This window comes from Pteronotus mesoamericanus, unplaced genomic scaffold (genome assembly GCF_021234165.1).
Source record: "Pteronotus mesoamericanus isolate MK-2021 breed Mesoamerican mustached bat unplaced genomic scaffold, CSHL_Meso_final contig_90, whole genome shotgun sequence".
Classification (NCBI taxonomy): domain Eukaryota; kingdom Metazoa; phylum Chordata; class Mammalia; order Chiroptera; family Mormoopidae; genus Pteronotus; species Pteronotus mesoamericanus.
Window position 1 is genome coordinate 5852760 of NW_026555277.1, and position 144179 is coordinate 5996938.

The following is a 144179-nucleotide window of genomic DNA, read 5'->3' on the forward strand; positions in this document are numbered from 1 at the left end:
AGCTGTCATCTCCCTCGGGCTGTCTCTCGCAGTTTCTACGAGTCTTTCCTCGTCTCCTGGGGAAAGGGAGCAGCGCGGGTCCCTCTGGGGCCGGCGGAGGCCTAGGCACCGCCGGGGATGGGAAGAGAAAGTGGCCGCTGTCGCCCAATCAGCGCGTGTCTCCGCCACCCGGGACGGTCTCCCCGTCGGCCAATCGCAGCTCAGGGCTCCTGACCAAGCTTTGGGTGAAAGAACTAATAAATGCTCCAGAGCCCGGATCCCCGCACTCGCTGTCACGACGGGAGGAGACTCCGGCCGGCCGCGCTCCCGGCCCCACGCCCCCTCCCTGGCTCATCGTGGCGCCCTGAGACCCTCCCCAGCGCCCCAAGCCACGGGGCCACTCGCCCAGACTCCTACCAAACTTTTCCGCCCTGGGCTCGAGATCTTGGACTCAGGGGCCTCCCAGCCTGGTTCCACCTCAAGTTTCTCCCTGGACTAGAAGCGAGCAGACCTCCTCCCCGCGGCCCTCCCTCTCTCCAGCCTTTTTGGGGAGGGGCTCCCCACGCTCTGGGGAGTTCCCGACGGTCACCCGCGCTGCTCTTGCCTTTTTAAATCGCCCTCTCCTGAATATAATTTCCAAGCGAAGCTGCTCCCAGGATGACCACGCTGGCCGGAGCTGTGCCCAGGATGATGCGACCCGGCCCGGGGCAGAACTATCCGCGCAGCGGGTTCCCGCTGGAAGGTAAGCGAGGGCCTCAGCGGCGCCCGGAGCCCCGGCCTGGGCCGGGGCCACTCCGCCCAGCCGCAATCTCCGAAGGCTCCTTCGGCCCTCCCAGGAACACCGTTCCCTAGGTCCCTTCACCCCAGGAGGGAAATCGGGGCGAGATCCGCACCCGATTTTCTCTCTGCAAACGGAACGCCGTTCTCTCGAAAAAGCCCTTGCAGAGTTTGGCGGCCGGGCCCGCTCGGCTCTGTCGTTTTTGGAAAATCGTGGTGGGGAAGAGATAAATCAGCCTTTGAGCACCAGAAGGCAACCTCTCATTTTGCCCACTCAAAGTTGTCTCCGAAGTGTCCCGGCTTCCCCCATATTTGCTAAACTCTTGTAGAGTTTTCGGAAGCATTTTCTCGCCAGCGCGAAGTTGTGAAAGCGAGGCCTGTGATCTCGCCCTGGGGATTTTTAGTATTAATTAATTATTTAGAGTTTCACTCTTCTCAAGCGGCATCTTGAAATTTCCATAGCCCATTCGGGAAACTGCCTTTCCGTCAGCTTGCAGGTCTGGTCATCCGGGGACGCAGGGAGTTTTGCGAGCCCCAGCCATTCTGACAGTTTGAGAGGCTGGGGCGCCCCAGCGGGGAAGCAGGTTCGGTGGCCCCTGCTTTTCACCCTCCGTCCAGAGTAGAATGTGATATCCAGAGCGTAACTGGAGGCCAGGGGGCCTGCGAACAAATCCAGCTGTCTCCCTGTCCCGAGCTGTAACAGGTGACATGCAGTGCCACCTGCGGCCTCCTTTCGGGACTCTTTGATCCCTGGCTGCCGCACTCTTCGCTGGAAATCCCAAGGGCCGTCAGCTCCTCCACGTCCCTTGGAAAGGGAGCAGCCCAGGTCGGGCAGGGTTTGGTATGAGCAGAGTTCCAGAAGGCTGGAGCCTGGGCGAACCTCTGTCTACCAGGAGGCTGTTTCGTGAGGGAGATGCACCTCGTTCCGGCTGCAGGGTCGCCTGCGTTCCCTAGAGTTGCCACCTCACCTGGGCACAGAGGGAAGACGGTTTCTCTGGGACAAGTTATTGTGCCCTGATTGTTCCTTTCACACAAGATTATGGGGCCCTGAATGGCTTAATACTTTGAATAAATGTGGTTGAAAAAAGGGCCGGGGCTGGGAGCTGAACGCGAGCAGGGTCCGCGCTGAGGCCTTATCATTCGGATTGGCCTGAAGAGCGCGAAGTTAGGCGGGGTCGTCCTCCCGGCTGCTGGCCTCAGTTCTCCTGAAATGACTTTCCCTTTGCCTCTCTTCTCACCTTCTGCCCCTAGTGTCCACCCCCCTCGGCCAGGGCCGCGTCAACCAGCTCGGCGGAGTATTTATCAACGGCAGGCCGCTGCCCAACCATATCCGCCACAAGATCGTGGAGATGGCCCACCACGGAATCCGGCCCTGTGTCATCTCCCGCCAGTTGCGCGTGTCCCACGGTTGCGTCTCTAAGATCCTGTGCAGGTACCAGGAGACGGGTTCTATCCGCCCCGGTGCCATCGGCGGCAGCAAGCCCAAGGTGAGCAGGCGCGCTGGCTCTGGAGGCTTCTGAGCCTGCAGTGTTCGAGGTAGGGAAGAGCCGCCCGGGGAAAGCACTGCCATCTGGGACTTTCCAAGGAGTTACTTTTCAAGTCTGGGGAGGTGTGTGTGCGTGCGGTGTGTGCGTGTGCGTGTGTGTGTGTGTGTCTGGTGTGGGGGTACTTAGTTGCTGCCTAAGCTGAGGTTCTTTGATAAACTCCAAGGGAAAACTCCAGCCCTTTTGTAAGGAAGACATAGCACATTTTTATTGCCCTGAACCTTGTAATTTCTCAACGTATTATTTTAATAGGAAAGCACCAAACTATGTGTCCACCTGTTGCTGGTTTCTTCCCAAGGTGTCTCCCTAGTTCCCACCCACTGCACCTCCATGTACAAAACTGATCAAAGGAGCCTTTTCTGCTTTTTTTAAAAAAATGGTTTCTCTGCCAACTTCCGTCCCCAATCTCTTCCCATCCAAATGGTCTTCAAGGAGTCAAAAACTGGGTTATTGTTTTCTTTGAAATGAGCCAATGACTTGGTTTTTAAAAAGCAGCTTGATGCTATACTCAACTGATTTTGGTTCCACTTTAAAAAAGAAAAGAGAGTCCCACTGGCTAAGGCTGAGTGGGAGGGGGTTACATCGGGTCTGCCTTTTCTTCTGAATGTGGAGGAAATGCAATATAATTTTCTAGTTGCCACAGAGCACAATCAAAAGGAGAGTTCTGGTAAACTTAAGACTTCTGAATACCCTGCACTTCTCCCTCCTCAACGCCCTTTGCAATCTCTCTAAGAATCTCTGGAAACTCTTTTAATTGGAAAAAAAAATAAGAGCCAGTTTCTCAAATTATCTCCATTTGTTATCCACTCTAATTTTTGAAAATGTAGATATTCGCCTTCTGCATTTCATTTTGCTCTTCACTTTAGCTAAAATCTTGTGCTCCTTTGGAGAGACAAGAGTTGCAAATCTAACTTGATTTCTCTGCTTCTCCTGCAAGCCTTTTTTTTTTTTTTTTTTTTTTTTTAGTTTCGTTTTCGTGTTGATTTTGTGTAAGGAATTGCCTGGCTGTATGTCCAGGGGTCAGAATGTGCACCCCTCTTTTTCATTTATCTTGACTGTATGAGCTTATCAGAGGAGGGGAGGGTCCCCAGATTGCTTGGGGTATGAGGACTTTCTGTCTGGCCCTACCTAAACATAAACTGTCTTGGAGAGTTGGGATCCTTTTTCTAACAAGGGGAACCTTCCCAGGGGGTGCAGGAAGGAGCATCCGGCTTGGCTCGGAGGCTGAGGGGCCACCTCATTTGGCTCGGAGGACTGGGTACCAACACCTGCCTGCCTGTTCTCTTAAAGCAGGTGACAACGCCTGACGTGGAGAAGAAAATTGAGGAGTACAAAAGAGAGAACCCGGGCATGTTCAGCTGGGAAATTCGAGACAAATTACTCAAAGATGCGGTCTGTGATCGAAACACCGTGCCCTCAGGTATCAGGCCCATTAACGTCTTCATGAAGTGCGGCCATAAATCGCTATTTATCGGGCGGGTCATTTAAGCTATAATCACCCCAATGATCGATCTGGGCCATCGGGAGTCGGCTCCTCCTAGGGCCCTGAAATATTCACAAGCCAGTGTTTTATGGAGAGAGCGTTGAGCTGCTTGTCCTGGGGTTGAGACCGCCGCGGAGGGCTCCCCAAAGAGGATTTCTGTCGAAGAAACGAGAGGCAGAGGCCAAGCCTTTATTAATATTGATGTTCCTTTTTAAAGAGAAACAAATGTCTTGGTAACCCCAACAGAGAGGAGATGGGACGCAGCCTGCCGAGGCTTTGCGGTGTCCGCTGAGGAGGGGAGGCTCCGTACAGGCCTGCGGTGCCCCCGCGGGTCCCAGGGACCATCCGGCGCCCCTCGCCAGCCGTGGGTGGCGCAGGGAGAAGAGGGGCGAGCGCAGGCGGAGAGCGAAGGCTCGCAGGAGAGTTTGTTTTTAATTAAAAGGAAACTCCCTTTTCCCCCACTGCGAGAACGAGATATTTCAGAGCATGGATTTGTTTACCACACTGGAATCTGGAAAAAATAAATGGGGGGAGAGTGCATTTTCTTTTGATTTTTACAATAGGAAACGGTTCTGCAGTTGAAATTGAAACCCTTTATAGCTTCAAAAAAAAAAAAAAGTTGAATTGCAGAAGAAGGGTCTGCTGCGGGCCTTCCGCCCCGAAAGGGAATGCTGGGCCCGCCCAATGCCTTCAGGTGGTGGTGCGGGGAGGGGGGGTGCAGGGTGGGCTGGCGGCAGTATTCTCTTAGACTGGGGACCTAGAGCCCTGTCTAGAGAGTCGAGAAGAAAACGCTTCCTGCTGGGAGAGAGGGGCAGAAACTGCGGTTCCTGGCCCTCCCTTAGAGGTGCAAGCTTCCCAGGCTCCAGTCTTCCTTTTTCTAGATGTTGATTTTGGGGTTGGGGGGGTTTGAAGAGGGGCTGAGGGGGGTTTGAAGACAGGCTGAGGGGGTGGTGGGAAGGCGTGGAGGCCTCAGAAAGCAGGAGGAGACCGGAGCGAGCTGTGCGAGGCCGCGGCGCCAGGGCGCGGACTGGAGGTGGGGGCCCTCTCCCACCCGGCCCTGCCCGTCTCAGTCGTTTGCGCTCCCTGCCTCCTCCCACCCCCAGTGAGTTCCATCAGCCGAATCTTGAGGAGTAAATTCGGGAAAGGCGAGGAGGAGGAGGTCGACCTGGAGAGGAAGGAGGCAGAAGAGAGCGAGAAGAAGGCGAAACACAGCATCGACGGCATCCTGAGCGAGCGAGGTAAGCGGCGGCGCCTGGGAGGACAGCCGCGCTCTGGCGCTGGGGGCCGGAGGTCGGCCCAGCCCCGGCTCACGTCGAGGTCTCCTCGCACCTGCCCTCAGCACCCGGATAAGAGCCCTCAAGTGAGAGACGCACTTGCAGCCAAAACAAAAATCTCTGTTCTGTTTACTTCCTCTAGTTCATGAATCTTTCCTCCGCATCACTTCCAGATTCGGGAGGCTAGAACTTTGAATTGAGTTTTAGGTGCGGGGCCTTGCCTTCTGGAGCACGGGATTGGGCGGCTCCCAGGGGTTTTGTGTGCGCGTGCGGGTGTGTGTTGGGGGGGGGGGGCGGGAGATAGCCTGTGATCCTCCCGAGGTTGAAGGAACTTTTGCGCCCTCGGGAAAAGCTCCGATCACCAGAGTTTTGCAGGTGCGGGGGGGGGGGCTGACAGGGAAAGAGAGAGAGAGAGAGAGAGAGAGAGAGAGAGAGAGAGAGAGAGAAATGTTGATAGGCCATGGGCCCTCAAGGTTGCCCCACAAGGGCTACCCTCGACATGTATGTGTATGTTGGCTACTTTTCCTTTGTTTCAAGTTGGTTTTCAAATGCGATGGGGTTTGATTTGTGTGCGTCTGGAAGTAAAAACAGCCTAGGCTCTGGGTTACAAACTGGGGGATTTGGGTTTTGCGCCTGCAGTACTGGCACCCTCTCTGTCCAAGGGTGCTGACTTCTTGTTGGCTGCGACCTGTCAGCATCACGAGGAAATCTCTTGCTCAGAACCTTGAGTGCAGCCTGCCTCCCTTTTGCATGCTGTGTGTCATCTTCAGACTCTAAGGGTGCCCCCCGCAAGGAGAGTCAATCCCTTTGTGTTGACCCAGGAAGGGGTGACTGTACTGAGGAGGAATCTCAGCAGATTTGCACCTCAGCAATTTTGGCCTTGGGGATGGTTGCAACTCTTCAAATCTGCAGAGGATCTAGAGTCCCTGGGTCCCCCTCATCTGGGGCCTGGATTTTGTAGGGCTGAGTTGTGAATGGTTCTAGAAGGTCAGGCGACTCTTCCGATGGGCTGGGAGCGATTGCACACTGTGACCAGCTGGGTCAGTGGCCCTGATCTGTGAGGGGCTGTGGATGGTTCTTCCTCTTACCTTCCTTGCCCAACCCCTGGGCAGATGCTTGGGCTTTAGAAACCAATACAAAATTGGTACAGAGCCTCAAAAGGACACTTAGATTTAGATGTTACAAATCCAAATGGCTGATTTCAGGGATAGACAGAAGTATAGATGCTCTGGCACACACAGGCAATCCAAAAAAACCTCAGAAAAACAAAAAAGAAACCCCCAAAACCAACCCCCCTCAAACAAACAACAACAACATAACACACACACACACACACACACAAACCCAAACACCAAAAATCATGGCAGGTTGCAACCCTCCCTTTAAAGCCTGGGTCTCACATGGTCTCAGTCTAAGCCCCTCCTTTTAGACGCACCGTTCCTTTCCTGGGCTCTGCGAAGACACCCAGCTTCATTCCAGGTCTAGATACAGCATGGAGGTGCTAGGGAGGGAGGAAAGCGAGAAATCAGCCAACCCCAAACCCAATGAGCCATTTCGGGCAGTGGGGCCAGGAGCCCAGAGAGTCCCAGAGGCTCGAGAAGAATGCAGGGGAGGCACAACTTTGCTACTTGTTACCGGAGGCGCCCTGCGTGGCAGATCCGAGGCTCCCTCGCAGCACAGGCAACCAAGGCCCAGGAGACAAAACGCCCCAAATGAGCTGGTCAAACATTTGTACAACTTTTCCAGCTTTTACAAAGAAGGCCTTCTCTACACAATCTACACTTGGAGATGAACTTGGGAGACAAAGCCTGGAGAGTCCATTGAAACTCACACTTTAGCTCGGCCCAGACAAAGCTCTGGCTCGCAGCAGCTTGATGTGAACAAAGGAAGGCAACCTTTTTATAATTCAAGGAGAAAAGAAGAGAAAACAGCCCCACAAAGGGCCACGAATAGACATTATGGGCTTGCAATGAGGGATGAATTATTCAATGAGCCCCAATAGTGCTGCGCCAGGAAGTTTTATGGACTCTCCAGCGTGGAAAAAGTGGCCATTTCACCTACAAAATGTTTCTAGTCTTTTGGGCTGTCTAGCTGGAATGGCTGCCATTCAAGGGCAATTGCTACCATTTTAAAAATCTGAGTATTCTTCCCAGCGGGAGCTGTGCCGTTGAAAACACACACACGCACACACCTCGGAAGCTGAAGCCTAATTTAATTTGGGGTTGTCAAGGATGATGCAGCGTCAGTCTCTCCAGCGCCTCTAGCTTCCTTCTCAGATGAACCCTGGAGGGCAAGAGGGGCCCAAAGAAAGAGTGAAGTGTAGTTCGAAGGGAAATTTGTAAACCTCAAAAAACTCCCTCTGTTCTTTGGGCATCAAACGTCACAGGTCACTCCGCTCGTAAAATAGAAGGTATGTTGACCAAGACCCTGGAGCGCTCCGGCGGAGGAGCAGGAGGCAGGGGCCTTTAGGTCTCCTGACTAGGGCGGTGCGCTCTCTCCGAGGCTCCAGCTCCCCTGTGGGCCCGGAGGGTGTTGCTGCGGCTGTCTTTCCAGGGGACATCTTTCCACTGGTCCTCTGGTCCTAGGACATAGGGGAGAGGCACCCTGAAAGAGGTCAACACCATCCTCCTTCTTTCCAGGGTCTTGCTCTTTCCCAAGATGGTCCCCTCACCTCCCCAACTTTCCCTTGTCCTTCGCCCAAGCCGAAAGCAGCTCAGCGTGCCGACCGGGGACCCTCAGGGGCTGTACGCCGCTGCGGGGTCCATCCTTCCAACGTCTTTTCGGATGGAAGGGTTGGGCGGCCAGGGAACACCCAACTCCCTACCGCCCAGCCCTTAGCTGGCAAGGAGGCCCGAGCAGCCAAGTCCCGCTCGCAGCGTCGGGGGCTGTGGGTACGGCCCGCTCTGCGGCCCCTCAATGGGCGCCTCTGTTCTTCCCCGGCCCGCGGGCGCCGCCACAATGGGCTGGCCCCCACTCCTGCGCCCTGCGCCAAAGCGCCGCGCCGCCCCCTCCCTCGCGCTCCGGCCGGCTCGCAGCTTAGCTCGCCGGGCTGCAGCCGACTCAATTGCCTCCTTTATGTCCTTCTCACTTTCATCTAGACACAGCCCGCCACCCCTCCCCTTTTTTTTTCTCCCTTGCCTGAGGCTCACATTAGTGAAATTTCTGCAACCTCTCCCCACTTTTTTTTTCTTATTTTAAAGAAAGCCCTTAACACAAAAGCAGTGACTAATCAATAGAAACTGCTCCTTCATCTCCCCCTCCTTCGCCTCCTCCTCCTCCTCCTCCTTCTCTTCTTACTCCTCCTCCAGCAGAGTGACGCTTTTCCTGTTTGTGAGTTTTGGGAAACATTTTTACCCTGTGCCGTAATGGAATTAGAGGACAGATGAGGACTGTAAATGGACACGCGACTGCAAGACTGTCGCTTAAATATTTAGATGCAACGTTACAATTACTGACTTGTTGCAGCGGCTTTGAAGTGGCGCTCGAGGGTGCAGGGGGAGAGAGGCCAGATCGCCAAATTGATGTTTTGATTGGGGCTGGAGATACACTTTCACAGGACTTTCCCCCTTTTTACAATCACCAGTGAGCGTGGGAGTTTTGCGACAATTTCAAAGGTTGAGCTAAGAGACCCCCAAGCATAGGTCGGTTGGAGCTGATACTCCTTTCATATCTCGCCCTTCCTTTTTGACATTTATGAAAAACAGCGCTGCTCTTTGTTTTTGTTTTTGTTCCTTGATTTGAGAAAGTTAAAGGGACAAAAAGTTTTGCTCGCGTCCCCGCCCGTTCTGTTTGTAAACTTGAGCTCTTCTAAAATTAACAAGATCGACGTCAGCTTTCCAGTGGGGCATAAAATAACGCCATTAAAAGCACGGAAAAGTTTTAAAGGTTCAGGAAGTAGTATTTTATTTCCAGTGGAATCATGAAACGAGCACTTGCTCCCCTGACGGGAGCGCCACTGAAATCGAGGGGAACCGAGGGCCGGGCGAGCAGGGCCGGACCTGCGGGTGCGAGGCGAGGGGCTGGCGGGCGGACTTTCCCACAGACGGGCGTCGTGGGGTGTGGGGTGTCAGGTCTTAGGGTGGCCGCCTCGGAACCCTTGCTGCAGTGGGCCGCCTACTCCCCAAGTTCGCGTGTCAGAATCACGCATCTGGCCCCGGCGTCGGCTCAGTCTTGAGAGGACCGAGCAGAGCTGCCGAAGTCCTCTGCAGCGCTCAACAAGACATGTGAAAATACATTGGGAAACACCAGAACTTGAATTAAATTAAGGCACCAACCACACTGCATACTTTTTCAAGAACGTAGCGGTCGCGCTTTTCCCGGTGGAGCGATCGGAAAGGCAGCAGCCGCGCTTGGATGTCGGTTTTTCTTATTCGCTTGTTTGTTTTGCCGGGGCTGACTGCTGTATGTTTACTTTCTAGCCTTATTGAAAACATGCAGATTTTCTCATTAATGCTTGAAATCGTATGTTTATTTGGGGGCTTGATTTGATTGCTGATAGCACCGGAACGGGGACGTGGGGGCTTCACGTGCGTAATAATTACCGAAAGGTTATTTAAGAGTCCCCAGGGCTGTGCAATAAAACCCGCCGGGGCGGTGAGGCGGAACCGGCAAGTGCGCGGGGGTGCAGGAGAGCGCAGCGTGCGCACTCAGTCAGGTGGGTGGAAGGACCGCCACTGAGCCCCCGTCCGCATCCACGAATGCATGTATTTTGAGGACAGGCACACAAAAATCCTTCCTAGCTCTGAGGTTAAATGTCTAAGTTGTGCATAAGTAAATAACCCGTGAAAATAGAAAGCGACGACATCAGCAAATACACAAAGGAGGTGAGAGCGAGGTTGGCCAGGGCTGGGGCAGAGAAGGTTCTGTTCGGTGGGGTCTACCTCAGGTACTTCTATACGCGGGCGAATAAAGATTAAAGAACCATTAAGAATGTAGATATAGAACTAACAAGACACTAAAAGGCAATTAAGCAGTCAGTTTAATGCCTTATCTCACTGGTTGCTCTGGGGTTGTTTTACAACTAGGAATTAAAATCTGAAAAGGAAGTTTTCAGCAGCTCTGGCCAAATATTGATTAAGTAGCTGTTTGTTGATGCCATTGTTAGGCATTAAAAGGCCGGGATCGCGGCCCCTCACGGGCCATCTTCCATTGTGAGAGATTCTTAGCCGCCGAGATCAAAGCGGGATCACTTCAACTTATCTGTCTTGGAAAATCCTCCTTTTCCTCTGAAACCTCTAAGGAGGATTGACCAAATTCTCTTTAAGAAATAGGAACCGAAACCAGTTATATGTTGAGGGTTTATAGAGAGGAGATTCATGGGGTGTTTTTAATTATCCTATGGTGATTTCTTGTTTAGAACTTAGGCGAAGATGGCAAATTTATCCTCAAATAAATTTTCATTTGGGGGAGGTGGTGGGAGGCGTGGGAGCTACTCTCTGACTGTCGATATATTTCTAAATATGGAAGCCTCACTGAAGTTGCCTTCCCACCTTGGTTGATGTAAAAGGAAAGAGGTCAGATTTTTTTCTTTATATGAAAAACTAGGTAGGAAATAATTAAATACTTAGGAAACTAAGAGTTATATTGACTACATTTCTCTCCATGTGTTTCCATTATTTTTGTGTTTATAGATGGTTAGATGAGACTCAGGTATATTTCTAAACCCCCTGTAATGAAGAGGTAGATGTGTTTGTGTGTGTAGTTTGTGCGTTGTTGAAGTTTATTTATAAGTCGGTCACTATGAATTATGCTGGCAGTAAACTATATCCAGTTGCAAAAAATAAAGGTAAATGGATTACACTTTCTAGAGTCATCAGAATTTAAGGTAACAGCACAGCCTCTTAATTGATACTCAGCACTGCTGTTGAATGCTAGGAAAAATATTTCCCTGAATGATTTCATGAACTTTTTTTGCTGTTGATTATCAGATGGCTGATTAGACTCTTTTTTTTTGTTTAAGAATTTAATATATTTGAATAGGCTTTTCTTTTATTATGAGAGCTAAAATTCTTGCAAGAGCTTTTTTGGGAAATACCATCTCTGTGCTTAATTTGCAAATTCCACTGAATCACTCTAAGTGAGTTTATGAAATTTATGCCAGATTTAGGCTTTGAGTGTTCAACTGTGCATCATAGATCTGCCTGCATGTGGGACTTCCAGGGTCCCCTTCTCCAATTAAGCTCATTCCAGTACTAAATAATTGTGCATAAGGCTTTATTTTTATTTCATTTTATTTTTTACTCTTTCTGTTCACTCTTGCACAAGAGGTATCTTGACATCCAGAATCAGAATCATTAGTGGATATTTTCTCATATTTTCTATTACTATCTCCCAATCACGGGAACATCTCCCTATGCTCAGTTGTTCTTTGATATAGTCCTCATCATTGCGCTGGAGAGCAAGGCCTAAAATAGGTTGAGCTGGAAGTGTGAGTCAGCTCAGATCTGTTTTGGTTATCTCCTCCTGGGTCCAGGTGCAGCATTAGAAAGTTCTTTGTTGCATATGCCATACATACATGTATATCTTACATACATATACAGTTAAAGTGACTTTTCCCTTGACACCCTTGGATGTCAGGGTCTATGTTGATGTACTGCCCCGGGAACAGCAGAATTGAGCTTCAGTTTGGGCCTGATTTCAGTACCAAAGCAGAATTACTGACTTGAGAATCAGCTTTTGTCAACTACATCTCAATAAAGATGGGGGGAAAAAAAACAACTTTGATATCATTGTTTAAAAAAAATAAAAGAACTGGCTGCCTTTGGCTGGGGACCTGTGATCAGAGAAAGTGAAAGGGAATTTCAGAAGTTGCTGTTCTCTTGGAGGATGCACAGCACAGGCTCTGACCCCGTCAGCCAGTCTCTGGGAGAGAGTGGCGCAGCTGGGCTTTCAGCTCTGCCTTGCAGTGTTGGGCCAAACAGCAAGCTCTACCAGTGTTGCACTTTTGCTGGAATCTGGACATCTGGCCTCTAGGAAAGCTTCTGCTCACATTATCTGTGTTGGGATTATGCTCCTAAATGAACAAGAAATATATCATTTCCAGTTTGTAATCAGAACATGTCCAGTTATCAAAATGCCCATTAACGTTATAAAGCATCTATTTAGGAGAGATGGGGTAGAAACTTCACCATTGTCAATGGCAGATAGGAAAACCATGGAAAGTATTTGCTGAAGACACTTGAGGAATACTAGGTTTTATGAATTCTTATCTTCAATGTCTATTTTCCTTCCTAATCAAAACTAAGAAAAGACTAACAGATAATTTCTGCTGTGGAAGTGGCCACTTTTCTTTAGAAACGAAATTGTATCTTAACGAAGGGCGGTGGTGTAAAACTTAGAATTTGGCGGATATGCATTTCTCCTAGAAAGGAAAATCTTGAGAAAGAATTTTACCTTGTACATTATGTATAGCAAAGTTTGTAGCATTTAACTTTTTTGCTGCAGAAGTTTAAGCAAATGGCAGCCACCACAAAGAGTCCCTTCTTTTTAGGGTGAAGCAACTTGATCAAAGTAGTCTCAGTTTTTATGTTCTTCTTGGTGCAGTGATTGGGAAATGAATCTTTCCCAATACAACAAATTACAACTCATGACATGCAGTGACAAACTAGCTCTGTATTTGTCTCGTTAATCCCATTCAACGATTCCTTGATTCTTTTGTATTTTTATTTGGCCAGATTTAGTGCATCTACAATAGTATATTAATATCAACTCCCAGTTCAAGGAGTCAATTTCCCACTCATCCTGGATCTAATTCCGGTTAATTCCATTTTAAAATACCTGATCAAAATGCTTTGTGACAAGGCTGAGGGACTCTTCTTGGTTGACCAATCTAGGATTAAGGAAGAGGAAATAGCACTGATTTTCAGCATTTAAAAATCACCAGGATCACATTGAAACTTCAAATAGTGTACTTTTATGGAGGCTTAAATGTAAATTTTCAAAATTTTTATAAGTGGATGGTAGTCATGTTTCTGGAAACAACTGCAGAATTAAATGTACTTGGCCTTATATCATTACATGGAAACAATAAGTAAGTTAGGGTAGGCTTGTTAAGAAAGTACAGTTAATTGCTGCACAATTTATATTGCAACATGGAATTGGTTTAGTTTTTGTGTACTTTCATAGTAAATGCTTACATGCTCACATACAAATTTGCATTTAACAGAAGGCCTGTATTTGAAGGCTTGTGATTTTTATAGGTACACAGATACATTAAAAGTACAGCCACCTGGCCCTCTCCCTCCTCCTCTTCTTCTTCTCTTCCTTCTCTTCCTCCTCCTCCTCCTCCCCTTCCCCTCCTCCTTCTTCTTCTCTTCTTCTTCTTCTTCTTCTTCTCTTCTCCTTCTTCTTCTTCTCCTCCTCCTCCCTCTCCCTCTCCCCTCCCCCCTCCTCTCCTCCTCCTCCTCCTTCTGGCAAACTCTAGTAAAGGCATAACTTACCTAGTCAGCTTGCACTTGGGCATTGTATGGGGGTATTAATATCTTCCTTGGTCCTTTATAAGGTCTAGCTTAAAAAAACCTTTTGTTTTTAAATAAAGACTCATAGAGTCTATCTTCAAACATATGTTTTAAAAGTCTCCTAATATTTAAATATATTATCATGGTTAAGAAAATCTCGGCTAAAGGGTGTGTGCATGAGTGTATGTGTCCGTCAATGACCGTGACTGGGATTAACCTGAACTAAAGAAAATTAATTGGTCCAATTCATTTTATTATAATAAAAGCAACAGGTTTCTTCTCTCTGAATCTGCACTTGGCCAGTTTCCTGATAGAGGTTCACTAAAGCAAGTGAGTATTTCTTGTCTGCTCTGACTAAATACACTCTAATGTCCTTTTCCATGCCTTTGCTTACCTTATAAGGGCACAGCACCCAAGGTAAAAGTAGTATGTTCTTGCATTGCTAATTTTGCTTTAAAATTGAGACCAAGCACGCTTCGGGTGTGACCCCTTGAACTTCAGTTTTGACATCTGTACAAAGAGCCATATCATACCAACACTCCAGGGTGATATGAAAATAAAACAAAAAGATGCAAGTTATGTGCAAATTACACTTATTGTGGGAAAACTCAAAATCCTGGGGGAGAATAACCCCTGACATGCAGAAAGTGACCGGTCTCCTAGCAGATGGGCTCTGCCCAAGGGCAGATAAAAAGCTTAATTCAGGGTTTAGGAGTGACAATAAAGACCAACAGGCAGACACTCATGCACACACACACATTTCACAAAATTCACTTCTACTGAGTCAAAAAAATGAGTTTGTAAACAGCTATTTAATGTCATAGATCTTATTGACTTAATAGATATGAAAAATAATAAAATCCTAAAACCCTTCACTGAGATGTCAAAAGATAGTTTTAAATTACTTTTTCTTCTAGCTCTATAATGATTATGTTTCTCCCTTAGGTTAACTTAGCTTTTAAAAAACTCTTCCAAATCAAACTTTATTTTTTGGCACAAGTTGTTTTTTTCCCCGCCTCAGTCCCTTAATCAGGGATTGACAAACAAGTTGCCTTTTGAAAATAAGTTTCATACATACATTCTTTCTCCTGAAATCCTCCCACAATCCTTAGCTTTGTGTAATTTTTTTGGTTCAATTTCTCATTACATCCCCTCTTCAGTCTATTTCACTGTTCTTAAATGTCCTTACAGCTCTGCACGTGACATTGTGTATTTTTTCTTTGTTCTTGATTCTTCTTAATCCCTCTCCTTTAAAAGTTTGAGTTCAGAAATATTAAGGAAACTCCTTAATTTGTTAAGCTGGAGGATATATTTCAATGACCTTTTTATTCGGTTTCCCTCTATTCAGTTTCGAAAGTTTGGGACTTCCGTGCTACCCGGGCACAGTGCAAGGGTGAAAGAAAGCAGTCTGGCTTGTAAAGATTTGCGGGGCTGGAGAGCCCCCTCACCCCATTTTTCCCACTGGAGTAGCTTGCCAGGGCGGCCACTGGAGAGAGGGAAGGTTGTTTTCTTATCCCCGCATGCACTGGTCTGACCTGTCTCCGGAATAGGTCAGGCTGGGGCACAGCCAGTTTATGCAGCTGTTGTGGCTTAGGCGTCACAGCAGGCAGCCAGGGCTCCTTGGCCAACCGGCCCCCAGTGAACTGATAAAAATTCGCTGGCGCGGGTGAGCCATGGGGCCTTCCTTCTGGACTCTGCTGGCCCCCTGAAGGCTTTCAGATGCAAGGGGACTCCTGGATTACGCAGGCCAACTCTCAGCTGCAAGAGGGAAGCATTCTCTATCTGAGGATCACACTCTTGTCGGTCCAAACACTCAAGTGAGATACATGCTTTGTCAGATTTTATTTTAAATCACATTTATTTTTGACTGGGTAAAACACTCACTTTGTACATAATTCTAAAGATATAAGAAGAAGTACAGTAGCCCTGGCCAGATAGCTCAGTTGGTTAGAGTGTTGTTCCCGTACACCAAGGTTGAGGGTTCAGCGCCTGGGCGGGACATGTACAAGAATCAACCAATGAATGCGTTAATAAGTGGAATAACAAATTGATCTCTCTCTCTCTCAAAAAAAAGCAATTTAAAGAAAGATATCAGTGATAAGTTTTCTTCCACCTGTGTCCTTAGGGTGTCTGTGCATAAACAAGCAATTATGTTTCTCTCCCTTTAAAAAAATTCTCTCCTGCCCTTTTGCACAAGTGATTGTCTGCTGTGGAAACTGTTCTGCACCTTTTTCCTTTCACTTTAGAATATATCTCAGCAGTTACTCCATATCAGGGTCAGAAAGTCTCAGCCTTATTTGTATAGCTGCATAGTATTCTGCCGTAATGGCAAATGACTAACATTAGACCATTTCCAATCTAACAGCACCATTTGGCACATATGTGAGTTATTTGTAAAATAGTTCCTTCTTGGTAGGGACAAAGGGAATGGCATTTGTAATTTTGATAGCTTCGGTGGAATTTGGGTTTGGTGTTGAGAACAAATGGAGAAGGAATGCTTTGTGAGCTTCGAACGGGAACATGTCGCCTGTGGCTACTTCACAAGGAAAGAGACACGTGACCACTGCATGTATGTAGAAGCATAGGTTTTGAAATTTCTGCTTAGGAAGATGTCTTAACAGTGACCACACTCTGGAAATTCCTCTAATATTCAGTTATTTATCCAAATGCAACATTCTGTAAATCTAAAAAGAACTTTTTTTTACTTATTTTTTTCTCTTTTTATTCTTTTTTTCTTGCCTGCTGTTTACCTCACTTCACTGTCATCAAACATTGTACATGTTAAGCATTCTTACTTGTTTTTTTCCTATGCGGGAGAAAGTATAGCTTTATAACAATTTAGAGGCAATGTGTTCTGATTGTTTAGTTACAAAAGAGAAATTGTCTTTCAGAGTCACCACATTAGGTTTGATCTGATGAGAGGACAGATTCTGGTCCTAAAACATGGTCTTGCATTTCTAAGTTTCAAAAAGTGCTGAACCAATGTTTAGGGGTTTCTTGAGTTTGGAAAAGACTGATCTTGAATTTTATGAACTTTTTAGGGATATATATCCATTCCTTCTGTGCACAAAAGACTGTTTATATTTTTGCACATACCTCACCTCCCTCGAATCATTTCAGATTATTTTTTCTTAAATCTGACGCTTGGGAATTTGGTTGTCGTTGCTGCTGAGTACCTGGCTTACTAAGCAGGAAGTTCAAGTCTGTGAAGTGAGCCTGAAAGAACTGTGCCCCAGCTACAGAGAAGAAGAACCCTCTTCAAACCCTCCTGAGAAAACTAGAGATGCAAGCACCAATAAATAATTCTAAAGTGAATGTTTCAAGACATTCCTTTTTAGGAACTGGCCTTTCAGAAATAGGAGATTTCTGAGTTAGTGGATACAGATTTATATTTGAAAATCAAAATCTTGGTTCGATTTAAAAGGAAAACAACAGAAAAACAAATACAGGTCTTCTTTCCTGACTGTTCTTTCTGGCTGCCGGGTCCCAGAGCAGGTGGCCTAGTTCTATCAGGAGGAAGGCAGGAAGGTAGTTCTAATGCTAGAACTTTCTTTTGTACTTAGATGGAAGGCAGCTAGCTGGGAGCGCTGGGTTCTCCTCCTGCTTCCCCTCTGACTTGCTTATAGAAATCTAGAGGAGTACATTCGGGAATGTAAACAGAGCTGGTGTTAAGACCAGCTGCATGTCCTGGCTGGTGTGGTTTAGTGAATTGGGTGCCAGCCTGTGAACTGAAAGGTCAACTGAAAGGTCACCGGTTCGATTCCTTCTCAGAGCACATACCCGGGTTGCAGTCCAGGTCCCTGCTTGGGGGCCTGTAAGAGGCAACTGATCAATGTATCTCTTGCGCATTGAGTTTTCTCTCCCTATTTCTCTCTCTCTAAAAATAAATACATAAAATCTTAAAAAAAAAAAAAAACAGCTGCAAAGAGCTGAGAGGAATTAAAAGCAGCTTCCCCCCCTCCCTCAGCTCTCTGCATAATTTGGATTGAATCAGGCCTGTAATTTGTGACATCTGATTACTACCTGCAGAAGTATGTGGCTATCCACTTAGGAAGGAGGAGGGTGTGGGGAGAGTTAATCCCAATGAGAAAAATTTTGATTGTTTGTCAGGTGGCTGGGATGTTCTCAGCGGAAATTTAGACCACAGAAAATAAGGGGTTTGCAGGCTCGTAAGCAAACTCAGGTTCCCTGACACGTGGTCACGTTACTGTCATCCACACAGGTAAAGGGCAGCAGCAAGCAGAGGCTTCTCCACGGGACTGGCTCCATGTCAGGGAGCAGGGAATTCGGTGGGAAAGCTGTGCTTTTTCTTCTGGTTTGTAGGTTTTCAACTTTGTAAAATAAAAAGGGATCCATAGGCGAAATTCAACATTCCATTTCATGATTCCCACTTGAATGGGATCTCTGTGTCTGTATTTGTTGGTTATATTTTGGAAAACCGTGGAACTTCTGGCGGCGTCCTTTCTGACCATTTCCAAAGGGGTACACCCACTTCAGGAAGACCCACCAGAGCAGAGTATGCTTTGGGAAGCTATCCAGTGCGGAGCCCTTCCAGGTGGTAGATTTGCTTGGCTTTTATGCCGACAGGGCGCATCCGGGACTTGTGTGGGCGCGACACACATTTATCAGGGGGCAGTAAGATGTCAACTTCTACAGTTTCTTACTAGAAGCCAATGTCTGCTTGTGGTCACTGGCCTTGCCAAGCTCCGAATACTTGCTGAGTTTTTGTCTGAAAGAAGGCGGCAAGTGGAAGGCTTAGCATCAGGTTAGAAACTGCAGAGCCAGGCTCAAGAGAGCAGAGCCAGGGGTGGTGATGGGGGGAGACGTAGGGGTATTGCAAAGCCTCCTGTTATACAGCTAGAAGGCCAGGGTGGACACTTAAGGTCTGGCTTGTGTTGGAGTCAGCTTCCGGGCTTTTCACTGTGACCTTTTGGGGCTTTGACGTCTCTCTGTCTTCTTTTTGCCTGTGAATGGTGTCAGCTGGCAGTCTCAGGGCATTCCTGAACATAAAACCACTTGGTGGCTGGAGGCCACTTTATCTTGCTTTCATCAGAGGCCCACTAAGTGGTCAGTAGAGTGTGGGGACATATAGCTCTCCTGGAGGTCAAAGCAAAGTACTCATTACCAGGCACACCCTTGTGTCATGTTGTCTGTCCTTTGTAGGTGAACTGAAGCTAAGCCACTGTACAACCTTTTATTCCTAATGGGGCACCAGCATATACTTGGGAAGATAAGGAGAGGAACAATTTCCTTATTACAAAATACCAACGACAGAGAGGACCAAATTTGGTCTGAATCTTTGTTTGCTGGCTAACTTGCATCATTCTATTGAATTACTATAATTTAATGTTACTAGCTTAAACTAACGATTTTCCCCTGAAATGAATCCTTTTTTACATTATGGAAAACACAAATTAAATTCATTAGGAAGGACAATGACTATCCTTTGCATTCAAATTTCTGGTACTTGGAAAATCCTTTTGGGAAAACTTTAGGAAAAATAGAACTGCCACTCACACTGTAGTTTATAGGAAACAGTGTTACTGGGGCGAGTTGGAGCTTTTTGTAGGAATGTTTGAACACCTCCCTATCTCCAGCCCTTGTTCCCCCAAAACCCTTTGAAAATAGCCGCCTTCTCTTTCACAAAGGCCTATATGAGCTGACCTTAATCAAAAAGAGGGAGGTCAGTCACGAATGTTGTCCCCCGTCCTTTCCTGTCTTCCCTACCCCTGTCCCGCTTCCACGTGGCTCACCCTCATCTTGTGCACCCCAACTCCGCGCACACACGCCTAACACCAAGCTCCATCTTATTCACATCGTGACTCATCCAGCTACCCCTCCCAAAAGGCCCCTGGGAGCTGACAGCTTAACAAGGAGAACAAATCCCTAATGGCACAATTCCGGTAGCCACATCGGGAAGGTTTTTGGGAGGGGGAAGGGGTAGTGCCTGCCGCCCCTCAGACCACACGTCAGAGGATGCTGTCTTCACTGAGGATGGGCAGGGCTAGTCCTGCGACGGGGGAGCTCCTTGCGTCTGCCAGGGCGTGACCTCATTGAGCTACCGCAGGGCCAGGACAGGTGGGACTCAGGGCATCCTCCACTGCAGGTGGCCTTTCCACACTTCCCATGAGCCAGGGAAAGGCCTTGGCTTATGTCCTTTGGGCTTCCTGGCAAAGAAGAAAGACACAAAGGGTCTGGTGTGGCCTAGGACCATAGACAGGGTCCTAGACTGTGGGGCCCATCTTGCCTCGGAGCTCAAAACCCTCCACAAGGGGCAGACGTCTGATCTGGGCTCTCATGTCTCTCGTGGCTCCTGGACAGTTGTTAGCAGTCAGGACAGTGAAGCTGCCCTCAAGAAGACGAGGAGCCGTGAGCATCCATAATGGATCCACTGGCTGGGAGAGCTTCTGGAAGGTCAGACTCCCAGACTCTCAGTGCTGGGTCTTGGAGAGCTTCAGAAACACATTGCTTTGGAGGACGTAAGCCACGAGGGACCCCATGGATTGGCTGGGATTTATTCCACCTGCGACCTGTGGGGTTCAGAAACAGCCCATTGTGTCTGTGGACAGTGACATGATCTCAGATTCCTGCTCAGCCTCCAAAGTTGACACTTAGACTTGATTGATGTTTTGTAAGTATTAGGTAATAGCAGTGGTCACATCTAGAAAACAGCCCACGCCTCCCTCAGGCCCGCTCAGGGGGAGGGTGATGGGGGAGTCGTTGCCAGAGGTGGGCTTACCGGAGAGCTAGCGAACCTGCAGTGCCAGGGTCCCTCACTGGTGGGCCCTTGCAGGTTCTGGGAGGGGCCCTAACCATGTCTTCATGTCATTGTGTTTTTACAAATGTTGCAAGATTTATTTCTCAAGAGGGGCTCCCTAAATAATTAAAGCCTCGGGCCCATTTCCTTGCTCATTTAGGGTGAAAAGATAGAAGTGAGGAGAGATGGGTTCCCTATGGCAGGAGTGTGGGCCTGGCACAGCCATGTGTGAGAGAATAATAATAATAATAATAATAATAATAGTAATAATAATAATAATGCTCAGTTAGCCTCCACTAGTGTCTTGGACTTTTGAGTTTCCAGGATGCTTCCTCATTTCTTCTGTCTTATCTTGTTTACTATGGAGCCCACGTCTGGGCCTGGCACCCCAGAGTTGCTGAGAATTTACCTTTGTGACCCCAATACCACACAGCAGCCTCAGTCCTTGCAAGGAGCTCCAGGGAGGAGTCCTCGCTTGACTCCTCCCAGGAAGACGAGGACCATCCATCCACGCAGTGCACGTGGGCAGGTGGGTGAGACCCTTGCATTTTGGGGACCTCAGTTCCCTCAGATGTAAAGGTTGCATCAGGCAGTTTTGAGATGTTTCTTGTAGGTCTCTGAGATGGTCACTGTGACCAGGCTGCTTTCCCTCTCTGAACTTCATTATCCCTCCCCCTGAAAAGCGAACTTTTGGTGAGGAGAAGGCTGCAGTGCCTCCCAGCTCAGGCAGGCTGTGGCAGCCACGTCCTGTTTCAGGGGACAGTAGGACCTCCAGGCGACTTGGGAATCATGGCAGGGGCAGAAAGGTCCCGAGGCCCCTCGATGCCTTAGAAGCGGTGCAACTCCGGTCGCATCTCTGGGAAGAAGGATGCCCTAGTGCCGGAACAGAGAGGGTGGGAGCAGAAGCTTGCTGCGCCATTGAACAGGGGGACACGCTGGCTCTTCTTTCCCATCCAGGTGGGGAAACGCATCCAGGTGGGGAAGGGCAAGCTTTCTGGTACCTTCTGTTACAGCGGTGGCTTCCAGATGAGACTGGAAAGGCCTGGGGGTCTTGTTTAGAGAGATTTCCCTTAAGTTAGAATTGCTTAAGCAAGACTATAAATCACCTGTGCCCAGACCTTTTCCTCTGTGCTCAGAAAGGGACGCATGAGCTTTCTGGTGTCTGATTAAGTCAAAGGTAGAAACTGGGCCCAGAGAGAAATCGGACAATGGTGCCTTCACCCTTCACTTTATCTGATTCTGCTGACGTATCTTTAAATTAAATCAGCTGCCTCTAGTTCTCAGAAACTCAATTGGACAAACAAGATTTTTTTTTTTGCTTCTGAGTTAAAATACACACATAAATACTTACAAATAAAAAATAACATTTGTATCAATTAAATTTTCCTGTGCAAAACAGAGTTTGTGAGAAAACTTGTAGAGATTAAACAGGAGATAATTTCAAATCCAGAAACTTTTGGGCCATAACTTTGCTAAGAAGCATTTTAGAAACTTGGAAAGAATGTAAGAAGTATTTTTTGCTGCATTAAAGTAATTCAAGGCAAGCTGTCATAGCCTATTGAGAAGTTTTTAATATTTTTCCCCTCGATTTTTTACACCTTTGTTTTGGTGGAGGAAAATTCTTTCAAAAGTCGATATTTACATGATTTTTATGGTGTATATTCTGAAAATAGACAATGATTCATTCAAATGCTGCAATCCTTAATTGCAACGACCAAATGATAAAATCAACAATGTAAAGTGCATTGTAAAAATTTGTTTTTTTTTTGTTTTATTTTGTTTTTGGTTTGAGGAAATTTTAGATATAAAATATCCACACTAATATTTACTGCTCTTTTAAAATAAAATAGAAGTGAACATTATATAATAAAAAACATCAGGAAGAGAAACTATACACCTTTATATATTCTAAATAATAAGTACTACTGTTTACTGTATGAAAGACTTTGTTTCTGTATTTCTTAATGACTATCCTGGACTCAGATCAAATGGACTGCAGCTTTGAACCTTGAATGGCAAATTAAAATTTTCATTTGATAAAAGAGAAAGTGGCTACTTTACCTATAGATTAAAGAAATCTGATCTTAGCTCTATTAGTCAACATTAGAATTTTTGTTGAGTAACTCCATACAAATCAAAACAAATCAAATTATCGATTGCCCTTCCCATATCCATAAGCAAATCTTTGATTTATACTGCCACATGAACTGGGTTCCAACAGGTTGGAAGAAGTTGTATTTGTGAGCATTATGGCATAATTTATTTAACATAGTTTGAATAACAAGCTTCTGTATGACTTGAGATAGCTGGCATTTAAAATGCTTTGCCAAGTTTGGGGTGGCGAGCAGTACTGGATCTGAGTATTTGATTTCCTCTCTTTTTCTTTTTTCTTTTTTTAAGGAAGTGCTAGTTGAGATTCGAAGAAGAGTTGTTATTCTGTTTTAACTATATAAAAACATTAAAACATTTTAGCAAATGCAAAAATACACATGCTTCAGTTTACAATATTGAGACATCCTGGGTATTTTAATAATATTTCCATTCTAAAGTAGCAAAAGCAGACATACTTTTCAACCGCCTTCATACAGAAGTTTACACTTGCTGATTAAAGTAATTTGAACCCTTTGGAAGGACACTCCCACTGTTTTTCATGCTGCTAATAAAGGAGTTTTTTAAAAAAATATTTATAGGCAGAGTACTATTGTGATTATAAATAGTTGTTCAGAGGGATTTTAAACATCAAAATGAATATAAGTTTGTATGTGTAAAAGAAAATGAAATCACCAAATGCTAAAACTCACCTTCAGAATGACATTCTGGAAGTAATATAATACATTCCACTGAAATTATTTGTATTAATAATGTTTAAAGACTCTGTTGTATAATTCACTTTGGATATTTGAGATTAAAAATATACCTTTAGAATTTGGAGAAAATGGAACCTGTTGTTATTTGAAAGGAAGCGGGACCAGCAGAACAGGACATATTCTGGAGAGCCTGTATTCCAAACATTCTTCAAATGCTGCAGATTCTGTATATTTTCTCACAAGTCCTTTGTGAAGTTGATTTCTCACATTAGGTAAAAAAGATAATTTCTCTAGAAGCCAAGTAAATCCCAAACTCCAAATTTACTAGCGGGGTAGGTTATAATTTAGACTTGCTTTTATTCAATAGTGGGAATTTTCTAATGAAGGAAATGTATTTAAGAACCAATTTAAGAAATTATAGCACCCACTTTGTTACATCGTAGTTGGATTTTTATTCTGTTATAGCCCCAAAAGCTGTCAAATTACCCAAAGGAAACAATGAGTTTCTCAAAACACACACACACACACACACACACACACACACACACACACACACACACAAACACACACACACAAAAGGAAAAGAAAAAGAAAATATTCAGAGATGCTGCAACTTACAAAACAATTGTCCCTGGGAAGATTTGTGAAGCTTTAAATACAACTGAATATTAATTCTATCAGATCTAGTTGACTTAAACGCTAGGATGGATCAGGAGCTGATTTTTGGCATTCCTTCATTTTTCCACTCTTTTGTTCACTTGACACACAGCTTTTATACACTGGCTTTGCGGCAACCATTGGCGTGATCTCTGAACAATCTGTTTGAGGAGGAAGGGTCCCCTCCAACCAATAGCCAGAGTTTTAATTAAATACGGTTCATCCTGTCGATCTCAAGCAACTGAAGGAATAGCTGTTGGCAAAAAGGTACCAATGAGCTTATGCTCGCTGGCATTAATAGGGCAAAGAATCTTCTTGGTGGTGAACACACATACACAGGTGCCCCCCAATGTTGGCATTATTATGATTTTTAAAGTTAAGAACAATCCCAGCAAAGTGACAGTCCTGTCTCTGGAGCTAGACCCTGTATGGCATTAGAAGGGACATGCAGGTTGAAGAAATTATTTTGTTTATGAATTCAGGTTACATGTCCGGCCAGACTGGCTGGGAGAGAAAGGCAAGAGAGGTGTAACTTTAAGCACACACTGATTTGTTCTTATTACATAACAAAAGTCTATTTCTTTATCATGTTATCATTCAGTTAATAAAAATTAGCTACAATAACAGCATCAACTTAAAAACCCCTCAAAGTCCAGGGGATTTTCTTTCACAATGAACATGAATACTGTTCAGAAATACAAACAGTCAAAGGATAACTTTAGGTCTGAAAGAGAAACCTGGCAAGGGTAATTGAATAAGCCTGGGTCCCTTGACTGTGTCATGGTGAGGGCAGTCAACATGTCATAATTAGGTTTATTGAGGGCCATTCCAACAATCTGCTTCTATTCTTCCTGCCTTATTGTCCACAGCTAGGCAAATAGCCAAGGGACAAAAGGAATCAAGTGCTGACAAAACATGAAAGAGGAAAAAGATTTAGCTGCTTTTATCAAAGAAACTGAGAAGGACTTTGTGTAAATAAAATAAGTGACTGGCCAGCCTGCATTTAGGCAATGCCGTTTTCATTAGAATTAATTCTTGACATATTGGAAGAGTTCCAAGGGAAGGATTTCTACTTCTGACAAGTTTAATTTGTAAATTAAAAACAGTTGGTTAAACATGAGCCTCCATCAACAAAACTTAACCAAAGCCATACACGGCAAAGACCTAAGCAGGTGAAAAAGAGAATTACTTTGAAAACAAAGTCTTCCCCCAAATTATGCAAATTCTTATTACTTCATAACGCATGTTTCCCATTGAAGCCTACAGCAGGGTGTCTGCTCTGAGAGGTTTGTTTAGATCGCATTTTCTTCCCCTTTAAGCCTCTTTAGTTGACATAACACTTACTCTGGGCTGGTTTTCCGGAGAAGTGGTGGCGAGCTCCGAAGTGGCTGCCTTATATTTTTTGCAAAGTCAAGCTCATGCAACTTCCGTAAGTCCACACATTTCAGGACAGCCTGCTTTGCTTTTGCTTCCCTGAAGGTGAGAGTTTCTTCTTCTATGCTTCTGATTCCTAACTGGTGTAAACAGTGGAGGCTGCTATGCCGTGTGTCCTGAACTAAATGGTCACCAGGTCCCAGGTCCATGCTGTTGGGTAGGGGGGTGGCATGCAACGCTGGCAGCTTGGTTATGACGTATTGATGGAGAGAAAGTGAGAACCTTCACTTTGTAGAGGGACCCAGATGGCATCCTGACAGGCTTTCACTTAAGTCTAGGATAGCCCCTTAATGGAACAGTATTTGTGAGGTTGGGACAGCTTCTCTGTTGCAGTTTTGCAGCTTGCAGGTTAAGCTTCATGGAGGGGTCTTTCAAAGGGACCTGAACTTCAGAGCACTTTTTTTTTTTTTTTTGGGGTTGCACAAATGGACGGTGGTTAGAGAAGAGAATGCTGTCATGAAGTATTTTTCCCTTGGGAATATGCGTTTTATTTGGGTATCAAATGCCCCTTAGTTCTATTGAGAGTTACATTGGAAATAAGAAACCTATCACTTGGGTAGCTTCAGTGGTGAGGCTGCTTAGATTTTAAAACTTCCCATTGCTTCATCTGACATCAAGGTACATGAGAGATTTACATTACCGCATTCCTTGGCACTTGAAATTAAAGTGGAAAAAAATTTCTCATCTCAAAGAATCATATTATTCCCTCCGATGGCAGGTGCGAAAAACATTTTCAGAGGTGTAAAGCCCTAGGCAAATGCAAGATATGAGCATTATCATCAGCGTATTATTACCATCGGCATCAGATTATTGCTGGGCTTGAATGGAGTTTATCAATGGCTGTATTTATGTGACTATTGCTTCTGGGGAAGCATTGGAACATGTGGTCTAAACACCTTTTTTTTTTTTTGTGCCTCATTAAGCTGGATTTGCAGTGCCTTGAAGTTTATTCCACTTGTGGATTTTGGTAAAGAAAGTGCAGCACATTGGATTGCCTAAAGCTAGTTCTGCACCAGATATAACTGATTTTTGAAAGGTGTGGCAGCTAAAAGACCTGGCTTTTTGTCCCAGGCCATCTCTACTTAGCTGTGTGACCAAAGGAAGCTCGCTAGCCCTGCTGATCTGGATCCCTCTGAAGTGGGGATGATCACACGCGCTCCACTCCCTCAAAGAATTGTTGTGATGAACATGTTCGAAGTTCTCAACAAACAGTACATTTTTTACTTATGATCTGCTCATTGCTTTTGCAGTCACTGAAACGAGATTTGGTAGCCAATCGATTTGTGTTAAAGCTTTCTCAGATTACTAAGAATTAAGTGGACCTTTCTGTGGTGAGACCAAAAGACATTGAAATAATTCTGTGTCCAGGACATAGGGGACCTACTTGCTGAGATAACATTGCTTTATTGAAAAGCGGCACACTGGGGCATATCTAGCAGAAAAGTGGTATGGGAGACACTGCCTGTAAGGGTTTGGATTTGGGCAAAATAAGCCTTTTGATTTCCACATTGTTCCGATGCCTGTTGGCTCATGTCACCAGATTGGAAGGGCCAGCGGGCCAGGAAGGAGTTTCTCTGGAAGGAGGTGGAGATCTATGCAGACTGGCTGACTCTCTGACATTTATTTGCTGCCCTTTTTTTTTTGCTCTTATTTTGGCAACTATGAGCCAGATGGACAAGCTCATGGAAAATAGGGCCAGTGAAGAGAACATGCTTTTGATTTCTTCAAAGATAAGGGAGAGCTTTTTCTCTCTTTTAAAACAGTAGTGGCAATTCTGTGTGCACAAATTCAAAACTGGCAGCTCACTTTTGGAGATGGATGGAAACATTTGAACAAGGACCTTCCTTGTTACGTCATTGAGAGTAACATAAGCTCTGTTTACCAGGGCATCCACCAAAGAGAGGTCCAGGCGATGGTCTGAATGTTATGTCTACCAGAGGCCAACCATCCACTTTGTAGCTGGGCACCAAGGATGCTATCTGAGCTCTGGCTAGGATGAAAATTCACCAGGACTGAAATTCTTTCTTAATCACCAACCTCTCCAAAAGCAGAATGAGGAACAGGGGAAACGTGGCTTACTATTTCACTCTGTAATCACTTATGATTTGAGCTCTATTTTACCTTGTGCTGACCTCTGATGCTGTTGGTGTGCTCACTCTAAGGTTGCAGCTACAATATTACAAGGAGACAAATGATGACGGTGGCCACTAAGTAGTGCTTTCTCTGGGAGAAATGGAAACTGCCGCCTATGTAGACAGACAGACAGACAGACAGACAGACAGATAGATGTGTTTTATTGTTTTAGGCTCAAACTAAATTCTCCATACTGAAAAGAGTTAGTGAAACATCAATAATTTAAGCAGAACTATTTACATCCAAAGGAATTATGTTTTGAGCTCTGGGACATTTTTTTTTCTTCATGAGTTACATTTTGTCCCCGCATTTTAAGGTCGTAACATTTTCCCTCCGTGTTAAATTTCAGACTGAAAAGACTTTATCTCAGGCGTGTTGTTGAACTCGGTCCTCAGAATTTCAGTGTTGAAATATGGGATTAAAAATGGTGAATGGATTTGCTAATTAAGTGCAGCTTTTTTCTTTTCTTTTTTGAAAGGGAGGTGTGGGAGGGGGATGTGGCCACGGCTCATGGATTTTGTCTTATTATTTATTTTCTGTTGTCGCTGTTTGTAGACTTTTTTTTTTTTAATTTGTTTACTCTTGTTTGTTTGAACTAATCACTACTTAGCGAAAAGTCCTCTCGGGACTGTCTCCCCTTCCCCGAGCCTTTAGCTGTGGTGACCATTCAGGCATAAAAACGTGCTTATCTGCAAATGAATGGCAGCTCTTTGCTTCATTAAAGCCCCTTTCTCTTTTGGCACTCGCATTGTGACCCTTTGATATTAATTCAAAGGGCAATTAAAGAATGCGGCCCATCTTTGAAGTGAGGCATTCCGGGCGAGGGTAAGGATGAACCTGGGCCTCTGATGGACTGTGTGTATTCAACGGGCCTTTTCAAGGCAGTTTGAAGTGAGTCAAAGAAAATGGGCAGGAGAAGGTCAAAGAGAAAAAAGGGGCTAAAGAAACAGTCTGTATTTGTTCGGAGTATTAGCCAAGCAAACTGCAAATAGCAACAAAATGAAACAGTTAATAGAGCAGCCAGACAGAGCCATGTCAATCACTTAACTTGAACAGCATCAGGCCTACTAGGCTCCCTCCACTGTGTTACCTAATTATCTTGGGAAAGGCAGTAACTGGAAGTAATAGTATTGTATTTCTTTCTGCTTACTGCTCAGAAAAGGTGATAAATACTCACTGCTCCGTAATTATGCAATATATATACATAAAGGAGTAGGGGGAGGGTGGGACGGGGCTCAAGGGGGGTGGGGGCTGCATTGAAGTTGAGTTCCTAGTAAAAGGGCCAAATATGGCACAAATATGGCATTTTCAAACATTAGCATTCTGCAGGATCACTTAACTCGTTTCATCTGGAGCTGGCTGAAATATGCATGATTTTTCTTAACAGCCCTTAAAGACAAACACGTTTACCCATCTAGGAAAGTTCTTTTTTGAGGGGAAAAAATTAGCCCTCAAAAGCTGCGCTTGAACAGTATGGAGGATTTGGCTGGCCATCCTTGTGCACCCGCGGAAAGGAGGAGATGCAGAATGAAGTGGACCACTCAGCTCCTCCCTGTCCCCGATGTGCCTGGCTGTTGACACACCCTGGGGGCGGGTGGAAGGTGGCCTTGGCGGGAGGGAACCCTCTGTAACAGGACTGGGGGTTCGAGATGCTACCTAGAGGGCTGGGGGCGGGAGGCGGGACCGCGGGGCTGGCAGCGGGCTGGCTGGGTCTCTATTAGCACGGTGGGGACGGATAGTTTTGGGTTGCACTTTTGTTGCTGATTATAAAAACAAAACAAAACAAAAGGACAACATCAACGAAGCACTTCTTTTGAAAGTGTGAGCAGATTTTTAAAATGTTTCTTGACTCACCCAGGGGAACTGGGAAGAAAGGGGGAAGCCACAAGCACCCGTGTACATATCTGCAGATAGGTCGACAGACTGCGCCTGTGAATCGCAGAGTATGGCCAGGTTTCAAGAGGCTCTGGAGGACTCTGTTCGGATTATTCACAACATGCGCTGTTGTAGACGTTTTTGTTTGATGTTGCTTTTGTGCATAATGGGTTTTGTTGGGAGGAACAGTAATAAATGTGAAGGATCTGTTATGCAGCTTTTTGACAAACTATTCCAGAATGTAGCTATTAATATACAAGTCTCTGCCTTTGTAAAAAGCCCATATTGAACTAAGTCCTCAGTTGCTCTGCCTTTTAACACACCAACCACACACTGGTGCCTTAAAACTGTCTCTTTTTAGAGAGAGATCCTGATTTGGGGGGGGGGGGAAGGGTCACCCAAGGTGAATTGTATACAAAAGTAAGAAAGCAAATTATATGGTTAATTTTTAAACATATTGATAACTCCACTTACTTTGTATAGTCAATTCATAAATTCTCAGGAAAAAAAAGTTAACAGAACAATGTTTGCAGGGCTAACGAGGCATTTCCACCACGGACCAGCCAATAGAGCAGCAGTTGCTTAACTAACAAGAACCGACTATGAATTTGTAAATTTCCTTAGGTGTCTTGCGAGAAAAGTGCTGCAAACTGCCCCTCCCCCAAAATAATGAAATTTAATTAAATAATAATTGCTAAAAAAAGGGGAAACAGGCATAGAACAAGCTAGGATATTTTCACCAATAGTAACCATGAAACTTTAGAAAGAGGACTTACTTTTTTTTCTCAGTAACTTTGATACGCTGTTTCTCTTTAGTGTTAAAAATACATAGTTCATTCTGACGTTCTTTTTTAGAATGATTACAAGTCACAGTATCTGCAAATCTTCGGGAATGTCTATGACCTTAGAATACTGAACCGTTGCTGTGACTTCAGATCAAAATCAGCTGGAGGTGGGAAAGAAACTGGACTTTTGCTTTTCATTGTGTTCCTCCCCCTCCTTCTGGGTGATTTGCAAATGCCACCGACTTTTACTCTTCCAGACTCTCTTTTTTTCCTACTCTCTTTCCCTCACAAACCCCACTGGTTGGTTGCAAGAAGTGAAGGCTGAGGAACAGTGGAGATGAAGAACTATTTGCTTTCCTTTCTGTTTCCCACTGTAACTTTGCCCGCTTTCCTGAACTATCAGAATCGCGTGCCATCTCCAGGGGAGGCTGTGGTTCTGAAGTCAAGATCAATGTTACCATTTGCTCTGCCTGTACCTTGGCCAATTTAGATCAAAAAAGCTGAATGTAGCTTACAGAGCACAGTGATAGCTATTATACTTGTACATACAGGTTCAAAACCATATGTTTTCATAGGTTTACAGTGCAGTGAACCCAATTCTGTCAGTTCCTGAGCTGCTCCCCAGAGGTACATAAGGAATTCCTGGAATGTGTCTCATCTTTGGGATCTCCTGGTGTTAGTTGTTCCCCCAACTCAGGGTTCACAGTCAGCCCTTCAAAGTGCCAGACAGATGGCAACAAAGCAACAATCAAAATGCACTTCCTATTTTTTAGCTAAGGACGCAGACGTTTAGAGAGGCTGAGTAACACAGCTTGTAAAAGGCAGAGCAAGGCTGGGAACCCAGGTTGCCTGACTCCAGAACTTGAACTCTTTAATGTCCCACTGTGCAATGGTCTCTTAGTTTCTGGAAAGGCAAGTGCAGTAAGAAAGTGTTGAGGAGGGATCCAGTTTTCAGGGAGTGTGCCTAGCGCCTGTGCCACTGGCAGGCCTATGGAATGGGACTGATAATAGTGTCTGCCTTATCAAATGGTGATAAAAATTATGTGAGAGAATCCACAGGGGCAGAAGTTCCCTTCAATAAGCAGCATGTATTGTCTGTGTTCATCTTATTTGTGGGGTGTGGCTCTAAGGTGGGTTTCCCAGGAAGCTAATAAAGCTTAAACGTTAGGGCTTTTTATGTGCACAAAACCCAGAGAGTGCTGGGAGTTTGCTGAGTGCTGTAGAATGTTCTAGGTAAGAATGTCTCTCTCCTTACCTAGAGGGTGTGTTTCTGTTAGTCGCCTCCAGAGAGGCACACAAAAGGGAGTGCCGGTAACTTTGATTTTTTCCCTTCATTCTAGACAAGTATTTACTCTGTGCCTGGATTTTGTATTTGTCAACTTATATTCTTTTTAAAAGAGAGGGTCCCCCCAAATGTAGATCAGCCACAGGTAGCTGCCAGCCCTTCGAACAACTAGGAAAGCATAGAACCTGAGGAACAGGAATTCATTCTAAAGCAAGAGTAACAGAACCTGTATGAGTGAAGAGAGATGAGGACTTGTTCAGAAATCAACCAGACTGTGTTATGAGAAATACAATAGTCAGTACAAGCCAACACCATTTGAGTCCAGCGCCTGTTCTGCCAGTTACTGGAGAGAATAATGATTAATAAGATACGTTCCCTCCTCTCCAGGGGCCTATTGTCTGGGGAGAAGATGGTCACGTGAGCGGATCATGCTGGTCTAATAGGTTGAAGTGCTTTCAAAAGTCCATGGCACTGTGGGAATGCAGGGGAAGGTCGTCTGGCCGTCCCCAGTTTAGGGATGCTCCCAGGAGGAGAGGATCTCAGAGGTGAATGTCAGAGGGTGACTGGGATTTGACCAGCACGAAGAGGATTAAAGATGAAAGGCATTAGGAGCCGAGGGAACAGCATGGGCAAAGGCGTGGAGCAGTTGGACGCCCAGTGTTTGTGGGGATTGGCAAAGAGCTAAAGACAACACAGGGTCTTGTCACCAGCGTTGCCATCCGTCTTTTAAAGGCAAAAGTAAACCTTTTTTCTCCCTCTCTTATGTTCTGTTAAAAATGAGCAATTGATATACTCGAAAACACAACCACGTTTTCAAATGCTGGGTCGGTCACTTTAACAGCCCAGCTTTACTGAGATATAATTAACATATAATTGTGTAAGTTTAAGGTGTACAACGCATTCATTTGATACACTTATATATTGTAAAGTGCTGATTTGGTGTATTTATATATTGCAAAATGATTATGAACTTAATGTTAGCCAACACCTGTATCACATCACATAATATTTCTTTTTTGTGGTGTGAATATTGACGATCTACTTCCTTAGCAACTTTCAAGTATATGATACAGTCTTATTAACTACAATTACTGTTATGTATGCTAGATCCCCAGACCTTACTCATCTTTCAGCTAGAAATTTGTACCCTTTACCCATATCTCCCCTGACCCTTCCCCAGGCCTGGGTAAACACCATTCTGTCTCCTTTTCGAGTTTGGCTTTTTCAGATTCCATATGTAAGTGAGATCATGCAGTATTTGTCTTTCTCTGTCTGACTTAGTTCACTTAGCATAAGGTCCTCAAGGTTCATCCATGTTGTCCCAATAGAAAAGAAAATGAGTTTTATACACTTGGGTTTTTAAAAATAATGGGACAGAAAGTTCTTGTACTCTGAGGGGCCATTTTGCAGGAACATTTTTGGGGAGGAGCGGAGCCAGGTGAACAGACACGGGAAGTCCTCTGGAATGTACGAGCCTAACTCTGACTCTGCCTTCATGCTTTCCTCAAGGAGGTAGTCTGAGCATGCAGTTACAAACTCATCAATTTTTTCTAGTTTCCTTAGGTTTGTGACTATACATTTATTTTTTGAAATTATCATATAGTAAAATAGATCTCTTTGGATTTTTTGTGTTGAGGTGAAGGTCATATGACAAAAAATTAACCATTTTAAAGTGAGAAATTCAGTAGTGTTTAGTACCTTTATAATGCAGTGCCACCACCAGCTCTATCTAGTTCTAAAACATTTTCTTCACCCTGGCTGGTGTGGCTCAGTGGATTGAGTACCGGCCTGCAAACCAAAGGGTGGCTGGTTTGATTCCCAGTCAGGGCACATGCCTGGGTGTGGGCCAGGTCCCCAGTAGGGGGCGTGCGAGAGGCAACCACACAGTGATGTTTCTCTCCCTCTCTTCCTCCCTTCCCTGCTCTCTAAAAAGAAAAAAAAATAAATAAAATCTTAAAAAGGAAAAAAAAATTTCATCAACCCCAGCAGGAAACCCTGTGCCCATTAAGCATTGCTCCCCTTCCTCCCTCACCTAGCAACCACCAATCTGTGTTCTGTCTCTGTGATTTAACTATTTCATATTGAAAGGAATTATATGTGACCTTTTAAATCTGGCTTCTTTCACTTAGCCTGTTTCAGAAGTTCATTCAAATTGTAGTATGTGTCACTCCTTCGTTCCTTTTTATGGCTGAATAATATTCCATTATATGCATATACCACAACGTGTTTATTCATTCATCCGTTATTGAACAGTTGGGCTGTTTCTACCTTTTGGTTATTATGATTAGTGCTGCTATGACTATGCATGTACATGTAATTGTTCTTTTTTGGAATAACACATAATTCCTGTATGTGTTACAATCAGGGTGCCGTATAGTTCTATCACCCTTCCAAAATTACCTTGTGCTATCCCTTTGAAATCATACCCCCCACCCCGACCCGATCCTGGCGGCCACTGATCTGTTCTTCATCAATGTAGTTTTGTTCTTTTAAGAACATCATGTAAATTGAGTTATAGAGTATATAACTTTTTGAGACTGGTTTCTTTGACACAGTATATTTATTTTGAGATTCATCCAAGTAAGCAAATCTGTCAATATTTTATTCCTTTTTATTTGCTGAATAGTATTCTAGCGAATGGATTTCTAGCACCAGTTTATCCATTCACCTGTTGAAGAACATTTAGGAGATGTCCAGATTTTGTTTATTATGAATAGAGTCGGTATAGACATTTGTGAAAAAGTACTGTGCGAATACAAATTTTTATGTCTCTAGAGTGAATGTCTGGGGGTAGGGATGCTAGGTCATATGTTAAGTGCATGTTTAAGTTTATAAGACACCGTTCAACTGTTCTCCACGATGGCTGCGCCATCCTGCATTCCTCCAGCAATAGGTGCGAGTTCCAGTTGCTCTGTGTTGGTGCCAGTTCTTGGTCTTGTTAGCATTTTTTACGTTAGCTGTTCTGAACAGATGCCTAGGGATATCTAATCATGGTTTAATTCATGTCCCTAATGGCTGGTGATACTGAACAACTTTTTATGTGTTTATTTACCATCCAAATGTCCTTTTGGGGAAAGTCTGTTCTTTCGCTCATTTTTAATTATTTTTTTTCCTTATTGATGAATTTTGAGAGTTCTTTTTATTTTTAGATTCCTTTTTGGATCAGTCAGTGATTTGCAAATATTTTCTCTTAGTCTTTAGCTTGTCTTTTTTGTTTTTTGTAACAGTGACTTTTGCAGAACAAAAGATTTTTATATCAATGAAGTCCAATTTTTTTGTTTTTTACTTTATACTTGCGCATGTAAGTATCATATTTAAGAAGTTCTGTATAGTTCTGGTCAAGAAGATTTTTCTCCTGTAAAAAACAGATTTTACACTTACGACTAGGATCCATTTTCAGTTAATTTCTGCATGTGGTTTTATGTTTAAGGCAGTGTTGGTTTACTTATTTATTTTTTTGTGTGTGAGTGTCCAGTTGTCTCCACATGATTTGTTGAAAGACTATTCTTTCTCCACTGAATTGTACTTGCACCTTTGTCAGAATCAGTTGGCCATATTTATGAATCTAGTTCTGAACTCTATTCTGCTTTATTGATTTACATACCTTTCCATTTGCTAATACCATAATGTGTTGATCACTTCATTTTTGCAGTAATTCTTGAAATCCAGTAACATCATTTTTCCAACCTTTTACAAAATTGTTTTTAGCTATTCCACTGCTTTTTTAACATACGTTTTAGAATCTGTTTGTCTATACCTATGAAAATTCCTGCTGGGAACTGTTTATTTTTTGAAATTAGTTTTTTTTTTTTTGAAGAGTTTTGAAAATCCGAGAGTAAGAACATGAATCTATTTTTATTACATGCAAAATTAATAAAACCATCTCCCCAATTGGAGATGTCACTCAGTTACAAACACTCCTCTGTATTAATGCTTAGTTTTAGTGAAATGGTTGGCTATAAGTCAGAGAGGCTGAGCAAGGTCATGTCGACACCAGAGATGAACTTGGAGTTGCGACACATACTTAACCTGCTTTCCGCGTTTGTCATGCCACACTCAGAATCAGCCTCAGAGAACAAGGAAGGCATCCATGAAACATTTAATTTATGTTCATGAAGAACAGGTCAACCCACCCTTGGCTTTTGTATCATTTATTTAATTTACATAGTTTTAAGCCTTTGGGTCCTTTCAAAAACATTTGCAAATGTGCTATATTACAGGATTTCCAGGCCAATGTTCTGGCCCACGAATTAAAAACTAGAGTATTGGGAACTCAGGGAGGGAGTTAGAAGGTAGGAAGTTTGGTTTTCCTTTTCTGCTTTGAGTGAAGAAAGAAATCTACCCCCTGCTTTACCACAGAAGGGGATAATTAAAAAGATATTACAATCTTCTTGGTATCTTTTCCTCCTGGTCTAGAATTTCATTACAAAGTTCCAGCGAACTCTGAATGCTGAGTCCTAATGTTTTATACAAATTGACATGCATGCCAGGTATTTAGCATGCTTTTTTTCTACCCATTTTCTAACATTTAGAATAGAATTAACATTTAACACTTACACAGTCAATGTGAGCATTATGAAAATGAGCTTAAAGTATAGTAGAAAATTCAACCAGTGAATCTCATATTTGGCACTGATTGCCTGTGAAATGCTTTTTTTTTTTTTTTTTTTTTTTAAAGGGAGGTTGTTAAAGTCAGTCACCTTGAATATCTTGGTTGCTCAGTATGCACATACCGGGTTTGCTAGAATACCCCAGTTTGTCGGTTTAATTTTGGAAACTTTAAGTTAGATAAAGTCTGTTTATTGCAAGTTACTCCTTCAAAGCTGTATATTGAAGTGAATATCCAAAGTTAAAGTTTATCAGTTAAATAATTTGGGGAATTTTGCACTGAGATTGCACTGCATTGAAAGATGTGGTGCTTAATGTTTGCAGCTACTTGAGTTCATTTTAATTATTATTTTTTAAAAATATATAATCTTCATTATATTTTTTCCATTAACATTTAGTCCCCTTATATCTCTTTCCCCCCAGCAATCACCACACTGTTATCCATGTCCATGAGTCCTTTTTCTTTTGCATTTTAATTATTTATATAAAGCCTAGGTGGCCCTAGGTAATTCTCCAATGGTTCTCCATTTTTAAATGTTGTGTTGCCAGAAATATTTCTTTTGTTCCTCATCCGAGACTTTATGGTGTTGAGATATAGCCGTATGTAAATGAAAGGTAGTTATCTGATTTCTTAGTTAAGGAATAAATAGATACACAGTTTAGTAAAACCACCCCCATCCAGCAATGACAAGTACGATGTTTTATTTTTCTTTTACATGTCGTTGTTATCTGCTCCTTCAAGGTGGTGCTGAGCTGCAGAGGCCAGCGCTTTGCCCACCTCAGGGTGAAGAAAGCCGAGGGGGTGGGGTGGCCAGAGCCGTGAACTGAGAGACCCGAGGCCCCCAAGTCCTCGGTGGCACAGCCAGGAAGTGAGCTCATTCTCCCGAGGCTAATCTCAGATGGTGTTTTACTTTTAGGCAACACAGATTCCTACCCCATATCTGTGAGAACAGGGAAAGGGTGATTCCAAGGTACTGAACTTCTATTCTAAGGCAAAACTTGTTAGATTTTTTTTTGGAGGTATTTTCCATGAAAACCAAAAGAAAGCAGACAAAAAATGCTTAATTCTGTAGCACCAGCTCTGGCTCTGAAAACTTTCAAAAGATAGGGGCACTTGCATTTTTCTTTTCTAAAGGAGGCTATGTTATTTCCCAGTATAATTTCTCTGTTTAGACTAATAGTTACAGACCCCTTTCGTTTTGATGTTCTTAATAGAGGTTGATGGGCATAATGCTATGCCTACTCTTTGTATTCGATATACCATATATTACCTGCAAAATGCTTATTTGCTTTGTACAACCTTTTCGTCTTACCTTTTGATCTAGATATAAAACAGGCAGAAGCAATGTGATTCCTGCCTTTAATGTAACACGATTCCAGGAGTTGGGAATTTTCATCTCAGAATGTAACAGCAAGTGGAGAATGGATTTATTCAACAATGATGTTCTGTTGGATAAGTTGTGTTGGTTGCTTCCAAATGTGTGTATGTCTGTGTATATATGTGTGTGTTTATTTAGAAGCAATAAGAGTAGGTTTTTTTTTCTCCCAACAAACTACTCTTGAAAGGTAGATCCTAGCTTGCTGTAGGTGAGGTGAAATGTAAAATAAATTTAGTTTAGAAAATTAAAATTTTAGGATTAATTTTTTTAAAGGAAGTCATGGAGGTACAAATTCCGCAGGGTTAAGTTTTCTTATTCCAGTTCCCTTGTTGAGGGCAGGTTAGTGGTTCCCTTCATACTGTGCCGGGGGGTTTGAGATTTTTATAGCGTGTGTTAAATCAGTGTCATGCAGTCAATTCCAGATTTGACCCAGGAGAATAAAACTCAGGGGAAGAATAAAACTCAACCATTCAATGTTACCAAGAAGAGGATTCCGCCCCCCCGCCTTTTTAAGAACCCAATGTCTGATCCATGCTTTAGTCAGCACACAATAAAACTCAGACTTAAAAAAAAATCCTCCATCTGCCCCAAATATTCTCTAATTGCAAACAATATACATGGTTTAGGAATCAAGTCCAAAGGTTAAAGGTTCTTGCTGGTGAGCCAAAGAGGGAGGAAAGAGGTGTATTGATCCATGTCGATTTCCAGATTCTGGGGTCAAGCTGTCATTCCTAAAAGAAACAAGGCACCTTCAGAAAAAGTGTGATTCTCAAACAACAGGTCAAAGTGTATCTCCAGGTCAGCAAGAAGGCGGGTGAGGCTTGTCATTCAGATTCTGAATATAAGCTTTGTGTTTAAATAAATTTGGGGTAAGATATTAATTTTTTAGAAAATTACCTTATTAGGTTTATTAAATATTATTTAACAATAGAACCAGGAAACTTTTCTTACATAATTAACATAAGGGCATAATAATAATAATAATAATAATAATAATAAAGTTTCACATATGTTATAAATTTAATCTTCACAATAGTGCTATGAGGCAAATATTATTCACACTTTGCAGATGAACTAAATGAGGTTTAGGCACGTGAACACCTTTTCAAACATCATAGTAAGGGGCAGACAAATATACTACTATTTCTATCACTAAAGTTCCCTCCAAAAATTTGGATGGTATGATATTAATTAGTCCTCATTTGATTTAACCTCAAATAAAATGTGCTTGAGTGCATGCCAGAAAATCAAGTAAGTTTTAGGATGGAAGGGTGGCTCTCGAATATTCCTCTTTCTTGAAGCGCTTCTTTTCTTTTTCCCTTTTCCCCAGAAGGGTTTGCCGTCCATCCTGATACAAAGCTCCTTCTGTCCCTGCCTGGACCCGGGTGGGAAGCCTCCTAGCGGGACAGGGACTCTGTCAGCCTGTCAGCTGAGGCTGGGTGACCACCCAGGGTTCCTGGCGGGCACAGAATGGCCCATTTCCTGCCCAGCCACAAGCCTTGTGCCTGAGGAGGCCCAGACTGGGCACTCATCTCATGCAAAGGGCCCTCAAATCTTTCCGACTCTTCATTGTTTTTTTTAGGATAACATTGCGGGAGGGGATTTCAGTCAGCGATCATTGCATGCCTTCTTGTCGGCATTCAAAAAGATGAACCGAGACAGGTAGTTAATTTGATTACTTTTTCTATACAAAATAAAGGATGTTTTTGAAACATGGTCTGGAAGGTAGGCAGTGTCTCAGTGGAAGTCATTGAGAACAGGAGTCTCCATAATTAGTGATAAAAACTGCAAAGAATTATTTACAAAAAATTTACAAGCTATGGAGGTTTTAATTTGTCTGGTAGCTGTGGAGGCAAAAACAATTTGTTTTAGCATAGCACTAATGCTTTAAACATAAAAGTGTATCATGAAAACATGAAAGTGTGTTGTTAAAACATAGCAGTGTGATTATGAAAACATAAAAGTGTATTGTTAAACATATTAATTATGTTTGGCTGTATGAGTTAAAAGGGAAGGAAAACAAAATACAGCCTGAATTATTGTGATGTGAAAATTTTATATGTCAGGCAAAAAGTGGGATCTGAAGGCCAGAAAATGCCGAGCATTTATTCAACAAATATTTACTCTGCCCCTTTTAAGAAAAGGCACCTGAAGACATGTAAGTGAAGTATAGACCATTTAAAATGTGTATCTCTGTGGAAGTTTTTCCTTCGGTTTAGTAATGTACACACACACAGAAGCCTGTGGCACTGTTTTTCTGCACGTGCCTATTTTGTGAATATTTTCTAGATTTTACCATCATGTTATACAGCATATAACGATTACTAGTCATGTTTACTGTCTCCAATTTGCCTAACAAACAAAATGATCTCACACCTACGGAGCCCACTTCAGCAGTGCACATTGAACCAGGGTTTAGTGTTGGGTGGCCAAATCTGCCCCTTTGGAGGGACAGTCCATCTGGGACAGCGCACCATTTCAAAACAGAGAGTCAGGTCCTCAAATGTAATGCCTGCTTTCTGAGATGGAATTGGGTTACGCTCCCAAAAACAAGTTGTGTAAAGGAAGCATAATTTTAAAAATGCCATCATGATCACTTTCTGACTTTTAGGAAAAGGAAGTTTAAAAGATGATTAGTTCCAATGTCTCTGTTACATGCAGTATTTAATTTTGTATTCATGAGAAAATGAGCTTCCAGGCTGCTAGTAGAGAAAAGTGAATTCCTTGCAGTAGGGAAATCAAAGAGTAATTTCCAAGTGTCCTGGGCTGAGGGCCTGGAGGAGGTTAGGGGGTCTTTGTGCCTGGGGGATTGTCTCAGTGGGAGAGGAGCGGCAGAGGGAAAGATCAGGGAGGGATCAAGGAAGGACCGCAGGGGGCTCTGAGAGGCAGGGATGGCATTATCCGAATGGGAGGAGGTCCAGCTGGGATCAAGGGATCTTCTAGGCACTGGTTGGAAGGAAGAATGGTTTTCTGTGAGCAGAGAGAGTCCTTCATGGAAACTCTGAAAACGGTTAAGAGGATGTGCCTGCCAGCCAGTTTCCCCCCTTGGAATGTGATTGATTCTGGCACACTTCCAATCCCAGAAGGAAGAAAAGAGTCCTTTGGGCTCTGAGGCTTATGAGAGCAGGGCCTGGCGCAAGCCACAGGGAATTGATTGCTCACTCTCAAGGTAGGCTTCCACCCTGGCAAGGAAAGAGTAGGGCTGGGCAAGTCAGGACTGCTCCAATGTGGACAGTTTCTCAAATGCACTCCCATGCCCGCCGTGAGAGGGTGTGCGCTCTGTCAGTTCGGAGAGGAGGGAGGTCTGGTGCCCACCTACTTGGTGCTTTTTGTGTCTCAGGAATTCCATCATCACAACACCAGGCAGAGTAGGCAATATCATTCCTGTTTTGCACAGGGGTTCCCTGGGGTTGGGGATGTTGGAGGATCTGCCGATGGCCACGCAGCTAGAAAAACGACAGATCCAGGATTGGACGCTGTGCCTCTTAATCCAAAAACCTAGCCCAGGGATTCTCCAACTTCACAGAACCCAGAGTCACACATAGGAGAACCTGAGTTTGTACATGTAAAACGCTCAGAACAGTGACTGACATGGTAAATGCCACGTAAGTATTAGTATTATTACAATTAATAAAAGAATATCTCTAGGATCAACATCAAGTAACTTTGATTTTGCAGCTCAGAAATCAACATTTTAAATAAACACATCAGGTGATCATGATGGCAGTTGTTGGTAGACGGTATCCTCATGGAATAGTAATGCTAAGACTTTATCACCTAACGACAACTCCCCTTTTAGGAAGTCCTGATACCCTTCCCCCATATTCTTGACACCTTGATTATATGTAGGCAGGGCAGACATTTTCTACCACATACCCCTAAATTGGGGCTATTTCACTCATTCTTAGTATTAAAATCAGATCCCATGACTCGTGTTTTGGAAACCATACATTCTCTCTTTTCTCAATGAAATATGTAAATGGGCTTGGCTTTTGAACAAAACAAATCCTCTATTTCTATTAATGTTGCAACTTGGCCCCCTGCCTGAGTTGAGAATAGGAAGTTCAATAGTAAACCTTAAGTATAGGAGATTCTATGGTAAAATAAACTTTAAATATATGATATTAACTGAGATGTTTGACATATTTATACTGTGGAGTGATATGAAAGTAAGATCTCTAAGAGACCTTTGAGTGGTCTCAGCCAGCCACAAAACTCCCTTGCATCCTAAGTAATCACAGTGTTGATGGAAAGGTCAGTTTAGGGCTAGACACAGAGATGTGTCTCAGAGGTGCCTTTGTGATCAACATAATACTCAAGAGACTCTGAGAAACCCAGATTTCCACAGGTCTTTCTGGACCTCTCAGAGACCCTGAATTCTAGTCTCCAGTGTCACCTTATGAGTCCGAAGCCTTGGACAGTACAGCAGGAGGAATCATGTCCGAACAGACAAGCATATTTCAGTACAACAAAGCCAACCTAAAGGTAAGGCAAGGAAAGACTGACAAAATATAAGGTGAAAAAAACAAAAAAAGACTGTGACAGCTATTCCTCCTCCCCCACAGGCAAATAACATAACCACTCAACTCAAAATGAGATTAGAAGTCCAACTTTTATCTGGTTGACCATCTAACATGTCTGACTGAAAACTTAAAGTGAAAGTCTCCATTTAGAAAAACATTGGCAACTGGCATTTCCTGGAGATTGGACGTCAGATTTTTCCTTTTTAAAATTTGATATTTGCTAGACTGAGCTCTGTTCAGTTCAACTCTTTGAGTATTCTGCTTTGGACGGAACTGGACATGGAGTGGGCACGAAATAAGTATTCGGTGAATAAATGAATGTGAAATTTAGAGACAAATTTTGTGATGAGGTTATGAAAAATTTTGATCTCCCCCCCAACCCCCGCGACTTCCAGGAAAGAAAACATACACCTAAACAAATGCACGGTGTAGGTTATATCCTGGTACCTGGACTCTCGTGATGTCTTTGACAGTTTTTTTCGTTGCTCTTTCTCGTGGTTCACTGTCTAAGGGTTATTCATATAGACAGGGTCTTGCTTAGCATGAAGTTCTGGATCCTGATTCATACCCCAAAATGCCCTTAGCATTTGAATAAGCTACCATACTAATGTCAAGCCAGGATAAACATTGTATACTTCAACACTGTAATTTACTTTCTTATTCTATTTCTATTCCATGTTTTCTAAAGTCTGTTCATACCCCTACAAATTTTTTCCTCACAGTCACCTGTGGATTATTATTATCCCTTTACTGATGGGGAATCTGGGAGCCATACAGTTTAGCCAACTTGCCTAATTGAATGTCTGGGTTGAGAATAGAATCCCAGGAACAAAATACCAGTTCTTTATTTTGTCCTGCTTCTAGCTTCCTTGTTTCTAAAAAGGTCAATTTGCCGACCTGGTGCTGGCCTTTTAGGGTAAAAAGACTGGAGTGGTGTTTGGTGTACCAGGGCCTAGGATTGGGGAGTTAGGTGACTCTATGGTTCCAGCATTTCTGCGGTGTAGCCAGTGTCATGTCAGAGGTCACCAAGTTCATGGCATAGAAATATAAGACAATCCAAGGGTCTGAAGTCAAAGCCACTGTCAATATTACGCTAACATAACCACAGCAGCAAGACTTCAGGCTACCTGGAAAACTGGCGTCTGATGGAAAGAATGTCCTGGTTTTCTGTCTTCTTGTGAACTGAGCAGTAGGTTGATACTTGGGTGTAATTCACCCACAAGTTACTCTTGGCACCGGCTTTATGAAGTTGAGTAACATCCTAGAGACGTGACTGTCATAGGTAAAATGCCCCCCAACTCTGGCTTCTTCATGCCTGGACATGGGGGAGTGACTGCAGCGGAGATGGGATGAAGCAGCCCTCCACCCACACTGCACAGGGCTTGGGACTTGCATCATGCTGTGGAAAAGGGAGAACGTGGGCTCCATATTTTGCCTGCCCTCGGATGATGATAGTGGTGATGAGCTTTGGTGGTGACAGGGAATGTGGGGATAAAGTTTGGCATGGGATTCAAAAACACAAGCATCGACATGAGAGAAACATTGTGCCAAACCCACCTCCACTCCATACTAGCTATGTGACTCTCGTAGTGCCTCGATTTTTCATCTGTAAAATGGGGGATAATAGTAGTGTTCATCTGAGGATTAGATGAACAGAAGCACATAAAGATGTGTGATGAGGTTCTTGGTGCATAGTAAGTATACATAAAATGTTGGCTGGTATATAGACCAGGACAATTTTTTTCTGTAAAGGTCTCTGTAGTGAAAATTTTTGGTTTTGCAGACCATCGGTCTCTGTTAAAGCAACTCAGCTTGCCTTTGTAGCAAGTAGACATAAAGAATCCATAAGTGGCTGGGCATGGCTATGTTCCAATAAACTTTATTTATGGACACTAAAATTTCACCCAATTTTCTCTAAAAAATGTTTTTATTTATTTGTTGCTTTTTATTTTGGAGAAAAAGAGGAAGATGTAGGGGGAGAAAGAGAGAGAGTTTTTGTTCCAGTTATGTGTGCATTCATTGGTTGACGCTTGCATGTGCCTTGACCAGGTATCTCAAACACAACCTTGGTGTATCTGGATGACACTCAAACTGACTTAGCTACCCAGCCAGGACTCATTCAGTTTTCATGTGTTGATGTTATCTGTTTACTTTTTGCAACCACTGAATATGTAGAAACCATTCTTAGGTCACAGGAAAGACAACGACAGGCAATGGGTTGTATTTGGCTGACTCTGGTATAGACTTTCCCATCTTCAACTTGGAAGTATTATTTTATTTTCTAGCACTACATCTATGTTTGTGGTGATTCTATTGTTAGAGTTCTGTTCTGTTGGCAATTTCTGGTTATGCGGCAAAATATGTGAAGGTGTGTTGACCATCTTCTGCATTCATCTGAGATGGGCTAGGCCCACACAGTAGAACACTTCCAGAAGACAGAAATAATAATTAATGGTTGAAGCAAAAATCATAACACTATCTTATGTGATTCACTTATTAAACATAAAACATATATAATACAGAGATAGGGACAACAGTGTGGTTATAGGTAGAGGTGGGCAAAGTAGGGGAAAATGGGGACGGAAAGACACTTAGCTTGGGACAATGGGCAGTGTGCAGATGATATTTTGTTGAGCTGTACCCTTGACACCTTAAAAAAAGATTTTATTTATTTTTATTTTTAGAGAGAGGGGAAGGGAAGGAGAAAAAGAGGTAGATAAACATTGAGGTATGAGAGAAACATTGATTGGTTGCCTCTTGCACGTGTGCCCCATCCGAGGATTGAACTCGCAACCTTAGGCATGTGCCCTGACTGGGAATCAAACCAGCGACCTTCCAATTTGTGGGATGATGTCCAACCCACTGAGCCACACCAGTCTCAACAAACCTGTATGGTTTTGGGAACCAGTGTCTTAAAGACTAAGAGTTATAGGATAGGCGGACATTTAAAAGCAAATGGATATTTTCAATTTTGTGGAGTCTTGGCAAAATCAGCACAAAATTTCATGTCTAATAAATATTTCTCAAATGATAATGTATTAGAACTGCTGAGATAAGTGAAAATTAGTGTTTGATCTATTGAAAAGTGTGAATAAATCTAAAGAAATTCAGTCCCAGATGAGTCATTTGGGGCAAAACTATGTGAGATATCCGATGAGAATAAAGCCACATTTTCAGATGCAAGTAAAGAAGAAATGCAAGGAATTATTTTGGTAAGTGAAACTCTAATGCCCTTGTGCCTGAATTTAAGCAAAAGCATTATTATTATAGTTATTTTTTGTAACTTAGTGATTGCTCCATTTCTTCCACTTCAGTTGTTAGATTATTACATCAAGCCTAAGTCCAGTTTAAGTCCCTCCTTTTATAATATTTTTTTCCAAGTTTCTGTGGTGCAAATAGTTTCTATGCAGGATTTTACGAAGTTAATTAATATGCATGAACTTTTAATGGTGTTCATGATTACTATTCTGATTTTTTTTTCAAGTTTAAAAGGGTGCATCTTTTAGGTACAAAATGATTTCACATGCTGATTAAAATGTTGAATTGACTCAAGATTGTTTGCAAATTCCCATAAAAGCAGCTAAGCTTTTTAGGGGGCACTTCTCAATTATTACAAAAGTAGTATATAACTATTGAAGAAAAAATATTTGCTATAGGGTTTTATAAGTTGTTTCAATTACATTCCTTTTGAGGCCTAAAGAATGTAAGGAATATGCAGGTGGAAGAATCACACTCATGGTGGTGAGTCCATGAGAGCATTGCCACACTCTTGAGATCCCTACCTAGGATATCAGGTTCCCAAGGTATTTCTTGAGAACCTTGCATTGAAGGTTAGAAAACAAAGGAAAATGGCTTCCCACATTTATCACAAGGTTCTCTGAACTACCCATGACACGCATGTCTCCATTATTAAAATTTATAGGACGATAGGATGGGCTTTGCTCACAGACTGTGGAAGTGGCCACCTATGAGCGTTGGTTTCAGTGGAACTGGGGAAGAAACCCCATGAAAGACTCTAGGGAGTTGATAATCTTGAGTATTGGTTGACTTGTCCCTGCTATTTGTGGGGATAGAATGGGATGTCATTGCTATTGTTTAGGGATGTCTACATGGTGTTCGTGGCAAGCAAGGTGAATATAGAAAGGGTGTCTTCTTTTGGGCACTGCACTCAGGGACCCTGGTTTCACCAGAGGATTCACAGTGAAGCTAAAGTTAGAGTTCTCACCAGGAAGGTCTCCCTCCAAAGTCCTGCAAAGGCCCCCCAGAGTGTGATACATGGTCACATGGGTGTTTTTTGAGGGGGGGGGGAAATATGCAAAAGTAAGCTAGTTTTGTGGTTTTTTTTAAGCATTTCCTTTCCCCAAACTATAAAAGCTTTAGGCCTTGCAAAACATGGATTCACTCCTGACTCTGTGTTTTCAAGTTGGGATTTACTCAGACCTTTTTGGAAGTGGAGAAGAAACACATCTTTGTTGATGAATGCATACCATCCTGGAATTTGAGAGTAAATCTTCTGTCAGGCCAATACTTAAGAAAAAGAAACTGTAAAAAACACAGATTTTCTCAGGGAAAGAAGCATGAAGCTGAGAGAGGAATGATGCTGTTGGTATCTTTCCTGTATTCCAAGAAAGTCAGGAAGTTTGAGAAAAAGATGTGCAAATGTCTTCATTTGATCGGTGAAGACTCTCATATATTTATATTTTTATTTTCTGTAGAATGAAATGCTTAAGATAATTCCTCTTTAATTTAATATTGTCCAATAAATTTTATTTAGTTGGTGATGAGTTGTCTACTATAATAATAACTACAGTATTGTGATGATGATGGTGATGAAAACATGCATGTTATGTGAATGTTACAGTTCACTAAACACTTGCACATATTTCCTCTCATTGGTAGCTATTAAAGCCAAGAAAGGGCCTCTTTATTTATTGCCTGTGGATGCCGCCCAAACTGGAATCCTATGAAAAATTGAGGTAAAATGGTCTCTATGCTCCTCTCAATTATTCTTTTCTTATTTTGTGGTCAAGCCATGACACCATCAGTCCATTTCTCTTCTTTTGTGAATTCTTCAACATCACGGGAGTCAAAATAACCATTGAACTTTGACACACAGAACCATTTCTTTTAGAATGGCCTCTAATTTTTTGCTTGCAAAACTACTCAACTGGCAAGCAGAGAACTAAGTCCCCTCAAAACCTGCTCTTCGTAAGGTGGTGTTTGCATTAGTTAGATTTGTCCTTATGAACTTACTAGTAGCTTTGCTGACCTCTGACTGTTTGACCCTTTAGATGAAAAAGTACCACTGGGACACACAACTAAATTTATATAAATTCAAGGAAGTGGTCAATCAGAGAAATAAGTGTGGTTTCGAAAGAGTTGGCCTGAATGTTTAGTCAATAGTTCAATTAAGAGGGAAAAGTGCTGAATGTATGAAAAATATGAAATGCTCTTAGAGTACTGAGAAAGAGGACTATTTATGCCTGGGAGGTTCAGGGAAGGCTTTGTGGAACTGGGTTTTGAGACCTGTGCATGACACTCTGTAAGGATGGACCACACAGAGCATGCTAAGAAGAACAGACAGTGAGTTAGGGGGCCAAAGTTAGGATACGACCAACCCTTTGTCTGTTTTGGTAAGCACATGGGATTCTAGGAAGTATGTTTGTTCCATCCCAATACAAACTTAAAATTCCACATGGTGAACTCTTAGCAGGTTTTTGTTTATGTGGTCAACTGCACATTAACGAATAGTTTTCTACATCTTAATGCTTCTTTACTCAGGAGTATATTAATTATTATTGCTTGTTAGTTGAATACTTGTGTTACCTGAGTGAACAAATTTGTGAATGATATTAAGAAATAGATGATATGGAAACCATTTTTACGCATTTTTAGAGTGAAGACTGATGATTATCTTACTCTGACACCTAATTGGTAATGGAGACTGTGGGCAAGTCCTTTTAAATACTCAAGTGTCAACTTCATTTCAAAATCAAAGTTGTTTTGAAGATATTATGAGGTAAAGAATTTTAAAAGTCAAGAACAAAAACAGTATCATATCATGGTTTGATGTACATAGAATTGTTGAGATGCTGAATCTTCATTGTTTTCCTTTGGGTCCAATCTTCAGTTAAAATAGTTTCATCTTGTTTCATTAATTTTTGGATTCGGTGGGTTTATCAGTGGAAGGAGGACTCTAGCTACCATAGCTGATTGGAATATAGAAGTCAGCTCACCCACAGATCTACAGAAAATTCAAAATTCAAGCAAGCTGATAGTGTGATAAAGAGGGAACAACCAGGATTTAGAATTTGATCTAGATTTGAGATTTATCTCTTTCACTAACAAGCCAGGGGATGATAGAGGTGCCATTTCATCTATTTGAAACTCAGTTATCATAATTATTATTTTTAATCTGTAAGGTAAGATTTGGCCTGATGACCTTTGAAGTGCTTTCCAGCTTTTAAAATTCTACACGAAGCAGCACATCTAACATAAAAGATGAACATCGATAGCAAGTACTAAAAAAAAATATTTTAAACAGTGATATATTCCTAATTTTTTCTCCTGTAATTTATATTGTTAATGACCTGGGATGTTGTCTTCCTGTGCTTCATTTGGTTTTCTTCTGTCGTTTTCTTCTCTAGTCAGTCCCTCGCTATGCACAGCCTTATGCTCAGACGTTCACACATTGATCCTTCTCTGGCATCTTCCATCAGGAAGAAGAAGGTATTTTAAAAGTCTCCTCTTACTTAATGGCAGCCTGGTTAGAAATGGGCATGAAGGCTCTGGCTAATGTGGCTCTGTGGATCGAGCGCCAGCCTGTGAACCAAAGGGTTGCCGGTTCGATTCCCAGTCAGGCCACATGCCTGGGTTGCATGTCTGGGTTGCAGGTCCCCAGTAGGAGGTGTGTGAGAGGCAACCACATATTGAAGTTTTTCTTTCTCTCTTTCTCTTTCCCTTCCCCTCTCTCTAAAAAATAAATAAATAAAATCCTTTAAAGAAAGAAATGGGCATGAGGATTTGGGAGGAATGGTCAGTAGGGACAACCGCCTCTGATGCCTCAGGCCTTTGATAAGCTTTCTTAAAAGAGCAGCAGATTTATTGTGAGAGGAGAGAGTGGTGTCAATGCTTGTTTGAATGAATTATATTTCTGTGTTACAGGACTGCAATGAGATTATATCTCAATTATCATGATCCTCATATATAGAGGTGGGTAAATGCTTATATTTGCACACTCAAATGTATCTACAGGTGTGTTTTAGCAAACTGGAAGAAGTAATGCTATGTAATTTCAGAATTCAAGTTAAATTTTCACATATTGACAATACTACCAACCAAACAATTTTATTGTTATTACTAAAACAACTAAGATAAGCTCATTTGAACACTTGCTGGAGAGTTTTAAAAAACTTATATTTTATTAATAGCATACTGGAACAAAAGAATAAAAAGAAACAGTAAAGGAGTTTAGTCAATCTTTATCTATCTCTTGATCCATCCATCCATCCATCCACCCACCTATCCATTTATATAATCTCTCTAATTTAAAATCAGTAGTGTTTGGATTCTGGGACTATCATTGTTTTTTGTTTGTTTGTTTGTTTTGTTTTGTTTTTAGACACTGCCCAAATTTTATTTTATAATGTAGTGTACTTTTATAATGTACATACAGAAACACATACAAATAAGAAATATATTTTGTCCTATACACTCTTCTTAGGAATTAAGTTATGATTGAGTGGAGAAAAGTAGGGCTTGAGTTCGAATTGGATTGGCAGCATAGTCTTTAAATGTTGGCTTTTGTCATGACCTATTGGTGGGGTGATTCCCAGTTAAAATTACTGGCTGGTGTGGGTAGGAAGGATGAGTAAGACTACCTCTGACTGCCTCCAAAAGCGTCCTTAATTTATTCAAAGTGACTAAGAATCAGGACATGTTTTTAGATGCGCTCCCCACGGCCCCCAACTCTAGTTCCTCTGATCAGACTTTCCTAACTCAGAAAGAGTTGTCCTCAGAGTTGTTTGGAGAAGTGAGCGCAGGGAGCCAACCCCCTGACTCTGAAATCCCTCACTGTGTTATTACTTTTCTTTACTAGCAAGGAAAGTTGAGCCTCTTCTCTTTTGTTCTCTTCTCTTCCTCCTTGCCCTCTCCTACCAAGCACTTCTTTACTCATTTCCCTCCAGTTCTGCTCGTTTGTTCCTGAAAAGGCAGTGTGGAGAGGCAAAGCAGTTGTCCAACAATTCATGTAGAAGACTGCTACTGAAGAAATTCTTAATATATGTATTTTTAGTTGGGTGCCTGGTATATTCACACTGGTTGTTGACATTGAAGAAAGTGAGTAAATGGTGAAATGCTCAAAACAATACTCTATTTTGCTACATAGATATATATCAGTATACCTAAAAGAAGATAAAAATTCGCCTCTAAGCAAACATATTCAAAATTCTTCCTCACGGGAACCAAAGTGAATGTTGGCATAAAGGAGAGGCAAAACATTCTTCATTTCTTTTAGGCTTGTGACTTGATTTTTTTAAAGTTCAGCTTTCTTGCTTAGGCTCTGAGGTATTTGGGAGCACAGGATTTATTTACTTTCATGGCTACTTTAATAATTGACCCCACAACATGGATGTGTGTCCAGGGCCAGGAGAAGTAGAGGACCCTGGCCTACATTTTGGATTTTTCAGGGAACTGATATGGAGCAAGAGCTGAATGTCCTTCCTTTTTAAGTGGCTACATCCCTATTAGCGATTATGGGCGGGATTGTCAGCAGGCAATGCAGATGGGAGATTGGATGATGCCCTTATTTCACCAACTTGGGAACTTCTACAAAAATCTTCAAATTTTCCTCTCTTAGTCTTAGAATATAGAGAACATTTTTTTAACTTTTATTTTTTTAAATTATTATTTTTTTTATTGTTCAAATGCATTGTCTCCATTTTCCTGCCACCACTTTCCCTGCTGAGAACATTTTTAAAATCCTATTCCTTTATGCCTGGTGGGGTTGGACAATATGTAGGTAAAAGAATGTAGAGGAGGCTGCCTTGGCTGAGGATATATTCTGAGTCAGGAACTGTTCTGAGAGAGACAAACAAAGTCTTTTCTTAAATATTGTTACATATACTGGGTGCCTACGTGCAAGGTCTTTACTAGCTTGAATGTTATGGCTTACCATCAGTCACATACAAATGCATATGCACATAATACATGTAACAGTATTGGAGAAAAAGAGTTCGTATCTCAGATCAGCCATGACCTCTGCAGGGTTAAAACCAGCCTTTGAAGCAGATGCTTTAAAGGAAATTTTACTAATGAAAAAAACTGGTTCAGAGGATTAGGCATCTTGCCCCAACTCAAAGAGGAGGTGGACATGTGGGTATTTGGGGTAGGTCGGCCTGTCCCCAATGTTGGAGGTCTGCCACCATGACATACAGGTGCTTCTGGCATCACCTCCTCTGAGTTCAATGGCACAAAGAGAAGAAAACAAAATTTAAAAAAGCAGCCGCCCTTATCCAAGGACGGAGGTCAATCATTCACATCATCCGCTGCGCCATCTGGGCTGGCGTGCCAATTTCTCCCCGAGCCCTCTGGTGTGGTGTGGCACTAATCTGAGAGCCAACCTCCTGGCCCTGAGCCTCATACCTGTGCAGGACCAAGCGGGGAACCACATTCTCTCCTTCATTCCCCCTTTCCCCACAGCCTCTAGAGAAAGGCTTCTCACGCAGTAGGTATCCCATGAGTGATTTCTGATGAGGATCTTAATGTGGCTGCTAATTTCTTTGCCAGGGAGAGTTAAGCTCAGCCTTCTCTGTTGACTCCAGGAAGAGTTTCCTCTTTCATTTATGTTCAGTGATTACCTCTCTCTATCTCCCAAGAAACAATAATTGCACCCGATGAGATTTGGATTTTCAAAACAAACTCCCTGTTCTGCATCTTTTCTTCCTTATGGAACCCAACAGAAAACAAAAAAGCAAAGAAACAGTCTGGAAATGCCATATAGGAGGCGTCAGTTAAAGCAGTTATGTACGATATTAATTTGATCTCTACATTCATCACAGGCTTGCAGGATCTATGGTTCTGTTCTTTAGTAAATAATGTATCTAGATTTTTCAGCCTTGAGAGGCTATTTCATCTTTCTGTTGCTGTAGGGCATGGCTGGATTATCTTCTGTATACGCCAATACTTGGCTTTGCTTCAGTGGAAAGAGCACTGGAGTAGAAGTTACGTGATTTGAGTTTTGCTTCCCGGGTTTAAGCTCCATATAGTATTCATGTTTGCATCCATGGCATCAGGGACATAGCATCAGCCACATCCTTGGGTTTCTAAAATTGTTTACTGAAAAATGAAAGATTTGGGCCAACATCAGCTGCTCTCTCTGGATTTCAGCTGTAAAATGATGGGTTTCTTCCAATGATCTGCCATTTTGTAAATGCTTTGCTCTGATACCTCAGATCTCTAAGTCGTCTTTTTAGCTCTTTACATAGGTTCCTGGCCCCTAAAGTATAGTATTTAACTTTCTTCTTAAACCTGTTTTTCTTCTATTTTCCAGACATCTGCCATTGCACTAATCCTGGCAAAGTGTAGTTGTGGATAAAGCTGTTTGGGTTGTGTGTGTTTTGGGGCAGTCTTGTCTTAACAAGGGTGGCAAAGCATTCTTTTGTTTTCTACCCCCTGAAAGTCTCACTGTGTAACTTGTTATCTCTTTTATGTATTGAGCCTCGGTTTATTTGTTGGCTTTAAAAATGACTGATGCAAACAATAGCAAAAACATTCCGTAGTGGAAAGTAAAGTTGAAGGTGGGGTGGTTCTTTGTCTTTGGCAATTGTGTCATGAGTCTAATTGTGCCACATTTAAAGCTCCGTAAATACAGCTAAGGTTTAGGTTTCATAGCAAGAATTCTTTCTTAGTAACTATTCATAACATAATTTTCACATCCACCAACCACCACTGAAAGTGTCACTCACTTTTTATGGTCATGTTTTTACAACTGATTTACAGGGTTGACTGTGATATCTGAGTCCTGGCACTGCAGACCAGGAAGAAAAAAATGTGACCATATTGGCCACAGGTTTTCTTCCAACCCATGTCAATCTTGTTGCTCAAATGACAACGTCTATAAGACTGCACATTTGATATATACAATCTTATCTTTGGGTAGCTTCTCTGTGTTCTCATGGAATAGATCGGTGACATTACTCTCTGGACCTCATTTTTTCTCCTCAGTAAGGTGGGGGTGACGGTACCCCTCCCAATATGGTTTGGGCAAAAACAGAAGAAAAATAACTCAAGGGATGCAGAAAGCAGGGACTGGCTAGACTGAGCTGTCAGTGGGTCATTGAGCAGCAGCTTTTCATGTATCGCCATTACTATTATTGATGTAATTTTGCCCAGAATGTTGAAGGAACCGTCACAAAACGGGCTTTGAGAGAGCCATGTTCTGCCTCTGGTTAACCAGTGTGCATAGAAAAAATTGTCAGAGGTAAGTTATTCTACATGGCAGTGGGTGAAACACACTTGCGTCAAAAAATGTGGATTCAATTCAGATTCAGTAACAAAAACATAAGCCAACTCTTCTCTTAAAGCTAGTCTTTTGCCACATGGTTTTTCTTTCCCTATTAGAGAAATGTTTGACCAAAAGAGGAAGATGAGTATGTTTGGGAAAGTGAAGGGGCCAGATATAATTATTTCTTAAACTACTTGTTTTTTTTTGTTGTTGTTGTTTTTTGTTCTGATAGCCTTGAGGAAATTAATGTGATCAATGCAGAACGAGAGCCTTTCTAATATTCTACAGCTCTGAATAAATGCGGTATAAATGGAAGAAGGTACATAATTACTAAATGGAACATGATCTTCTGCTCTATGTCATAGGCCTTTTTTCGTTCATAACATCTTAGAAATGCATATTTAACCATCAGCCATTAAAGACACTTATTGTTCTTTCAAACTGTTTACGCTGTTTTGTTTTTTTCCCCAACCCACTTCCATTGAATATCTATGAGTTGTCAGTTTTTCATAAGTAATAACTGTGTCAAGCTGTGCCGACAAAATGTCCCAACATAACTGTTAATAAGCATTGTCATTTTAAGAATGAAACAGTTTGGCTAACGATTTATGTCTTATAACGCAGCACTTGGGGCAGCTGTATGATTTGTCTCTTTAGCAAGTCAAGTAATTTCTTTAACAAAATGTTAAGCACAGATGGGCCATAAGCTGTCAGTTAACTATTATTGTGCCTGCATCTGCTTGCTCTCAATGCACTGTTTTATGTATTCAGCCAGTTACTTAGCTGCAGCGCTGTGAAAAGCCGAAGCTACTCTGATTGGCAAATAAAATGTTCATTTGTCTCTTCTTCCTATTGTTTTGTTTTGGTAACACATGTCAGCAGCTCAATTACCCAGTTCATTAACAGCTCCCAAAGGACACGATGGCCAGCCGAGATAAGAGGGGCAATTGTGCCACATATGGTCAATAATAGCCTCTCTCTTGGCAATTGTAAATAAAAGTCACTTGGCCCTTTTCCTTTCAGGAGAACTACTGTTTTCCTGTTCCCCTTCAGTGTGCAAATTACCTTTCTTTGCCCTGTGCAACCCAGTCCCACCCCACTAACCCAGAGCCCGGCTTACAGCTCAGAGACCGGGGACTTCCCCTCCCGGGCCGAGCTCTGCCTCCGCACTTTAATTATGACTGACTTTTAAGCTCTTGTGGGGGGAAAGTTCTTATCAGGGGAGGCTATTCTTAGAAAGCTGTTAGCTGATTAATTAGTTAACTAATCAGTTTTCCTAATTGAATAGCAACACATTTTCTTGGGGCTTTCGCCTCTTTTTCTCTTTGAAATGCTCTGGTGGCGGTTACTATGGGGTTTAAAGAAGCCATTAAAAAAAATGGCAACTAGAAATTATTTGCAGGGGTGGGGTGAGGAAGTGTGACTGGAGCTTTGCTTGGTAAGGGAGATTCACTCTGTGAAAGGGATTCTCGTTATACACGAAAGTCTCCAAATACAGGGTTTAAGAAGCCACTGGGTGAATTTGGGTGTCCCTAAGCCAGGAAGATTCCTCCTTCCCGCTGAACCTTTGGAAGGTGTTGCAAACAGGTAGTTTATTCGGGACTCTGTGGCAAGCAAAATGTTGCACGTGTCACGGGAAAGAGGAAGGATCCGAGCCTGTGTCTACTTTAACACACCAGGGAACACTGCTGCTCAAAATAATCACTGGCAGAGCGGCCATGAATGAAGGAGCCACAGTCGTGGGCTTTGCTTTGTGGTTTTTTTTTTTTTTTTTTCAGCTTCGTTGTTACAATCTTTTAAGTGACTTCATAGTAAGGTGGTAGCCTTTGGGACAGAACTCCATCCACAGAAAGGCTCTTCAATACAGGGTGGCTAGAAACGCAGCTCGCAGCCGAAACCCAGCTCCTGGATCCTTCGGATACGGGGCTGTTTGGGGCCGCGCGGGGCAGCGCCTCGGAGGCAGCCTGGCGGCTCTGCCGGCCTCCGCATGTCAGCCCTTATCTTAAATAAACACCGACGTCCACGCTGTGCATTTAAAATAACTGCTGGGCGCCGGAGCGCGGGGCGGGCCTTCGTGGGCTGTGCCTGCAGCCGGTCATATTCATAACCAATCTGTACTCACCTCCCAGGGCAGCAGGCACTCGGGGAGTTGTTGAGTGTCAGGGTTTATTTGTGCTATTTTGATTAGCACCAACCTGGCAGGAGCTTATTTTCCTTCTAATGACCCCGTGCTGGGAGAAGGCGGTTTCAGAGCGAAAGACCTGGGAGAGCGGGGAGGGGAATAGCGTTACAGTTCTCCAGCCCCAGAACGGGGACTGCTGGGCAGGGAGGGACCAGAGTCGGTAAATGGCTGCAGGGTCTTCATTCAATTTGGTGTCTTAAAGACACCTTTCTGGGAGAAAGCCCAGAATATCCTTGCCGTACCTTCTCCTCTTTTTTTTTTTTTTTTTGCATTTGCTGAAGATTGTAGGCACATTTTTGTAAGAAACGGTAGAGGCAATAAAAACAAAACAAGATCCGCTGCCCCCAAACAGATCACTGATGCGGTTATAAGTCATCTTTCCTAACTTATCAACTAACAAAATAACATTTACTCAAATCCTAGCTCTGGTTAGGAATCCTGGGCGTTCAGTGTTTTGCTTGATAGATTGTTAGGCTGCCCAGACTTTCTAGATCTACTTTAGGATTTTGTTGTAAATCTTGTGCTTGTTCCTTTCAACGTGTCTCTCTTTTCTTTTCTCGACATACATACAATATTAAACCACAGAAAAACTACGTCCTACCGATTACTTCGTAGCTTGTGAATTAATGTGGAAGAGAAGCTTCCAGGTGCTGGAGTCTCTCAACTGGATTGGATTAACCCCTCCTGTGCATCCATTTCAACCTCCCCCTCCCTCCTCTGGAAAAAAAAAAAAAAAACAACCTCCCTTTTCTCATCCACTCCGGCTTTCTTTGTGTCTGCTGCTCCCTGCCAGGCAGGTGTCAGAGCTCTGAATGAGGGTAAATGCCCCGTTGATGGATTCCACAGATGGAGCGTGGAAATCGGGAGAATAGGCTTCAGCCACAGGCCATTTCTTGGGATCCAACAAAAGCCTCCAAATAAGTCAACAAAAATCCCAAAGATCACAAAGGGAAAATGTCATTTGTCATTTACTCTGGGTCTGTGAGGGAATATCAGTCTTGCTTCACTCCTCCTGGCTTTCGCCCGAGTAAACATGAGAGAGGTCATTCACACCTCTCTCCGTGTAAAGAGGCTACTTCAGATCAGAAAACAGTGAGTTGTCCCATTATCCCCTTTCGGGTGGAATCATGAACCTCGCAAACACAGGAGACATTCTGCAATTAGCCAAGTAGGTGCGTCAAACTTCGAGTTGAGGTCAAAGACCTCATGGAATAGTTCTGTGAAGTACTTTTATACTCAGACACAGGGTAAAAACAACCTCACAGACCTCTCAGAAACAATTTTTATTTATATCTTTTATATTTTTTAAAATCAGTGGAACACAACTTTGAGTACAAATGCTGACAAGTTTAGCTTGGAAGGGTTAGTACAGACAAAAAGTCCCTCTGATCTGGTGTGAGGCCATGTTAGAGTAAATGACCGATGACTAAGGAGGTTCAGCCCCAATAGCTGCAGAGAGGGACCCCCCCACCCCGCCGCCCCGTCCCCACCTCCTCCATGTCTCTACGTCTGTAAGTTGCATTGTATTATATCTGGGGCAAACATAGAGTTTAAATGGTTGTCATGTTTGGATCCTTTAATTATTCAAATGGAAGGTCGTGCTGAGTAGAAAGACAATGTGCCAGAGTCATGCTTGTGAATTATTTTGTTTCTCCCTTTTTTTCCCCGTCTTCCATCTCTGAATTATATTGGTCTGGAAACCAATAATTATAGAATTTCACGTGACTAAATCCCTATGAAATTGAGGTAAAAATCTCATGTATAGTAGCGTTAACTAGAATGAATATTTCCTGAGGTTACAGAGGAGGTCAAAAAGGGTTAATGGACAAAGACATACTCTCTAATTCTGTAATTCCTTCTTTAATTAAACTTCATGGTTGGTCCGCTGGTGGCAATACTTCTGCCTTCTCCTCCCAGTTGGATTGTTTCTGAAAAGAAGCATTTGTGATTCCGTGGGGCTATGATTGTTACCAATGCTTGATCCTTTTTCTTTTTAACTGACAATGCTTATTTTCCCAAGGGTATTTCAGGGAGTTACTGTGCGTCATTGGGATAACTAAGGATGAGGTTCCTAAGATCTAAAATTAGCCTGAGGAAGAAGAAGAAATGAACTTTCGAATAAGGCACAGAGTGGAAACACTCAGGTATCTGGTGGGAGTTGATAGCGGGAGTTGATGCTTCCCCAACATCATTCCAGGGTTTCTGCTGAATAACTCGTGACTATTCAACAGATTTCAAGTGATTTATTCCTGTGCTTTTATCTAAAACAAATTTGAAAGATGGATGTAAATACTCTAAATAAATATTGACTGTATACTACGAAGTTTTAAAAGGACACAATGGTGGCAGGAGAGAGAGACGTGAATAGATGGAGACTAGGGTATTTTGAGGCAGTGGATTTCCTTTGTATTTTCCCTCTAATGGTGGATACGTAGCATTATAAATTAGTTAAAACTAATAAAACTGTCCAACAAAAGAGGGAACACTGGTGTAAACTCGAGACTTTAGTTAATAATAGTGTGTAAATATTGGTGTGTCAAGGGTAATCAAAGTACCACATTAATGTGAGATGTTGATAATAAGGGAAAGAATGGGGAAAGGGAGAATAGATGTATGCAAAGCTAGTACCTTCTGCTCAATTTTTTAACCTAAAGCTGCTGTAAAAATGTTATATATTTTTTAAAAAAAGTGTGAGGTTCTTCACAACTCTTGGTATCCTTTCATGAGGATATCTTTAATACTCCCACCCCCTAAAGAGAAGACTTGATTAGAACACAAAATGAGTGATCAGGTCAACTCTTCGTGAATAACAGTATGTTCTAGATCCACCCTGCACCTTAGGATGAAGAGTCTGTGATAATTCTCATTGGAGACTGCTAATGGGCAGACTGACTATTTTGATTTCTTAAATTCATTCATTATCTTGGCAAATGAATTCATCTCGTAGCACTTTATTGCTATTTAGTAAGTACAGTACACCTAGACTATGTAGAGTTCCATATATGGTTGTTGAAGTGAATTCAATTAGGAAAACTGTTTGATTCAGTACATAATACTAGACCAAACTGTTGTATTTCTATAAATTTCATTTGATTCTAGGAAGTTGTTGAAAATTTGGGACATATTAGAGCAATAGTGTCAATCAGCTAAATAATTTACATTGGAATTCCTGTTTCAGTTTGTTCCTAGTATTTCTCTTCAAAAAGACTGTGTGTGTGCATGTGTGTGTGTGTGTGTGTGTGTGAGAGAGAGAGAGAGAGAGAGATAAGATAATCAACACCTATTTAGGATACACCAGGTTGGAAGAGAGTATGTTCTCTGAAGTCCCATAGACCTGGATCAAATCCTAGCTTCCATGGGTAACTTCTTTGAGTCTCCAGTTCCTTTTTCTGTACAATGGGGGTAAGTATTTCCTTCCCAGGTTTTTTGTTTAGTTACCTAGGGAAGAGAGAGAAATCTTCACCCTCTTCATAAGGTTGCTTCAGGTTCAGTGGTGACATTGAGTTAAATTAATGTGTAAGTCAGAAAATAGATTGTGAGGGGATTTTGGTAACAGAGTGAAAACTTTCAATAAGAATATGGATTGGAATATGCAATTTAAAGCAATAAAATTTCCACTTAAAAGGCCATGTGTTATACATTGATATGGATTTTCTAATGAAAACTATTCTGAAATTTGAAACTGGGGCATTAATATTTCTGGTTAATGAATAATAAAGCAAAGTTTGTAAAAGCATGTGTAGAATATGATCAAGAAACTTAAAAGTAAAAAATCTCCCCTTAGTATTAACGGTGGGCAGTAGAAATAGCCCAAAGAGATTATATTACTGAGATTATATTTAAATCTAGTTGACAGATCCTATCAACTTATTACTAATTTAGATAGCTGTCTTAATAATGCTGCTTGAAATTTCCAAGTCATAGCCTTAGATATTCTGTACAGAAAAAACAATATATAGTTTCTTTATGTTGAGCTACCTATGGCTAATATTTAGTGAGATAGGTTACTTTGTATCTAGTATCTATTTTGTTTTAGTATCTAATTTGTTCTAATATCTTGAGTGAAGTTGAATATGTAAAGTAGATGAAATACAACAAAATAATTTCTTTTGCGCTGTTAAAATGAGATTTAAATTTTAGATTTTTTTTTTTTGGTAAAACCTGGATGATTCAAATTCAGACTTTGATTTCTGTATACAAGGAATTTTATTTTTATTGAGTGATATAAGAATGTAGTATTTCCATCTTAAGAAATAGCTAGTAATTCTTAGTTGGTAGCTTAATCTTGGGTTGCTGACTTAGCATATTTTTAAAGCCCACATCCTTTTGGGGTTTACAGATAGGGAAAAGTTAGAATTAACGTGCAAAATTGTGGCTTCATATTGCTAAAAATGATCAGTTGGTTCAGATAATTTCCCCCAGAAAAAATTAGGAAAATCATTTCCTCTGTGACTTTTGAAATGATGTTATAGGGAGGCTTTCCTAATTAGAAGCAACCTTTTGGATTGCTTTTGAGTAAACAGCCTAGAAATAAAAGTAGTGATTAGTTAGCTCCTTAAAGAAAATTTAGTTTTTGGCTGTAAAGGCTGTCGTATTGAACTCTTATATAGTCTGAATCTTTTAAATCCCCAGCTGCTGTTGGTTCTTTATCTTTCTTAAAATCATAATCTTTTTTGGAAAAAAAAGATAATTATTCCCCTCAAAAATGCAAGTATGCAAATACTTGTGAGAATTTCCAGATAATTTTAGAATACTCACAGACCCCCAACGTTCATGTAAAAAGATGTCGGGAGACTCATATGAGCAGAATATCCATCTAGGAATATAAGGATGATCGAGAACTCAGCGTTAGTTCAAAACTTAAAGTCTACCTGGCACACTCATTTATTCAACATGTATTTACTGAGCACCTACTATGTTCCTGCAGTGAACAAGGCAGAGAAAAACCTTATGCCCCCAGAGTTTATATTCTGGGGGATGTTTATTGTTAAGGTGAAACACAGTGGTCTTGACCCTCAGAATTAGCTCTTGCTGGTCTAAGGATCCCCCTTTCTGCGGGAAGCAGAGATGATTTTGATTAATTGACCTGACAGTGCATGACACATCATATTTACTTGGGAGGATTTAATAACCCCTGAGACTCCCAAAGGAAACACGAAAATTTCCACACACTATTACCCTAATGGGGTCATGGCAAGAGAAAGTACAAACCAAGATTTAAAGTTCTAACAGGCAGAGGAAGCCTTTGGTCAGTCCTTTCACCTGATTTCATGATGGACAGAAAAGTCAGGGCATCCTCGGCCAGAAGCATAAAAGGAAAACATTTTATGGGAATTTATTGTCCTCTGAGAGAAATAAGTAGTTTGTTGCTTGGGGGCATCTATTACTTAAAATTTAAACAACTATATGTGGAAGCAATTTTTTTTTGATAAATTGTGACAAGAAATATTTTCTGTATTTGGGAATTTTGAGAAGGAAGAGAATAATTAATCTAGAATATTCTATAGAGGTGGTTCTCAGGATGTCATCCAGGACCAGTAAAATTAGCATCAGTCCCCTGGGAATGTGATAAAAATGCAAATTCTCAGACCTACAGATCAGAAACTGTGGCGGCTAGACACTGGTCTGTGTGCTACCCAGCTCTTCAGGTGGCTGTGATACTCCAAAAGTTTGAGGACCACTGCTCTACAACTAGGCACATATTATTGATTTTAAAATTTGGCTCATATTTATTAAATATTTACTCATGTCAAGTTGGGAGCTTTTGAAGTATATGGTGCAATGCACAGCACCTTTCTTTGTATGTGAATACTCCTTTAAAATATCCCCATACTTAAGGAAAATCTATTTTCTTGTTTAAAATTAATGCTAAAAAAGTCCTAAAAGAGTTAATTTATATTAAATTAGACCATTTTATATTAAGTTAGATAACAGAATTGAAAAACCTAGCACAATGTCTAACACACAGTAGATGCCTCATATGTTATAGCTCTCTCACTTTTATGCACAAGTTATTTACTTTTTAAAATTTATCATGTATATATTAACTCATTCCATCAGTTTCAGTATTTGAATATAAATAAAATGTAGAAGTGTTAAAATATTAAAAAACAAAATTAAATTCATGGGGTATTTTGGACCTTCATCCTTTTGGGCAGCATATACATTACACTGAAGTAGGACGAAAGTTTTGATTTCTGTAAGGCAGAGTTTAGTTTGAGCTGAAGATCAAAGGATTAGCAGTGCAGCAGACAATTGCATTTTCACATTGCTTCTAGCAGTCACCTTCATTTCCCCAGGTTCTACCCGTCTGAGGGTGCAAATGAGTTACCTTGACATTGACGTTAATCATCTACAATTTTCTGGCTTTCCTTCCTCATTTGCTGAGAGCACACTTCAGCCCCTTCCCCAGAGGGACCTCCGGTTATTCGGGGAGTTTTCAGAGCCCATTTGAATGTGTTTGGGGCCAGGCTGCTCAGGCTTCTGTACTGTATATACTTGGAGTCTATGGCCTGGTTGCCTCCTGATGGCCCCCTGCCATTGACCCCGTGCCCAGGGCTCTGGCTGGGAGCTGCTCTCCCGCTCAGAGCCCTGTGTCTGGTGCCCCCTCAGAACTCAGAACCCTCTAGAGACCAATAGGTGCTCTGCTCTTGTCACAGCTCACAGACACCATATTGTATCATTAACTCCAATTTCAATCTAATTTCCCGGCACCTCCTCATCTTTCCTAGGTACAGATTTGGAAGCCTTCTTCCCAGATGCATATTAATACAGGCAAATTCAGGCTTTGGTGGGGAGGGGACCACAGCAGGGCTGGCTTCAGGGACCTACCTACTAGGCAGTTGCCTCAGGCCCCTCGCTCAGAAGGACCCTGTGCTTGGCTTTACACTCTGTTGTTTTTATCTTGAAATTTTTGAACACAGGGTCCTGCATTTTTACTTTGCACTGAATTCCTCAAACGAGGCAGCTGCCTACCCAGTCAGCCAAGACCCAGACTCTGAACTTGGGTTTAGGGACCGTTTATCAGACGATGCCTCTTCTTCCTGAATTTAGTCTTCAGATTCACATGACCAGTTTCTAAATTCCCCTTGACACATTTCCCAATATTTGGTAATGAGATATTCAAACATGATTTTCCTTAGAGAGGTAGAGTCTATAAATTTATAGGAATCCTGCAGTGGTTTATTAGTGTTGCTTTTTTTGACACTGCGTTGATTTTTGATTATTTATTTAAGAAGGCACTTTTGTTAACAGATTTTCTGGTGTTAAAGTTGGTGAAAGTTTATCTGGAACCAAATTAAATGTGATTCATTCATTAAACGTTAAGTAAATTATCCATTAAATGCTAAGGATGAGGATCATAAAAATGGAGTAAGCCCTGTCCCTGTTTTTAAGAGCTCATAACGGACCTAGAATGACAGATGCAGAGAACCAATATTTCTGCCTGGGGAGCCTGCGGACAGGGTGGAGGGGACATGAAGTACCATTTCATAATATGATACTGCAAGGAGGGGCTTGGTGTCCATGAGAGACAATGTACCACAGACTGGAATCTGAATCATGACGGCTGTTCAGACGTGTTTTATGATTCACATTTTACCACTTTTTTTCCCCTGTACTCTTAGCCTCAGCACCCCAGTCGGATGAAGGCTCTGACATTGACTCTGAACCTGATTTGCCACTGAAGAGGAAACAGCGTAGAAGCCGAACCACCTTCACAGCAGAACAGCTTGAAGAACTAGAGCGTGCTTTTGAGAGAACCCACTATCCTGATATTTACACCAGGGAGGAACTGGCACAGAGGGCGAAGCTCACCGAGGCCCGAGTGCAGGTACTGACAACCGCAGGCTCCATCCTGCCTCTCAGTCCAGCCAGGGAACAAAAAAAAAAGGATCTTCTTCAAAGCAGGCTTTAAAGCAAGACAATAGCTATATAAGCAATGGCATTTTGTGAATTGTAGACTCTAGCATTATAAAGTTTCTTCTTATCTCTCTAATTCCTTTTCTTTATATTTTGCTTTGTCATGATGATGATGTCATGACCTCTTTTGTCCTTTTATTTGCATTTGTCTGATTTGACTTCCACTCCCCTATCTCTTTTGTTTTAGGTATGTCCATTTAGCAGTATCTTACTTTGCTAACCAGTCAGAAAAAATTTTTTTTCTTAATAGGTTGATAAGTCCAATTAAATTTATGATGGATATGATGGATACATTTGACTTCTGTTATGTTGTTTGATACAAGTATTGTATTTTATGTGTATAATTTTTTTTATTTTTTAAAGATTTTATTTATTTATTTTTAGAGAGTGGAAGGGAGAGAGAAAGAGAGGGAGAGAAACATCAATGTGTGGTTGCCTCTTGCGCACCCAGGCATGTGCCCTGCCTTGTAAACAAACCAGCGACCCTTTGGTTCACAGGCTGGCGCTCAATCCACTGAGCCACACCAGCCAGGGCATATGTATAGGTTTTAAAATGTGATCTATTGTATTTGCTCTATTTGACTTCTTGGTGTTTTTTGGTATTTATGAAAATGTGCATTCTTATTTTAGAATTTGGTTATTAATAAGTAGGAGAATATGATGGCCTTAGGTGTAACACACAGAAGCGTGTCAATTCATGTTTTCGCTCATCATTTCAGGGACCCTCATTGTGTACCGGTCATTACATGGACTTTGGGGGTGCTACACAGATAATAGCGAACCAATTGTGAGTGGTTCTTCTGTGCCAGATACTGCTCGAGGTGCTTTCTGTGAATTAACCTATTTACTTGTTATTTAAAACCCTAGGTTGGTACTATTATTATCCCCAATTTACTTATAAGATTATTTAAATAATTACCCAAAGTTACATCACTTGTAAGTGATAAAGGTAATTGAACTCCATACATTTCCTCTCTATGACCTTTCTGTTATGAAGATGTGCCAAGGTATGTAAGATAAAAATCCCTTCCGTTAAGGGATTTATTGTCTAGAAGCAGTTCAAATAACTATACTATTTTAAGAAAATTTGAATTACCTTTTGAACTGTTAGCTGTGCAGTTGACCCTTGAACAACATTGAAGTTGGTGGTGCTGAGTCATGAATAGTTGAAAATCTGTACATAACTCTTGACTCCTGAAAAATTTAGTTTGCTTCGGTACCCATGGGGATTGGTTCCAGAGTGCCCTGTAGATACAAAAATACGAGTATGCTCAAGTCCTCTGCATCCACAAACTGCCAGCTCTGGATTGAAAACACCACAGTATTTACTGAAAAAAATCAGGATGTAAGTGGATCCATGCAGTTCAAACCTGTGTTGTTCAAGAGTCAACCGTACTCTGAACTCTCTGGAAAAGGCTTCTGGCGGGGGGAATATGTTTCTGTTGAGTGGTAGAATAATGTTTTCATCATTAGTGATGAACTTTCCCCTTAATGCATTGTTTGAAAGATTGTAAATGCCTTGCAGGGGGGTCTAGCCTGCGGCCCATGGGCCTCTGTGGCCCAGAATGGCTGTGAATGTGGCCCAACGCAAAACTGTAAATTTACTTAAAACATTATGAGATTTTTTTTTGTGATTACACGTCACAGTGTATTTAATGCGTGGCCCAAGGCAACTCTTTTTCCAGTGGGGCCCAGAGATGCCAAAAGGTTGGACACTCCTGTTAGGGTATCCTGGAAATTCTTACTATCCCAGAAGTTAAGTTACCTTATTTGGAAATGTTGTGTTATTCCCAGACACTGAACTTGTATAGTCAAAATGAGGTTGGAAACTCAGCAGTGAACTTAGTCAGCTGATGTGGTCTCTAAAGCGATCAATGCTTTCTTGTATGCAGGTAATCATCTCTGCTATTGGAGAGTTTTATAGCAACAACCTCTTCCAGGCTGCAGAGTCTAGTCTTGTCTTATTCAAGGGGACTTGTCTTATTCAATTTAACTTTTCATATGATCATCATGGTGCTAGGAAAGGCAAGGGATGCTAAGGTGAATTAAGATGAGACTTTTAAGGAGCTATAGTTAATATGGGTAATAAAGTAAACAAACAAATAATATTAAAAACAAAGCAGATAAACACCATAAGAAAGAGAAAATGTAGTGGGAGTTGAGAACAGGAAAGGATGAGCTCTTTGTGGAATAAACAAGAGAGGCTCATAGAGAAGGAAGATTTGAGATGGACTTTTGAGGTGAAATAGTTATTCCTTTGACGGGCTAGGTGTGAAGAATGATACGAGCAAAAGCACAGAGTTGGAAGCATGTGAGTTACAGATCAGGTGACTCTTCATTTTCACTCACATTGAGGGACCAGTGAATAGTTCAGTTTGGTTGGATGGTAAGGAGTGGTAGGTGGCAGGAAGGAATATGGCTGGAAATCTAGGCTGAGGACATCCTGGTGAAGGCTTGGCTTTCAGGCTAGCAAACTGACACTTGACGTGATAGACTGGGGAGGCTGTGGGTATGAAACAGTCAGTGGCAATGTGATGGGAAAGGAAAGGAGGGTGGAGAGAGGTATTCAGAGGTGGAATGCAGGCAACTGATTGCGATAGCAGGGGGCGGGTGGAAGGGTAAGTGAAGGCAAGAGTCACTGATACACCAGGTTTATAGTGTATGTGTTTCCAGTTGGTACTATTCAGCCTCTCTTGCTGTTAGATTGGAATACAGAGTTCCTTCCCAGAAATGACCACCTCTAACCACACATCATGATAATATGTATATATAAGTATTATATTATTACATAATGATACATGGTATACAGGATATAATATATATAACAGCGCTATAATTATTATATACATCAAATCTATTTTGTTTTCATTATAGTTCTATGATTACCTAGTTTCAATTCCTCCGTTCTTCAGCAAACCTTTATTGAGTGCCCACTATATTCTAGGGTTTGGTCCTTATTCTCCAGGCCTGGCCTTCAGATAGGTCACATATAAGCTCTGAATTCAGAGTCAAAAAATAAACATTGATTTTTAAAGAGATCAAGCAAAGTGAGTGATGGAAAACTGAAAAGAGTGTTCAGTGTTGCTCTGTTTCCTTCTTGCCTTTGGCAAAGACAAGGATGGGGACAGAGTAAATCACAAGCCTGTGTGGCTCGTACAGTGCCTGGTATTTGCGTCTGGCTCAGTGAATGTCAAAGGAGAGTAAGAATGGCCCATTAACTTCCAGAGGACATGGGATCAGACCAATAAAGAGTGGTTCATATTTTTCTGTACAGTGACCTCCTCTCCAAAGCAGGGCCCTCATTAACTTAACAGCTGTCCTAATGTGGCTTTAACCCGGTGACTCTTTACATTCCTTATGGCTTCATTAGTTCCCTTGAGACACATCATGTCCTGCACCACAGCTATGATCTACAGCCTAACAAATTCCCTACAACACCCAGCATATGGATCTTTTACTTAACCCAGCAGGAAAAAGAAGGGAGTAGTTAATCACTGATTAAAATGCCAGAACAAAATCCTTTAGTTTTTAGAAGGATCTGGGAAAGCAGTAGCAAAGTGAGCTCAGTTTGAGTGATAGCCAGTAAGTGTGAGTTAGTTTAATTTGGGGCACCTGGGAAAACCAAACACCAAACAGGAAAAAAAAAAACAAACCCCAAAACCCAACCCCAACCCAAACACTTTCCCTTTTCCCCTGAGGAAAAATATTTCTAAACTCTTCTAGATAGAGATGAGACTAAAGCTATAATAACTTAAGCCTTTGTCAGTATTTCATAAAAATTTGTTTGGACAGTAGTTATGTTGTGTTTATCATAGCCAACTCTGAGAACACGAGCTAAGAATTGTTGTATACCAAAGACTGATTTGCCTAATATACTTCCTGGGTAGCTGTTATTTTGGAAATAATGGCAAGCATTAGAGTTTCGTGGGGAAGAATGACTTACAAATATTTATGATGTGCAAAAGTTTTAGTAAATATTTCATCTAAGAACTCTACGAAGCAGGCAGAAATCATTCTCTATTACCACCAAGATAATAGAAGACAGGAAAGGAAGTTGCTTGTAGAAACAGCATTTAACTAGAAGTCAGAAGATGTGGGCTTTGGTCTCAGCTTGTCAAAAGCATTTTGTTGAGCAACACACTTAATTCTGTTATGATCTGGGTGTGCTTCAGATTTTTTTTTTAAGTTTTGAAATTTGAGGTAGATTAGATGAGAGGATCTCTATCTGGGTCTGTGGACAACCAAGAAAATCATGGATGACTTCAGGAGACTTGAGATTTGCACACAAAAATTTGTGACTTTGTTTCTCTTCACTCCTTCTCCTTTTCCTTCTCTCCTTCCCTCTCCTTCTCCTCCTCCTCCTCTCCTTTCTTCTCTCTGTCCCTCCCCTGTGTGTGTGTGTGTGTGTGTGTGTGTGTGTGTGTGTGTGTAGGGCATTAACTAGGAAGAGGGCCTCTAGCTTTTATCATATTCTCAAATAATATCTCCCACTGTTCCATCCCCAAGTTAAAAAAATACTGGGATGGTCCTGACTGGTGAGGCTCAGTTGGTTGGACGTCATCCTGCAAAGTGAAAGATTGCTGGTTTTCTCGTCAGGGTACTTGCCTGGGTTTTGGGTCAGTCCCCAGTATGTGCAAGAGGCAACTGATTGATGTTTCTTTCTCACACTGATGTTTCTCTCCCTCTTCTCCTTTCCTCTCTGTTGAAGAGTAAATAAAATCTTAAAACAATAACAACAACAACAAAACTCCTGGAATCCATGATCTTTAAGGACCTTGGTAGCATCAGTAATTTGGAGTTCTCAGGGAAGCCCAATGGTGATTTAAAGCCATCTAACAGATCTGTATAGTTCAGAAGTTAAGATAGGGATGGAATAGTTGACCCTAAACTTCATAGTGAAGCAAAAATATGGTCATCCTGGTACTCACTGCATATGTGCAGTGTTGGAATATATGAGATGCACCTGAGGATGCTTTCAGGTGTGTCCATGGTCCTCTGATGCTCGTGGAGAGCATGGTGTTTCTCCCTCAACCTCTTGTTCATCCTCTCCCCAACCTGCTGACCACACAGTGGTCAAAGCTTTATGGTCGCAATGACAGAGCTGGGAGAGTGTGGTCTGGGAAGGGAGACGGGGTGGAGAGAATGGGAAGATCTAGGGGAATTCACCTACTAGGAAAGCCCTGTATTTGACATTGTAGTTTTGGACAAGATGAGAAATCTAGTGTTTAATCAAGCATTTTATAATCTTGTTATGAATTCTCTTTCTAAGGATTACATACTGCATTCTTTTCCCATTTTTCAAATTGCATGTGAAATAACCCATCTGAAATAATGTAAGTTAGACTGCCTTAGAGGACCACACCGAATTTGTGAACCAGTAATTTATGCATGGGGAAAATTAGGCTTACACCATGGGACGGACAATTAGCACTAATCCATGAAACTTGGAAGCAAATTTGACCTACGTCTCCACTCCAGCCAAACTGGCTTTCAATGATTTGAGGTGTTATTTGGACACTTTTCTGTTTGCTCATGGGCATAAAAGGCTTTGGCTGTAGACCACAAGGCTGTAAAACCTTGTAGAGCAAGGCTTTAATTCGTGTATTTCTTAGAGGTGGCAATGAGACATTTTGTTTAATGACAAACATTTATGGAACACTTCATATCTCTTAGGTATTCCTTTAAGGGCTTTGATTATACTGTGTTATCTAATTGTCACAACAGTCTTGTAAACATTTTTTTTTATTCCTCCATTTAGCAGATTAAAAAGAATCCCACGGATAGTAAGCAAATTGTTCAAGGTTGCAGAGGTAGTAAGTGGGGAAGCTGTAAGTCAACTTTTCCCTGGTTTGTGTTGCACCCATAGGAATAAAAAGTATTACTGTATCTTTCAAGTACTAAGTTTTTTTTCCACCTTATATTATTGAGGGTCTGAACAAGTTGGTTACTTATTTTACTCATGAGGAGAAAAATTGATGAACATGTTTGTTTTCTTTTGTGATTCATTATCTTTATCCCCCCAGTTACTTTGATGTTATGGGGACCTTTCAGTCAATTTAAATTTTGCTTCAAAAAAAAAAAAAAAGAAATCACTGGACCTTGTATTACTTCAGAAATGGACATAAACCTTATTTCCAAAAGACATGGACATAGCTTTGTGGAAGAACTCTGCCATGAGACAGACAAGTAGGGAGAGATCCGGGGGGCAGCTGAAAATGAATCAGGCTGCAGGTCATCACCTGAGGCAAAAACCTCAAGAGAATGTCTCTCAGAGAAAGATGGGTGGTAACGGTCCCCCAGGATAATAGTGGTTGGCCAGTTTGGGTATTTAAAATGAGGGTTATTTTTAAGGGCAACTTTTTATGTCTGTTAAAAGTAGAAGACTTGTCTTTTATATGTTTCAAAGTATAAAGAAGGCAGAGACCGTTTTCCAGTTTTCAACTTCAGTGTACTTTCCTTTTGGTGCTTCTTCTGGCAGGCTCCGCTGGCCCTAGGAGAGGCTGAAGGCCGCCCGTGGCAAGATGATAATGAATTCGGTTCAATGCCCTGAGATAGACCCGTCCTCAGTACTCCCTGGCTCTCTCAGGAACAGCCCTCTGGATTTGTTTAGCCCCAAATTTAAAGAACATTTAAATCCCTTCCTTTAGCAAACTCTTAAACCTCCTGTTGAAGTTTCCCTTTTTTTCAGTAAATATTTACTTCCCTATAATGTCTCTTCATCTTTTATTGTACTATTGACATAAGAACATTTAAATCCAACTCCTGGATTCATTGGTGGGTTCACTCAATGTCTTCAACATTTTTTGTATCGTTTTGGGAAAACAAAAACAAAGCCCCCAAACGCTTATACCTCTCATCTTTCGGATTTGATCATTTGAAGTTATTTGTAGGAAATTTTGATGTTTTGTTTCATTTATTATTTGAGGAAATACATTATTGATTTAAATATCAGGCTATGGAGGAGTTCGAATAAAATTAAATTAAAAGTAGGGTAAGTTGATGGAGTGATCAAGCATGGCCATCCACTGGATAAATCAAATGTGGTTTATTTAGCTAAAGGGTACAGAGGGAAGTTGGCATAGAGAGATTGGCACCATGCTCTGACCATGACAGAAGCTCAAGGTTCTGGGGTCTCCATAATATATCCCACCGGTACAGTTGAGAATAGTATGTCTGAATGAGTGAAGTCACATCAGCACTTTTGGAAATTCAACTCTTCTCCTAGCCTAGTACATAAAGCTAGAAATCCACTGCATGTAGGTTAGTCCTGATAAGCGTGGGAGGTCATTTCACCTGAGCCAGGTAGCCTTGTTAATCTCAGAGTTTTACCGTGTAAAATAAGACCACAGTTTGTGGTATAGTGCAGTGCACTCAGGCATGGATGCGCCCCTAATCCCTCACCTTCAGCCTCCTCAGACTAACATAGCTTGTTCCAAACACTTCTCTGAAAACAGTTCCTTTACCCTGATGCCTCAGGGAGTCGTAGCAACAGATGTTTAGATTTGCAGCGAGAAAACACAACTGATGTTCCCCTCAAATGGAACGCTGTTCATGGTTCTATTATCCTAGGTGGCAATTTATTAAGTTAAGTACAATTCTAATTCAATTACGAATCGACATGGGAAAATATTGGCTTACCTTTTTTTGTTGTTGTTGTTGGAAACCTAAGGAGTATTAAATGTTAGTGTTTTGAGAATGTTCAAACAGCTCTCGTTCACCATATCTTGCCACACACCCAGCGAAGATTGAACTCTTTCAGAGCTTGGGCGATAAACAAAAGCTTAAGCAGGCGCCTTGGCAAAATATTTGTTTTATTGGACTTTCGTGCTCCAGAAAGGAGGAATTCCCCTCTCCACTCTTTTTACAATTTTACAACTTAGAAAATTACTAATAAGTTGTATAATTGTTAACTTTGTTTTCTTAGAGTTGGTCTTCTCTTTTCTGAGAACATTGTCTCTTGCACTATCACCTCCATTTGGTGTCACTTCCTGTTAAAATCATACCCAGGCTTTAAAATGACTTGAAACTATCTCCACTCTAAACTTTTCCTGATTCTCTGCCTTTCCAAATGTGAAGCTTCTAACTCTAGTGAGCCATTATTTTGGCTTCCTTGATGACTCTGAATTCCATAAGAACAAGACTATAAGCCAGTGGAGGGCAGGGCTCCTGTCTTTTCATGCCATTCACCCCTTTTATCCCTCTGAGGCCAGGCTTCCTCCATATTACATTTTCAATGACCTTTCAATACAGGGATTAGTAGATCTTTAATTGGTGAAATACTCTTTCATTCTGGGGGCAAAACACACGTACTCTCTAGAAGGATCATTTAAAGTTCTACGTTGAAACTCTGCATGTGTAAGAGTTGGGCAATACATGGGTCCCATTAAACACTTTATATTATGATTTCTCAATATTTTAGAAGTTCAGCTATATTTCTTGCTCCTACTATTTCCCTCTACTGACTCAGACAACGTACTTGGGTGTTCAGTTCCTTGAAGGCATTTTATTATATTACATCAAGTTTTTCTGAATGTACCTGGTTAACATAGTGCTTGGCACAGAATATTATAGGTGCTTTAAAGCTGTTGTTGAAATAAATAATAAACTAATTATTTAAGGGATCTCCTTAGATTACATGCTCTCATTTCTTGAAATACTTACCTCTTTGGCACTTATTTTCAATACGATTAGTACGTCTCACACTCTGAAAGAGATGGTAAAATGGCTTCATTTAGCCTCTTGGTCAATTCACATGACTATCCAGGAGCTATGCCCATCCATAATGACCACAGAAGTATGGAGATAATCTGATAAGAATATAAGACACGAGGGGTACTGTAGTTGGCAAGTACACATTAGGACGTATGTTGTGGGGGTCAGAGGCTCAGGGGTCCTCCCTAGAACACATGAAGGTGGGACGGTGTTGGTGGTACCAGTGGGGAGTCTCTGTTGTTCCCCCTCCTGCTCAGCCATCCCTGCCCATGGTCACCCCTGGGCTTGCGGGGGGCTCTGCGAGCCCACGGAAGTCCCCGGAAGCCTCTCTGCGACCCCTGACATTTAACTTGCCTTTCTCCCCTGACAATACAACACAGAGGGCAGAGAGTTCTTTCTTCCATTTGCCCTGTCAATAAGGGGCCTTTAATCTGTCTTAGCATGAAAAATTCATTAAGAGTGTACTATTATTTCATCAGTGAAATCCTCAAATTTTAAATTAAATCCATAGGTCTGGTTTAGCAACCGCCGTGCAAGATGGAGGAAACAAGCTGGGGCCAATCAACTGATGGCTTTCAACCATCTCATTCCGGGCGGCTTCCCTCCCACCGCCATGCCCACCTTGCCAACATACCAGCTGTCGGAGACCTCGTACCAGCCCACCGCTATTCCACAAGGTATGGAGGACGGGAGTCAAGGCCAAGTTAAAATAGAATTCCTGACAGCTTTCCCTGCTGCTGATTTTAAGGACGATGATGACATTGCTGCTGTTAGCGTGTTAATGACATTACATCAGGTTGCCCTGGACATACCAGTCACACTTCAGAAATAGTTTGTTCTAGGGCAAATCTGAATCTCTCTAGATAAATTGTGTTGTAATATAATCCTATTTCAGTGTTTGAGACCAAAACAAAAACAATGAAACTAAACAACCTTTCTAAAAATTTACGCAGTTTGCTTTTCTTTGGTTAAAAATTTGCCTCTACAGTGGTACTCCAGGGTGCCACTAACTGAAGTTCTGGGATGGGTACTAAGTGCAGTAGTAATCGAGGGACGGTAAGCTTTGATAAAGTTACTGTTTGCTGGCAAATCGAAGTGAGTAGGTAAATAAGACAGTATTAGTTTGGATTATGAAAGACAGCATTCCAGGCATTCCAGAACTAGACTATTGTACTAATGCTTAGGTGCCTTGAACGTATATTTGCTAAAGAAATTTGAGACTTGCAACTCTTACATTGGTTAATTCTTAGGCTGATTAATAACATTCCCTACTCAAATAGGTTTGTTAGCATTGTTAATGTGATTTCTGAATTCCTATTCTGGTTGAGTTTGCCATGAAATAAGCTATGTACTTGCACACATGTGCAGAGATATTGGCACGTCAAAAAGTGGCAGTTGAAAAGTGAACATTTGGTTGGACCAATCGATGTTCCCAATGGCTGGGTGACTGTGCACTTTTGCACTGAGCTTTCTGTGCCAACAAAGGAGCTTGGTGGCTGACCATCTTCTTCATTGCAGCCGTGTCAGATCCCAGCAGCACCGTTCACAGACCTCAGCCACTTCCCCCGAGCACCGTACACCAAAGCACTCTTCCTTCGAACCCGGACAGCAGCTCCGCCTATTGTCTCCCCAGCACCAGGCATGGATTTTCCAGCTATACAGACAGCTTTGTGCCTCCGTCTGGGCCCTCCAACCCCATGAACCCCGCCATTGGCAATGGCCTTTCACCTCAGGTCAGTCCCGTGTTTCCAGACAGACGATTTGCTGTGTACCAGAACCGAATAGTCAATTCCCCGAGGCAGTGGTATAATGAATTGCCAAATTTAAACCATAATGTATTCTTTATACAAGCCACATGATTTCAGTTTCCTAGTTTCCTTTCTCTCCAGCCTTCCTACAGGCTGTATCAAAAGTTGTAGCTTAAACTTAAAATTCAAGTGATTTATAACAGAATCATGAAGATTTTATGTTTCTACATAGTCGTCAAGGTGTTTGTCATCTCTACTCCTAGTTCTGGTCTTTGGGTAAGAAACTCACACATATTTTTAAAAAATGGTATTTGGTTAGCTGAGAGGGTTGTGAGCAAAAGCAACTAATAAAACACCAGATTTTATAAAACAATTGAGAGGAGGCAAACCAGTTGTTCAGGGAGAGAGCTGGTGACTACAGGCTTTGGGATAAATGACTCATAAATGCACGAATTACGAGAATTACAGCTCTTTGGGAATATAGAGATATTTGAATGTTGTAATTGTTTTTCTAATTTGCATTGGACTATGAGCTTTTCTTGAGAGATCATATTAATAAATTGCCTTGATAATTGCATGTCAGAGGGTTGGTTAAATTTCCTACATGTGGCATCTGTCTGAGGTTGACATTATTAGCAGTTGTTTAAATACAGATCACTTGATTTTATTAGAGAGCTCTTGGTCCAGGTGGTGAGGATATCTGCCTGCTAAAATTGGAGAGATGTCACAAAAGGGTAGCAATCTATAATTGCAATCGAGAATCTCTTTGGGGCTGAGAGTGAGAGTTTTAACAGCTTTATCTTTTCTTAACCCCCTTTTTCTTCTTGGTGGTTAGAAAAACAGAGAGAAGCTCAGAATGACACAAATGAAAAGTGAAAAGACAATTATAGTCAATTACACACTAATCACTGACTATCACCGCTGCCTAAGCACCAAGAGGGCATTCTAATAGGCAGAAAATGAGATTTTAATGGCACAAAGGGTGGCCAAAATAACGACTCATATATCTTTGCCTTCTTCGTTTTCTTCAACTTGTGGTTTGCATCTTGGGAGTGGGGTTCCTGGGCTCTGCACCACAGTGATAACTCTGAGCAGCTACAAAGTTCAAAGCTGTTGGAGTTGAAAAGAATGAATAGTAAAGGCAATGAAATAAACATTTCTGCCTCAAGGCAAAAGTTCATAAATCCTTTTTTTTTTTTTTTTGGTAACAGTAAATGTAATTAAGTTTCATAGATTCCTATACCACATTCTGGGATAAAAAAAATTAAGAGGTGGCTTTAAACCTCAGCCGAAAATAACAACATGAAAACAATGAACGTACTTCCTACAGGACTTTAGTACATTTAATTTCCAAGTGCTGGCATTTATGAATGTGATTTTGCATGAAAATGGTGAACTTATATTAATAGATGCATCTTTAAAATGCCCAGATTTATAGCATATAAACGTCTTCCACAGTTTAGAAGGAACATCAGAAGTAGTTATCCCTGCAGTTTTTCACATTAGTGGTTTTGGGCCATGAAAAAGCTTTTTATAAACATGATTTGGTTGAAAGTTTTAATGAAAGTAAACTTCAAGCCTAACCACTTCTGTAAGGTGAGACCCAGGGATCTCACGCCATTTCTTAGTGTTCAATCATAGTAAATATAACGACACAAATCTATATTCTATCAGTGAAACGGCTAGTTTTTTAAATAAGTGTATCACCTTGTATGGTCTAATAAGTGTATTTTATTACATTATACAAGCATTACAAAAGTGGAATTATTAGCACTTGATCCTGAAACTGTTAATCCTTGATTTTCAAGAAGCTTGGCTATGATTCCGGAGTTGGCAGGCGGGTGGGAATCATTCCAATAGCGAGCAATGGAAAGTTCCGCAGGCAATGTTTTCTGTATTTCTTTACTATGCTCTTACATATTATGTTAATGCCTTCCTTCAAGCATTGCAAATATTCAGGATATTTTGCATTTCTACCATACGTTTCTGCCTCAAACCACTGGTAGGAATCCATGTGGTCTCAGTTCTGGTAGCTTCCCCAAAGACTGAGCTAAGAGACAAATAATATGAAGCTTCTTATTTCCTCACGCGAAATTGAATGAAAGACAGTGAGTGAATCCGTATCTCATCAAGCATCTTTACAAAATGAGGGAGTAGAGCCCTTGGGAATTAGAACTCGGATTTCTATAGCTTCTGGGATTTATCACTCCCCAGGAACGCCTCTATTTGAGCGAAGGAAGGGGGCCTGCCCTATGTTTGATCGTCTGGATTTATTAAAATCTTATGAAGAAAATTGGAAGAGAAAAAGCCCACATCAAGCAGCCTGGTTTACCTGTAAACTAAGGTAGAGAAAGGGTAGAGGTGATCCTTTAGTCTTATTGCTGATTTTATAGAAGGGCTTCTTAATATAGGGGACTATATAATATTAAAATGAAATTAATCCTCCGATTACCATTTCTTCTTTTCCTTTCACTCTTTCACTTCCTTTGCTTCTATCTGGACGCCTACAATGCAGACATACCGACTGAGGCTCAGCATGGAGGCCACAGGGCTGACCGTGAGACAGTTGGGCCTGGACCCTGGGATTCTTGGCCTCTGGGCTTCAGTCACATTTTAAAATCATTTAGTAGTAACTAGTTTTCTAAACTTTTTGGGGTTCAGGTTAAATTATACTCTTTGTGCTAATACACTCCTTATATATGTATATATTTTTGCTTTATACACTTCTATTAATCTTCTAACTTCTACTAATAATCTGTATGCTTATTGTAGAAGATGGAAATATTTTTCTAAAGTGTTTTTAGAGGAGAAAAAAATAATTGCCCTGGGCAGCCACTGTTGATATTTTTGCCTGTTGCCTTCTAGCTCTCCCTTTAGGGTCTTACACTTTTTTAAAAAATATACCTGAGGTAGCAGTGAATATAACTTTGCATCTTGTCTTTTCTCTACCTTTATATTTCACCATAGACCTTTCACCACCTATTTATTTAAGTCAAATTGTCACTAAAGTTGTTTGAGTCATTACGATCCATTCGCTGTAGATATCTTCAGTGGAGGCTATTTGACATGTTAAAAATATTTGTGCATTTTATTTTTTTTCCCCTAGTGTCATTGAAATGGATGTATTATTTGCCATCCCAACTTGAGAATCATGAGTTAGAATGTGTGTAAACTTTTGTGCAAGGGTTTTTGTAGTTTCTTGTGAAGGTATTAATAGACACCATGACAGGCATATTGTTTCTCTGTATGTGTGGACTGCAGTTCCTTTTCTTTGGGGGTTTTTAACCTATCTGCCCCCTCAAGCAAAAATCCTTTTAAAGCGTGGGATCAAAGTCGTTAGCCAAGTGGTGTTTGTTAGGTGCCCTCAGTCCTTGTCTCAGCTTCAGGAGGAAGGGGTGTGTGAAGCAGGGTACTCAGGAAGGTCATACCTGTCCAGCTGCTGAGACGGGAACAGCAATGGACTGACATGTGTGTATGACATTATAAGTCTCAGAACACTGACAATTTTTAGAAACTTTGTTCATATCTTCTCTCAAGTTCTGAAAGGGTGTGTGTGCTGCTTAATTGCTGGCAAGTTTACCTTGTTCTGAGGAAGTCAGTAACTATATCTAGGGGACAGCCCCACTTAAATTTTGGGAAAACTGAGGCCAACATTAAAGAAATGACAGGGGAGTAATTGCCAGAGTTAAGAGCCTTATCCATCTCTCTTGAAGTTGTTACTAATTCTTCTAGAAACAGAAATTACACACTTTACTTGCTGAGGGAACACAGTATCCTAGAAAGTTCTCCATGGGCTCCAGCGCTGATGTTCAACCCAATTCCCGTAGGCAAGGCTGAAAGGCTCCAGGGAAGGAGTGTTTGGCTTCCCATTCCCTCAAAGACCGAACCTGTTGGTGGACTGGAGACTAGGTTCTCAGGGACGGGGGAGGGAGAGGGCGGGCTAACAACCTCAACATTTTCTGCGGCCTCTGAATTGTATTTCCTCTGAATGACATAACCCTTTTAGGAGACAGGGCATATGTAATGAATGACAAAACACCCTCTGAGAAGAAACCCATTCAGCTCCCTCTAGAGAGGGATTCTCCCGGCGGCAGCTGCCTTCTCGTAAAAGGGTGTGTTCTCTTGGTGTGAGACGATGGAGAAAGAGCACAGGGAAGCAGAGACCCTGCATGTTACCGGCACCTTCCTGCACGTGCAGGACAGAAAAAGGAACGTCGACTTGGAAGAGGGAGGGCCAAGGAAATACTACCACATGCTCAAGGCATGAGACTAATTAACATGTTCTTCTAATTAACTTTGTGAGAAACACTACCCTCACTGCTCCTCCACCTCCAAAACATACACATCCAAACCCGAGAAACAAGGCCTATGGCACGAACAACCTTTTATCATTTCATGCCCTGTCCCCACCCTACTTCTACAAACAGCACAGTTTTCGGTGACAACTTCTAATAATTTCTTGAGTGAGATACAGTATCAGTGGGTTACATGATTTCTAGGAAGCTTTTGGTTTTTATTGCTATGTAGTATACAAAAATGGGCCAACTTGGCTGCATTTAAGGTTCATCAACCATTGCAAATGATTCTTCAAATGTTTTGGGTTTGGTAAAACGTAAAACACATTTTGCCAAGCACTTTTCCTCCTTAATTTTTCAAACTGTGTATTTTAGGGAAAATTTGATCCATATGGTTTTGATTCATTTACTCATATCATTCACATTTTTTTTCTTACGGAGCCATTTGATATCCAAGAAGCTTTCTGAGCCTTTCTTACGTTCATTTTAAACATTTCCCTCCTTAAAAAGAGGAAGTCCTCTTTGCAACCTCAGAGGCCATAAATTTTGAGTCCTCTCTCAATTCAGCAACACTTAAAAATACATTTGGTATAAATCTGGATTATTATGAACATATTTTATGTTTACTGCAGATGGGCAGATTTTTGTTTCTGGTTTATGAGTGAAACAAATGACAAAATAAGAAAATAGGCTTAAATTACAAAAAAAAAAGTTTTGTTTTAGAGAATGTTTAACTGTTATTAATAAATCCCCATGGTAAGAGCTATGCTCAGAGGCCTCATTTGAAAGTTAGTCCAGGTCTTGGGTAAGATGTAATTGAATAACCAGTACACCTGTCCTATTTCATGGGTAATCTACTGAGGAAAGAAAAAAAAAATCTCATAAAGATTTGTGTGCCAGGCTTGAAAATGCTTGAATGTTTGCTCACCACTCAGCGACTCAAGAACAAAGAGTAGGTCTGCGGATCTCATCAAGTTTATCGACCATTCATCTGTTAAGTCTGGTTGAATCATCACAGCTTTGTGGGGATGAGGCTCGGTCTCAGAAATGAACTCAAGAAAGAGCGGGGAGATCTTTATATATTAACGAGACTGTGGTTAATGGCAGAGGACGCCAGGATCATCTTTTGTTCTTATTCACATTTCGCACAAGAAAACCTTTAACTCAACCACCCCTCCAGTTGCTTTTAAAGAATAATATTAAAATCGAGATTATTAGTGTGTAATGTATGTAAATTGCATATTTGGTGTCAGCTACGCCTATTAAGCAGCTTCTCCATTTCATGCATATATGTATTAGACTGTTGTGGTTCCATTTCAAATTAGATTTCAATTGCTCAGCACAGTTTCTTTTGACAAACATTTGTTAATCCTGAAACTTATTAGGGAGAAGCATTTGAGTGTTAATATGTGTACACAAAACTCAAGACTGCTTTTGATTTTGCTTGTCATTTTTTGGACCACACTGTTCACAATTATCTCAAATTCCTTAGCTGCCGGCAAGATGGTGGTTCTTTGTCCATGGGAGGAGTAAGGGCTTACTGCACAGCAGCTTGTTATGTGGATGCGGATAGTCTTTAAGAATGCTTGTGATAGGTACTTTTTGGTTTCATATCGGGAGGCAATCATTTTCTCTGTGGCGTGGTCATACCTTGACTATCTCTTGTGCGGTCGAAACATAAAAACAGTAAGATTTTCCCTGGTGGTAGGGCCAGCTCCTGGACATTTTTGGTCACACATTCAGAAGCTACCTGATGTCAGGCCAGCTGTTTTGTCCACTTCACACATGGGTTGCAGCTTCTGGGCGCTTGGCCTACTTTTATCATCGTGCAGAACCCAACACGCAGGTGGCCTGCCACCAACCACGGCCCAGCGGAGCCACTTCCTTACTGTCACACTTCCCAGAAGTTCATCTGTGGAAGAAAAGGAAATGATTTTGACTGAAGAGATCGATGGGGTGGCCAGCAGAGCTTGGGCAGAGAAACATTCCGGGCAACAAGGGCAGCCTGAGTTGCTTTCTGTTTCATTGCTAAAGCAGCTCATGAGCTCAAAGCCAAGGCTGCAGAAGCCTGTCATGCTGATGAAGGCTCAAGTTTGTGACCATAAAGGAGCTCATCTCAGCTATACTGGAATAACCATTGGCCATTTGCATGTTTCCATTCTGCCATATTAAGTTTTCGAGATGTTCTCTCGGCGATGAAAAGAGTGCTGCTAATCCATTTGTTGCGTTATTGCAGACTGTAATTGACTTGGTGCCATTGGTTTTCCCCTGAAGGGTGTGGTCACTGCCCCTAAAGAATACGGGGAGAGCCCTGGTTTATGTCAGCTGTAGCCACAGTCTCTTGAGTTAGTTACAGATTTGGAGAATTGTGAGAGAAACGACTACTTGGCCAAAATCTCCTTTTTAGAGAGAAGGAGGGAGCAGCAGCCAGTGATTGCATCTTACATCATGTCACTGAAATAAGCCACAAGAAAACCTTTCTTGCTGAATTAAAATTTTCTGGTGTCTGCTGAAATGATTTAAATAGAAACTCCATCAGCAACTTTCTCCCGTGCATTAGACAAATCAAATGCAACAACCCCATCGTTTTTAGGCCCATTTGAATTCCTTTAGCCCTTGAGGAGAAAAAATTGAATGTGATTGCTCGGTCCATAACTAAGCTACTAGAATAAAAGTTTTTCTTTGTACTCAATAATACACGGTAAAGCTGTGTTGGATTCTAGTGTGAGGCCAGTGGTCTGAATCAACCCTTTATATGGGGTTGGAATGCAATGTAAAGCTTTTAATTTATTACTGCATTTGCAAAATGGCAATATCTTCAGAAATCTGAATACTTGCATATTTATTCAATTAGGGGCTGAATGTGTGCTTTGTACTGCAGACATAGAAGACTGGATTCAGTCATTAGTTGTGTACTGTTTTTTTTGTTTTTTTTCTCCTCCCTAAAGAATCCGTCTCTGCAAAACAGTCTGGGTTCCATCAGAGGTGTATATTTTTCAATGTACAGCATAATATTTAAAAATTACTCATGACATTTCACTAGAGTTTAGTAAACTAGAATTTCGGCGATTAGTGATGGCATTGTCCCTGCTGATCTAGGGGAGAGATGGAAAATTGGGAGACCCTGGAGACAGTGTACTTTGTAGAATCACAAGTTGGCATTTCTACCTTCAAGGGAATATTTCTTGTGTGTGAGTTCACGGCGCAGCTAATCCTCAACGCTAAACTAATGAAGGAGGGAGGCATTATTTAAAGAAATCATTATCTTTTTTTCCCCCTCATATAATACTGACTCACTTTGTACTGGTTGCATTAAAAAATTGAATTAAACCTTTGCATCTGTTCTGAGATTTAAAAGCTCTTTATAGAGCTGATCCTCTTACTCATATGACTCCATGGAAAGGTTTCTAGTTCAATGTCAACCCTTCCGTAACTCTTCCAGGCAGAATTTCTTGTTTTAGCCTCTGTTGATGTCACAGTACTATATTCATACCTTGCTAAAACACATGCCACATTGTGTTATAAAGTAACCATTTCCTTTTCTGATGCTGGGCTACGAGGGCAGTGATTTTTAACCTTTTTTTTTTTTTTAATCTCAGGGCACATGTAAAGTAATTACTAAAATTCTGCAGCACACTACAAAATATATATTTTTTGCTGATCTGACAGAAAATAGGTATAATTTTGTTCACTCACACCAAATGGCGATTGTTGTATTGGCTGTTGTCATTTTTTAAAAATTTGACAATCTACGGGAAAAGAGGTCAGTGCTCCTGACTAAATAGTCAGGTAACGCATGTTTTAAAAATTCTTGTAGCGCACCTGTGTGCTGTGGCACACCTGTTGAAAATTGCTGCGCTGGAGGAGTGGTCCTAAGTCATAGTCATTTTTGAACACCCAGAAACCAGTGTCTCAGAAGCAAGGCCTGTTCCCCAAAGTGGACTCTTTGGGATGGCGGTTTGGGGGAAAATGAATTCGGAATCAATAATTTGGCAGATGTTGCAAATTATACCCCTTTGTCTTTCAGAGTCTCAGTACACATTAGCCCACTGCAGTCTCTGGCAAGACTGGCAACGTGGAAGCACGTTCTTATAACTTGGTGTTTCCTATTTAACTAAGGAGCACTTTGTTGAGTATCGGACTACCAAGTTTCGAGGAACATTTCCTAGGAAACGCTGAAAGGAAGAAAACACAGGTGGAGACCCAACTCATGATTCGGCCATATCCAAAACGATTCCCTTGATTTTTTTCACAAGCGAACGCTTCTTTCTATTAAACATCTGATGCTGTCGTCTGCTTCAACACGCTGTCACCCCTCTGTACAACAACTTAGCAGGAAAGAGTAATTTTAAAGAAGAAACTGTGCACTGCTTAATAATGTTTACTTAGATAACGCAGGTAAGGGAGTAAAGGAAAGAAAAGGAATTCCTGTTTAATGAATTGATTGCAGTGTGGGTAAAACTCATCCATCTAAACGAGGAGCCCCAAGGTCAAAAGCACTAGATTCCAATATTTATCAGCCCCTCACTAGCTGTGTGTCTCCAGACAAGCTGCTTTAACTATCTCAGCTCTGTTTGATCTTCTTGTTAAACTTGGAAGATATTTAAAAAGGATTGTCTTATAGAGCTATGCTGAGTAACACAGTACCTAGGAAGTTTAAATGCTCTTTGATAAAGTAATGATACTGTTTCATTTTTGTTTACTGAAAAATATCATGTGAACCTTTGACCAAAAAAAAAAAAAAAAAAGTACTTTTGTTTGTTTCTGAAAAAGAGCAAATGTGGAAATTGAGTAATATCCAAGAAAGGCAATTTCTTGGTGGGCTGATATGTTTTCAGGTACTATTACACTTAGACATTTTAAACAACTAAGGACTCATATTGGTATGCATTCAGAATGCAGTAATTGTAACATGCCTGGTATACGGTAGTCTCCAGAAAGGCAAAGTAAAAAATATTGATTTTGTTTGAGTAATTAGGATCACAATAACATGAGAATCTGCTACAATGAAAGCAAGAGCCAACAATCTTCCATCCCATGTGGCTAAGAGTGGGGAGGAGAGAGGATTATCCTATTGTTTTCCTTTCCTTTTTTTTGTTTTGATTTATTTAAATATAATATCACATGAATTCATTTAAAAACTATGCAGTTCTGCTTCTATGATTCCAGGCACTGGATAAATTGGAAGCATGATACTTACCTCAACGGCAAGAGACTCTGATGATTTTCTCACCCTAAAGGATTTATCCTGTAGCTAAAACAACAGGTACAATAGAAAGGTTTTTAGAAAGAAAGAGGTTATCTGAGTAATTTTGTGTTAATTGATCAGGAAACATTCTTTCAATCACTAAATCACAAAGACCCTATTTTGTCTCATCTGTAGGAGCAGGCACTTTCTGTAGATCAGAGACCTAAGTAAGTGGCTTCCCTGACTGTCGCCAGCCTACACCAAGTTGCCTGTGCAATAGGAGGCATAGCTGCCACCCAATGTGTGATCAAGGACACAAGTACATTTTCAAGTGGAAAAGCAACACAACATCTTTAGTGGTCCAGTGCCCCTAGAATTGGGCAAGGGAGGAAATTAAGGTGTATAGGATTTTAGCCTAATGGACTTGTAGCTTCTGGTTCTTAGAAGACTGTATGCTCAAATGTTGACCCAGATCTGTCGAGCTGCTGCACATTTCCACGCATCTGAAATGAATGCTTATTCTTTCTTACCATAATGCCTGTGAAACTGACCAGAAAACATTTCCTACAGGGTATGTTTATTCTTGACATCTACTCATTAAATCAGTATCACTTGGTCTGTTCATTTGGCTCTTTTCTCTGTCCTAAGGACATAGCTTCCTTCACATAGAAGGAAAAGGATGATTCTCTTCTATAATCTTCAGGCATTTAATAGGTGGAATCTTATGACTTTGACTTTGGGCAGCCACAGACATATTTGCCTCCTTCACAAGTGATCTGGAAAAAAGAAGAAATTTTCTTGTTGAGCAGGGCAACTGTTTTCCTCCCTTAGTAAGCTGGAATGTCTACCCTCTGTGTTGTTAGGGTTTTGGGCGGAAGGGAAATTTTAGTGGGATGGAAATACAGTGGAGCCAGTATCCCTCTGGTTAGGAGAGGCAAATTTGAGTCTCTTTTTCCTAAACAGCAATGTGTAGTCCTAGTTCATTATAACTAGGACTTGGCTTGAAATGAAATATCTAATAAGTTAGTATGTAAATTGAAATTTATAAATTTTCCAGTTGTTTAAAATGTCTAAGCACTCAGTCAGAGCTGGGCAGTTAAGGTTCTGCAAGGTTTAGACTTATGAATGGTTATGGCGGGGAATGAGCCCTATGAATTCCCATGAATGCGGGTTTAGTTTGTGGGCAATTAGAGATAGGGTTTTAAACGCCCTCTCATTGAAGTATTGTGGGATGTCCAAGCACAGAGCATTTGCCTTTCTATATTTGGAATTTCAGGTCCCGACAGGTCAATTAATATTTAGCAAACGTGTCCTGCAGTCGTCATGAAATTAAACCAAGATATACGTTTGATTTTCCACAGTCATGTGTTCAGACAGGTTTCTGAAACGATGATAGCTTTGAGTGCTTACCCTTTAAGAAAGGCTACTGTGGTTGTGAGAAATTTCCTGAACGGAGAAGAGTTAACAGCAGGTAATGTCATTCCTTCCAGAGAGAGTTTGAGACTCTAGTGCTAAGTGATGAATGAGGGTATCCGACCCACATCTGTTTTGCATTAGAATGGAACATTGCCCTGACATCGTTAGGAGCATTTGTCAAGATTCCCTGGACAGAGCTTCTGTAAATTACATGCTGCAAATGTGTCAGGGTCAGATAAGAGGATATCATTAACTGCCCCAAGTTTACTCAGGGCTCTGTCAGGCCATCTCAATATGCTAACAGCCAACAATTTTCCTTGAAACGTTTTGTTAAATTTTTCATTCATAGAAGGAAAAATATGTATGTTGTACCCCCTGACCCCCCAATATCGCACATGTTCTTTTCTCATAAATCATATTAATTGTAGACATGGTCAGAAAGCATATTAAATGCAGGCATGCGTAAACGAATTAAAACATATGAGAATTTTATTATGGCCAATGGTGGGTCCAACATAGTCAAATACCAAATGTATTAACTGGCATGCTTTTTCATTTAGGTAGAATAAGCTTTTTTTTTTTTAATGGGTTTTATTTTATTGATAATAGGTGGATATAATATGATTGTTCATTATTAGCTAGAACTATACATATTACATATATATGTCTTTGCATATACACATATACATGCATTTTGCAAGCCTTTTCTATGCTAATTCTTTGCCTAGATTTATATTTTAGGCATCAGTCCCTAAAGAATATTCCTACCAATTTAACAGCTTAGCTCTATTAAGAAATAGGTATTCTAAAGAATTGATAAAATGGAACTGATTCTGGAATTGGTCACAGGACTAGAGATTAAAGCCTATGTGTTACTTAAGAGTTTAATTCAGACAGTACTTACTGTGTTCTTCACAAATAAAGCTTGAAAATACATTCAACATCTGAGCCACACTTGTCTGGTACTCACACTCTTTCATCAGGCATTAAACATAGGCACCTGTAAAATGTGAACTAATGACTAAAGTGAAAAATAAGGGCATATTTAGCAGGACATTTTACACGCACTGAGTTCCTGTCTGGTTCGGTAGAGGTCGGCCGTGCTCTTCCCATAACTCTGGTCTGGGTGAGAAGGTCACCCTGCTTACCTTCAGAGAAACTTCTGCCTTCAGGCAACTTCCCTCAGATAGCTTTCAAACAGACAGGGCCAAAAATCTAATTATTTAGATGCTAATCAACTGCAGGATAATTCCTAAGGCATTTGAATCTGAAGACAACATTTTCTGGAAAGTCTCCGCAGTTCAAACCTAAGCTTTTCAGCCTCAAAGATGCAGGCACTGAGATTTAACCATGAAGTGACTTCAGTAGCCTCCGTAGTGCAAAAATCACTTGGATAGGCATTTGAATATTTGTTTGGCTCTGGAAATAAACGATGTCCAAATTAAAAAAATAGATATAGTCAGTATATTCAGTAAACTTTGGAGGGGTGAGTAGAAGGTTAAAAAAAAAAACTTTCTATTTTACAAAGCTGTAATTCACAATGGTCTTCTAAAAAGCAATGAAATGTATGTTATTAAATGTTAAATAAGGACAGCTGGTGACTTAAGAACAGCAACAAAAACCAGGATTTTTTTGTTAAAATTTTGTTAAAATTTTTTTGTTTAAAGACGAGAACCAGGATTTCTACTAACAAAAAAAGAGTGTCTGGATGCACACCGTAATTTGTTAAATCATTTTAGATTTCTGATAGGCTCTGAGCACTTCCAACTGAAGGCAGAACCATAATGCTTACTCCAAGACAAATATTTTTCAGACACATTGTTCTGTGAATATTAATTTGGCCCATAGTTTTTATCTTTTATATTTAATCTTAACAACAGGAAAATGAATTCAAGAGAAGTATGGCATGAAGCAATTGTAAAGAGTTAGCTTTTCCTGAACCATATAATCTTCCCATCAAGATGTAAACAACCTTTTTGGAAATCTGAAATTTCAGAGTGAGTTTAAGGAGCTCTTTAGAAAATGTCGCTAATAATGAGAATGAATAAGGAATTGGCCGAAGAAGTGTCAGTTTATGATTCTGAGGCTTTGAATTTGTTTGTAAAAGGTTATCCATTATACAACTTAGAAACAGTGTCTGGGAAATGTGTTTGGAGGTAACAATTTAGAAATATATGTAATAGATTTTTTTTTTCAGATTCCTTACCTAAGAGTTGTACTCACCTAAAAGGAAAAAATCTAAGTTCTTCTCCACATTCCTTTCCCAAAGGACAGAGCTGAGCTTTTCATTAAAGGACAATGATTTTCCAGGTCCTTGTGTCTCCTGTATTTATATGATGGCATTTAATAATGTGGCTAGTGTTCCACCAACAGAATTAAGTTTATTTGGTTTCCTTTGAAATAGTTGGTGAAAGCCAGACAATTGTGTTCCTCCCACCCAAAATTTAAAAAAAAATCAAGCAAAAATGGCCATCCCTGTAATAGAAATAACTTACTAACTAATGGTTGATGAGAGGAAAAAAACATACTTTGCAACAAATTAAGATTTTATTTTACGTTTTGAATTACAATTTCTGTAGGAAAAGCGTACACAAAAGAAATGTGGACAATACTCTATAAGAGAAAATGACTGGAAGACATTCCATAACTGTACTCAGGGAGTTCTAAGAAGTTTGTTTACCAACTTTGTGCAGCAAAAAGAAATTTTCATAGCTTTCCTTGAACCACATGAAACACAAAACTGTTTTTAAAGAAATGTACATAAAAGTGTAATGGGACCCTTCCATAGAAACTTGAGGTTTTAAACTATGTTAGGGGAAAGTATTATATTTTTTATTTGTATATTCACTATTTTTTCCAACAGAGATTTCATTTTTAATTTTTAAATTATAAGTTATTAAAAACGTACATTTCTCAAGTTTTGTCAGTGTGACATATTGAAATAAATTGTATTAGTTATAATTATTTATTAGTTTCAATTTCAGACCAAATGTAGGAAAAGACTAGCATGCCTTTCCTCATCCACATAACGATTCTCGAGAAACCAATCACAATTACAATATGTGACAATCACAATGGAAGAATGAGTTTGCGGGAGAATGTCTTATTTCTTGGGCTCTCCTGGGGAAGTCAAGGGGACCAAAGATAATCGGTCTCTGGTCCTCTCAATTTCCTCACGTGGGCTGCTGCGTCTTGGGCTGTTGAGCTAAGAGCTATTGCTAAGGCAGGAGCCATCACCAGCTTCCCATGTGTGACTAGTGGCAGTATGGCTAGGAAGGCCCAGGAGCATCTCTTCTGTTTCTTTCACTCAGTAGCCATCCTTTCTGACTGGGCCCTACTCCCGCTGTCTGAGAGACACTGTGCCCTGGAACCTTTGAGGCCGTCTTTCTGTTGCCCTAGAGTGTGGCTCTGCCTGAGATCCTCACCCGCCAACAGATAATATTTCAAGGTCTTAGATTAAGTCCTGTCCAACCTTTTTTCTAATTCAGCAACTGCAAAAAGCTGCTCCTTGAACATCAGGAGCTGAATTGTGCTCATAGGAAGGACTCGTTTCTTCTCTTTTAGGCTCTTCATGGTCCCCGACCCCCTGTTCCCCGTGCCCCCAGTAAAAGTTATTGCTGCCTTCAAAGCCATGCAAGCAAGAAATGTATGGCAGAGGATAAAAAAAAGTTTATCACAAAAATGTACATATAGCTCATGGGAGAGTGTGCATGTTTTGAATAAAATTCTGCTTTTCCTCTCTAACTATAATTGTACATAGAGTGTTCCATTTCTTCCTTAGAGTGACATACCATTAACTGAGTTTCAAGTATCTATCTTCATGAAGGACGCTATTAATTTAAAATATCTTCCTTTTATCTAGTACCACTGGATAATTTTCTTCTCTGGATTGATACAGTCACAAAATGGCTTTTTCAATTTTTTTTTTTAAATTTAGCATGGCTTATTTACAGTAAAATATTTGGACCCTGTGTCATTATCTCCCTTTCATTAAAAAGTCACTTTCTTTTTGTATTTTAATTTTCCCTATCCATTCCCACTCATCAGGCCAGTACACAGAAAGGTACCTCTGACTTAAATAGAGTGCATTTCGCATCAAACAGCCTCTATTTTAAAGACTCTTTTCTTCTAATAGACATGTAATTTTGGCTTGAAAAGAAATATTTAATAAGTTAGTATGTAAATTGAAGTCTATAAATTTTCCAAGTTATGTGCTGTAAAATCATCTATACATGTTCAAGGAAAGACAAAAAAATAAAAAAACCCCATGTAGTTGGAAGAACATTCAGGAAATAACTTCAGTGTATTCTAGCTTGTGTTCAACTTTTTAAAATGAGAAAATGAAGTAAATAACTCACTATAAATTGTTGGGTAGGTCCCCCAGAGAGCCCCAGCTTCTAGTGGCTTTCCATTCTCCTGGAGCTGTGAATCCTACTGATTCTTACTTTATTTTGTGATTTTCATTTTCCCCAAACCACCAATAAAACAAACTATGCGCTGTTGCATATGGTGATTTTTTATAATATATGTAACTTTTAGAGGTTTTTAAAAAGATATTTCATCACAGAGCTCAAGAAAATCTGGAAATGGCTTCAAAAAGTTGGATGTATGACAAAGAAGTGGAGACAGGGGTAATCTACAAAAGGCGGTGGGTCTCTCTGTCTCTCTCCTCTCTTGGGGCTAATTGAAGATGGATCAGTTTAAAGCTTTATTTCAAGAAGATTGTGTTTAGCTGTGAGGATTATGCAAACCTTTCCCGCAGGGGATTGTGGCCTCATTTGCTTTTTGGAATCTAATTTCGGATGCTTTCTGGGATGCAAGACTAGTCTCTCCCTCTTGCCTTGCTGGAAGCCCTGGATCCTGGCTTCTCTAGCCTGAATTGCCTTGGAGGTCAGGACGAGGCCCAGAGTCAGGCGTGGGGCTTCATCACTGCCCCCGCTTCCGCTCCTCTGTGTCCACGTTAAGCTTCATAGCCTTCAAACATTATGGCAATACTGTGCCATTGGGGTCCCTGCCTTTATGTACTTTGTAGGCAGGTGATATTTTGTAAGCACACGAGGCGCTTCGTCTAGCAGTTGATTTTTTCTGCAATTACTCTTTCAGCCCTGCCACTGAATTGTATGAACTTGAGAAAAATCACTTCCTCTCTCATGTGACAGGTTTCCAGCTGCAAAATTAATTATCCACTTACTTCTGAAACAAGGTGCTGTAAGGGTCAGCGAGCCTGAGGTTGTGAAACATGTCATTGTGCTAATCTGAAAGTTGTTCTGTTATCACAGTTTTTCTTTCTTTTTTTTTTTTTTAAGTTTGCTTGCCCTTTAGGGTTATTTACAAAATGGAGTGGACTTTTTATAACATGTTTGCATTTTTTTGGGCTTTTCTTTTCATTTAACACTTATTTATTTTATTTTATTTTATTATTATTTTTTTAATTTACTTTTTAAATACATTTGTCATTTAACACTTATTTTATATGAAATTTAGCTTAGAGAAGAAATGGAGGAATAAGCAATGGAAGCAGTTTCTTGGAGAATCATTTACCGTTCATCCATCCATCCATCCATCCGTTCATCATCCGTTCACTCTGTTAGGTGCTGGGCATATAAAGATGCATAGGTTGCTCCCCTCAAATCTCTTGCAATTCACTGTAGGTGGCTGAAGTAATGGTTAAGCAATGGGGGAGGGGGTGAGAGAAGTACAAGGAAGCATCAGGCACAGAGCAGTTATTTCTAATTACTGAAGGATGCCCAAAGTAGGGAGAAGCTTCCTTTAGAGGGAACACTTTGAAAAAAGACACAGAGATCTCAAAATAAAGGACAAGAATGTGATTTGAATTCATTTAACTTAAAAACATAAGCAAATGCCTGTTTGTTTAAAATTACCTGTGAAACAATAGTATGTGATTTGACATTATTCTACATGAAGAGGTATAATTTCTCCTTAGCTCTGTCTCTGTGTCCCTCCTTCCTTTTTCGTTCTTTGAAATCCCAGTTCAGTTTTATTATGCTCTCTTTTTCCTCTCTTTCCCTTCCTTCTTTTTCTTTTCCCTTCTTCCCCACATGCCCTCCCCTTTCCTTTTTTTTGAAACTGCAGTCGGATGTTATCATTGGGCATGATGTAATACCCCTGCCACTTTGAACTGAGGTCCCCATTTACTGGACAGCTCTTTCACAGATTTCCAGAGAAATAAAAATGGGACTTTTCCAGTCGTTTTGTCAGCCATAGCCTATGGTTTGGTTCTCCCCACATTATCACATCTTCCTAAATCTGCCTGTTTATTTTAGGTAATGGGACTCCTGACCAACCATGGTGGGGTACCCCATCAGCCCCAGACCGATTATGCTCTCTCCCCTCTCACCGGGGGCCTGGAACCTACCACCACGGTGTCGGCCAGCTGCAGTCAGAGACTAGAGCATATGAAGAGCTTGGACAGTCTGCCAACATCTCAGTCCTATTGTCCACCCACCTATAGCACCACCGGCTACAGTATGGACGCTGTCACAGGCTACCAATATGGGCAGTACGGACAAAGTAAGCCTTGAGCTTTCTAGGGGGTATATATTTCTGGAAGGTTAAAAAATGTCATCTCTTCCTCAAGAAAGGAGAGGTGGCAGCCTGAGTCAGCCTCACTTCCCAGGATCAACATTGTGGCAAAGCCAGATGATTGTTCCAGCAAGGACTCGCTTGTATAATTATTTTCTTAGCTGATGTCAACAACATCTTGCGGTTATTAATTGCTGAGATGTGAAACCCGATTGCCACTAGGTAAAACACAAGGGTTGGCCAAAATGAAATAACCCCTGGCATTAGAAACACATGTTCTTAATGAGGTCAGCTCAAGGATCGTGTGGAGTATAATCCCAAAGACATAGAGTTGTGTCAAACTTGTCTCAGGAATAAAAATATTAGTCTCGATCCTTTGATACCATGGTATTAAATATGACATTGTCAGCCTGTATCTGATTTTGCCCCTTGCTGTGAATTGTCCCAGCATGACCTAAAAAGCTGTGTGTGCTTTCTTACAGGTGCCTTTCATTATCTCAAGCCAGATATCGCGTAAGTGGACTGTCCACTTGGAGCTAAAACTGGCCCTGTTTCCGGTCTCCACAGCTGAGACATGAAGAATCTTCTCAGAAAAAAATATCACCCTTTTGGGGGGCAGTCTCAACAGGAGGCAAAGGAGGATGATTGATTTTTTTTCTCCAGTAGTTGGTTTCAAATTCTTTTGAACATGCTGGACAAAAGCAGTGGAGAAAGGGAAGACCCGGAACAATAAAGATGAATGCAACATTTTAAGGCAATGATTTAACATGGCTACTTATCAAATATCCCAACTCTTTAGTGCTGATGATCAAGGAGATACAACATTCCATTTTTGTGTGTGGGTATGCATGTGTGTGCGTTCACGTGTGTGTGTGTGTGTGTGTGTGTGTGAGAGAGAGAGAGAGAGAGAGAGAGAGAGAGAGATTTATCTGGATGGGTTTGGGCAAACAAAATGTTCTAAAATATAGTCGGAGAATTCTCTAAAGTATAACATGATTGATATCCAATGCTGACACATGTACAACTTCTAAACTGCTCTCGTAACAAAACAAGAATGGAGGAATCCTTGACTTTTACACACTGGAAATTGATATAAAAATAAATGCCACCATTTTTAGGAAGTTAGACTAGCTGTAAAGGACCTCCCAAATAAATTATTTGTTATCTTATCCTCATTTGTACTTCAGTTGTTACTACATGTCCCGGAAGGACACATCTTGCTAATAGGACATGGGGTAACAGGAAGAAAGCTTGTTTTCTTTCCCAGTGTGGGTGCTGTTTTCCCCATTCATTTTCATGTAGAAGCCAACCGGGTGGGCGGGGAGGGCGGGGTGGAGCAGTGACGTGCATTCCCACAGCTGCTTACCAGTGTGCAATACTGTGTACCTCACGGAAGCTTTGGCAATGGCCAGGGTCGTAGAAACAGAATCAGAACTATATTTTTGCAGGTGCTTTTATTTTCGCAGCTCATGACTCATTGTGGTCGAATGCAGTGATGTTCGCTATTTGCTGGACAACCAACACCAGGCTTGCTCCTTTTGACTAGAGACCATGTTCGAGAATAATGCTTTTAAAATGACTACGTTTACATTCTCTTTTCTATGAAAGGCAGGACAAGAACAGAAATGTCCATGTGGCTCTCATGTACTTTTAAATTATACAATGATATCCAATATGAAAAGATTATAGGAACTGAGGTTTACATACGTTTGTGTGGTGACATTTTAGAATGTCAATAAATTTGTTTTTTGGGGTGTTAAGAGGAACAAGAAGGGGGAAGGCAGTATTATTTATTTCTTTCTATTCTTGGAACCATGAATGAGGTAGGCACAAATACATTCCCTTTAGAGTTAAGAACTATGACATAGTGAGTTAGTGAGACTAGACATAGTACCGAGTTTAGTTCATACATTGGTCTTAGAGGGTGATGGATGGAGAGAAATTCTATCTTTGTGTTGCAGCCTCCACCAACAACAATGTGTTGTAAAAATGTCTTTCATGTAAAAAGTGCAGTAAATATTTACTATTTATAATGAATAAACAGCTATGAAAACTTGCCCAACACTGCTTTTTTGTGGGAACTGGTGAACGTAGTATTAATAAAAACTTGGAAATGGGGAGTCAGCAAAACACATACTTCACTTCTAACGGTGCCTTACAGATGAACAGATAATATGGACAAATAAAGTCACACAGCCCACAGCAGTGTTTTCTCAAAGAACCTTGGATGAACACACTTTTCTGAATTAAAGTTTGTATTTTCATAGAGGTGGAATCTAGAAAAAACCCTTAAGTTCAGCTTCCTCTCTCCCTGGTTCTCTCAGAACCATCAGTCCCACCACTAAGCTTGGATGCGTGTCCCCCTGCTGCTGCCGCCAGAGCACTTAACTTCATCTTCATTTCCAACGACCATCTTCACTGAAATTTTTATCAGAAGCTCTCATATTTTATTTATTTTGTTTTAGATGCTTTCTTCGATCTTCATGAAAAACAGTGCCTCTTTCATTCATTTTCCTTTCTTCCTTCCTTCCTTCCTTCCTTCCTTGCTCCCTCTCTCCCGCCCTCCCTTCAACACATATTTAAACACTTGTCTATTTAATGAGAGTCTAAATGTGTTGCCATGGCTCTTGGTACCAGTGTTTTAGTTGTGCATATAACCAAGAGGGTAAGGCAGAGTAGTGAGTACATAGTTACAGTAAGTCATGAAGATTGTTTTAATCAGAGGAATGATCATGAGTTGTTGTGTTAACTGATTTATTTCTTCCAACATCTAATATGTAACGGGATGATATTAGCATTCCTCTTTCATAGGTGAGGAAACTGAGGCATATGGAGTTACATGAGATCACTCAGTGGCAAAGCTGGGATTTGAATGCAGGCAGTCCGTGTGCTTAAATTCACATTCTTCTGCTTTCCCAAGTCCACACCGATGTGAGAGAACCTCAGAGTCAGAAAGGTACAAGGAGCACTGTTCAATTTGGTGGCAGCTGGCCATGTGTGGCTATTTAAATTTGAAGTAATTAAAAGTAAATGGAATTAACATGTGAGTTCCTCCGTTGCACTAGCCATGTCCTAAGTATGCAATAGCCAAAAGCTACTGCATTGGGCAGGGAAGATACAGAACATTCCTGCCATCGCAGAAAGTTCTGTGGGTCAGTGCTGATCTAAAGCATGTGAGTTTGTCTTTTACAAACCCTAAGGACTTGAAGTGTAGCAGGCAAAATTTTCTAAATTCTTTAAATGCTTTACGTCTTTTCAGCTCACACGCTCATACTTTCAGTCAACTACATTGTCTTTTTTTCCTGACAATTACTTTTCCAAAACTGTTATAAGACGAGAAAAAGAAAGTAATCCCAGTTACTTTTGTTATCTTCTTTAATCCTTACAAAACCCTGTGAGGCAGGCATTTTTAGCCCCAATTTACAGATGAGTTGACTGAGGTCTACAGCTGTTTATCCACTTGGCCAGGGTCACGCATAGCCAGAGAGGAAGCCAGCTTTGACTTCTGCTCAGGCGAGGGGCAGAACCTGTTTTTCTGTTGCTTTTTCAAATTTTGCCTGCAATTTGCACTTCACTATGTCAACCTGTCCTCCCTTGTGCCAAACTCAAGTTGAAAACAAGCATTAAAAAAAAAACAACAAAACTCACTCCCAATTCATAGGAGAAATGATCAGGATGTGGGATTCATAACAGCAACTGACCTTACATATCACTTTCCTTTCCCTACTGATCTTAGAACTTGCCATGTGTGGCTCATATCTCTTTTTTGATATACTTCTTTATGTCCTCTTATTTCTGCATATCTCTGAGACCTGTTGCTTTGCTCATATTTCTCCTGTTGAAATTCTCCATAGATCATTAGTTCTCTATTTTTTTTTTTTTTGGTATCAAATCCATATCCAAGGGAATGAGGATCTGACATCCCCAGTCTAATCCCAGTTGGGGTCCTTACTGTCATTGCCTGGGACAAGCAGCTCTAAGGACTTTGAGCCTGTGGCATTCAACTGGACTTTGACCTGATTGTGTCTGGAGAGGTTCCTCTTTGTCCATATAGTTACACAATTTAATTTGTAAAGTTAAAAGTGAAAACTGAAAATCAAAACTTAAAATTATTAAATAATAACTGTATTAATGTCAGTTGTTGAGTCATTCCTTGAGGGTAATTTTCCTAGGAATAGATACCATATTTCACATACTGTTTTAGGCTTTTAAGTAGCCCAGTTTGGAAATGTATTTGGATATTTGGGAAACATCCTGGGTTAGAAGGGATCTGTATTAGTGCTGGCATATAGAACCAGTGTAAGAGACAAAGTCACTGGTTCATGGTTATGAGTTTAGAAAGAGCTTTAAATGGGGGAGAGGATGGGTTAATTAACACCCATTGTATGGACATACAATGGAAGAATCACTCTTCAGACTATGTAATTAGTACATGGAACAAGGACCGACATTTCTATAGGAACAGAATCTGCTTGGGAGATAAAGACTTGGGCCTCAATCATTCTGAGTAAATAATTTTTGGTGTTTAATCATTTATAGATAGAAAAAGGTGGTGTCAAATGTGAGGAACAGCATAAATGACAAGTGGCAGTATTTATGCAAAGAGATGTGCAAAGCCTGTCTCAGTGCTAGACATTTACTCATGTATCTGGAATTGGTGTTAGATAATATATAAGTGAAAAGGAAGAAATAGAGCTAGGCTTAGGCTTCTTGCCAAATGCTGGTGATATAAGCTAGTTCTACCTTTTTTATAGACAGAACTCTTGGGTATTGCTGACCATTGTATCTCGTCATGTCTGACCCATGATGGGTACTCAGTAGATGCCTGTTCAATAAAAGCCATATTTCTGGGTTTCTGACTGATGCAGATGATACAAAATCTCGATTTTTTTTGGATTCACAACTGGGAAGATTAGAATAAAAAAGAGAAATAGCTAGTCAGTTTATTGCTTAGAGCTCTGCTTTCAGCCCTGGCTGTAGAGTAATCTGAGTAGTTATTAAGACAACAACAACAACAACAATAAACAGACTAGTGCTTGGGTGCATCTGGACTGTGGACTCAGAATCCACAGAAATGGATTCAGGGAGGGTTGTCGAAGCAAGGACTCAGGGAAAAGCCTTTGGCTACATTGAAGTCTTGGCCATACTTGACCAGAAAACTGACTGATGAGCTTTCCAGGACTCGAAGCAGGGGTGTGGGTCACTTACCAGAGCAGAACTGAGAGAGGGAAGTCACTTTGGAATTTGGAGATCCTTGAACCTCACCGTTCCCCAAACCCCACCGCCAGATCTTGACCCAGAGGGAGAGATGTAAAAAGGAGCAGCGATGCTGGGTGAGAATAAGCCGTGGAACTGCTGTTTGGTTGACGTGTCCTAGTGCATCCGGAGGAGGAGGTCTGCCAAGCCCCATTCCACCCCACCCCCCGCCAACATCAGCAGCGCTAGGGCTTTTCTCCAAGAAGTGTGTTGACACGTTGGTCCTCAGGGTCTCACTTGGCTCCCCTACTCCCTGAAGATGAGCATTAACTCAGCTCCTGAGCCTTAAGAATAAGGCCCTGACAGCCAGCTCTTTTCATTACTTGCAGAGTAAGGGAGAGAAGCAGTGGTTTTTATTTTCTAATTTGTTAATGTGTTTGATATTTATTAAGCTCCTACGGGTGTCAAAACACCGCTGTTCTTAATGAGCTAGATCTGTGTGGAGGAGGGCTCAGAGAGGGAACGATGCCGCTTACCGCCTGACTTCTGGAGTTTTTTCTGGGAAGAAGCTATCTCCTTGCACTCGCCCTGATGATCTCCAGTTTATAGGGTTCAGAAGGTCTGGGATTAAGGAAAAGGTGGGATAGTTTTTTATTCCTTGAAAATGGATTGAGAGACTTTCCACCTCAGGGGCCCAATAAGGAACACATGGGGGAAGGAACGTGAATCTGCCATGATTGCTACCTTTCTAAGCTGCGCCCCCAAAAGCTTGCTAAGGGTGTAATGCCAGCTCTTAGTATCTTAGGACCAACGTGTCAACATATTTCTTAGCTGCGTTTTCATCAGTAAAAAGCTATAGATGCTGCAATGCCCTTTGTTCAGGTTGGCTGGGACAATTTATTCTTACTAATTATCCAAAGGTGTGTAACTAGCCCCAAGATCTCTTTGCTTACTTACCCTTGATGGAAAAAATAGGAAGAACTGCCTTTCTTTTTTTGTTTTTAAGTTTCAAGTTTAAATTATTTTGAGGGGAAAACTGTACCCCACCCCTCTCAAACACACTTTAGTGTGTTCTTGGTTATGTAAAGGGGAAGCAAATATCCTATTCTAGAATGGAGAGTAAAGAACATGTATGTACAAATGTTGGGAAATTAAGCAGATTTGCAGACAAATGTGAAAAGTTATCTTTGTAGGTGGAGTTTTATGTGTATACATTGTATTTACATGTAGGAACTCAGTCCCTTCTTTCTGGACTTGGAAGAGTAGAGACCCGCTTGAGGGAAGCAAACTGTCCCCAGGAGCACAGGAGGAGAGCCCAGTGGGAGCATTTGGGTCTGGGTTTCAGGCAGTCAGGGGCTGTATCAGTCAGGGTCAATAGGAAACAGAGGCCACTCGTGAACTGGGGAATCTAGAGAAGGTTTTTAAATAAGGAGGCTGTTTACAAAGTTGGAGGTGTGTAAGGGAATGGCAAGGAATTATGCAAGCAGGAGAGAGGGAGAGCTGCTATGGGGTGAGGGGTAGGAGAGTCCTGGAGAGCAACTGGCCCTGCGAGTGGCCTCTGATGAAGGGACACAACATCCAGAGGCAGCTGCAATGGGAGTGAGGCATGGGAAGACGCCCCTGACTCCTGCTGGGGCTTCCACGGGCTGAACCCCGTTAGAAGCCAGAAGGCACAGGAGCGGAGCGTGTGGGTCTGCACGGCAATTCCCTGCAGAGAGCAGGGTAGAGAAGGGTGAAGAGGGACCTGAGGGGGCCCACGGATTGTAATGAGATTTAAGTTTTCTGTTTCACAGTCTCTTTCTGTTAGTCCTGACTACCTAGGCCTCAGCTATGGCCTTAAGCAAGGAAGGGAGGGTCTGTGCCCCTGCTGGGGAGAAGCTGGGGGACGTCTCTAGGTGCTGCCTGAGCAAGGGTGGCATGGAGGGGGTAAAAGGTGTCAGGTGCGGCCGCTCCAAAGCCAGCTGGTTGCCTCAGATGGTGAAGTGAGATTTGTGCAAGAGGTAGCCCAGAGCTGTCAGGACGAGAGGAGTCTGGTCAAAGGTTGGACTTCTTGGGGTTAAGTAGTGTGGGTGTTTGCATTCTGAGAATGAGGATGCTCTTTTATAGTTACAGAATGTTCTTCTATAGTTCCAAGAGATCTGGAACATCAGACTTGTCCAGGTAAACAATTTCATAATTATTTGCAATTTTTCTGTCTCCTCCATAATTTAAATTTCTGGAGATAAAGACTGCATCTTGGTTATTTTTGTATTTCGAACTTTATTTTGTTCATCATCAACCTGCTGGACATGTTTATTGAATGGAATCAAATGGTTCTTTTACTACTTATACTTGGTTATTATGCATCACATGAATAGTTCTTAATAACTTAAATACAACATATTCATTTGTTTGACTTAAATACTAAATTCTATCTCTTTTTGTTTTCGTCTTTATAGTTTGCTAATAATGTAAGGCCTTGTGGACAGATTGGTTGAGGATGGTGAGAGGAGAGAAGAATCTGGGGTAGTTTCCAGGATTCTTGCTTGGGTGACGGGCCTGAGGGTGGCTCTTTGCCCCAAGGTAAGAAATGCAGGAGGAAGGGGAGTAGGTGTGGAGAAGCTAATATGTTCCCTTTGGGGCAGAACCTACTCATGGGGAAGTGTCTCAGGGACATCCCAGGGGGACTGTCTGATAGGTGACTGGCACATAAATCTGCAGTTAGGAAGTGATATCTGCTGGAGATATTTGCTTGAGAATAAGAGAGGGATTGGTAAAATGAGAGATTTAACCAGGTTCATAGGCTGAGAAGAATAGACTGATTAATGGGAGTTTCTTGTGGGTTGAATTGTGTCCCCTTAAAAAGACGTGTTCTTGCAATATGTTCAAGTCCTAACTGTTCATACCCATGAACGTGGCCTCATTTGGAAATGGGGTCTTTGCAGATGTCATGAAGATGTAAGATGAAGTCCTGCTGGAGGGGGGTGGGCTCTTAATCCCATATGACTGGTGACCTTCGGAAAAGAGGAGAGACTCAGACAGACACATGTGATGACAGAGGCAGAGAATGCAGTTGCAACTGCAGCTACACGTCAAGAAACACCAAGGACTGCTAGCCACCACCAGAAGCTAGGAGAGAGGCATGAGACAGATTCTCTCGCAGCGCCCTTAGGGGGAGCCAACCCTGATGACCCTTTGGACTTGTAGCCTCCAGAACTGTGAGACAATAAATTTCTATTGTTATGAGCCATCGAGTTTGTGGTAGGTTGTTATAGCAGCCCAAGGAAACTAGTATAGAGATGTTGAAGATACAGAAGAAAAGGAGACACTGATGGAAGTAAGCAAGTCCTTGCAGAGTGTGGAGGGGATGAGAGGGATTTAGAGGGACTGGCTTTATCCAGGAGAAAGGATATTCTTTTGAAACTTTTTTATTTAAATAGCAGAAGTAGGGAAGAACACGGACATGTCTGCAGGTGGCAGAGGAGGGCACACCGTTGTGGCTGGGAGGAGGCAGGCACTTAAAGTGGCTGCAGGGGAGGAGTAAGCCCTCTTGGGACACAGAGAGGTTGGGGAGCAGCCAGGAGTGCCCAGAGCAGGGCAGAGGGACTTTTCTTAGCTGTGCTTTAGGGCTAAGGAGTAAGGACTGAGTAGACTGGGGATGAGACTGATTTTTTGGGAAGGATTTGTAGAAACTCCAGCTAGGACGCAGTGGAGGAAATGCCACTGGCAAGGATGGCAGAGGCTTCCTGGCCTTGTAGGGCCTTGAGCGACATTGCAGGGGATCCAATCTTTTGGTGTCTTTGCGCTACACTGGAAGAAGAGTTGTTTTGGGCCACACATTAAATATATTGTGACACGTAATCACAACAAAATCTCGTAACGTCTTAAATAAATTTACGATTTTGTGTTGGGCCACATTCACAGCCATCCTGGGCTGCATGCAGCCCTCGGGCAGTAGGTTGGACTCCCTTGTAAAGGATTCCTCTTTATGTACATGTGAGGCTGCTAGACTAGGCTTTCAAAGACTAGGGAGACACAACCTGCAATATATTGTTGGAAAGATCATTTTGGAGCTTGCGACAGTTAGAGATTGGAACCACTACCTCTCCACCCAGGGATTCCATGGATAGGCTGAAAAAGAGCCCCAAGCTGCCGGGATTGATAGGTTTCTAAAGTCAGGGGCGGTGGGGGGTGTTCTTCTGAGACTAACCCTCTTCCTTCTCTTTTGCATTATCAAAGTCCTTAAAAAGGACACATCATTCTGAAAGTTGCAGGCCATGTAACCTAATGCTATAGACGCTGGGGGACTGAAGACCTAGGTTTTAAATTCTGGATTAGCAATTTAAAGTTTTTCACTAGCTGTGTGAATTTAAATAAGTTATCTTATTTCTTTAAAGTAGTTTTAAATTCTGTAAAGGAAGACATATGGTTATGGTGCCTTTATTGGACTCTATTGAGGGTTAAGTGTTATCTTGCAATATGCTTGGCTGATGATGAACAATCAAAGTTAGCTATTAATATTACTATTTAATCACATGAATCAAAATATGCAGATTATAAAATGTGTTTCTGGACCTTTAAACTCACACATTAATCTATCTAAGTTATTAAAATAATGGAGAAATTATTTATTTTTTAAATTTATTTGTAATTATAGTTGTAATACATAGAAGGATTATTTTTAACGACCATAAATGGAGAAGTCACAAAATAGCCCCTTCATGTGAGCATAATATGTTGGGAAGATGTATTCATAATTTCTTTTGCCATATAGGGTCATAGTTTTTACTTGACGCTCTCTTACCATCCAGAGTTCCAAAACTAATGGGACTGAAGTTACAAACAAGAAAATAATAAGCTGACCTCTGCTCCAAAGAATCTTTCCTGATGGTGCCTTGTTTATCACTGCAGCTTTTGTCATGAAAACAGGTCTGTTTCTAAAACCCGAAGGAAGTACAGTAAGTGTCAGTCTGAGACAGTGGTCTCCAGTGTCCCCACCCGCTGTGCTTACCCACAGAGGAATGTTTGTCTGTAAGACTGATTTCCAACAGTTGTGTGATGGCACTGGGGATATTGGGAATCTCCTGGAGAGAACCATTTCTAGGTGTTATAGAGGGGAAACTGTGAGTAGATTTTGTTTCAGGCACAGGTCTGTGGGCTTTTAATCTCATGGTCCAGGGCTGGAAGGGGCCTCTTGTTTGACTACCCAAATGGTCATTTCCACCTGTCGTCTTCTTTGCTGGAAGAGTCCCAACTTTGGTCAGTTGTATAGTAGCCATGTGCCTGGGTCCGATGGACCCAGTGGAATCCAGGGCAAAGGTGGGGAGGGAAGGAAGGAGCATTTCCCAATAATACCACTGACAGACACACTCATGAAGATAAGAATGGAGCAAAGGCTGACTGATGGCAGAGCCAGACCCAGTCAGGCCAAATGACCTTTTGAATCAATGTTAAACATTTTGTTAACAATTAGAATGAGAAGTGGGGGCCTGAAGGCTAATTTTTTAATTTATTGACATATTTTGCTGTGTATAATGCACACTTTTTTGACCAAATTTTTGAAGGAAAAATAAGGATGCACATTCTATATGGATATAATGATTAGTGTATTTTGCTGCATATAATGCACACCTACATTTCTGGCCCACACTTTCAGGAAAAAAATTTTTCCTTTTAATTTTTTAAATTCAATTATTATTTACTTATTTACATTTAGATACTTTTTTTGGATTATAAAGGGATTTTAGTATTTATTTTTGAACATATTATGGTACAAGAAATTTTATGTAACTAACAATCACAAAACACAAGATACAAAGTATTTTAGGTACTACCCATGTATAATGTGCACTCTTATTTTTCCCTTTGATATTTGGGGGAAAAAGCACACATCATACAGAGCAAAATACAATATTTGGTAAACACTTTTTGAGAATCTTCTAGCCAGGAATTGTTATAGCATCTTCGATGTGTTGCTTATCAAACAGACTTGGTTCCTGGCTTCTGAAGCTCAGGTAGGGAAGGTAGATATAAATGAGCGAAGAAGCACACATATAACTGGAAAGCGTGCTGAGTGTTGGGAAGGGAAAGAATAAGATGTAAAGAGAGAATAACAGACATACAAAGACTGAATCCTCAGGGAAGGCCCAGGAGGGAGTAAGAAATTAACCTTGTGAAGTGATTAGAGAGGCTTTCCAAGTAGAGGGACCAGCATATGAGATGGCCTGGATCTGAGCGAGAGCTTTGCTTGCTGGAGGTACTGAAGTTAGGTCCTCACATCTGGTATGCGAAGGGGAACATGGCCCAAGATGAGCCTGGCCTGGGGTGGGTCATGCTGGCCCACCTGTAGGCCACAGTACGGAGCTTAGATTGGATTGTGTGTGCAGTGGGAAGTGACTGAAGACTTTCAAGCACAGGAGGAATACTCTCTCATTTCCATGCTCTGCGGAGGAGGATGTACTAGATGGAGACAGTACTGGACATGCTGGGCGGATAGGCGATAAGACTTGACCTGCGTGCGCTTTCCTGGAGAGAGTACTTGCTGTGGAATTAGTCAGAGGTGGGGTTTGGATGCTGATTTGATTTCCTGGTATTAGTTTACTTATACTCTTGAATCAGTAGCTTTTCTGAGCTGTCATTTTCAGAATAAAGTGATTAATATTTAGCTCATAGGACGGTGAGATTAACTGGGTTAATTTTATGTGTTTTATCACAGTTCTGGCTCATAGAGAACTTTCAAGAAATATAAATTTTTTTCCCCTCTGTACTGGCTATAGAGATAAAAGATGTCTCTCTGCTTCTTAATGAGGAAGAGTGTGTGGTGTAGAGGCCAGTGGGTTGGTGAAAATAAGAGATAAGACCTTAATTCTTGCCTTATGGGGTCTTCTATGGGCGGAGTGATGTTTGTTAGTATTTACTTCAAACTTTGAAAATTCTGTTTTCATAGCAAAAATAAAAAAGGTCCATTAAATAAAATTAGAAAACACAGAAAAACATTGAAAAATGAAAAAAATTCATTTAAAGAGCCATAACCCAAACACAACCACTGATATTTGGTTTTATTTCTGCCCCTTTGCACTGGGGATAATGACACTGGGCAGTGCCTACTTATTAGAGATGCTGAAAGAAAAATGAGATAATATTTGTGAATCTGTGGAAAAAATTTTAAATTGTTGGATGAAAGACACATAGAGTGCCTGGTTTTTCATTGTCACTTTCGAAATGATAATCACAGTGATGCAATAAAAGTTTAAATATTGGTGTCCTCTCTAGATTAATCAGGCTTTTTGAATCTCAAGCATTGCCCCAATATTTGCAAAAAGAAGATAACTTGACTATGAGAAATTTGGTAGCTTATAAATTATCATCTAGCAGCTAAGTGAATTTTATACCTTTTATAAAAGGTTGACTATGGCAACCTGGAGTATATGTGCCTTATTGCTGTACACATGAATTAGAACTAGTTGCTTTCTCTATTGATAACCAGTTATATGGTGTTTTTGACAGCTGGTAACTGGAAGATTTTCTGGCACCAAAAAAAAAAAAAAAAAAAATTGGCCAAGTTCCTACACATACTGAGCATCATATAAAACCCCATTGTCTAAGTGACTAATATCACACCACAGGAAATGAACACTTGAGCATAAATGTCTTCCAGTCTTTGGAAATACAGTGTATATTATGCAGCTACTCAGTCTGTGTCATGAAATATGAAAATAGACCAGGAAAGACACATCCCTCTTGACCTTTGCAGAATGATTTAATAAAGTTCGCTTAATACAAAAATATAAAAGAGTAATTGCTGATAAAAGCAGAATTGTGGCTGCCTTCTTTCAGATCCTCCTTTCTTTGGAAACACTTCACAGGCTTTATTAAATCTTTAATGTTGTGATTGGGGGCATTTGTCCCTGAGGCCATGTTACCAGCCCTGGCGTTGGGTTCCATTAGAGCAGAGATTTCCCATCTCCTAGGTTTTCATCTCCTTTCAGCACTGGTCTTGATATCTTTGTCTACATAATTAGGCAAATATGTTTTCAATTGTTTTTACGTGTGTATGCATTTCACCCCTTTTACTGCTATCTTGATTGATGTTTTATGGGATACATTTTCAACTGGTGGCCTCCCCACTTAGAGAGGTGCCAACATTTGCTTCTGTCTCCACTTAGGATTCTATCGGTTCCATCTGCAGGTGTAACTAAATATGGTCCCTCACTTTCTCGGTGGAAGCAGGACCTCCTCCTGGGTTTCCTACGGAGGACTCTATTCCCCCATCGCTTTATCTGCTGTGAGGTATTTATTTCATGGTGTTATTCAGCTGTACAATGAAAGATAGGCCTACTTGAGAATATTTGGAGTTTGTGGAGAAGTTTCAAGAAACTTCTTTGTGGTTTAGAATTATCATTGTAATTGCACCCATCAGCTGAAGTGATTTCTTACCAGAGGCCAACTGACCTCCCAGACTTGTCACCCAGTCACTCCTGTGACATTACGTGGCTTTTATTTTCATCAAAGACCATATCATTACCTGACCCCTTCTTGCTCATCTATTTGTGTTAATTGTGAGAGTAGGGATCTTGTCTGTCTTAATGGTACGTCCCTTGTGCCTATGATTGCCTGGGACATATTTGTTCCTCAATAAATATTTGCTTAATGAATGAATAAATGAACCAATTTATTATTTTAGAACACATTTTCCCTTTAGTGTTTAAAAACACTAAAAAGTTTGAATGTAATCGCTGGTTTTATGTTTCTCTATACATCAGCATTTCTTTTCTCTTCTACGTTGTACTCATCAGAATAGGCTGTGTGATGCTGCCATAACAAGCAACCTCCACTGTTAGTGGCTTAAGGTAATGAAGGGGTATTTCTCACTCTCTCTAATGTGTCTGTGTGAGAGAGATGTGTGTTGGCAGGAGAACTCTGCATATCACAGTCACTCGGGGACTCTGGCTGATGGAGGTTTTCTCTCTGCACATGCTTTCGGTGTGGCTGGGACAGAAGGGTGAGCTTCACATTGGCTCTTAAGCGCTCCACTCAGAGATGACTCATTTTATATTTGCTCACATTTTATCGACCAAAGCAAGCCACATACCCTAATCTCAGAAAGGATGGAGGAAATGCATTCCCACTCTTGTGCCAAGGAAGAGATCAGGAATTGCCCTAACTATAGCATTCATGATGATCATGTACTTTAATAGCATTCTTGGTAAATCACGAAAAGTAATTGAATTTCTTACCAAGGAGACTAAGTCCTTCTCCACAGGGGTAGACCTTGTTAAAAGAACTCGGCTATATTGTGCTCAAAATATGTAGATATATGTGGTAGGTATATGGACACATGTATGTATTTCTTCTTTGTTATTCAAATAAGAATATTCAATGAACAGTATCCTGTGTTTTTTTCTTGGTTGTTGGATTGTTTCATTACTACATAATATATGTTGAAAATCTTTCTATATATATCATACAGTTCTCTTGCATTAGTGGCCATTGTTGGATGTACCATAATTCATTTCACCACTCCCTTTTTGGCTGAGAAGTCAGTGCTTCCAATCTTTTCCTCTGGCAACAATGCTAACAGTGTATTTAGGTAAAGTTGCTGTGATGTGGTGTAACAAGAGCCAGAGTGGCTTGGCTTCAGAAAGACCTGGTATGCAATCCCATATCCCACTGATTAGCTGAATAGGTAACTCATTCAACCTCATGCATCTTGGTTTTCTTAGCTATCAAATGAGATATTAACTCATCCTTCACTGGGTTGTCATGAGAAATAAACGAGATAGTTTTTTAAAAATTATTTATTTATTTATTTTTATAAAGAGTGGAAGGGAGGTAGAAAGAGAGGGAGAGAAACATCAATGTATGGTTGCCTCTCGCATGGTCTCTACCGGGACCTGGCCTTCAACTCAGGCATATGCCCTGACAGGGAATCGAACCAGGGACCCTTTGGTTCACAGGCCGGCACTCAGTCCACTGAACCACACCAGCCAGAGCAAGATAGTTTTTTTTCTGCAACCTAATGCCTGTTCAATAAATGTTTGTTGGGTGAGTGTTTCAAGTCATTGAACTTGAATTTAAGGACTTGTTCACATTGGATCTTATTACAATAGTAGGTAACAGTAAGCCTTCACATATATGGTCACCATGGAGATTCTCTTATTTTTTTTTTGTATTCTCATGTCTGAGTAGGGGCTTGGATATAAATACATAAAATGACACTATCATCCAGATCTTTGAGCACATGCAAAAATAACCACAGAAGGAGTGGTCATGATTGGGCTTTCATTCTTATTGATATTTTGTATCCCATATGAGTGATAAACTGCTGTAAAGAAAGAGAACAAGGCAAAAAATGATCATGTCTGGCATTAGGTTGTTTGGATTGTGTCTATCAACTTACTTTCTCTTCCAGGGTCCTAACTAAACATATGTTAACAATGTTAATTATCCTGTTATGGTAAATCATCTCCTACTGCAAAGGTATAAATGAGATGCAGGTTAGCAAAGGTCATGTTCTCCTTGCTAACTGTCCCTCTCACACAGCTCAGCATAATTGGCTGCAGTTTTGTGACAAGTGTGTAGTTCTTGTCCTTTGATGTTTTCTATTCTAATTCTATCCTCTCCTCTCCTCTCCTCTCCTATCCTATCTTATCCTATCCCACTACACACCACTCTTCTTCTCTCCTTCTCTTCTCTTCCCTTCCCTTCCCTTCCCTTTCCATTCTTTTCCTTTCCATTCTGTTCCATTCCATTCCTTTTCATGCTGTTTTATCCTATCCTATTCTGTTAATTATATTTTATTAAAAAAAATCTGGTCAAAATCTCTACATTAATTTCATGGCTAAGATTCACAGTAGGAAAGATCCTGTCCTCAAAGCTCTCTATTTGTTCCATGCTGTACTAGCTAATCATTTAGACACTGAGGTCACTTAAATTTATGTCTCTACCAGAATGACACACTTCATTTCTTACATTTCAATAGCCAACACAAGCCACATCGCCATTCTAACTTCAAAGGGGCCACTCAACTTTTCCAAATGAACATCTAAAAAGCAACTCAAACTTAACTTATCCTAAGTAGCAGTCTTAATTCCCTTTGTCACCATCTGATTCTATTATATCGCTCTTCAACTAATTATCAAAAAATGACATCATCAGTAACCCAGTGGATTGTGCCCCTAAATTGGGTGTCATTTTTAACTCTTTTCTTTCTCTCATGCTGCACATCCAAATTATCAGAACATTCAAAGACCTTTGCATTAAAAAAAATATCCTTAATCCTATCACCTCTTATTACTCCTACTGCTAACATTCCTGTGTAGCCATGACCCTGTCTTACTCAGGCCAGTACCTCAGTACCCACCAAAAGGCCTCTTTGCTCCTCCTCTCTTCACCCATCCCCAAGTCTGTTTTCCACATAGCCACCAGACCGATTCTTTAAAATGTAGGTCAAATCTTGTAACACCTCTGCTTCCCATGACTTTTTTCTCACACTTAGAATAAAAGTCAATGTTGTGTTCAAACTGTGGTTTGGTTTTGTGTGTGGTGTGTGTGCATCACTTGAGTGTGGACATGTAGGTAGGCATGTACTGGTTTGTAATGTAGAAGTGCTTTTCTTACTTTGAGCTGCAGTAAATTTTTTTTTTGTAAAGTCTGTCTTTTGTAATCTGCCCCCCTGGGTCTCTTTACAACTTCTTTTGTTCTAAACCTCCTTCTTATTCAGCCATAACCACATTGGCCTCCTTGTTGTTTCTTAACACTTCAAGCACGTACTACCTCTGGGCCCTTGCAGTGGTGTTTATTCTTCCTGAAACATTCACCCTCCAGTTATTCTGCAACTTCAGTTTCCTTTACCTCCTTGGAGACCCTCCCTCACTCTTCTCTGTCATGTTCCAAGGCCTAAAGTTTGGTTCAAACAATTAGGTTTCAGAACAAAGAATTTTTTATAAAAGTGGATAGGGAATACAACTTATATATTTTTGTGCTTGTAATCCTTTTTAAACTATATATATTTATATAGGCTAATATATATTATACATAATTGATTCAATCAATATACATTATATATAATTGATCCTATACTTCTTATAACCAAACCAGAAAGAGGCATATAAATAAAAAGTTTAAGAGTTTGCATGTCTCCCTCTAGTCTTCCAATCTTAACAGTATCCTTTCACTTATTCCTAATGTTCATATGCAATGTACATTTGCATCTGTTTTTTGTTTTGTTTTTAGCACAGTATTTTGTGCTTTATTCTTTCACGTAACAGTTGATATGATGGACATCCTGTTACATAAGATTGCAGAGGGTGGATCTTCCCTAATTCATTACACTACTTCCTGATGGATGGAAGTATGAATAGTCAGACTTTTTTCCAGCTAGTAAATATACTGGGGTAAACTATATATGTCCTTATGTTGGCACTTTTATTTCCATAGGATGGACTTCCACTGAGATGCTGCTCTAATTTCAGCCAACTATGCACAGGCTTCAGGAACCTGTGGTCCTTCTTGGCGAGGCTGCAGCATGGCGCCCACCCCAGCCATCCTGCCCAAGTGCACACAGGACGGAGATGGCAGGCGGTCAAGTGCCCGTTGTGCCTCCTGGCCTAGGTGCTTTGTTTCTCATGACCTGTCTCAGAGGTGACACTCTGCTCCTCTTGACAGCTGACAAATGGGTTGACTAATATAAAATTCATGCACTTTTCTGGATTGTATTCTGTGCTACCAGCCTTAAAAAAAAATCGGAATAACACTAAAAACATGTAGGATTTATGAAAAAATTTACATAGTTAATAGAAGAGGAGGAGAAAAATTAAATGCTCCTAAACTGTATTCAAAGTTCCATTAAGCTGCATTGTTGATAGATATATCTCCTGAGTGTTAAAGAAAGAATATATTAAATATATCATTAGAATTCCAAAATGCCATAAGTAATTTTTTTTATATAATTTTATCTCATGCTTTGGAATTTAAATCTTTATTTTTATTAGAATTCATTTGGCATTTGTGTAATATAGCAACTTTTTTTTCTCCCTTCATTCTAGCTTCTCCTCATGATTTACTCTTTTGCTGTTTTATGTTTTAGAACTTCTAAGTTATTTGATTTTCTGTTGTTTAAGCAATTAATATTTGGCAATTAAAAAGACCTATAGTTAAAAACCCCCCAGACATGTTTAGTTTGGGGTTAGCTGGCGTAAAGGCAATCCTCACAACAAAAAACCCCAAACCCAAAGGAACTATGGGGACCAGAAAAAAAAATATTGCTGTAAATTCATCAGGGATAAAAATAAACTAAATGGTCTGACATACACACGTATTCAATAATAAAGTGTATATTCCATTTTAAGATGTACAAGATCAATTTTATCAAATATATACAACCTGAACAAGTGAATTTAAATGATTAAGTTCTGATATCAAAATGATATAACAAAAAAAGACAAAAGATAACAACATACAAAGGCTATTATTAAATGACTCTAAGTGGCAGTGTTGGCTACCTGGTTTTGCGATGTATGTCAGAGACCTAAACCCAGAACGTCGGGCACTGATCAAATGAAAATCAAGAAATGAAAGTCAATTTCTTGACTTCATTATTCTTGACTATGCTCTCTTAGCCTGGGGTTTCTTTCCATGAGAAAATGAAGAATTTGATTCTAGAAAGCAGTGGGGGTGTTGCAGAAAACATGCAACTACAGTGCTATCGCTTCTATTCTGATCTTGCTCAAGTTCATCAGAGAAAATTAACCTTGGCAGCTTATTCAGTGACTAAATCTTGATATTTTTCTGGCTTAATTCATAACATAACTGTAAGCTATTGCTCCGTGTTTATATTTCCCATCCATTTCTCACATTTCCAAAGCATGCTGATATGTGATCCGGGCAGTTTAGCTACTATAATTGGCATTTTTCTTGGGCCAAAAGGAAACAAATTCCTTATCCTCCATACTTTTTTAATTTCTGAAAAACAACAAGTAACATGGTTAATCCTCTTTTTGATCTTTTTTTCCTTTTGAATTTTCCTTATTTCTTTTCCTCTTTTAATCTTTTACTCTCTTTTTAATCTTCTCATTTTGCCCCACCCCTTTTATTTGACTTCTCGTTATGTATTTCTTTAAAAGAATTGGTCCAGTCTATGGAAATGGGTCTTTAGAGTCTGTTCAAAGAGCCATTATCCACATTTAGAGGCCCCACTATTTCTTTAAAGAATTTTGTTGCAGCATTTGCCAAGATGTCCCAACAGACTATATCTTTCATAGTATTAATAGACCATAAATCATAGGGACAAAAAATAATGCTCAATGAAATTATTTTTGTGATGAAAAGTTTAAAAAATTAGATTTGCCGTCTTCTGTGTATATATGTGAGACAAAGTTTATCCTAACAGCTCAGAAACAATGGTAATTGATTTAACAAGTCACTTAATTTTTTTCAGTCAGAAACACCATGTCCATACACCCTTTTCTTTAATTACTGTTAGATTACTTGGGTGACAGTGATGGTGGCAGATGGACAGGTAAGTTTCAGATACAGACCTGCTGAAGAATTAAGCTTTATTTTCTTAAGCGATGACATTGTTCATGCATAGGGCACACTTTAAACAGTAGCCGATAGTTTGGAAGGGAAGGAATGAAAGTCAGCAAAGTTAAACTCCAAAAACGTATAGGCCTTCTTTATAACTTGAAAGACTTATTTCAAATGAGTTGCCTATTTCTCTTATAAGTCACATTTTCAAAACACACTCATAAGATGTTTGGCTGCTGGTCTAATATTACACCTTTCTCTTTCATCTTTTTTTTTACTACAAACCCTTAATGACAAATGCAGGCAAGCCAGTGATACCGATATACCGCGAGCTTAGCATGTGAATTAGTCATCAGACAATCAGTTCAGGGGTCAGGCTTAGAGAAACAGTGCAAAGTTTGCAAAATGCAGGTCGGCAGAGGTGCCCTCCACTTCAAAGGGGGCGTGCTTGGCCCTGAGAATTCAGATCCCAGGCAGAAACAGCTGCGATTGTCGTTTGTCCAGAGATGGGAGTTCTGTGTGTGTTTGAGCATGTTTGTAGCTGAGATAGGATTTCACTACTTTGTAAAACAACAGTTTACTTTTGATGGCTGTGCTGGTAAAACACAATAGGAAGTTTGAGTCCACGGAGCCTGGGTCACTAATATCAAGCAAGGGGACCTGATCCAGGACAAGCTACACTGAAAAGACATCTGAAATCTCCCCACACCATTGACTTGCCCAGGAGAGTTGGGGATTTCATTTTCTGAGGAACTTAGTAAAGGCGTTCCTTTCCTGGGGGAGTGAAGTTAGAGCATGGTTTTGTTTGTGTGGGAACTACAATGAAAATCTTAAATTTGGAGTCGATTCTGAAGATTTGAGATTATGCTTTTTCTCTTACTTTTGCAAGGGCAAGTAAGTGACATGAGAAGTATGATTTGGATTTTCACTTAAAGATAACATATACCAAACCAATGTGTCCTTTTCAACTTCATTTATTTTTCCTATAAGAAAGAGAAGTCAATCCTGCATTTTACCCTAATACTAAAACTTGTTTTAATTAAAGTTGCAGAGAACATTTACACTTACAGTCAGTCTGCAAGTGCATTTTAGTTTCAGTTTTAGAAATGAATTTTCTCCTCAAGGTACTTAAGGTTTTAGGGCAAATCATGGTCAAGTAGCTAGCACTGAGCCAGCAGGGAAGTTACTTCTTAGGAAAGAGAAACAAAGAAGGAAATTAACAGGACCCCAACTTGATCTGAAGTTAAAGTTACCCCCACCCTTTTTTTTTTTTTTTTTTAATTCTTGAGGAAGGCTGCTGTATGAATCAAGAGAACTGGGTTCTCAAATCTCAGAGTTTTTTCAACTACTGGAAAGCAAAGTAAAAATAGGCTACAAAAGAGAAAAAGATCGAAAATCCAAACCATATGACAATGCCTATTTCTTCGTTTCCTTTGTCATGTTGTTTTTCTCTTTGCTGGCATTAACTGTCTTTTTGGGTTATTGTTGCTCCAAGAAAGCCATTTCAAAGAAAGATCTGCACCAGTTCAGCGAAAGTAAGGGCTGAAATGAGAATGTCACCGTCCACAGCACAGAAGTATGACTTTGAAGACAAACACATTCTTTGAAAGAAGGGTATGGTGTTAAATAGCAGTAGAGGCTCCTGTCTCCTGAGGGTTGCAGATACCTCATTCAGCTAATTCCAGTCTGATAAGCCAAAATTATTGCCAAACTCAGATAACGCCTGAAGCCAAAGAGAAAGAGGCCCACTTCCTAAAATGTTGATTTATTTACAAAAGGACTTTCAAGAAGCAACGTAATTTATAATGAATTTTCCTCCTTTTATAAGTTGGTGTTCACATGCCACTAATTTATCATGGAGCATGAATAATGGAATTTTGGACTGCGTTCTTTTAAATTATGGGCAGAAAAAGAAGAAAAACCATTTGAATCGAATGGTAACTAGTTCCAAGGAATTTGTCACTCATGATGTTATCTGGCTGGAAAGACTATGGGTTTTTGCTTTCATTGGGCATTAACCCGGGAGTATGTGCGGCATAGCAGAACATGTTTTCTCCTTGCTTATGAGCTAATACCACTGAATATGGAAGTATATCAATTCCTTTCCTGCCCCCCCAACCTGATTGAGTTCATATGCTATGGGAAAATTATTAGCACAACATCTGCAGAACATAATTATGGTGCTGTTTTATATCCTTTTACTGGAAAGCAAGGAGTTGAAAGCTGACATTTTTGCTTTCTATGACTTGAAAATGTTCATAAATCTTATAACACTAGTGTTTCTCTGATTTTCATTGGTGTCCATGAATAGTCATTTATTTCCACAGGTTCCTCCAGTGAATGTAAAAGAAAATGTGTCTTTTTAGTACTAATTAAGGCAAAGGCACAGTATATTGAATGTGTATTTGTTTGCAATGATCAGATGGTCTAACTCATGCAGTGATTTCTCTGACATCATAGGCTGATTTAGAGGCCCTTTGTGTTTGTTTGCATGTCGCAATTTTCAGTGGCCCTCTTGAAAGGGTTATAAGAACGATAACAACATCATCCATATTAACAAATGCTACAGTGCAAATATCATTAATAAATAAGGGTGGCTCCCACTGTCTGTGAAAGCATTGCAATTGTGTTTGTGGCCAAACTTTTGTCACTATGCTATAAGTTCATTAATTCAATGTCTACTATGTGACAGATATAACTCTGGGAGTCAGGGACAATAAATAAGGGCCAGGTTAAGCTGTAATGGTAAGAAGAAAAATAAAGCAGGATAGGTACAGAGTTAGAGCCAGTGTGCCTGTGCAGGTGGTATTTGAGCGGGCTTGAATGACAAGCAAGAGTTATAAATGTGATGATCTGAGGAGACAAGATTCTAGGCAGAGGGATCAGAAAGTGTGAAATCAACGCAAAGGAAAGAGCATGGCCTGCGGGACTGTACATTCGGCTGGGGAGGAGTGGTGGGGAGAAACCAGGGGACATGAGTCTGGGAGAGTAGGACAGGTCCAGATCCTGCAAGGCCTTATTTGTCACAGTGAGATCATTAGATTTTATTCTAAGCATAAAGGGAAGGCACTGGAGGGTTTTGATTTTTGATTTTAAAGGCCCGCTCTGGCTGCTGCGTGAAGGACAGGCTGTAGGGAGGCAGGAGTGGAGTCAGGGAGAACAGCGAGGAAGCTGCTGAAATGGTCCAGGTGAGAAACGTCGTGTCTTGGACCTATGGCTGCCTGTATAGCTGTGTGGGTCACGCACAGGCCAGAATTACCCAACACAGTTTTTCCCTGTCGTTCTCCCTTGGATTAGTTCCATTCATGACCCAAAACTTACTTTTGTTTAATCTTAGTGTGAACTTGAGCCATACCTGATTAAGATGTGAAATCATCCATATTAACGAAAAGCAGCATTTTAGGTCATGAAATTGTTATTTATTCTTTTAGTGCAATATGCTATAAATGGGTTGGATCTTTGGCATATCATAATATAACTATTCATTTTTCAAATATGATGAACTCATTTAGGAGAAAAAGGAAAGGCATTAGATGGATAAAATTGAGATAGGGAAAGATGGATAAATAGCCAAGTACTAATAGAAGAAAAATTCCAATAAATTTATTGAATCATTTTTACTGCAGGAAAAAAAGAATCCCCAAAACTTTAGCAAGGACAGTTGTCTCAGCTCAACTAATCATAGTTCTACCTGTTTTTTTTTAAATTTTTTAATTTTTTTTAAAGTTTAAGCTTTAAAATAAAATACAGATTTAAAAAAGGACATAAAACAAGTGCCCAGCTTAGACACCATCTCATGCCACAATCTAAATACTTGCAGTTCTACAATATCCTGCTAGGTCCAATTCCTCCTTGGGAACAACAGGAGGAAAATATTTCAGTGTGTGATGCTTCTCCAGTTGAAATGTTCTTTAACAGACCCCTAGTGTGACAGATGACTGTGCATGAACTCCTCCATGTTTTCCTGATTTTGTATTTGGTGTTTTCCTCTGCTGCTCCTTGCCTTGGGTTGGTTTCCCCAGATGCTGAGAGCCTAAGACAAGGATTCTGAAGCAACTGATTCAGGAGGTTGTGCTCTCAAGTGAATACCATCAGAGAGCAAGAGAGGCAGAGTGAGGCAGAAACCAGGCAGAAGGTGGCTTTAGCTGAAGCCCAGCCTCAGTCTGATCGCACATGGTACTGCGCAGCGTGAATGGCTCGAGGGTCGTCCCACCTTGAGGAAAGGGAGCAGGCCCTTGGTGCAGGACCCACAACCTGGTGTCTGTGGGCAGGGCACCTCTTCTAGCCAAGGACAGTTCTCAGGTGAAGGGCAAAGCCATGAACTATTGGCACTCATCTCTACTTGGCATTGGGAGTACCGTTCAGCCATAGGGGTCTGGGTTGGGTACCAACTGTGTCTGCTGCACTCAAGATCTGACTTCATGTGTCAAGTGTTTTCCTTTCCTACACATACACTTATCTGTATTTATAAATTCCATGTGCACATAACACATATACGGGTATCGGGGCACACCTATGCATCTATGTACATATATATACTTACTACATATGTATAATATTATATATTTGCATCTCTGTATGCTTCTAAATACATGCCTTTTAATTTTCATGCTTTTCCCATTCCCTTTTTCGTCGATTTAGACAAAGTTGTGGAATAGGTAGGTAGTCAGCTTGTATAAGTAACGAGGCAGAGATTTGGTTACTGCATATGCTGTCTGGGGACCTCTGTGACTTCTGTTAGGAAGGGGCTCCTATGAGAATTGGGACACTTATGGCTGGGATGGATGGTGGGGTGGGGGGATATTCCCAGGAAGGCCAAGGGGGCCGAGGGTTCCTTAAGAAGGTATAGCCCTGGGATCTGAGTGCGGAATCAAAGCGGGCAGGAAGTAGCCATTTATGTGCATAGGTCACTTCTAAGGCAAATTTTCTCTAAAAGGCAATTGTTTGTTTTGGAAATTTGTGGTGTCTCATATTTTGAGGGTTAAAATGAGAGCTAGCTATTCCTTGGGTTGTGGTGTGGGGGGGGATGTGGAGGCAGCGGGAGCAGCTGAGTGATGGAGTAATTAATGTCTCAAGGTCAATTTCATCTTTAAGATTTGCGGTTCTGTGGTTTCCCTTTGATTTTTTTTCTTTCTGTAGTAAAACTTGTTATATAAGTGTTAGAGGTATATGGACCTTTTTATGAGAACTTCAAGTCCATAAAAAGCACCACTGAAGGTCTTTTGACAGTTTACATTATTTAGTTCAAATGTGTATTTAAAATTTTTGTGGTGAGAAATTATAGATATTTGCCTTTTTAAAGGGATGTTATCTGGAACCTTGTGACATCTGAAGCCCCCAAAACTGTTTTAATACTTGTGTGTATTAATTACTTATCTGTAACTTGCTATGTGTGGAATCCCGTGTTCTTTATCCAAATGAGTGAAAAGAGAAAAACAGGCAAAGACATTGCTTCTTTGGTTTTTCACTTTTTAAGAATTGTCAAAACCTCTTTGTTTCCTTCCCTAGCATAGACCCTGCAGGCAGAAGTGATGGTAATTTTAGAAATGGATGCTACATAAGGAGGCTGAATCCAGGAGGTCACTGACCTCTGCCTTCTATAAGTGAAGAGTTTCTATTCTGAGAGAGCCGAGTTGGTGATGTCCCCTGATTCCTTGCAGATCTGGCAGCATGAGGTGTCATGATTGGCTTCCAGCCTCATTTTCCTGCCGGCTTTCTTGAGAGCAAATGCAAGCAAAGTCTATTTGGTACTGACGTTCTTTGTCTGTATTTCCGCATTCCTGTTTGGGTCATTCTCACGTGTTTTATGATGGTGTGTATGTGTGTGTGTGCACGCGTGTGTGTGCGCGCGCGTGTGTGTGTGTGTGGCATATTGATGCAGATTCTGATTTTTTAATTCCCTGAGAGACCCTTGTTTGAATATCCATACAGGGCATTGTCTATATAATTTCCTTTCCCTTCAGGCTTTAGGGACCCAGGGTTTTAATTTTCTGGCTATTGGGCAAGAGCTATGATCCCCTAATTAAAGATCAGCTCATGTTTAATAGACTTTCAGTGTTTGAAGCTAGTTGAAATTATAAGCTGTCATCATTTAAGAAATGCCAACAGCCAAAAATGTCTTAATCCAACATGAAACTGAGGTAGAATGTGTACTTTGAAGGGCTCTTGGGAAAAGGTGACATTTTAAACAAATAAGTGAAGTAAATTAGAAGATGGTAGCTTCTAGAATCTAGACATTAACTTTGAATCATGGGACGTGAGATAATGTCTTCCCAAAGAATGGATCCATTGAGGCAATGAGATGACCCTCATTCCCACGACCAAAAAACACCACACAATGTTTCTGATCACATGGTTTCATAAATATATTTCACGGCTAAGTGCGTGGGACTGGAACTGGGTGGGCACAGTGTTCATAGTTTAAAGCTGACAAAGCATAGAACTTGTTTTCTCCTGTGGTTGAGGCAGAGTTCTCAGACACCGGTATACTCCCTCTTCTCAAAGCGAAGAGCTAGTAGTTCATAGTAGACAGCTGTCAGCAAGGAAAGTCACGAGTTAGATTCTGTAAGACAGGAAATGGCAAAACATTTTTCCGTGAAAGGCCAGACAATAAACACTTTAAGTTTTGCAGGCTAAGAGGCAAAATCAAACATATTAGGTGATTTCTTGTGTAACTAAAGAGAAAACATTTTCCACAAATTTTATTGACAAGATTAAAATATAATAAAAAATAATCACTGTGTACAATTTCTGTAATGAAGATCTACTAAACAGAAAAATAATTTTTTTGGGGGGGGTAAGGTTTCACTTAACTGAGGTTCAAATTTAGTTGTCTATCATCATATCAATTGTATATGTTTATCTGTAAAAGCCATGCTCAACCAGTGGGCCATACACTAACAGGCGGTATTCTAGTTTGCCCACCGGCCATATGCTAAGAGAACCCGTACTGAGCACCACTGTCTAGGTGCCGTGTCTGGTATTTATTTCTCCTGCTTCAAGAGGCATAATATATATGTTTAAGACTGCTTATGTATGAAGCAAAAGTTGTAGTTTATGTCCACCTTTTATTTTTTTTTGATTAAGAATTATGGTATTCTCTGCATATGCTCACAGTGATAGATTCTAGCTCCCTTCTTTTCCAATGAGTGGGTCAATCCTAAGACACCATTGTACTAAGCGTGACCTTTGGCTAGATATGCTATCGTGTATTTCTTAAAGTTTTAAATTGTCTGCCACATGTCAGGTGAGGGGAATACAGTGGTGAGGAGGAGTGACAGATTCCACCCTTAGGAACTTGCATCTGAGTGGATAGTTGGGCAGCTAGCATTTGCTGGACATCTACTAGTGAGCCATGACTGGACTAAGCACTCCATGCTTATCATATTTAGTTCCCACAATAACCCCTTAATGTCCCGTTTTTATCCTCATTTATAGATGGGAATCAGAATTTAGAGTAGTAGCTAATGATAACTAAGTACATACTTGCTATGTGCAAGACTCATCTCTAAGTGCTTTACATGAATTGTCTCATTTAACCTCAACTCTAATTCATTTGGTATCATTGTCCTCATTTTACAGATGTGAAAACTGAGGCAGGAAGAGGTAAAGAGATGTCTGGTAAGAGGCAGAACTGGGATTAGAACCCAGGCAGCCTGCCCTCCATAACCCAGGCATTTAACATTATGCTTTTTTGATTTTTGAGAAGATTGTTACTTGCTCAAGATCACACAGGTGGTAAATGGCAAAACTGAGATTTGAACTTCAGGAGTCTGACTCCAGAACCTTTTTAATTTACTGCCTGTATGCAATGGTCCCATTTTTTTCGATTGTCATTGGGATTGATTCCTCATTCATGAATGAGTTGGTTCCAGGGTAGAGGAGGGAAGCGGAGCTTGTTTACCAGCTGATAAACGCGGGAAATGACAGCACCCTATTTCTACACTGTTACCCAATAGACAGAGGAGAGTTGCACAGGATGGGTGTGCTGTGTAGATTGTGAGCTTGAATCAGGGAGGTTTGGCTGACCTACTTATTCCCTCACTGATATTGGGCAAATCATGACCTCTCTAACCCTCAATTTCCTTATCTGAAAAATGGAGCTAATAAAACTTCTCTGGGAGGAAATTTAATGAGAAAATGTTTAAAACATTCTTGTCCTCCGTGATGCTCAGTTTTCTGGGTCAGCTTGACTAGGCTATAGTACCGTGAGTTAATCAGACATTAATCCAAATGTTGGCATGAGATGTGAAGGTATTCCTGGATGTGGCTCACATCTGTAATCTGTTGACTTTAAAGTAAAGGAGATCACTCTTGCTAATGTGGGTGGGCTTCTTCCAATCAGCTGAAGGCCTTGAGAACAAAAACTGAGGTTCCCCAAAGAAGAAATTGGACCTCAAGGCTGCAACATAGAAATCTTGTCTAAGTTTCCAGCCTGACCATCTGTTCTTCAACCAATACACCCTCCAAAGGCACTTCATACACCATCAACAGGTAACTACAGCTATAGATGGTCTGAGGCCCGCAGAAAACCTTTGAACCTCAATACAAATGATCGAAGTATCCACATTTACTTTCATTTAGCTTACACATTTCAGGCCTGCAAAATAAAAGCACTCCTACCTTTGAATTTCATTCCAATTATGAAGTGTATTGGCAGCACAATTTTCTTTGAGCAGGTCTGCTGTGGTAAAAATACAGATATGGTTCCATCATCAGAAAGCCTGATGTGCTGATTAAAGGGGAACGCCATGGTGAATTGAAAGACGTTTTAACTACTATATCTAATTACAAAGAAGAACATGTTACTTACCAAAATTCGAATGCATTCTATAATACAAAACAAGGGCAATTAACAATCAAACAAGCAACTGCTTTCTTGACAGGCAGATGACACAGAACAGGACTAAGAAAATGCAGAAAGGTTTCACTTGACGAGGAAAGCTGAGATGTCCCTTTAAATTGTAAGGTTAGATCCCAAAAAGCATATGACTTTGTGGTTATAAGGCTAGGGAGGGCCTCAGGAAGTACTGGAATTGCTAAACTTGGTTCTGAATTACTGAAGCAAAGTTTTATTTATTTTTAAAATGGGGGAGGGCGGACATGTATTTACAAGTTCTCAGAAATTTTGATATAAAAGACACTTTTTGTTCCCCTTGTAATTTTACCTGGAGACAAACTAGTATTTATTTTTTTAAGCCTATTTAAATTTGCATATTTCTTTACTGTATCATTCTTTAGATATTTTGTTTTATATTCCAAATTTCATAGTCTGGCCTGCTGACAATCTCATAGGGATTTATACAAACGCATGTTTAAGAAGTTAACCTCCATATATTATCCTGAGCTCTAGGAATGAAAAGCCCTAAAAAAGTTAAAAAATTCTTAATAAATCCAATTCTTTCCTCTCACAGGAGAGAATAAGCAATGTGTTCTTCTTCTGGGTATTTAACTGCTACTTTCTCCCACAATGATTATTAGTCTGACAGTGGGCTAACGGACTTATCATGGTCAACCAGGGGCCGGCTGCCTTCTATGCAGTTATGGTCTCTGGGAGCACGGAGCGCGTATGAAGACTCAGAGTCAGCCATGACTCTCTTGGCGAGAGGCCCTGGTTTGCAAACGCTGGCATGCAGAGGAATCGCCTGAAGAGCTTGCTAAAAATGTAAAACCCTGGGCTGCACCTCCAGAGATCCCGAATCAGTAGCTCTGGGTGAATTCTCATTTTTAACAAGCACTCTAGGTGACCCAGAGGAACATAGTTCATGGACATTATTTTAAAAAATACTCATCTGGAGTGGAGTTATCCACCCTTTATATATATATATATATAAATTAATATAAATTTATCATCAAATCACAGGTAGGTCAATATACATTCTTGTATACACACACACACACACACACACACACACACATATATATTTTTAACCTGTAACCCCTAGTTGTAGATGCATGCACACCCAGCCTTAACATTTATTTATTCCTAAATTCCATACTGATGTAAATTTTTATATACACACATATATTCTTTGCATTGTAAAACATATGTAAGAATGAAAGCTAAACACTTCAGAATGCCCTCAAGAAGAAACAAATAATATTTTATAAATATTAGAACTTTGTCTTATTCATTATTGTATATACTCTTTTGTTCTTACTAGAATATGAATATATGTAACTCTCTGCTGTTACTAATTATATTTTAATAAAAGCTGTGTGAACAACCATGCCCCATTATTTTGAAAATATGGGTTAAACATATTATGGAGCAGTTATATAAAGATCTGTCTCAAAGTTCAGTCTATTTTGATCTTTGCTTATAACAGATTTTTTAGCTGAAAAAAAATACTTTTCAAAGATGCATAGATTCATATGAAAAATGTGTGTCCATGGCTGGGCTTTTTAAACTATGGTACTCATTTTAAAATTCTATTCAATAATGCAACATATTTATTGAAATTTGGCTGGTAAATTTTTGTATTCTCTGATGTCATTCAAGTTTTTATTTTTCAAATTAATCAGAATATGCTAAATTTTTATATTAATTTTTAAAAAACTCCTAGGATTTCTTATCTGGAAAATCTCAAAACAGATTTGAAAGTTATTTTCCAGGTTTGGGTGCACAGGTCTAAATTTTTATAGTCACATCAATTTTTTCCTTCCACAAGTCATATAATAGTGAAAATGTTTCTAAACTTTTATTTTTAAATGCTTGAAATTCATAGCTTAAATTAGTCTCTGAAAGCAATATCATTTTTTCAATTATTATTACATTTTCAACTTTATAATGAAGGGATAGATGAAATTTAAATATATAGATAAGTATATTTATCTATATATATATATCTAGATATATGTGATATGGATTTGTCAGCTACTAGACATCATGGAAAACATTGGCAAATTGGGAACGTTTGTGTTCCAGGCAAAGAAAAATCTGTAACTCTTTTTTATTTTTTAAGTTAGAAACTCACAATTACTTTGTGAAGAGATACCCAGGGAACCTTGGTGGTATCAGCGATTCTCAGGATTACTCTGTCTCACGACAAAGCATGATGAATGTTCTGTTGTAGAAAGGTGCTGTTTGTTTGAAAAGTAAGCATGTCAAAGGCCCCCTTGGGAACCCTGCACTTTCCTGGCTATCACTTTGTAGCAATAGCTCTGAGTGGGGCAGAGTCTGCGTTTCAAGTGGGATAATATCTCTGTAATCTTAGCCTGGAATTGTTTGTTTGTGCCAGACATTTTTGGTCTCTCATTATTATGCAAGAAACCTCACAAGTGACTTCAAAACATCTTTCATTAATTTTCAGAGAAATTTTGTCCAGCACTATTACATGACTTTAAAAATTGCTGAAAATATTACAGTTTGGATTTCGTGTCTTTGAGGCTGAGGTCTTAAATGCCTTGCTCATCACGATGACTGAAACTGTTCCTTAATATCTCAGGGCACGTTGTACACACGTAGGGCGAGGTTGTTTGGTATAGTAGGTAAAATCTCATACTTCAAGGGCTTTTGATAATGTCTAATTTTGCTGATCATGTTTTGGTCAAATTTGATTAAATTGTCATTGTTCTTTACCTATCTGACTCCAGAGAGTTTGTGTTGGGGCGTGGAGAAGTCTCAACCCTGCCTTTTTTTTTTTTTTTTTTGGTAAATTGTTTACTTGTACTTTCATTATATGCATTATCTTCAATGCATTTTTTTGCCAGGCTCTTTTTAATTCACTTGTCCATCTTGTTACTTAATTCAGTTACAATCAGATAGTACCATTCTGAAACCGTTTGGTATGGCACTTGTAAAGTGTAGAATTTTCCAGAGTGCTGCACATGAATGCAGGAGAGCAGGTGTTTGTCGAGCCCACTGTGTTAGGAAGTGTCTGCTCCTTGCTCAGGTTACCCCAGGTACCCAGGAACAGGTGGCATATAGGCCCAGTGAAGGCACTAGTGCCAATCCATACATTAAATACTGAGAAAGCATAACTTACCTTTTTACTGTTATAAAATGAAAGTAGAATGTCTGAAATTGTCTTCATCCCAGCAATTGCTTTGAGCATTCCCTGAGGTGTGCTCTACCACTCCTTAGAGAAAATGCCCAGAGGATAGCTCAGGATGCAGATGTCCATCCCTGACCCTCTAGATCCATCCCTGGGGCTGTGTGGATGCTGAGATACACAGGACCAGGCACTCCACACTCACTCTAATGAGCTCTGTGTGTGCATGTGCTTCCATCATCCTAACTGTGTGGGTGGAGGGCACACGGCATTCGGTATTTCTTAAGTTGTTGCATATTATTATAGATTACCCAAGTAAGAAAATTCAGCCTAAGAATGTATATTGACCTATCTGTGATTTGATGGTAACACATCAAAAATTGGAGAAGATGACTGTTAGCGCCTTAATAGTGATGGTAGTTTATATTACATATGTCCCTCTCTTTCCCAAATACACAGGATTGCATGTTCTCTGAATGTAGAATCATGTGTCTTGTTCACTACATTGTCCTGCACAGACATGAGCACATAGTAGGCATTTGGTAAATGTTTATTGATTGAATGAATAAAAGAATAAGCAGATAAGTACTTATCTCTTTCCTGGCCTCTTACTATTTTCTTACCTTTGTTTTCCCTTTGTATTGATTTACTAGCGTATTTCTTTCATCTGGTATTTCATGTATATTTGTAAGCAGCTTTAAATTAAATAGTAGTAAGATGATTTATATTATTATAACTACAGGTATCTCTCAGTGTTATTGAGTGCTAGGCATTTTGCTAAGTACTTCGTAGACACTTGCGTATTCAATTCTCTCTCAACTCCACAAGGTAGGTACAGCAAACTGAGGCTTGAAAGAGTTAAGTAACTTGCTCAAAGTCACACTGATGAAGTTTCAGTCTTGGGATTTTAATTTAGACTTACCTCTTTTCATAGCTTGTGCTTTTAGAGTGTTTATAATTCACCATGAGATTACTTAAAAGTTTGTGGGGAGCATAAAATAGTAAAACTTTTTTTACTGTTTTGCAAACCCACGTTTTTCTAACTGCATAAGTCTTCTTGCATTTATTATTTTGCAATATTTTTAAAGATTTTTCTTTGCATTCACACCAAGGTGCAATGCCACATCTGCCATCAGCTACCTGCATTACCTCTGGCCTGATATTATCACTTGAAATTTCAATTATCTGTGAAAGCAAATCATTTAATTTTTCTTAGGAAATCTTTCAGAATCAGTCTTGGTTACAGAGTTAGAATCGTCATAGTATGGGGACACTAAAAACTCATCTTTAATTTAAGATGTGAATCAAACAGGGTCTCCATAGACCTGCAAGGAAGCAATCACAGGATGGATGATAGTTTCAGAGGGACATTGGGTAGCATTTTATCTGGGGTTCTCCATGTCAGAACACGTTTAGTTGGATATTCAAATATGAGTGTAAAGAATTTTTTAGCTTCTGAGTGTGAGCTTTTATTAATAAGATTATTTCTAGAGCTACAAGAGTCTCATAAAAACAATTTTTTTCTCTTTCAAAAGCCTGCCATTCATCCCTGTTTTCCTCAACATAAATAGATTCTTATATTGAAAAAAAGAATCCACGTCTTTTCTCTGTCCTTTCCCACCTCCTCAAAATGGGAAATCATGTATAAGCTTTAAGGGTGTCACTGAGGAAATGACTTGCCCTTGGAGCATTCCATGGTAATAACCACAGCCACATTCCAGGTCAATTACTGCCTCCCTGACGCCCGCTCATTCTGCACCTTCCATTGTGTGGCGCATCATCAGCGTCTCGGGTATCAAATCTGCCTTAATCCCAAGAGACACACCTCCACCCAGCCCTACATGATTTCAAGGCAAACCCTGTTTTTGTGTGTATGTGTAGTTAGATGAAACTCTAAGCCATTAAAAACAAGTTTATAATCTCTCAAGTAGGTTCCATAGGGTTTTAAAGTGAAAATTAACTAGTTTTTATTGTGTGCATGTGTTTGAAAACGTAAGGAAGATATCAAAACTAGTATCATCGATGTGTCTTGAAAACTTGGGTCATGTGACCTGTCCCTAATGTTCAAAAAACATGTTAGTCGAGGCAAGTATGGTTCTTTGAGAAAGAAATCAAGTTATCTAATTATAGGTATGCAACTGCTGAGTGATAGAAATACGTCTCACTGGAGCAACTGTTTTAAGAACATGTCTTCTGTGAAATTTGCTTCAGGCTGAAAGCATTCTCATTTATTTTAGAGAGCTAAGTACTTGAAATAGCACTGTTTCCCTGCATTAAGACTCATGTGACTTATCACATGAAAGACTAAAAGGATAGAGATGAATTTTGTTGGGGGACCCCCATTTCCCTGGTCATTTCTGAAAAAACATGTTTTCAGATGGTGAGAAAGGCGAATCCACATACGTAGAAATGGTTAAATTCTTACTTGGAATTCCATGGGAATTAGCGGTCTGTGGACCAAGCAAGGCTCTGGCCTAAAATGTCATGGTTGGACCATGACTTCCTATTGGCCTGCTGTTCATGGCCAGTTTTGTGTTTTTCTTTCTTCGATACGTACTTATGCCCAGAGGCTGTATGTAATGGGAGGATTTTAAGAAATTCATAAATTCAAAACACCCCACACATACAAAATTCTTTCTGAGTGTGTCTTTCAAAAATTATCCCTAATTCACATAAAATAAAAGAGCATAATAGTCATTTTCTGTAATAATCTATGCTATGTTTAATTTTTATTGATCTTTATACAAACTAGGTAACATCATCAGGAGAGCAATGTAAATTGGCCTTCTGAGTTTAAATGGCCAAAAGTCATTTTTGTGATGTTTATTTCTTTGAAATAAATGAACTTCACATTTAATTTCAGAGCAAACATAGTCTAAAGAAATAATGCAAATTTGTAAGCCTTGGCAAGGAAGTTTTAACATGCACATTTAAAAAAGTGTTTATGTGAATTAACTTACTTTGTATATAGAAGAAATACAAAGTCTTCAAAGAGTGAGCATCTGATCTTCAAGAACTGAGTTCATTGAGGTTAAATTGTGTTCAGAGAGTTTAAGGTAAAAAAGAAAAAAGGAGATTATGCCCCTCCTTATGGCAGGAAGAAGCTCATTTCCAGGGTAGAAACCCCTGAAACCCATAAAATATGTTCCAGATCCAAGATTTGATAAGTTCATGCATTGTATCTGGACACTTCACTTCTGCTAGAGAGAGAAATTTGGGACCAGTTTTCTTTCACTTAAAGGATAGAATGCCCAAAATATATTTGAGAGACAAATTTTAAAAATTAATTTTGTTCTGTTCAGCACTAATGATCTTCTTTTGTAAATTCAACCTTTCCCAAAACTAAAATGTGAGATAAACCCAGAAACACAGAACATTGATGAATATCTGCTAAACTAATATCAACACAGTCCTTAAAATATAAGAAGAAGGTAAAGGTACCTGATCCAGGGGTTCTTACCCTTTTTCATGGACACTTTAGCAAGCAGGTAAATTACTCTGTCTCAGAATATTGTTTCTAAAATACCATAAAACACAATACATAGGATTGCAAAGAAAACCAATTAGATTTAAACAAAGTATTGATCAAGATATTAACAAAACACCAAATTTGTGACACAGTAATACTTGTACTTTTATTAATGCATTGAATGCCAAGTTAGCAAGAGGCTTGATGACAACTGTCATTTTGAAGTTGGAACAGCCATAAATGAGACATTGAGATAGTTGCAGTTATAACGTGATTTGAAAATATCTGTGCTTTCTATTGCTGACAGTGTCACAGAAACTGCTAATGATGCTGTAGTTTGTTGAAGGAAAGCTAGATTTTAGTTAGAGGTTAGTGACTCTGAAGATATAACTTCTTTCCATTCAACTTCACAGACCTCCCTGTATTGAAGAACCCCTTCAGGGTTGCAGCCTCATGTTTGGAGGCCTGCTCTAAATTAAAAATGTAAGGCAATGGCTGCAAATACAGTGCTCAATGGACTTGACTTTGGTCAAGATTTAGCCTAATATTTTGGTCCTCTTAGTAAGTGAGTAGCATTTATGACATGGTGTTTACTTCAAGGGTATAAAAAGCAGAAAATCAACAACTGGCAAATGGCTTATTTACTTGGCTTGAGGTTATTTCTTTAAAAGTAGAAGAAAACACATCTCCTTAAAAGACCCAGACCACTAAAATTTACCCCATTTTGCCTATAATTATATAGGGTGAGGGAAATATATAGGTTTATATAGGTATATATAGGTTTACAGTTGTGAGTATAAGAAACACAGAGTTTATACTTATATTATTATATATTAGTTATTGTGTTATTTTCCATAAAAACAGCTATAAACCTACTTTTTCCTCCTGCCCATTATTCTGTCAAATATCACCTATTACTTTGTATTTTTTTTAACTTTTTATGTGTACACACCTGAGCAAGATTGTTGCAGATTCTTCAAGTGAATGGATGTACTTTAACACATACTTTTTTTTTTAATATTTAGAAAATGTCTAACAAAGAGATATTCACAGAGCAGAAACAATACTTGCAGATTGAAAGGAATGAGAGGTTACAAAATACCAATAGTCACAGAACACCTTTTAAAAAGCTTTCTCTCATTTACTGATGGGCACTTAGGCTGCTTGGAACACTTGGCTATTGTAAATAACGCTGCTATGGACAGGGGGGTGTGTAGGTTCTTTTGAATTGATGTTTCAGAAGTTTTAGGGTATAATCCCAGCAGTGGAATCACTGAATCAAAAGACAGTTCCATTTTTAGTTTTTTGAGGACACCTGTAATTGAACAACAATGAAAAAAAAAAGGATTTCCCTAGAGAAGTTAGAAGTTATTTAAGGTTTTTACCCTATTCTTCCTTACATTCTCTTGAGAAATGAAGTAAAAGGGAAAGATGATAAATACAATAGCTACAAATGAGTTATTCCGAAGAAAAGTTGTGAGTTGCATGAAACCTTATCACTGAGAATTAAGAATAGATTATTTTGCCCAGCTACCTGCCAGATCCATGCCGCATCTTCGCTAGGTGGCCACCCAGTATCTATTTTAAAGCCCTGTGACAGGGAACGGACTACTTCCTAAGACAGTTAATTCATTTTGGGGTAGTCATCTTACTGTTAGGAAGCACTTACTCAGAATGAGGAATATTTGTCTTCCCTTTGCTTTTAAGAAGTCTTTATGATTTGCAGAGTAGCAAGAGGCAAGAATTTTGCCCTGAAGGGCTCTAAGAATTGGAGAAAAGAGAAAAAGACATTGATTCTCACTGTAGCTGCAACAGAAATGATGGCAACAAAATAACTTTTAATGATCCCATGTGACTGAGCAGTTAGCTATCTTTTGAAAAAGCTGAGTTTATCACATGACATGTCTGGAGTCAGGCATAATAGGTTTCAATCTTAGTTGTTACTTCATGAACTGGCGTAAATTACTAACGCTTTATTAAGCTTTAAGTCCTCTTCTAAAAAGTGGTATAGTAATATCTGTCTAATAGAATTTCTAAAGAAAATTAAACATGATAATGCAAGAAAATGATCAGTTCAGTACTTAGTATATTAATCCTTTCAGCTGCAGTTAATAGAAAGATCCAAATCCAAATATCTTAAACAATAGGGGAACTTGTTATCCCATGTAATAAGAGGTTTGGAAGTAGGAAATTTTAGAGTTTGACTTATAGAATAGAACCATGTCATCAGAGAGCCAGGTTTTCTCATCTGTCTGCTTTCTCCACCAGTTGTTTGCGGTATATGATCTTGGACAAGTCATCTACCTTTTCAAGCTTCAGTTTTTCCATCTGTGAAATGGAGGTGAATACTTATGCCTATTCCTCAGGGTCATAAGAAGATAATATATGTGGAAGCCATTTATCAGAAGAGCTCTCTTCAATTTTTATTTAAAGTTAAAAATAAATCATGCAGTATGATGATATTATGACTTCTTTTGAAGGATATAATCATTCAGCTTTTCAACAATTGTGGTTTCAGCTCTCTTGTGGTTTCTCAAATAATCTTAAGAAAACTTTTATATTTTTCTACTAAATAACCACGCGAAAAGTGCATAAAATGTAAAGGAACAGCTCAACAAGTTTATTTACAATGAATACTTGTATAATTCAGGTCGAGAAATAACATTGCAAGTACCCCAGAAGCCTATGCCTTCATTGAATCTATCATCTATTTGTCTGTCTCTCTGTGTCATCTATTTTTGCATCATCAATAATCTTTATATCTAGCAGTTTGACACTGTCTCATAATGATCTTAAACTATTTCATGTTCTTGTATTGACCACTCTTTGCTATAGTCTCCTGCAGTATTTACTATCATGCACAAACATTTATTGTGTATGTGTTAGAGACCATACCAGGCATGATTCTGTTTCTTCAGGAAGACACTCCTCAGTGTAGCATTCTTCTGGAGCTCAGAATTTCATGTTATTGTGAGAATTTAAGCAAGTTTTTTCCAACATTTGCAGAATGATGTGTCCTAAGGCCGTTTGTGTTATTTTTAACCACACAGATGTGTCAACTGTTGACAAAGAATTTTTTTAGAAGATTTAATTTTTTAGTACACTTTATTCATGTATTTTTCTCCCCCCCCGGAAAACACCTCCAAATTCTACATTATGCCTTATATTTGTTTCTTTATAAATATTTGAATAGTTTAATAATGACTCAATTTGAGTACTTCTACTTCCAATCAAGATAGAGCAATAAGAATTGGATTTACCTTCCCACCTGGAATAACTAAAGAACTAGACAACAAAATGACAACACTCAAGATATTGGACATTGGGCAATCAAGGCCAGTGGTCCCTAATAGTTAGGAAACAAACAAGGTGACACTTCGCATTGCCCCAGTTTATTTCCTTTAGGGCAGTTTCTGACTTCAACGAACCAGGCAGAACACAGGAAGATGCACATAGTCTGCCTGAGTTGAGACGGCAGTCTGGAAAGGACCAGGCAGCTAGAGTGGGCCAGGAAGAACATCAAATAGGAGAGAGTAGTACAGAGAAAGAATGCCAGAGAGCTACAGAAAGTCCCCTTCTCCCTGAAATACTCACTTGAATGCTGATCAGCACTCATGTGTATGAGGGAACTCCTTGAGGCTGGGAAAGAACCACTGAAGAGGGCTGAAGAGAATGGAGCCTGAAAGTTACACAGGGCTAGGAACAGTTCTTATTCCCAGGGGCCAGAGTGGAGAACCTTATAATCTGTAGGGTATCGGTTAGAAGTACCAATAAGGGTAGGGGTATAAAGAAGGGTTTTCCCCAAAGTATTAGGGAAAATAAAACTAGACTAAACACTGCCTAACAAAGCAAGATCTGAAAAGCTCAAATTATTTCTGACTAATTTAACTCTGTCACAAAATAAAATTCAAGAGTATTTATAGGAATACCAAAATAATTAGCACCCAACAAGGTGAAATTCAAAATGTCTGGCATCCAATAAAAAATTACCAGGCATGCAAAGAAGCAGGCAAATACCACCAGTAATGAGCAGAAAAATTAGTCAAAACTGACCCAGAATGATGCAGAAGAAAATATTTGTAGACAAGGACATTAAAATAGTTGTTATTGCTGTGTTCTACATATTCAGGAAGCTAGAAGAAAGATTGAACATGTTAGCTAGGGACATTGAAGATATACAAATGATTCCAGTCAGTCTTCTAGAGAAAAAAATCACAATGTCTGAAATAAAAAAATACCCCACTGGATGGGATTAATCATAGATTAAACATTACAGAAGAAAGGATTAATTAATTTGAAGATGTAGTAATAGAAACTACTCAAAATCACACACACACACACACACACACACACACAGACTGAAAAAGAGGAAGGACAGAATGTCAGTGAGCCATGAGAAAACTTCAAATGGACAAGCATGTATGTAACTGTAGTTCCCATGACAAGGGATATGGGATGAGGGAGGGCAGAAAGTGTATGTGAAGAAATAATGGTTGGAAACTTTCCAAATTTAATAAAAACTATAAGTTCACAAATATAAAAAGCTCAACAAATCCTAAGTTCAAGAAACAGTAAGAAAATTACAGTAAGAAAATCAAAACAGATCATCATTTACTTGCTTAAAGCCAGTGATAAAGAGAAAATATTAAAAGTAACAACTGAGTTTGAGGTTTTACTGTTTTACTCAGCTCATACCACATAGGTACACCCATGGTTCTCTCTCTTACACACACACACACACACACACACACACACACACCCCCACACACACTTTAATAAGAAGTTTGAGTGAGGTCTGCCTGTCCCCAGCATTTGGTTTGATTAAAACTAAGCATTTGCTTTGTGTAACTACAGAAGGACAATTTTTATTTTAAAAGCTAATTCATCTCATTTGGAAATTGCATATCCCCTTAATCATAAGAACTTAAACTCAAGTGAGACAGCTGTTTCCATGTTCTTGCCTGGGAACCCAGACCCTAGCAAATGTTTCGCATAAACGTACAACGCCTTTAAGCTCTTGGTGATTATCTACAGCAATTAGGATGCTATGACATCTGGTGTCTTCTTGATTAGATCTTTCATGAAAGTTCTAAGTGTTAAGAAATAAAATGGTGAGGATGAGCAGCCTTTTTCACGGAACAAAGGGCCTTTCTTCAAATGAGTCAATCGCCTAGGAATAGGGCAAACATTTTCCACCATGGATGATATGGGACAGCCTTGGAGAATCACGGAAAGGATCCTAGAGATCAGCTTGCCTTCCCCTCTACAATTACAAAAGAATAGCAGAAGTCCCAGGGGTATTTGATGACTTGTCTTGTTTCCAGATCAGAAACCACTGACTTCTAGACATTCTGATGTAATGACATTCTAATTAACCAAATAATTTGATCATCCCCGTCATACTGGTTGCCGTAGAGCTTGCTCCAAATGTTATTACTGGGAGGGACATATCAACATTAGACTTTGGCTATCTCAAACCCAGTCCCTAAGAATGGCTCCAAGCAACTGATTCTGAAATTTTCACACTATGTTTAAGTGCCATAGCTATCCCCAACCTCCATTCTCTTTATATTCCTTCATAATCAATCTTTCCATTTCTTCTCCCTTTGTGTCTATGGTTGTGCAGTATCTGTTTTCATAAAGGCAAATAACATATCACAAATTCCTTGTAATGTGCAAATGCCATCTTACCACTGAACAATACACATGCGTTCCTTGGCTTTGTTGCTTCATAGTTTCTACTGAGATTGTATAGGTAATTGTATAGTTTCTACTGAGATTGTATAGGTAATTGAATAGGTAATTTCCATTGCAGTAAGACTACCATCAGGCAAGAATGCTGCATGTCTAATGGTATAAAATTCAAGGAAAATTAAGTTGAGATACCTACAATGTGTGAAATCACAACTAAACATTTCTGGTATTTGGAATCCTTAATTACAAAAGCACCATTTATATGCAATTCATCCAAAGAAATGAAAATTCTCACCATACCAGAAATGTTAGTGCTCAATAGACTTCTATACTTTTTGATTCTTACTGGAAACTTCTTAAACTGATAGACCATTATCAAGGCATATTTGAATGTATTATATTCTCAAAAGTTAAAGAAACTTTAAGTCTGTGTTTACATGAAAGAAAAAAAATGAAAGAAACCAACTTTTGTGTAAGGTTACAGGTGGTACTTCTCAAAGAAAGAAACTTCATGTATCTGCCTATAAGAAATTTCATCTACCAGTCCTAGCTGGTGTGGCTCAGAGCACTGAGTGCCAGCCTGTGAACCAAAAGGTCGTCAGTTTGATTTTCGATCAGGGCACATGCCAGGGTTGCAGGCAAGAGGCAACCAGTGGGTGTTCCTCTTACACATAGATGTTTCTCTCGTTCTCTGTCTCCCTCCCTTCTGCTCTCTCTAAAAATAAATAAATAAAATCTTAAAAAATATTTCATCTCCTAAAATTTATTCTGCCTGTTCTCTTTTAGTGCATTTCAAATGTATCTCTTGGAACCACCCAAGTGATTGGGAACACCATTAGCAATTGTGGTGGGTGCTCCAGCCTTGCTGTCTTTCTCTCTGTGTTGCCACTCTTCCCTGAGGGCTACCATGGCTTCTTGTGTTAGCTTAAGCTTTTGGCTCTGCTTTCTACTTAGTAATCTTGGCTTGAACCACTTGGCCTTAGTTTGTGTGAGCGTGAGTGTGTGTGTTTGGATTGTGGGGCTTATTTGTTCTGTGTGCTGTAGTCTTGTGTAAGAATGACCCACTTGCACCTTTACCCAGTCTTCCCCAGGCTTACCTGTTACCCAGTTCCAAGACAGGGAAGGAAGCCTGCCTAGGTCTTTCATGGTAAAATGAAATGTTTCATTATGCCTAGAAACAAGCCAACACTCGTCATATATCCATTTCAATCATCCAGAAATATTTTTATGAACCATGGTTGATATGGCATATATGAAATGCAGATGCACAAAACAGGAAACAGTTTTCTGCTGAGCCAACATCTATTTATTCACTCATGTACTAATTCATTCACTCATTCTTTCAGGCATGGGAGAACATCTGGAACACGTGTGAGGTGCTGTGTTCGTGGCCAGGTAATTATGCTCCTTTACAGCACTTACTTTGGTAAACAATGCCGTTTGTACAGTGGTTACCTCTGCTTGTTTCTGAGCTCAAGTGTTGGGATTGTACAAAGAGGTGAATTGTAAGATTTTCTAAGTCAGTAATCTGGTATTTACTATTCTTCTCAAGGTTCCATTAATGTCACAGGTAATTAATTACCATGATTTTTAAAATCTCCCCTTACATCAAAGCATAATTTTTAAACAACCCCACCTTTCCTTCACTGGAGAATTTACAGTAGGCCCTGCAGGGTTTCTGCCGATCCAGATTCCATGTGGACAAAATTATGGAGTTGCAGCTGGGGCTTCTCAACCACCTTTTGGAGCACCCTGTTGATGTTCTATCCACCCACATCATCTCCTACCTGCAATAATCTCTGTGCCCTAACTTCCTGTTTTCGATACCCTCCTCCCGCTTCTCCCTGTTACCCTGAGGCAAAGCCTCCAGGTCGTCATCTCTACCCTTCTCTCTCCACTGCCTCCCGTCCAGCCAATCCAGACCAAATACTGTTGGTTTCCTTCCACATTATTTTCTATTTATGTCCTTTCTTACAACTGTCATTTTTTTTAGCTCAATAATTCATTAATTAGTTCAGTCATTTACTTGTTTATTCTGAAAGCCTTTGGGGAGTGTTAGTGTGTGATTTTCATAGAAATCTTGCCACTGAAATTTAAAGATGATTAAGACACTATTTTTATTCTTTAGGAGTTTATAGAGACTCGCCTGTAGAGGCAGGACTGCTAGAGGTGTGTTGTAGAAATTCAAACTGGCAACAACCTAACTTTCCAAGCCCAACTCCCACTTCTCCGGGGGGGTGTGGCACCCTATTCTCCAGCCACATCTTCCTTCTCGGATCCCTGAATGTATTTCAAGTACTCGGCTCTCTTCCTCTCCTGGTCCCCTTCTCCGCCCTCTCTTCTGTAAAAACGCCGCTAAAGCATCAGTGCCTGCACGGAACGCTACTTCCGGTCTTTACTGCCTACCTGATAGGATCTCTCCCGCCTTTCAATACACAGAGCATTTTTTTGCACTTTTTTATGTCATCCGCATGTTATAATTAGGTGTATACTGGATTGTAGATCTTTGAGGCAGACTGTGAAATACTTATCTTTGTTGATCAGGCACTCAAAAATATTGTGAAATTAAATTATGCATGTGACAAGAAAGAATTATTACATGAAAAAAAAGGCTGAAGAGAGAGTCAGGGTGCTGGGACAAATTTTCCCCAATTTGTGGGTAAGCCCCCCAAATCACTTGACCTTGCAGGCTCCCTATAGGCACCAACAAAGTGGGAATATTATTTAATATTAATGCCTTATTTATCTTATAGCATAGTGGCAAATAAAAGGTTAACATATGAATACGAAAATATTTGAAAAATACTGAGAACCACTGAAATCTGATGACAGTACCAAAGAAGTTAAGGGTTCCTGTGAAAAGTTTTAAAATGCACCTAATACAGAAAATACACATATTTACTAGTTTTTTCATGAAGTCTATCATTCAAACCCTTTGAACCTCCAGGAGCTGTCATATAGATGCTAAAGGATTTTTCCAAATAAATTCTTATCTGAGAACATCTGCAACCAGTTCTTGGTTCCTACTTAGCTGTAGGTATCAAGTTCTTTCTCGAAGTCCAGGTCATGCCTTATTTTATTGAAATAACATAAATTATACTGTGTTCTTCAGTAGTGTTCCTTTCAACTGGGAATGTTCTATCATTAACAGACTTCTAAATCTTCTAAGATTTGTCATCAGTATGGTTATAACCAGATTTCCAGATTCCTCTACTATTTCTTTTTCTAATAATAGTTTTTTTGAGATAAAGTTTTTTTTTTATCTCCAAAAGATAAAGTTAGGTTTTTCTAAAAAAAAAAAAAAGTCATTTCCATAATACCTGAAGAAGCCTCCCCTTTCATCTCAACTAACCATGATTTTTTAGGTATAGTTAAGATGCAAACACTAATTGGGGGATTAAGAAACAAGGCATTGACATATATTGAGTAACCACCATGGCTAAGGCACCATGCCAGGCAATTTATGTACATAACCACCCGTAATCCTCACGACCACCCCACCGAGTGGGTGCTATTGTCCCCATTTTATAGATGAGAAATCTGAGGGATTAAGAGGCTCTCCCCAGGGCATGTCTAGATTCAAATGCTGGTTTTTCCTTTGATGATTCCAAAGCCCGGATTCTTATTTTCTATGGTGCAATGCCTCCCAGGTTTTCTTTGATTACAGAGATATTTCTTGAAGGTCTATCTTAACTTCAGTCTACAGTTAATTTGCTGATGGTAACAATGGGATTTTTCACTTTCTTAACCTCCAACATCACTGGTACAGCCCTCTCAGATACCAAACACTCAATGAGTTAACATTGGATAAAGTACGTCAAGGAAAGTCTTTCATCCTTGTAAACTTTGCCTCAGTTACACTAAGCATTTTGTCTGCACCGTTCTTTTCCTTGATCAATTCTTCTGGACTAATTGTTTATCCCTCAGTTGTTTTATAATGAGTTATAATAATGAGTTATTCACTGCTTCCTTAGCCTTGTAATCATGCATCGATGGTTGCCTGAGGCCACCAAAGGCGTGCCCAGCTTCACTTGATCTTCTGTCATGTGCAGCAAAAGCACTTTAAAAAAATTCATGAAGCATCTTATAGACACCTCTTTTAGTATGGGATGGCTCAACAGTGGAACCAATTGACCTTTTGTGCTGGATAAGTCTTTGTTATTGGGGGCTGTCCTGTTGCTCAGGGGCACCCTTGTCCTATACCCACTAGATGCCAGTGGCACCCTCTCTCCACATGATAATGAAAAATGTCCACATACATTGCCAGATGTCCCTGGGGAGCAAGATTATCCTCCTTTCCCACAGTGGAGGACCACTGCTTTGGTGTATTACAAACCTAGTAACTGAGAAAGAAAAAAAGGACAAAGACTTGTATGTAGACCAAAAAACCCAGGCTTTCTATTGAAAAGCACCTTTTAAAGAAGCTGGATATGTAAGAATGTGTTTCATTTGATTAAATTGGGAGCATGAAATTAGATCACTACTCACCTTTTCCTTAGCTTTATATGTGATATTCATTGGCTTACAAATTAGGTAAATTTTAATCTACCTTAAGCTCCTATATTTGAATCATCTGGTCTATGATAGAAAAAAGCTTGGAATATTTTGGTTCTGCTTTTCCCCTTAAGTTGTTTGTTTCAATTTTATTAATGAGAGCTGAGGATATGGTTATTATTGACAGACATTCAGGGAAGCCTAAGTCAAAGTGGCTGTGATTTTCCTGTCGATTTGCTTCTTCCTGAGTTCGACTTTCTTCATTCATTGTCTTATCTTATTTTTCAGTTTGAAGCTATTTTCTACTTGATATGTAAAATGTACTTTACGAAATTGAATGGCTCTTTACCCAAAAAAGGAACACCCAGATGAAGCCAAAATATAGAATGAAAAAGAATTAGGTATGTATGTTTTCACTAAGCTGTCAGAGAAATCTATATTCCATCATCAGTTTGGCAAACCCTTGATTTTCTGCTAAAGTCTGCTTTCTGACTATATAAGGTTGATAATGAACGTGGGTTCAGAGTGTTAGTCCCTTTTTCTCACAATAGTTTTCTCAATGTTTACATGTTCTGATTTTAGGACTGTCTTAAAATTAAGGGATTATTCAATTACACTGCATTTCTCATTCTGCAAGCATCAACATACTTTAAATACACATAACGTCTTTAGGCTCTATTTCAGACTTTAGTTAGGCAGCACTACCTCATTTAGTTTCCACAAAAATTCCTATGGGACAGATATTTTTATTGTCCTGTTAAAGAGTTAAAAAAAAAAGCCTAGTAAGTTTAAATGATGGGCCCAAAGAATGACTATATGTTTGCATGTATTTAATAAGTATTGGCCACATACGGTGAACCAGGAGAAAGTTTAGGCCAATGGAACTTAATAGTTACAGAATGTAAACCACATAGATAATTTAACATTTCTTAGTAACCACTTTAAAAAAATAGAGAAACAAGTACAATTAATTTAAATAATATTTTATGTAACTTGGTATATTGAAAATGTCATTTCAATGAGTAGTCAACATAAACGTCATATATGAGCTGTATTTGATTCTTTTCTTTCTGTGAAGTCTTTGCAATCCACTTTCAAAGATAACAGTGCATCCCGATTTGGAGGAGCCACTATCAAGTGCTCAATACAGCTGCATGGGGCTTGAGGTTGCAGTTTTGGCTTGTCCACCTCTAGACACCAAGGAGGTGGAGGTGTCTCAGACCAGCTCTCTAGCGACACAAACCTTGCCTTCCAGTGCAAAAGTCAGATGATAAACAATAACAAACGACAGAAGTAAATCCATGTCTTCTGACTCAAGATCACAAACATTTTTTTCAGTCTGGGGGACACTTGATGTGTTGAGCAGATTTTCAGGTTGTGAGCACCAGAGCTGGAGTTGTATAGTGAAAGCCATCTGCCGAGAAGGTGCAGTGAAAACGTGGGTAAGCAGCAGTGGGTCCCAGGGAGTGGGCAGGGCAGCCTTTGGATTCCCTGGGGAGCGTAATCAAGCCTGAGGCTTTAAGAAGGCGATGGCAGGTAGATGCAGGAAAGGATGTTTACGTGGAGAGCATACTGCTGGAGACCGCAGAAGGTGGCACGGCCTGAGACTGAGGCCTGGGGCCTGAGGTGTTGGGGCCAGAGGGGAGAGAGCCACCACGGATGGACATGTTCTCAGAGAAGCTGGCAGCCTGATGTGGTTTCCACCCATCTCCATCCTCTATCCCCCAAACCACCAGCTTTCAGTGAACAACCTGCTGTTTATAATCTCCGTTGAGTACTTTTAAAAGAAAGAAAAGGCTGTGCCTTTGTTTTTGTTCAAGGCTTTTAAAAGGGCTCTTCCATGGCATCCAAAGGTTAAGATATTGATAAGTCATTACTCTCGGAGGATAAATAGGGACCTAGTATGTCTTTTTGTTTATGCCTTTTAAAATGCTCAGCCCTTCTTTATTCTTTTTTTCTGATAGCATTTGTTCTTAGTTGTCTTCCTCTCACTCAGAGGAGCCCCACATGTCTGGCTTCTCCTTTTCCCCTGGCCACACACACTTACCTGCTCCCTGTAACACTTGCCTCTCCCGGACCCATTATCCCTGCTTTATCAGAAGGGGGGCCCTGGCTGGTGTGGCTCAGTGGATTGAGCAAGAGCCTGTGAACCAAAGGGTCATTGGTTCGATTCCCAGCCAGGGCAGATGCCTGGGTTGCAAGCCAGGTCCCCAGTAGGGGGTGTGAGAAAGGCAACCACACACTGATGTTTCTCTCCCTCTCTTTCTCCCTCCCTTCCCCTCTGAAAATAAATAAATAAAATCTTAAAAAAAAAAAAAAAAGGGAGAGCAGAGGCCCCACATACCCTGTTCCATAGCAGCAGAGAGGGCTGTCACAAATTCTCCTGGTTGAACTTCTACCCTTCTTACTCAGATGGTCTGCTCCCCACAGCCTCCATGTCCTTCATTTGATGAGGGTCTGACCCTCCAATCAAGCACGTTTACATGGGCAGTCTCATACTTGCCTAGTTCTTGGCAAAACCTAGGCTGGGAGCGCACAAAAAAATGCATGAATAGATGGGCCATTCCAATGAAAACTGAGCAACCAGGGATAAAAGACTTGGATTGAAGGTGAGAGAGGGGGCAGCAAGAGCCCCAGCTAAGCCTCCCTCCTCTCTCGATACTGAACATGCAGTTGACTTTGAACTCACCCTGACGGAGTCACACTGGAGCATCCTAAGAAGCACATTTTCACAAGGCCTTGTGAAGCTCATGTCTTGTTTTTTAAGGGAAGATTGCCAACATCTAGCAGAGCTTTTTGGGTACTCCTGGCACACACCAAGTCACATGTTATGGGCCGCACTTTGCGCCAGAGAGTGGAGCTGGGCAGGCAGCAAGCCTCTGGGTGCTACTGCTGATGGAGCCTGCCGCGTCCGTGTTTCCTGCAGTGGGAATGGCACAGCCGGGTCACTCTGAGTAGGGTGGACTTACACGGCAGCTCCCCGTTCTGGCACACCTGTGTCCAATTAGGAGCAGGACTACTTCCAAGTCTCGGGAAGGTGCCAGCATTCCTGAAGGGTCTTCATGTTGGTCCTCCAACTTGTTTACATTGCTTAGCTACCAGCCTGCAGCATTTTCAAGGCTGCAGAGAAGAGTCACTGCATGGCACGGATTTCTGGCTATAAGAGACAGGGCTCTCTTTGTAAATGTCTCAAGAGCCCATCATTCCCAGGTAGGATGGATGTGTGTGCGATGTTTGTGCACTGGAAGGGGACATCTGTGCTGGCTGGTCACCCTGTTTTCACCTCCATGGACCCTCTTTCTGTTTCCATATGGAGTTCATGTTTGGAAAGGTTTGCCAGACAAACAAACAAAAACCTTGCATTTATTAAGGAATTAAAAGAATTACAACACAATTGATGTTCATTGTCCAAATTGAAACCATATAAAAGTTGAGAGGAGAAAGTGAAAGACCGTATTTATCTGTCCTAATCCAACCTCTTCCCTTTCTTGGCTGTTACTAGTTCAGGTGACCTTTCTCCATTTCCTTTTCTATTAATTTATGGAGGAGGTACCCAGAGAATACGCATATCTCTACCCATATATGTACACATCTCCATATTTTCTTAACCTAGGCAGAGTGCAAGGCTCATAGTATCTGTGCAATATGTATTTTTCTGTGACCTGCTTATTTTATTCTGAAACATATCTTGAGATGGTGCCTGACCTTTTTCTGGTTTCATAGTATTCTATTGCATGGAGAAGCTATAATTTATTTAGTTATTTCTTTATTGTTGACCATCTGGTTTTTCCTCCCCACCCTTTGGTTCCATAACCATCATACTGCAATAAACATAAATATCTTGACACATATATCTTTATAACATTAAGTAATCATTATATATATATTTTAAACTGTTTTATTAACCAAAGACACATGCAACTCCCAATCAGTCTTCCCAATCAAGATGAAATCATTAGTATGATTGCACTGAGTTGAAGTAATTCTGGTCAAAAGCTTAGGAATGTGATTATTTAGTTAGTCTGTTTTGCTTTGTTTGGGAGACATAGCTGATGTTTGTTAGACTCTTTGAAATGCTGAAAAGAGTCTTCAGACCTTCCCCCTGCCCTATGCCATCCAATCACATTACTACCTTCAAGAACAGAAATATTAGTCATATATTACTTAAAATTTGGGGGATTTGGGCACCACCCAATGCAGAGGGTACAAGTGACTAGTGCAATTCAAAAATCCTTTAGGAAGAGTGTGATATACATCCTTCAGGTGCGATCTATTTAATTAACATTTTTTATCTTTCACATTGAATCTTGCCTAATGTCTCTGAAATGATTCAATTCTAGCAACATTTCCTGTGCTTCCAAAATGCAGGTTTTAAATTAAATTAGGGAACCAAGGAACTACACACTAAGACAGAAAAACAATCGTAGATACATCATTTATTTGAAAAAAAAAATTTCATTTAGGATTCTGAATCACATCTTTTTGGCTAAATGTTTCTTATCAGCCTCCTCAGAGTGTGCCAGATTACAAATACAGAAGTGTAAGTCAAAACATTAATGAGGTGGTTTTCTCAACTGCTCCTTAAGATTTTATTAAGTGGTGCCTAAGAGGACCATTTCAGTGTAAACTGTGTTGGTTTCTAGGGTCCCTAATCGGTGTGCTTCAGTGGAACTGAAGGCAGCACCTCAACAGAAATGGAATGTCACATTAACCAGCTTTCTACTGTTTGGCTTGACTGCACATGTAAGTATTTTTAGGACCAGGACAAATATGTCACCTTTCTTTGCAGGGGAGATTGTATCTTATGAGAAATAGATAATTATTATTATTGTACTTTAAACTTAAGACGGGAAATATTTTCAAAACTAGTCAGTAAAGAGAACACTGTCATTCAATGGTTGTGTTGGTGCAGTTTCAAGAAATGTTGGTCGTATATTACTTAAAATTTTAGGGATTTGGGCACCACCCATGCAGAATGGATTAATTTCATGGTTTCTATATGCATTTGTACAAATTAACATTTAAGACCTCACTTAAGTTTTTTGAACCTCTCACTTCATTTAGTTCAATAAGTAGAACCAGTCAGACAGCAAAGTTCAGAATCAGTCCCATTTCTTTTATTTCTATTGTTATCATATTGTTGAGACCCTTTATGTTGGACGCATCCATGTGATAGGACTGACAGCTGAATTATAAGTTACCCGCGGTATCAGTTTGCCTCAGTGACAAGTCCTATATATAAAAACTTGCAGAAAAAGACAACTCTTTTTCTAGAGGGTTCTTTTTTTCTACTGAGGGGTAAGCTTAAACTTCTAGTAGGCAATGTTAGATTACCCATCCAAACATGGAAGAAATGATGCTTACCTTTAATTTACTTTTTTAAGGAAAGCCAATTCTTGGTTAGAACATTTTAACCTCATATTTTGAGAACCTTTAAATAAGTTGTTCATCTTACCAAGCCTTCCAACAGCTAAGTAATGGACCCCAAAAGTCAACTCCAACAGCCTCAATTTACAGTGAGGAAATCAAAGCTTAAGAAGCTGTGTGAAAAGTAATCTAGCCGTCAGTAAAGCCCAGGTCGCCTGTCTCTAAGACCAGTTATTGTCTCAATGGCCTTGCTCCTTCTTCTAATAGTGGCATTTAAGAGTTGTAGATATATGTTCTTTGATGATTCTTCAGGAAAAACAATCAGCCATCTATGTTTTGTTTAGATATTTTACCTGCCTCACTCTATATAACTTCTATTTTGTTGACATATCTATTAAAATACTCTTTAAAAAGTGTAATAATTTTAAGAACTTAGATTTTTATTCACTTATTAAAGTTTAAATGTGCTCTCAGTATGTGTGGATCCAAGGTAAGCATTAGCAAGAAAGGAAAAATAAGCCTGTCTCCTGTCTTGGAACTCCAAACTAGCAAAAAAGAATAATCGATGAAGTGACTCTATCAGTGTTATTGAAAACCCACTATGGTTACTAAATGATTTGTAATGAAATTATTTAACCAATCATTCAGTCATGTTACTACTTGTTGGAAGAGAGTAGACATTGTTAGAGAGGTTGCTTGATAAGTGAGTTCTTCCTTCACTTGTTCTTTCAGGAGTCAGCAACAACAAATGGGTGCTTTGTTCCAGAGGCTCTGCTAGGAACTGGGCAAAAAACTGTGATCAGCTAGAGCTTAGACTGCTCTCAGGAGCTCCAGGCTGGTGGGAAAGTAAATAGCTCTACAAGTAAGTATATAATTATAAGCTGTGCTAAATGCTATGGAGGGAAAGGATGAAATGCCACAAAAGAGTATTATAAGGAGGCTTGATTTAGATTGGGGAGTTAGAAAAGGTTTCTCTAAGAAGTAAACTTTCACCTGAGACCTGAAGAAAGTGTGGTGGACAGGCAAGGAAGGGGCAGAACCACATGTGAAGTGGAAGGAGGACATTGCGCTCGAGGTTCAGACGAACATCATGTGGTGGGTGTGGAAGCTGGCTGACTATACAGCCTTGTGGATTCCAAGCATCATGTAGCCATACAACACACCTTCATGTGTATACCAGGATATATATCTCAGCAAAGGGATCTAAAGGGTTAAGATGTAGGAGTGCTGACTTTGGTTCTTGTTGGTTTCTTGTTGGTTTCTTGTGTTATCTTTTTCATGCCAATGTCTACTTGTTGCCCTGGATGTTCTCCAAGTATACAGTTGGACCTTATAGTTTTGGTCTTGGCAATTACTTGTTCTGTACTCGACAGGGCCACATCTAGTGATTCCTGATACAGGACAGTTCTACAGCTCTGCTTTGTGCAAAGTCAGACACCTGGAAGCAGTGGTGGGCGTCTGCTCTAAAAGATTAGAGCAATACTCTTCTTAGTCTTGACAAGGATGATTACAGTAGAGCAAAGCACTCATTAGTAAGAGTATAAAGACAAGTAATAAATTGTACCTTGGTATCTTTCCTCCTGGACTCTCTCTCCTTCCTCTTTTCTCTCACTTCCCTCTACCCTCTTCCTTCCTCTTTCCCTTCCTTTAGAAAACATGCACAGAGAAACTCATAAAATGTAAATATCCTGCTTAATAATTGTAAAACAACATTTAGGCAATCCTCACCCAAGATGCAAAATAGAAGGCTGCCAGCACTCCAAAGCCCCCAGCAGGTCCCTTCCCTAAGTAATGTCCCTCCTTGGTATCTATAGCCACTATCCTGTTATCATATCCTATTATGGGATTATGCTACCCACATACCTATTATAGCATTCATTTTCTTGCTTTTATTTATAGTTTTGCTACTGAATTATGCATGCTTAAAGAATGCAAATAGAGCCACACAGAATGTATTCTGTTCAATTTGGCTTATTTTAATCAATCATATATTATTCATTTTTTTAACTTGGAAGGAAACAGTTGAAAAATTTTAAATTACAAAAATAAAATAGTACAAAGAACATCCATTTACCTTTCATTCAGATTTGCCTCATTTGCTTCATTAGTTGTGTGTGCTCTCTCTTTCCATACATATATAATTTTTCCAAACCACTTCAGAGTAAGTTTTATACATTATGGCATTTTAATCCATAAAT

At 40.5% G+C, this 144179-nt stretch overlaps 1 protein-coding gene across 2 annotated transcripts; it reads left to right on the top strand.

The window, feature by feature from the left end:
• The first annotated feature begins 636 nt into the window (after positions 1–636).
• Positions 637–91996, top strand: PAX3 (paired box 3). Of its 2 annotated transcripts, XM_054586134.1 has the most exons (10): positions 637–721; positions 2008–2243; positions 3591–3720; positions 4887–5021; positions 63067–63272; positions 72585–72750; positions 73592–73806; positions 91005–91251; positions 91746–91776; positions 91930–91996. In XM_054586134.1, the coding sequence occupies exons 1-10, from the start codon at positions 637–639 to the stop codon at positions 91994–91996; spliced, it is 1518 nt and encodes a 505-aa protein (XP_054442109.1). The 2 variants fall into 2 exon arrangements, with proteins under 2 accessions (XP_054442109.1, XP_054442110.1); XM_054586135.1 differs by lacking the exon at positions 91930–91996 and having other exon boundaries at positions 3594–3720; positions 91746–91780.
• The last annotated feature ends 52183 nt before the right edge of the window (positions 91997–144179 follow it).

What these genes read in the sequence shown, in the direction of transcription:
- PAX3 (XM_054586134.1), top strand. Translation starts at nt 637, where the DNA reads ATGACCACGCTGGCCGGAGCTGTGCCCAGGATGATGCGACCCGGCCCG. An exon ending in CAGCGGGTTCCCGCTGGAAG is followed by an intron (nt 722 to 2,007) that starts GTAAGCGAGGGC and finishes TTCTGCCCCTAG; the next exon opens with TGTCCACCCCCCTCGGCCAG. An exon ending in TCACCGAGGCCCGAGTGCAG is followed by an intron (nt 63,273 to 72,584) that starts GTACTGACAACC and finishes TTAAATCCATAG; the next exon opens with GTCTGGTTTAGCAACCGCCG.